Source organism: Balearica regulorum, chromosome Z (genome assembly GCF_011004875.1).
Source record: "Balearica regulorum gibbericeps isolate bBalReg1 chromosome Z, bBalReg1.pri, whole genome shotgun sequence".
NCBI classification, from domain to species: domain Eukaryota; kingdom Metazoa; phylum Chordata; class Aves; order Gruiformes; family Gruidae; genus Balearica; species Balearica regulorum.
This window is the reverse complement of record NC_046220.1, coordinates 61246593-61390771: the sequence shown is the minus strand read 5'-3', so window position 1 is coordinate 61390771 and position 144179 is coordinate 61246593. Positions and strand designations below refer to the sequence as shown.

The 144179-nt window shown below is 39.1% G+C and overlaps 3 protein-coding genes across 3 annotated transcripts in view; 2 read left to right on the top strand and 1 right to left on the bottom strand.

The window, feature by feature from the left end:
* Positions 1–14499, bottom strand: part of LOC104634490 (betaine--homocysteine S-methyltransferase 1) — a 24193-nt gene extending 9694 nt beyond the window's left edge. The window contains exons 1-3 of the mRNA XM_075740283.1: positions 14253–14499; positions 4609–4741; positions 1004–1122 (exon numbers count right to left, since the gene is read on the bottom strand). Of these exons, the coding sequence (XP_075596398.1) occupies positions 1004–1122; positions 4609–4741; positions 14253–14291 (291 nt within the window). The 5' untranslated portion in view covers positions 14292–14499. The remainder of the gene's footprint in view (positions 1–1003; positions 1123–4608; positions 4742–14252) is intronic.
* Positions 14474–63377, top strand: DMGDH (dimethylglycine dehydrogenase). Its single transcript, XM_075740282.1, has 16 exons — positions 14474–14814; positions 16592–16757; positions 23721–23819; positions 25116–25280; positions 25737–25941; positions 32512–32760; positions 33928–34126; positions 39557–39726; positions 39887–40040; positions 40947–41112; positions 43699–43829; positions 45279–45496; positions 46661–46818; positions 47877–47936; positions 61806–61940; positions 62614–63377. The coding sequence occupies exons 1-16, from the start codon at positions 14693–14695 to the stop codon at positions 62827–62829; spliced, it is 2613 nt and encodes an 870-aa protein (XP_075596397.1). The 5' UTR covers positions 14474–14692; the 3' UTR covers positions 62830–63377.
* Positions 63378–68203: 4826 nt separating this feature from the next.
* Positions 68204–139273, top strand: ARSB (arylsulfatase B). Its single transcript, XM_075740058.1, has 8 exons — positions 68204–68510; positions 72525–72711; positions 74581–74771; positions 75330–75537; positions 104573–104816; positions 114294–114364; positions 137939–138067; positions 138635–139273. The coding sequence occupies exons 1-8, from the start codon at positions 68238–68240 to the stop codon at positions 138898–138900; spliced, it is 1569 nt and encodes a 522-aa protein (XP_075596173.1). The 5' UTR covers positions 68204–68237; the 3' UTR covers positions 138901–139273.
* The last annotated feature ends 4906 nt before the right edge of the window (positions 139274–144179 follow it).

Here is a 144179-nt window from a genome sequence, read left to right as displayed (position 1 = left end):
CCAGTACCAGGTGCTCTCCCAGCCCTTCTTACAATTTTGCATAGCAGCAAGAGTTGCAGCATGGCTTGTTGCAGAGAAACTGTATTTCCTGGACTATCACTTCAGACATTTCTATCTTGCATCTATTGAATGTAAAGGTACAGCATTTCAGATAAATTTGCTCGTATGACATTTTGGTATGACCTTTTAATTAAGCCTCAAGTGTTTCTATAATGTCCAGATTGTTCTAATTTCTGACTTGGGATATCTTCACAGATACAAAGATTTTCCTCCCTCCTTGCCCCCTGGACAATCTTTTCTATTTTGCAGAGGTTGAAATAGACAATAGGACCAAGGGGGAAAGTATCAGACAAAACACTCAATGGCAAATCTTCTAGTCTCAAAGGAACTATATAGAAATGTTTGTGCCAGAAGTCCCAGTAGAGCTGGGGCCTGCATCTAGTGAACAAACACAACATCCTACAACTCCTTTGTGTAAAAACCCACCAACATGGTACTTCCGTTGCTGTAGCAGATTATCCTTACACATGAGAAGGGGAATATTGACCTTGGATTTTTTAGTGAAGACATAGTTCTAAAAAACATTCCATTTTCATTAGTCACTCATTATTCTCTAGGATTCTTCACCATTTTTGCAGTTGATTTTTTTTCTCTGGATGTTAAAGGATTTCTTTTTTTCAGCTGATTTTGTTCTCTGTGCATTTAGTCCTCCCCATACTCTTTGCATCAAAATTGCAGTAAACTAATCTTCTCAGATGGGAGACATACAATGTGGGCACCCTCTTCCCTCTTTTCATCTTGGCCCCATTTTGTTATATTTTGTCCTTTAACCTTGTCTTTCTTGCTATTCCAAACTCTGAAATTGCATCATCTCACTCTTTGGTCCTCAAATATAGTCAGAACTGTTATGTCAAACTGTGAAAGTACTTGATAATCTCTCTACTAAACCTTTTGAAATGAATCCATTTATTTCCTATGTCCACCAAAATAGAGTTTTACTCACACTTATTTTCTCAGCTACATAATTGCCCCTGTTCTCTAGTTTGTCCTCACTGGCATAAAAGGTGAATGTCTGCAGAACATTGGATCCAGCTCTGAGGAACTCCCGGTGAAGCTGGCGAACTGCAAAGAATTAAAAGAGACAAAGAGATGTTTGGTACCATTATTACTGTTGTTATCCCAAAATTAAATGTTTATTGAAGTAACGTTACTGTAAAATAAGTGATACTGTGTTTACTAGAAGAGCCATTATGAGAGAGTAGAAGCAGTACCCCAGTCAGTGTAGAATGCCTTTCTTCTCACTCTCAGAACATTAGGTAGAAAACTTTCTCCTTAGTTATCCTCTGCTAAGAATAACTGAAAATTTCTATTTAGTTTATCATCAGATTCAGTTTTGCATGCCACCTTGCCTATCTTCTACTTTCTGCAGTCCTTCAGACCTCCCCATTTCAATTTATAGAATTGCATAGTGGTTTAAGAAAGGAAAGCAGACATCTGATAAAAAGAACATGAAAGCATAACAAGAAATACCAGACCAAAACATCATCAAATGAAAAGGCCCTATTTTCTTAGCTTCTAGACTCTGAAGAAGAAAACAGGAGAAAGTATCACGGTAATAAATTAAAGGACAAGATGATATTTATATGGGACAATACAGTGTTCCATTACCTCCTCTATTTTGTATTTTCTATTTTTCTTCCCCTACTCTAGCTGAAGCTAGTCAGCCAAAACCAAAGCTCTATTTTGCTAAATACACCCTTAATTAAAAGATGATTTGTTGCTCCAGAAAAGTGACTTGCAACACAGACTTAATTCTTCTCATGAGTCAGCACATGATGATTTTACTACAGATCCAACACTTCTTTTGAAGGACAGGTTGGCATTACTTTTGCTGGACAAATTTCCTACATTAGGACGGTGTTAGCAGGCTCTGTAATAGTAGTTCTGCCTTCACCACTGTAAGCAGTATACTGCAATTGCCTCAGGGGGAACAGAACAGGAACTGTCAATTGATTTTATATGTATCCCCACAGACCAATAATTATAATAATTTCTAGAATACTATTTATCATGTAAAATAGTTAAAATGCTCAACAGTTTATAGCAAATACAGGAATAATTTATTCCCTAGATACTGTACACAGACACCAGAACAATGCAGTTTCTATGGCAGATGTTTGGAAAAGTTTTCTTGATGTCCTGGTTTCTCATACCTCATTGTCTACAGACAATCTGTGGCATTAGGGAAATGTGTGAATGTTCCATAAGAATAAAATTACTCCCTTCAGCTGCAACAAACACAGCCTTCTATGTCAGAGAAGCTCAAACAGCAGTTTGTTGTGAACAGGAGACCGTGAATGGATCTACATTCTGAGGGAAAGAATAGTATTATAAGTATCAGCCTGGCTCTCATTCAACCCCAGCAAATAATTTTTTACCAGGAGAATACTGTTACTATTATCAGGCCCACAGCAGTATGCACTATCAAAAACCCAAACCACTGTAATTTACTTCTTGTGTGACTTCCAGCATGTTACTGAAGCTGTGTTTTCCTCCACCATTTGAGAAATGGGGATAACAGCCACATATGAGTCTAAATAATTAGTAACAATTTGATGCATTTTAGGAGTCAGATGTATAAGACTGAGTTTTTATTTTAATCCACCATGAGTGGGACATTTCACAAAAGACATAGACTTAAGCTAACAGGAGGTGGGGGCAATAAGTGCCCTGGTTACTACAGAGCAATACCTGACCTGTCTCAGGAGAAATATTTAGATCTCATTTCTAAATTTGTCAGTGTGTCAAAACTTTTCTCTTGTAATGGAGATAGCGGTCTTGAACTCACTCTTCCTTCCCCTCCCTCCCCCCCCCCCCGCCCCATTCCTTGCCACATTCTCTGAACCTCCCTCCTTTTCCCTCCTTCCTTAGAAAGACAAGAAGGCCTGGTAGTTGTATGGGGTTTACACCAGCTGGCTCAGCCAGTTGCTCCTTCTGTTCTTCACACCTGCTTTCAAAGTAACATGACCTTTGAGCATGCAGGAGCAAAAAGCAGTAATGGAGGGGAGGCAGCACACTGCACTAAAATAAATGAACAGATTTCCAGTGAAGGATGTATTTATAAATAGCCTGTTAGAGGCTTATAAAAATTTTATAACTATGTTACAGACATGAGCAGTATGTTCTAGCAAATCAGCAGCAAATCTTAGAAGGATGGATTATAACCTGTAACTACTGATCACTTAAAGCAAATCTGTGTGCCGATTTAGCCAATTTAAGCCATTTTTCAACTGCCTCTATGTAAGGCAATGTCTTGCATGCCATGTGGACTGAGACCTACACTTCCAAAAAGGACATGTAGAGAGTGTAAAGGGCTTTTGAGGTGCAAAATAAGTAAGCAAAGAGGAAATAAAGAGCACAGAGCAAATGCTGTGATTTGTAAGATGAAATGTGCAGGGGCAGACAAAAGTAGAGGTGGAGAGAGGTGATAGGATGTCTTTTAGGGAGATGAGAGTCAGCAAATTAGATCATTGCCCTTTAAACCTTTGCTGGAGCTCTCCATTAGCTAAGCCTGCTGTGACCCTAAGTTAGGCATACTACACATAAAGTGACACTTCAAGGCAGAGAAGGATTAGGGTGAAAAAGTAGGTAAGGTGTACAAAGCAATGTAATAGAAAGGGCTAAGGTCTCTCTCTTTCTTCCCCTCCTCTTCCTTCCTCCCCCTGTACAGAAGAAAAAGACTAATTTGGAAGGGAAAACACTTAAAACAGAACGAAGATATCTTTTTTCCTCAGGATATTCTGAATTGGGTTATGGGATTAACTGCACATCATATTACTTGGGCAAATACTTTATTGTAATGAAGCATACATAAATAGATAATAGCATCTGCTTTTGAACTATTTATGCTAAACACTATAATCTTTATGCTGGAAGGCATAGAATGATTGCTCGTTTTGTCTCCCTCCACTTTAGGAGAGTTACTCCATCAAACGTTTATTGCAGTTCTTAGTTTCTTATGAGGTTTATCATTTCCCATTCCATAGCGGAGCCACATACATTAAATACTCCTATTCCATTGTTTATTAAAAGCTGCTGTGTTCCTGAAAGAATTAATAAACAAACTATATTAATTTATAACAATATAAAAGTCCTAGAATGGCTAGAACACAACAAAACAGAAAGTTAACTGCAGAGTTCTTTTTCACAAGATGTTTTAATGAGAAGCTTTATATCAGCTCAAGGACTGGACAAATCCATGAGAGAGAAATCACTGAATGTTATTCAATACAAAGATACCATATCTGGGTCAAGAAGTCTCTGAGCTGCAAGTTATTGAAGACTGGGAGAGCATTCTGGAGAGGTATCACTATATGCTTGCACTACTCATACTCTTACTCAGCCAACTGCTTTTGGCCAGTATTAAGAGCAAGAAAAAGGGGTAAGATGAGCATTTGGTCTACACATTCTTAGGCTATTCTTAACAGTAATTCTACAGTGTTAAGGAACACTTATATTTAAAAAACTACTATGAGTTCCTATACATTTATTATTTACCCAACCATGTTTACATTCACTACAGGATTACCACTTCCCAGTAAAACTGACCTGCTTCTGGGTGTTCTACCGTTGCTTCAGGAGTCCATGGACCAGCTTTTACGTATCCCCTCTTTTCAAGAGCAAAGACAAATCCTCCATCTCCAATCACAATTTCTCCAGCATCTAAGCGCTCTAGTATACCCTGAAGAAAGCAGAAGGAAAAATTAACAATTACAGTTCTTCAGTTTTGTGGGCTTCCTTTGTCTTTGTTGCCATTTCCTGTATTTGCAAAGTAGGCATAAATATTTGTGGGCTACCAGAAACATCTTTGCCATAATAATAAAAAGTAATCAATTTCCATTTTGACTTTCTCTTTAAAGAATGGTAGATGATCTGTTTTGCAACATAAGGCTTTAATACATTCATATATATTATATAAGACTTTTCATCAGTCAGTTTTATTGTATTCCAGATATATAGCCCCCAGAACTTGAAGTCAATGGTCCAATTCCATTCCTATAAAAGTAAAACACCATCTTAAATTATCCTGTAAAATATATGAGAAACTTCTTACAATGAAACACTAGTATCAGTGACCTCTTTATTAGCTCATTTGCTTTTTAGCTAGAATGCCATCTTGACAGAGCCTCAGCACAAGTAGCTTGTGGCACAAGATGGCACAACAAGCATCATAGAGAAGTAAACATGTAACATTTCCTATCACAAAAGAAACTTTTTACTGTCATGGGTTTACTTACCTAGACTTACAAAATTAAGGAAAATCCTGCTTGTTTTGCACAGCCCTCAAATGTTTTAAGATGCCAAATTACAATCCTTACAGCACCCGGTGATTAACCTTGCTTCTGCCTTGAACTCCATGCTAATGCAAGGAAAGTGGTAATTTAATTTTTTTTTTTAAATTGAGAAACATGAGAACAACATATATTGGTCGCACCTAGTATATTTTTTTATTCCTTTCATTGCTTCATTGGCTTGTTCAAATTTTCCAAAAAGTACCTTGCTATTACACTAAACAGGACTAATTTCTGCAATTGGATTACAGGCATAATTCTACTTACTTTAAAAAGTGGATGAATGCAGACCCTTTACATTAACAAAGGTAGTGGATACAGGAAAAGAATCAAAGGTAAGACTAAAATTTCCTTCCATAGTTATCTTTCTTGATGGCACACTAGCATTTCAGTAGATAAAATCTGACAGAGTAGAAAAAAGAAAAGTTTTGTGGACATAGAATTGAGCGTGGTTTTCATGCTGACAGCAAAGGTTTTTTAACAATTAGCCTCCAACCTTTAGTAGATTATCTTTCTTGATAATTCCTCCTTCATTAATTCAATTATATCATACCATACATCCAGAAAAGTCAAACGCTTATGACATCCCAGCACCACCCTTTAGGCAGGATAAGAGTATGCCTTTTCAACAAGAAGGAGTACTGTGCCAAGTATAGCAGTTCCAGTAGCAAGCGTAGCAGTGTAAGGATAGTTGGAGGCTACAAAGCCAGGCTGTGAAGGTGTTCTAGTTTCAGCTAGGATAGAGGTAATTTTCTTTCTAGTAGCCGGTATAGTACTGTGTTTTGGATTCACTATGAGAATGATGTTCTTATAGTAACACACTGATGGTTTTAGTTGTTGCTAGGTAGTTGTAGAGTCCACACTAAGTCAAGGGCTTTTCAGATTCTCACACCCTGCCAGGTGCACACAAAGCTGGGAGAGCACAGCCAGGACAGCTGGCCCAGACTGGCCAAAGGGATATTCCCTGTCGTATAACATCATGCTCCGGATACAACTGGGGAAGCTAACTGGGAGGCAGGATCACTGCTCAGAAACAAACTGGGCATTGGGCATTTTTTCCACAGGACATGAGCAATCACATTTGTGCATCACTTGTGTTTTATATGTGTATGTGTGTGTATATATATAATAATTATTATTCTTTTCCTTTGTTATCCTATTAAACTGCCTTTGTCTCAACCCGTGAGCTTTTTTCCATTCTTCTCCCCATCCCACTGTGGCAGGGAGGGGTGAGCAGGCAGCCGTGTGGTGCTCAGCTGCCGGCTGCGGTTAAACCACAACAGTCCTTTTTGGCACCCAACGTGGGGCTTGAAGGAGATGAAGGAAATAACGACAGATCTGACCAGACCACGTAGAAAAAAAATTGTTATACGCATTCATTACATTAGTTTAATCATCACTGGTCACAGTGTTATTTGTTCTCAGACTTGTGTTATGTAACATGTTACTTGCCGTATATACTGGTTATCAGTGTTTATGTGTGCTTTATCACCTCTGGGTGTTGGATTAAGGTTATTGCTCTGCTGTACTGTGTACCACTGCCTTATCGTATGATAAAATCATTGATTGTCAGACCAATCTGGTATCTGTACTCAGCAGTGGCGGGTGGCACACAGAGTCGAGTGACACCAATGGCTCCATCTCCATACGTCAGGAGCCATCTGTCTATAATATAGACAGAAGCTATAAATAATTACACTTTTTACTTTTTCTCCTTGGAGAGCCAGTATGTGGGGGACATACCTTCCTTTACCTTCTCCTTCTTCTCCAGGCTAATTACAATAGCTTTTGAGAATGTTGAATATCCTTGGGATGTTCAGACCAGCATGTTTCTATTGCTAGGTCTCCTGAATGTGGTTCAGGTCTTGTTTAGGGTTAAACAACTACTTAAGAACACCACCCAGAGATCAACCCCAGCAACAGGTACTGCGGCTATTCCAACCCCAGTGACAGGCACTGTGGTTACTCCAACCCCTGTGAGAAGCACTGTGGCTACTCAAAACCTGGTGATAGGCACTGCAGCTATTCAAACCCCAGCGATAAGCTTTGCAGTAGAACCAGAGAACCAACCCATATCAATATCAGTCGCCTCTATACAGAAGAAGAAATGGACATGAAAGTCAACTTGTTTAATAAAGGATGATGAAACAGGGCCATCAGAAGAACAGGATGAAGAGGCAGAACCAGAGATAACCACCTGATCCTTATCCCTGAGGGAGCAGCAAGATAAGCAAGAAGATTTCAGCCACTGATTAGGCAAGCAACTTGTCACCTGGCTGTTCCAATGCTGGGATAGTGGGGCCAGTACCGTGGAATTAGAGGGTAGGGAAGCCAAGCAGCTGTGATCCCTGTCTAGGGAAGGGGGCATTGACAAGGCGATTGGAAAAAAAGCATAAGCCCTCAACCTCTGGAGGTGACTTCTGTCAAGCATGAGGGAAAGGTATCCCTTCAAAGAAGATGTTATATGTCACCCAGGCAAGTGGACAACCATAGAGAGAGGTATCCAGTACCTAAGGGAAGTAGCTGTGTGGGAGGTAGTTTATTATGACAATGCACAGCTATCCACAGATCCAGATGAAGTCCAGTGTACACGATGTGGTAGAGGTTTGTACAGAATGCATCAGCAGCATGTGCCAACTCATTGGCAGTAATGGACTGGAAAGAATAGGCACCAGCAAGGAATGAGTGTGGTTTTCATGCAACTCTGGCAATATGAAGAAAATCTCTCTTCCTCCCTACAGGTCTGTGTCTCGGCTGTGGAAAGACTGTTGAAAAAATCCAAAAACCTGGGAGGTCCAGCATCTCAAAGATGATATGTCCAATTCCCCACTTGTACAGACCAGTATCACAGCTATTAGGAGTAAGCTCAAGAAAGAGGATATAGAGATGCATACCATGAGGCACCTGGGTGATCATGGAGAGGATATGACGAAGTGCGATGGAAAACCTAGCTTGACCTTAGAGGCATGGGTATGTGAATTGCAAGGAAAAATTACCTCAAATGGGCTTTCTTCCAGGAAAATTGCTACTCCAGTCTCCAGTGGGCAGTTCCGCAGAGAGAGTAGGAGGACTGATCTTACTTCTAATCTTATGGAAGGAGCTTCTGATTTGTATTTACAAGATGTGAGTAATAAGGATAAGATTCAAACCCACATGTGCCACATGAATCCATTTGTCAGTAAAGAATATTATGATCAGGATTAGAGGGGCCCTGCCTCCAGCCAGGTGGAGGAAAGGGACAATCAGGTTCATTGGACTGTGTGGATCTGATAGCCTGGCACATCAGACGTGGGTCTGTATAAGGCTCTAGTGGACACCAGTACACAGTGTACCCTAATGCCATCAAGGTATAAAGGAGCAGAACCCATCTGTATTTCTGGTGTGATGGGGGATCCCAACAGTTGACTGTACTGGAGGCTGAAGCGGGTCTAACTGGGGATGAGTGGCAAAAGCACCCCATTGTGACTGGCCCAGAGGCTCCATGCATCCTTGGCACAGACTGCCTCAGGAGAGGGTATTTCAAGGACCCCAAAGGGTACCAATGGGCTTTTGGTATAGCTGCCTTGGAGACAGAAAAAATTGAACAGCTGTCTACCTTGGCCGGTCTCTCAGACAACCCTTTTGTTGTGGGGTTGCTGAGGGTCAAAGAACAACAGGTGCCAATCGCTACCACAACGGTGCACCAGTGGCAATACCACACCAACCCAGACTCCCCGATTCCCATCCGTAAGCTGATTTGTCCACTGGAGAGCCAAGGAGTGATCAGCAGAACTCGCTCACCCTTTAATAGTCCCACATGGCCAGTGCAGAAGTCCAATGGTGAGTGGAGACTGACAGTAGACTATCATAGCCTGAACAAAGTCACAGCATCAATAAGTGCTGCTGTGTTGGACATGCTAGAACTTCAATATGAACTGGAGTCAAAGGCAGCCAAGTGGTATGCCACAATTGATATAACTAATGCATTTTTCTCAATCCCTTTGGTGGCAGAGTGCAGGCCACAGTTTGCTTTCACTTGGAGGGGTGTCCAGTACACTTGGAATCAACTGCCCCAGAGTGGAAACACAGCCTCACCATTTGCCATGGACTGATCTAGACTGCACTGGAACTGGGTAAAACTCATGAGGACCTGCAATACATTGACAATATCATTGCATGGGGCAACAGAGCAGAAGTTGTCTCTAAGGAAGGGAAGAAAATAGTCCAAATCCTTCTGAAAGCTGGTTTCACCATAAAACAGAGTAAGGTCAAGGGACCTGCACTGGTGATCCAGTTTTTAGGAATAAAATGGCAAGATGGGTGTTAGCAGATCCCAATGGATGTGATCAACAAAATAGCAGCTATGTCTCCACTGACTAGCAAAAAGAAAACACAAGCTTTCTTAGGCATTGTGGGTTTCTGGAGAATGCATATTCCAAATTACAGTCTGATTGTAAGCTCTCTCCATCAGGTGACATGGAAGAAGAACGATTTCAAATGGGGCTCTAAGCAATGACAAACCTTTGAACAAATTAAACAAGAAATAGTCCATGCAGTAGCCCTTGGGCCAGTCTGGGCAGGACCAGATGTGACAAACATGCTCTACACTGCAGCTAGGGGGAATGGCCCTATCTGGAGTCTCTGGCAGGAAGCACCAGGGGACACTTGAGGTCAACTCCTGGGGTTTTGAAGTTGGGAATACAGAGGATGCAAGGCTTGCTACACTCCAGCTGAAAAGGAGATATTGGCAGGATATGAAGGGGCTCAAGCTGCTTCAGAGGTGGTTGGTGCTGAAGCACAGCTCCTCCTAGCACCCTGACTGGTGGTGGTGGGCTGGGTGTTCAAAGGAAGGGTCCCCTCTACACACCATGCAACTGATGCTACGTGGAGTAAGTGGGTCACACTGATCAAACAGCGGGCTTGAATAGGAAACCCCAGTCACCAGGAATTCTGGAAGTGATCATGGACTGGCCAGAAGGCAAAGATTTCAGACTATCACTAGAAGAGGAGGTGACACGTGCTGAAGAGGCCCCACTCTATAACAAACTGCCAGAAAATGAGAAGCAATATGGCCTGCTCACTGATGGGTCCTGTAGCATTGTGGGAAAGCACCGGAGGTGGAAGGCTGCTGCATGGAGTCCTTTATGAAAACTCGCAAAAACTGCTGAAGGAGAAGGTGAATCGAGCCAGTTTGAAGAGGTGAAAGCCATCCAGCTGGCTTTAGACATTGCTAATCAAGAGAAGTGGCCAATGCTCTACCTCTATACTGACTCAGGGATGGTAGCAAATGTCCTGTGGGGTTGTAACAGCAATGGAAGCAGAGTAACTGGCAATGCAGAGGCAAACCCATCTGGGCTGCCCCAGTGTGGCAAGATGCTGTTGCCCAGCCAGAGAAGCTGGTTGTAAAAGTACGTCACATAGATGCCCACATACCCAAGAGTCGGGCCACTGAGGAACATCAAAACAGTGAGCAGGTGCATCAGGCTGCTAAGATTGAAGTGGCTCAGGTGGATTTGGACTGGCAACATAAGGGTGAATTATTTATAGCTTGGTGGGCCCATGAGACCTCAGGCCATCAAGGAAGAGATGCAACATATATATGGGCTCATGATCGAGGGGTGGACTTGACCATGGAAACTATCTCACAGGTTATCCACAAACGTGAAACATGTGCTGCAATCAAGCAAGCCAAGTAGTTAAAGCCTCTGTGGTACGGAGGACAATGGCTGAAATATAAATATGGGGAGGCATGGCAGATTGATTATACCACACTCCCACAAACCCACCAAGACAAGCTATGTATGCTTACAATGGTGGAAGCAACCACTGGATGGCTGGAAACATATCCCATGCCCCGTGCCACCACCCAGAACACTATCCTGGGCCTTGAAAGCAAGTCTTGTGGTGACATTGCACCCCAGAAAGAATAGAGTCAGACAATAGGACTCATTTCCAAAACAACCTCAGAGACACCAGGGCCAAAGAGCATGGCATTGAGTGGGTGTTTCACATCCCCACAATGCACCAGCCTCTAGGAAAATCAAATGATACAATGGACTGTTAAAGACTACGCTGAGAGCAATGGGTAGTGTGACCCTCAAACATTGGGATACACATTTCCAAAGGCTACCTGGTTAGTCAATGCTAGGGGGGGTTTACCAATCGAGCTGGCCCTGCCCAATCAAAACTTCCACGTTCTGTAGAAGGGGATAAAGCGAGCGGCCATGTGGTGCTCAGTTACTGGCTGTGGTTAAACCACGACAGAGGCCTGGCACTTTTGGCTCAGACACTGACATGGCAGCAAGGTGATAGGACTTCTCTGTACAGTGCTGCTGTGCAGATATATGAGCTTGGCTTGCAAAGTGTTGGCTTGCAAATCTCTGCACCTCTTTCCATTTCACATTGTGGACTTGCCAAAATATTAACCTGATTAATAAAGTGTACAAGCATTTATCTGTATTTCAGCAGGACCAGAGCAAAACTCAATGTGCAATTCTCAATCTCCTAAACTCAATAATTTTCAATGAATCTACCAGTCATGCCTGTCTACTAGGGCAAGTCTGTTCTAAGTGTAAATGTCAGGAGGCTTTGTAGAGATTGTATTTGCAATTAACTAATGTGCAGTTGTAACACAATGCCTCAAATGGGGCCAGAGAAAGGCACTCAAGGGATCACTGGTTGAGTCCCTGCTTCCTCTGCCTGCCAAAGAATCTTTTATAGATGGAGCTTAATATGCAGAGAACCGGAGTGCAGAGGAAAAAAATCTGTAACATACAAGCCGCCTCAGTCATTGCTTGTTAACTGAACATTAAGTAATAGAAACATGTTGGCATCATATATAGATATATAGATATCATATTTACATGCACTACAACTAACAGGGTTTTTTTCCCTTTTAACAGGTCAGTTCTAGGATTTAACAGCAGTTTTTCTTCACAGTTCTAGCTTTTTTAAACTGCATTTTAAAATAATCTTCACTTTTGACACACAGAAGCAACATAAGCCAGGACTAAATAGACCATATAATCCTAATACATAATATATTGTGATAAATTAAACTTAGCATTGGGGCATCCAATAGCAGGTGACAAAACTGTAAAGCACAAAGTACTTAATACAAACTTAGTCAGTTCAGATTGGCTTAAAATGGAAATAACTTTTCTGCAAACTTTATTATAGGTCTGATATAATTTCTTTACATCATTTTTACTTTATCTATACTGGGTAAAATACCATTGGTTCAACCAGCATATAGTTAGCATAAGTTCAGCACCAACATTGTTTTGTTCTGCCCTGGAGAACTACAGTTATGTGCTCATGCCCAATCCAGATCAAAATTGTATTGTCAGGTGACCCGGTAGTACACAGATCTGGTATTAAGTAACAAGAAATAGTATCTGCACAAAGCTAACCAAGGCTCTTTTAAGCCATCTTTTCACTGCTTTACTTTTGCTACCATGAATGAAGTTGCATCACATAGTTCATACATCTATACATGGAAAGAGTGCAAATATCCATATGACGATACTCTCTCAACCATGTTTAGGAATGTAACTGAACCACATAAGTGTAAAGCCTCCTTGGTCTACCTGTATCCTACCTTTCCATCAGTGGGGAGAAAAAAGCATCTCAAACCAACTATTCAGATCTTAAGTGAGCCCTCAAAAGAAGCTTATCTCTGTCCATTGTCTGTATGGGGAACTTAGGGCAATTGCCCTTCTGCTATGTGTCTGAAGTTAGGTGGCATGAGTATGTGCCAAAAAATAAAAAGCAGAATACCTCCCCACCTCCTTCCTTTATAACTGATCTACCTGAAAGGCCTAGAGCTCATCGACTTTTTCCCACATCCTTCTGTTCTCTTACTCTACATTTAGATGTCACACATAAAAACGAGTAAAACCAGTTCTGAGTAGGAAGTGTACAATTAATTATAATAGTGTCCTTCTGAATGGAAGACAGAACTAGTGATTCCACCAACCTTCCCAAGCAGCAGTGCAGGGTAGCAGTACTGGTATACATCAGAGATTGATTTAGACATTGTTCATGTGTTTGCCTTGAATGGCCAGAATGGCTGATGCCTAGGTAACTTTTTCTACTGGCTTATTTCTTTAGCTAAATGAGGCTGCAAAGGGCATGCACATATTGGAGGCTGCGCTCATATTACAAACACTGTTGGTATTCAGTCATATAAATCAAGGGAAGAGCAATTTGGGGCTTTTAAATAGAGTTGGCAGAATGCTGGAGACAGAAATCCCATCCAATGACAGTTTATGCTTGGCATATTTACAATTTTAATGTGTTGCGAGTACTGCTTAGTTTGCATATCAAAAGCAAAATGGTTTTGAACTTCGGTGGCTCCAGTCTATGTGTTCAGAGAAATCAAAATTCTATGAGCTGTTACAGCACTAAGTTCAATCTAATCTATCTATCTATCTCATAACAGCGTCCAAATATCTTCAATGGCTCAATGTTGAATAGGTATAGTTATTATTACGGCTTTTGTCTTTCACAATATGACCTTACCTGCAGAAATACTGAGTACCTTACTGGGAGGTTATGAAGCGTGGTTCGCGGGTTGTGCCAGTTTAGCAGCAGCTCCCCAGGACAGCCCCCGGGCAGGACCCCGACGAGGCGGGAGAGGCGGCCGGGCGCAGCGGCGCAAGGGCCCGGCCCAGAGCCGAGCTCGGCTCTGTGCCGCCGAGAGGATTCGGCCGCTCCCCGCTGCACCGGTGAAGGGCTGCGCCTCCCCTACCGCCCGGTCCCGCCGGGCCAGCGCCCGTACCGCAGCAGGCGGCGAAGGGGACAGCAGCAGGGGCACCTCTCCCAGCGCCCGCCGCTGCCCTCACGCCGGCCAACGCAGCGGGACGAGCCCACGGTAGCAGGGGACCGGGAGTGAGCGGGGGAGGGAGATGGGAGAATTACCCTTTTGCCTTGTGTCGTGGTCTTCCCGATCGGCAGCATCTTCCTCGCCCAGGGACGCTGGCTGCCCGAGTCAGCACAGACGGCTCGGTACAAAGCGGAAGATACCCCGAGCGCTCAGCCCGCAGTTTTATAGCCCGGGAAGGAGGCGGGCCGCGGTGGGCAGCGCTGCGGACGACACCACCGGCCGGTCCGGCCCCTGACCCCGCGGGGCGCCCAGGCACAGCCCGGGGCTGCCCCGCGCCCTCCCGCCGCCGCCCCCGCCTGGCTCGAGGTCGGGAGGTGCCCGGTTGCTCCCCTGGGTGCCCCCTCAGCCAAGGGGCGGGCCGGCGCCCTCCTCCGCGAGGGCTGGCCTCGGCGGGGGCAGGGACCGGACGGGACGCCGTCGAGAGAGGCGTGGGGCCAGCGCTCTCCATCCCTGCTGCCGGTGGGCTGTGTGAGGGATGAGCGCGGTGCTGCGGGGAGTCCTGCGGCGGCTGCGGCCCCTCCATCGCGGCGGCCGTCCCGACCCCCTCGCCGCGGCTGCCCTGCGGCCCCTCGGCGGCAGCGTGGGTGCCCAGGGCCGGTGAGTGCGGGCCGGCGGGCCGGGCTGTGCCTGGCGAGCGGGGGGCGGTGGGTGGGCGAGGGCAGAGGAGCCGTTAACGGTCGCGGCTGTCAGCGCGTGGCCTCCGCGCCGCCTCAAGGCGCGGCCCCCCGAGGGTAAAGTCGCCCGGCGGTGGCTCTGAAGGGGAATGGGCTCCTTCTGCCGGCCTGCGGGGCTCCACCAGTTTCCGGACGGATTCACCGGGCTGCGAGGGCCTCTCCCTTTGGGCAGGAGGTGCATCTTCCTCCTGCACCTAGCGCATTTCTGCGTTAAAGACCAGACCCAGCCCAGGGTGAGCCGCTGACCTGGTATAGAGATAGCCCTTCTGCTGTCTTCGGGGTCATATCAATGAGTGAAAAATGACCACCTGCTTTAACTGGCATGAGCAAACATCTGGGTGAACGGTGTAGTTTACAGGGAAGGTACCCCCCAGATTCTTACCAGGCTCCTGGGTTTGAAAGAAAAGCTTTGAGAAGAGCTGAAAGTCAGGTGAGGAAGTCTCAAATTCACAGCGTAAAAGAAGGGTGAGAAAAGCCTTCACACTTGAGCTTGATTACCATGTGCCTCAAAATTCAGTGTAAGTGTTGTGCATCTGGCTGTTAAACAGCTTACTGTTAACTGGCAAAAATTAATATGTAATCTCAAAAAAGAACACATGCAAATGTGTGGTACAGCAAATATGGAAACCTATGGCATCCAGTGCTCCCATTTATTTTACTTTTCATTCATTGACACATACTGAATAAGCATGGTGCGTATTCCTCCTGCATTTGCATTTAAAATATCATAAGATTTCCATTTTTAAGACGTACAACTAGTAGCTTTGATTCCTGAGTGGAGGATGGGTGGAAGACTAGTTACACATTAGAAGGCCTTTTGCCAGAGAAGTTGCAAAAGCCAATGTACAAGGAGGGGGGGGGGAGATAAAACTGAGTATTGATTAACTGTCCTGAAGGGAGAGATACTGTGGTTTCACAGTAGTCTGTACTGCTACTGTACTAAGAGGTCCTATCTTGTCTCACATCCAAAAAAAAGGGCTTCTTTTACTTTGGATAAATTTCCTGATCTGGCTTGCTTCTTGGTTGTCTGTGGATGCATCAGTAGAGAGAAGAATCAGATGAGATGGAGGAGAATGGCAGAATGCCTATGGCAGCAGTTCTGGTTTGTGATGGCTTAAAGTGGTTATGAAAATGTAGCGTGATGTAGTAGCAAGTGGGATCCGTTGACAAAAACCTGTTTCTATAATGTTTTGACTTCATCAAAGTAGAACGTGTCAAAATAGAACATGACAATAAACATTAAGTTTCATTGCTAATGAACAGAAACACTGACTGATGTAGTCTGCTGACATTGGCTTTAGAAATTTCTTAAGGAGCTTTACTAAGCAGACATTTTTTAAAGACTTTCTCTTTGTGTTGCATATACTACAGCTCTTTTGAAAAGTCAGGTTTTGACACTGTCATTTTGGGAGTACAGTTTCTCATTGAAAAATAGAGTCTACATAGAAGGGTATATTGGACAAACAAAGATTTGAAGTTGTGAGTGGAAGTAAACTTGCTTTGCTGTTTGTATTACTACTGTTTATGTATGTGACCCTTTAAGAGCATTTACTTTGAAAGAAGGTAAGCATGAACAGGTTAGGTTTCACTCAGACTCCCAAGCAGGCACCAAGTTATATTATGATCAGAGCTGTAAAGAAAAGAGATGGACAGACGTGCAATTGTCTTTTTGTAACTGTCAGTAATTCTTTTTTCCCCAGGAAAGAAACCCAGTCTCCTTCCCTGGGGAAAGATAGAGCAGATACAGTGATCATCGGAGGTGGTTGCGTTGGTGTGAGTCTAGCCTATCACTTGGCTAAGGCTGGCTTGAAGGATGTTGTTCTGCTAGAAAAATCTGAGCTCACTGCAGGATCTACTTGGCATGCAGTAAGAAATGTTTTGCTAGTTTCTCAGATTAACAGCAGTTTGTGTATCGTAATGGTGATGGAAGTTTCATTACCTTTATATTCCCTGGCTTTCCAGAAATTAACTGTCTTGGTTATTTTATAGATCCAAACTTTAGCTCTGAGTTCTTTATAGATTTGCTGTATAGGTTTTGAAAAGTTGGTTCAGCTATCCATAGTTCACTTTTCTCATTTGTAAAAATTGGGACAAATACTGTATTTTGAAATTACTGGAAGGTAATGTATTATTATATATTTTTGTCAGTTAACTGGATTTAGACTTTAAACTTTAGTTTAACTTAGACTTTTTAAATTTAAGGTTTTATTTAGAAGGTAATCTAATTTGTACTGCAGACTTTTTCATTGAGAGTGGTTGCACTATCATGCATAAAACAGAAATGTGAAATTTGGCATTATTGTATGTATAATTATTTTTTTATGTGCCATCCTGAAAAAGAAGTAATCAAGAAGCAGCATCAGCATCCAGTTCTCAGAGCGTATCACTGTCCCAGCAATTGATTCTTATAGAGACAAGAGCTTTCTTTCCTGCCACCACTGACATTACAGAAAATCTTGGAGGAGCAAAGCTAACAACTGTACACTGTGGGGTTTTTTTTTTTAAGTTTAATGTTTGTCTGTACTCTAAAGAATTAAAAACTCATACATGTAATAATGGCAGGGTGGGGACACTTCGTATAATAATGCTAATCACATGGACGTACTGGTGGTGCACATGTATGTATGTAATTACATATTTTCTATGTCAATGTCTGGAGTAGGTAGTGTAACAAAATGAAATAAAGCTTGCGACAATAATAGATGCTTTTTCCATTCATTTCCAACTACACTCAGCTGAAGTTGGGAGAATGTTATCCCTGTGCGTAGCAATACTGAAGAGTAAAAACCCAACAGTTTGCTGTCTCTAGAACTACTCTATTAATACAATAGAGCATTTATGCAGTACTTATAACTATAGTATCTGAGTGCCTTTCAGGAACAAATTGAGGAGGATGACTCAGATGGATTATATTTGATTTGTATACTCATGCTTTTCCCAGGAGAGGAAGTCTGAAGTTTGAAATACTTCACCTTAGTGCAGATGTTTTGTGTGTATGGGGCCTTATGACAGAACATAGTAACAAATGAAATTAGAAAAAATCACTGCCTGAAATATTTAAGTAGGTTTATATTTCATTTACTTGCTTTTCAACAAACAAAGCAAAAGAAAACACACTGTATGGAGTTAGGAAAACCAAACCTTAGTAATTACGTCTCTTTTAGAAAGAATTATACCATAGGTGATGCAGTTCAGTGAACAGAGTAACACCATGTGTAGTATCAGATCATGCATCTTGTGTATTGAATCGTAACTATGAAATGGTCAAAGAAATACTGTGACAAGTATATGAGCAAGGCACAGACTGCATTCTGTATGCCCAGTGCATACACAGAACAGTAACTGTGTAAAAAATTATAAAAATCCCCTCATTGAATAAGAAACCCAAATCATGAATGGAGGGTTGTTACTAAATGTTTCCTTTGTTCTTGTTATACTTGCTCACTCTAACTTATTGGTCATAACTCTGTAAAAGCAATCCCTCCAGTATTTTTGCCCCTACTTTTTAGTCAATGCAGCAACTGAAACACTGAGTGAGGAATTCTGTTTCAAAACTAGGTAGAGTCCTGGAGCGCAGCAGAGAAAATGCCTGCACTGGGTTATTGAGAGGGCTGCTTTGTGGCACCTGCTGCAACAGAATTTCATGTGATTAACACAGCAAGACATGTAGTTATGGGACAGGTTAAAAATGGATAACTAGTAGATAAACCACATGTATACTGTCTCTTTTCATTGAACTGAGAGTGTTGTGAAGATGAAAAAGTTGATGTTTCAGATTATGAGAAAGATCAAAACTGTGACTGTGAGTTCTTTGTTATACTATGTACTATGCATTTACCAGTGGCTTCCTCACAGTGATACAATATTAGATACAGATGAAAATTACACATAGTTAGCATGTGAAATGGCACATAGTATATTGCCTGCAGCTCCAAATGTTGAAAGTCTGGTTCAGATGTTGCTGTACTATACCACATTTTCCCTCTTTCACAGTCTAATAGATCCTGCCAGGGCTCAGGATCATATTTTCAGATCATATTCCTGCTACTGTTGCTGCCAAAACTTTCTTCCACTTCTCAGGTCTGAGATAAATTTGGCTGACTTTCATTTTATTTAAATTAAAACAGCACAGAAAGTGTGCACATATTTATATTATCAGTAATAAGAAGATACAAATAACAGAGCAAGTGCTCATTCTTATACTTATCTAACCATGACAAAGTAGTCATTATTATATGTGTGTAAATTAGGTCAGGACTTAGGCTTTAATAATTCTTGAAGCAGTACTGTTCTGCAGATCAGATCATTTGCAATCTCACTGAAGCCTTAGGGACTGAACAAGGGATATATAACTCACTCAGCAAATATTTTTTTTGTGTTGTTACTTTTTTTGAAAGGTGTTTTCTAAGAAAATGTTTAATGTATCATTCTGTTACATGATATTCTTTCTTGCAATGTGCAATTGATTTTGCTGCTGATAGTTAATAAAGCACAGCACAAGACAAATAAAAACTTACAACTTGGTCAAACTTGCAAGAAGAGAGAGTATAGGTGGTAACAGTGTTAATGCCATTTTCTTCCAGAATGCTAATTTAATAAATGGAGTTAGTATAAAATCTGAAACAGATTGGAATAGAAGAAAACTGATACATGAACATTTCAACAAATTAATATTTAAATTATAAAAATGCCTTAAAATCGCTGTGTCAATTCTCATATCAAAACGGCCATTCTTAAAATTATTTTCCCAGATCATGTTCACCTACAACAAAATCTCTGTTTTACAAAAATAGAGCAAAACCTAGAGCAACTATCCTTCAAATACAAGAACGGTCCACCCTGAACCACATATTGGGAGGCCAGCTGGGCCAGTCAGGAAGCTCGTGACTGAGTTCCAGAGCAAAACTGTGATATACAGCAGGTGGAAGCAGGAAAAGGGTGTGAAGGGATAATTTAGAAAAATTGCCTGAGCATGTAAAGGGGATGTTAGGAAAGCCAAAGCACAACTAGAGTTAAGGTTTGTAACCAACATTAAAGGCATCAAGAAGAGCTTCTACTGCTGTATTAGTAGTAAAAGGCTGAACAAGGAAAATGTGGGACCGTTGCTGAATGAGGTAGGTAATTTAGTCACAGTGTACACTGATAAGGCTGAAGTACTCAATGCATTTTTTGCCTGAGTTTTCACTGACAAGGTTTCTCAGGGCACAGAGGCCTGAGCAGGGTTCAGGGAGAAGAGGAACTACCAGCAGTGGATGAGGATCAAGACAAGGATTACTGGAAGAACTTGGCTCATGCACAAGTTGGACCACATGGGCTGGATGCAAGAATGTTTTGCATTCACCTTTGGCTGTGGAGATGGGGGAGATGCCCAACATTTGGAGAAGGGCATATGTATGCATCTTTACAAAAAGCCAAAGGGACAAGCAAGGGAGCTGAAGGGCAGCCATACTTTGATTCTTGCAAAAATCATGGAGCGAGTCTCAGATTGTATTTCTGGGCCCATGAAGGAGAAAAAAGGTGATTGGGAACAGTCAGCATAGATCTGTGAAGCATAAATCATGTATGACTAAATCTGATTGCCTTCTATGATAAAATGACTGCAGACAAGGGGAGAGCAGTTGATGTCATTTCCATGGATCTTAGCAAGACTTTAGACACTGTCTCCCATAATATTAATGTATTCAACTGAGGATGTTATGTTCTGTATGGCAGGACAACTAGATAGTTAAAAGCCTGTTTGGATGGTTAGGCTCAAAGGGTAGCAATTAACCAGTCATATTCTACCCAAAGGCCAGAAACAAGTGGACTGTCCCAGAGGTCTGTACTGGCACCCATCCTGTTTTGTCAATGATCTGGAGTAGGTGATGAAGTACATGCTTGTCAATTTTGCAGTTGACACCAAACTGGGGGGACCAGTCAATGCACTCAAGGGCATGGCTGCCATTGCTGAGGGACCTAGACAGGCTGGAGGGATGAAAGGACAGGAACTTTATGACATTTAACAAGGGCAAAGGCAAAGTCCTGTACTTGACCAGGGAAGTAGTGTAGTCTCTGTCCTTGGAGATTTCAAGACCAGGCTGGAGAAAATCTTGGGCAATCTGGTCTGATCTCGTAGCTGGCCCTGCTTTGAGTATGAGGTTGGATAGAGACCTCCGGAGGTCCCATTCAATCTGTTTATTTTATTATAATTATGTTATGATCTTAATTTTTATATAGTCCAGGCAGGTTATAGTTGCCTCCCAACTGCACTCCTGAAAGAAGAAACATTCGTTATCTGAAGCCAAAAGGCATCAAATGTGTTTAAAATTCTTTTATTCACTTAAAAATGTCAGAGACAGAAGTTTTGATTTAGTTCCTGCAATTAAATTCTCTTGAATCTATATGGGTTTATAGATGACTTGTAAGTAATTTGTTGTTCATTTGGTTCAAAATGACTCCACTAACAGTGACCACTAAAATGGAATTTTCCTACCTATGGAAAATATATTTCTACATTTGGAAACATAAGAAAAGACCAGCAAATGTTTACATAAATAAAAGAAGACAGTAAAAATAATATGAAATGACACAATTTGCAGGTATAAGTAAATTAATTTTGATAGGCTATTGTAAATGGCTAAAGAAATGTAAACATTTCAATGCCTAATTTATTTCTTTATTCTGTCTACACAGAAAAAAGGTCCTTAGGACTTATTTTTTTAAGAAACAAGTTTTACTTACAAATTCTGCAGTGAAACAGCCCTGGGCTTTAGTCTGAGGTAATTAAAATAAATGTGTTCACAACAATGTAAACCCGCATTTAGTCAAATATCTAGTCTGCAGCAGTGTCCAGTATGATGGTGATCTGATAAGATAATAAGAAAAGGACAAGTAATATTCTTCCAGACTATTAATCTAACCTGGGGACTTCCTGAATTCAGTGTACCTGCTTTGTGCTTAATGTGGTTTTTTTCCTCCTACAGATCTGTGTGATCACTTTTTAAACTTAGATTGTTGAGGTAATGAACAATACCAAACATAGTTAGGGAAGTAAAGCCAAATTTATGAATAAAATACAGATATAACTGAAAAATATGATACTGGTAGATGTTAATTTTGCTTATTTTTCCATTGGTTTATTTTGGCATTTCACTCGTGGTACACTATGGTATTATGTATAAGCTTTAAGATACCAGAAAGATAAAATCCTCACATAGAAAGGTAGCAAAAACTTAACACTGGCTAAAGACATACATTCAGTATTGCCTGACACTTGTACTCTTGCTCTCAAGATACTGAGTACCTGTCATCTCAGGCAGTGGGTATGATTTATGGTTTTTGAGGGACATTTTATTTGAGTGTAAGCCATTTGCTAAGAGCAATTTGAAGCTAATTGTTTCTGAGGGAAAAGATTAGGTCTTAAATGTGAAGTTGCACTAAGAAAGATGGGTCAGAAGAGGCCATGGTTCCAAAAAATGAAAATGTGTCATCTAATTCATGCAATATATGTTGATGTTATTTGTAGAGAAGTGTAATGTTTAATAGGTTCTTAGCGTAATTAAATTAGCTTGAATTAAAATATATCTTTAAAGACCACTAAATCTTGCTTTTGTTATTCATATGTATACAGTTATTCCACTAGCTTTAAAAGTTAAAGCTCTAAACTACATAGCACAGAACAGAGCTGGCAAGCTAAAATCAAGCGTAGTTAACGTATATGCATACTAGGCAACTTAGAAGGAAACTATGAAAACTCTACTTTAAAACATCTACTTTTAAAATGTGTTACTCTTCACCTTTAGATTTCCTGCTGGTTTTTTTCTCGGAATGGCAGTGAACTCTAAGGTGGACTCTGGTGTCTACCTCCCTTAATTGAGGCAACCTTCATCTATGCATAAGTTCTATTTAGTTAGTAAAATATGCACTATATATAAAAAATATTTAAATCATTGCAGTTACTTAGTTTGACAACCCAAGCTAATTTGGCATTTCTGTTGTCTCATTTGGAAGAAGGGTTTTAGTGAGATGTCAAATTCAGGAGATACAAAGACATATGCTTAATGTCAGTAACACTTTAACTCTGCTTTTTTTAAGTGCTAATGTCTACAGTTATGAATATCGTTAGATTAATGCAGCTGTCTCCTGTAGGCAGGTGAACAGTCTCCTTAAACATAGAAGAGGCTGTAGTAACTTCTTGATTTTACCTTTGCATGAACCCAAAAGGGCTTGACAGCTTTCTAAAGTCAGACCTAGTGAAATGATGTGCAAAATACATATAGTAATTTCTTAAGCTACTCTGAAATGCAGCAATTGCTCTTCAACTGCCATGTAAGACAACTGTTGAGAACAGAATAATATTGACTTCCAGAGCCCTGCTGTTCACACGCCAGGAATGTAATAACTTTTGTTAAGATCTGGTCTTTGTGAAGGTTTGGTTTCTCTCCCATCTCCATTTGCAAGAAGGAAAGGATCCAACTACAGGAGATTTAGTAGGACAATCAGTTTATTTAGTTGATCAGGAACAGGATTGTGTATCTCTTCCAAAAGATTTGAAACTGACAACTGAATAATTTAAGGAAGAAAGGAAACTATAGGAGAGAACAACTGCAACAGTATCATGGGTTGACAAATTTGATTAGAAAAGACAGGTGGAAAAACATGTGTGCAGAGAACAAGAATGCATAAGTAGGGAAAGGATTTTATTTTTATTTTTGTAGCAGTTGGTTCTATCCATGTGTTGCTTTTCTTTACAGTATCTTGACAGTGTCTTTTTGAATGACAGTTGGAAGGAGGGAAAGAAAACACTGCATTGCTAATCATATCTCTGTTTGTTCCTATTTCTTATTTGAGGCTGGTTTAACTACTTATTTTCATCCTGGAATAAACCTGAAGAAAATCCATTCTTACAGCATCAAACTCTATGAAAAGCTGGAAGAAGAAACTGGACAGGTAATTTCCTTAACCTTGTAATTATTAATTCAGATCATTAATTAATTCATCATTAATTCAGATTCAGATTAATTCGTTAACCTTATGAATAGTCTTAGAAAAAAGTTTGGAAATGACAAGTTGATTATGTGTGTTCATGACCATCATAAAGCTCCCATTTTATTGAAATATATTCTCCTGCCTGCATATAGTCTGGTGCTTAGTCACTAAATATTTTAGATGATTTCTCAGATCCCTTTAAAGTTTAAGAAAAATGGTTTTTGTCAAACATCTCAGAAGCTCAGCAGAATGAAAGTCTTCAACTTTAGCTTGGTATAGGAGTTAAAATAGCAACAAGGATCTGGAACGAATGGATTGATGATGATACATTCCTGCTTTAAACATGTCCACTTAAAAATTCATCTGATATGATGCTGTCTGTACTTGAGAAGATTGCTGCAATTCTTCCCATCCCTTTCGGAGATGTGTTTTTATTTAGTGACTTAAGGAATGGGTATGCAGAGAAACACAGTGGTTGTCTTTTTTATCTGGCACCACTCAGCCATATAGATTTCATTTACTAAACTCATGCTTCAGACAGCAGCAGAAGTTTCATGATCCTCACTGCACTAGTCTACAAACTTGATAATTGTACTAAAATGCTTTTATCTTCATTCTACTGCTCAGCTAGATACTACAGCATATGATCATTGTGAGTTCTACTAAAAGACTTATTCAGCCATATTAATGTCTTGTGAATTAACACAGAAAAGGTGAAGTAAATAGTGAATACTAGAAAGTGAGCATTCGGTGTCCAGCTATATAAGGATTTCTACTTTATTAAAAAGACAAAAAAAGGCAAGTGGTTATTAATTGTGTCAATAGAAGTTCTTAGTCAGTTCAACTTATTTTGCAGCATCTCAACAGAAAATTATGAATTTTAATATAAACTATTATACATATATTTTGAGATGTATCTGATTCTATTTTTGAAAGTGTATGAGTGCATAAATTCAAGTATTTATCAAATCTTAACACAAATAATAGTATCATGAAATTCCATAAAAGATTTTTACAACTGTTTTGAAGATAGTATGTATTAACCTAGGAAGTTAGTTTGATAACTTTTTTAAAAACTTTGTTTTCCCTAGGAGTTTACATCTAAGTCCTGTTCCTCCAAGGGCACCTAACTTATTTAAATCTCTTTTCAGTGATGTTAGTAGCAAAATTCCTGTAGACTTCCCATAGCATAGGAACATGCATTTATGGAGACAAGTAAAGGTTCTTTCAGTAATTCACTTTTGCTCTTTGTTTTAGGCTGTGGGGTTTCATCAGCCTGGCAGCATCAGAATTGCTTCAACCCCCACTAGGGTGGATGAATTCAAGTACCAAATGACTCGTGCTGGTTGGCACCCAACAGAGCAGTACCTAATCACGCCTGAGAAAATACAAGAGCTATTTCCCCTATTGAACATGGATATGGTAAAGAACCCAATTTTATGAAAAATAACTTCCATCGTATTTAAATATCGGTTCATCAGCTATGTAGACATAAGGTCTGTTTATACAAATTGTACAATAAATTCTTGGTTTTCAGTGAAAAAAAGATACATTATAAACTAAAATCAGACTCATATGCATTTTAGTGCATACTGCATGTGTGTCAGTATGTCTGTATGCACACTATTAATCATAAAATATATATTATAATATGAAAGCATTGCATGGGAGAACTGAGCAATTTTACTTCCTTACACCATTGTTAGGTTGGCTAGCTGAAGGCCTTATATTATATATTTTGAAATTTTGTTTTAATTTGACTCCTTAATGTTCAGTACATTCAAAAAACAAAGTGTTGTTTGGGGGTTTTTTTTAATAGTTAATTTTGAGAAATCTTTATTTCTTTCTTTCATTTTGTGGGATTTTACCTCCACTTAGGTTTTAGCTGGCCTGTATAACCCTGGAGATGGTCATATTGACCCCTACTCTCTCACTATGGCCTTGGCTGCAGGAGCCAGAAAATATGGTGCCCAACTGAATTACCCCGTTCAAGTGACTAATCTGAACTCGCAATCAGATGGGACATGGGAAGTTGAAACTCCACTTGGAATAATTAGAGCAAAGAGAATTGTGAATACCGCAGGTAACATCACCATTTATATACTGCTCAGATTTACAAACTAGCTGACATGGAGCATCTGTACTGAACTGTGTGGATTACAGGAATAAGTAATAGATGTTTTTGACTATTTACTTGGTTTGTGGAAAAACGTACTTTGCACATATTACTTTACAGAGTTGTGAAAATTTAGCTCTTATGTTAATTGTCCTTAATTAGGCATTAATAATATTTCTTTCTGGTTTGTCTTCAGCAGTTACTAGTCAGACTATCTTGTTAGATTTTAGTAGCAGAAGAGACCTTTACTGATCTACAGTAAGTTGTGTAGAAGAGACAGGCTACTGTCTGTGCATATAGTCCTCTAGAATCTTGTGGAAGCTACTTAAGAAGGGAAAAGGGATGTACGAATGAAGTAGAAATGTCATCATTGTTTTTTCAGAGACCAAGGATTTACAGCAAGTAAGATAGCTCTGTCTATTTCAGTATTATCTCTCTAAGATTTAACTCTATCCGTGTATCCTTGAAACAGAAGATTTTTGTTGCCCTTTGAGTAGTATTTTAAACATGCACTTGGCTTAACAGTACATTTTTTCATGTAATAAAAATTTCCTAACTCAAAGGAACTTGTATTTACATATGCAATTTTCATTCTTCATTGTGTTAAAGAAGCCAAACTGATGTTTCTGCTTCAAAGAGCTTTTGGGCAAAAGTCCTTTGGATTTGTATTTGTTTTCCTAAACAAGTTGTTAGGTCTAAAAACCTGCATTCAATCTAAACTTGATTTAATTTTATGCTGCTTTATACAAGTTATAGAAAAATATATTATTGGCAAAACTGTTGGCACCTCCTATGTGAAATGTCCCTTCTGCTTCCTAGTGGAAGACTTTTTTTTTTTAATCATTTGAAAACATGCTGAATATTTAACATTTGGATGAAATTTTTGCAGGCTCTGTCTCAAACTGAATTATACCTGCATTTTGAGGGCATAAGTCTTTCATACATCCTATCATCTCAGTGAATAATCATACTTCACCAGGAATTTCTTGCTCAGATGGGCAAGTCAACTGAGAGCAAGGATATGTCTTTATAATTCCTTTTTACATCTGTGCAGTGGAAAAGAAAAAAGCATGTATTTCTAGTGCAAAGCAGATAAAATGAAGAAGTTAGTGAGACAGAGACTCTTCTTGTTGATGGATAGAATAACAATGGCTGAGAATTGGAATTATGAGTGAGTAGTACTGGAAAAGCAATAATTTGGGAGGGTGAAATGCTTGGGAAATGTTCCTGGAGGTGGTTGGGAGCACTGGCAGCAAGTGGAACACTTATGTGCTACAGGACTTGCTAAATAAGGAAGCTCAAACTGGGAGGGACTATGGGGATGGCAACAGTGAGGATGACACCATAGAGAGGGATAGCAGAAAGGGATCTGAGATGGTTCATTAAGGAAACTAGAACTGGAGCTTTTCAGACAAAAAGATTAGGAAGGATACTTGACGATGGGTGGGTGGGTGACACTGAGACTGGAAAATTGAGGCTGCCTGAGCTGTCCAAGCATGAAAGACTGGCGGAGTAGCATGGCAGACATAGATGGGAATAGACTGGAAGGAGGAGAAGGCAGGTGGGACAGGAGGGAGATTGACTTGCACACGGATACAAAATAACTAAAGAAGACTATAAGGACTGGAGTAAGAAGAGACTGAAGAGAAAAGAAGAGCAGGTGTGGGACAAGCAGGGATGGGGAAGAGAGAAGATTGGGATAAGGAGAAATTTGGAGGGAATAGCATAAAAGGGCTGAACTCTGAGAGGATCAGCTTTACTGACCTTTACAGACCTTTCTTTCAGTGTCTAGGATGCAGACAGCCCCATGTTAGATAATTCCAGGATTTCAGTAAAGACTAACTGGGAAACTCATTGAAAAGTGTACTTTTTCATCACATGCTTCCTATGCATAGGTGATTACCTGCTATTGCTATAAGCCTAGCTAAAATAGCAGAGACCTGAAAAAGTTCACCAAGGTTCTAAGTATGCTCATGAATTGTCATGGTGTCCATGCAGTGCCACATAATGACATTTTGAAGAGAAAGAGGACTAGAGGAGTTCATATGCTTTTTAGAAAGCAAGGAACCACAGAAACAGGGAAACCAAAAGAATTTTATTTAGACTGCAAAGTCAAGCACTTAGAAGATGAGAGGTGTCAGTATTTGATGGCCTTTGGACTGTCAGTTTATGGCTTTCGGGCATGAATTATGGGACAGCATTCAGTTACAAAATCACAAGCTCTCCTACTAATAGGATCCTTATGTCACTTGTATCACAGAATGGATATATAGGTCTGGGAATAATCCAAGATTATGGAATGGAAAGGCAGCTCTTTTGGCAATCAGACTTGTTATTTAGGCCACAAACTTCTAGGCACTCATTATTCCTAACCAGTGCTCTGCATCATATGGATGCAGTATCACAGATGTAGTAATTTCCTCGTATTTTTGTAATGTAGTTATCTTTCTTTGGCTTATGTATCAAGTTGACATTAGGCAGAGTTTTCTAGTAAATGCTTTTCAAAGTTTATTTGAAAAAATTAGAATGCACCCTTGTGACATTTTCGTAGTCTTTTTTTTTTATTATTTACTAAGTTATTAAAGCAACAATATATTTAGTTAATTCTCTTGTGTAGTTAACTATTCAGGCAAAATGAACATTTGAAGCACATATTGCTTAACATTCTGGCTAAGGATGTGAAATCAATACTGTATAACACATATCTGTTATAAATGTTCTCTCAGCTAACATTCATTCTTCTTCTCTGCCTTGCCTCATTCCACTACAGATCATGACTGGTATAATTCAGAGCTCATACTTTAGTCTCATGTTGCAATACGAGCAGAGAAAAATATATCAGAAGGCTCTCTACATTCTCTCTCCCTCTTCATCCCCCAACTGACATCTGCTGTGGAACTGGAACAAACTAGTTTCAACCAATCTTTAGCTATTCCTTATGTGAGATTTCCATTTAGGAAGAAAGCAGATGCCTAATAAATAATCCTTGACATGAACTAACTGTTACTGAGCCTGCTGAAGTGATTTGCAGCGTATTTATAATGGTATGTTTGTTTAAAGTCTGCAAAAATAGTGAATTTAGTTTATATATACAGTATGTGTGCGTGTGTATAAGCACACATTTGCAGACATGTACATAGTGTATATACACCTATAATTACATACACAGCGATGGAAAATTTTCTCTTTTTTTAAAACAAGAGATAGTCAGATTACATAGTTCAATAGATATGCTAAGTACTACCACCACTAAATATTTCAGCATCAGATGTTTGCAATCTCTACAATTTAATCTTTACAAATGTCCTAAAGATATAATTTATGCCTTCATTTATCTCTATGTGTGAGAGAACTTGACATCTGCTTCCAATTGGAATTTTGTTTCAGAGAACATATTCTTCCTTTTGTCATTTTTGTGTTTGTAATAGCTTTTGCACATGGTTCAAAAACTTTAGACAAAGAAACTGTAATATTTTTCATTTAGTCAATGATGTCAGCTGTTGTTGTTCTAAGTAATTAAATAAGCACTTATCATGTGATTTTTTTGAAGTACAATATTTAAAATTTGATTTTGAGCAATCCTAAACTATTTGCCTTTAATTCAAAAGCAATTTAAAATCAGCTGTGTTTGTAATGTACTTCTGCAAACTTAATAGCTAAGAAATTTAGTATTATTTTGAAAGAAACAAAGTTAAGCTTCAAAGACTTAATATTAAGTCTACAATTTTTATTTTCTTTAAAGAGCTTGGATATGCTTGCTCTCTATATTTTCCCACTCATTCTGTTTTAATGAGTAAGCAAATTAGTGAATTTATTAGAAGCACATTCCCAGAGCATTATTTCTGTTCCAAATATCTCTTTAAATCCAAGCAATTTTGGCAGGAAAACAGTGCATGATAGTAGAGATGGAATTTTCTGCTAACTTCACCTTTCCTTCTCCTTTATAGATCATTATCTGACCTTCTTTGTAGGTGACATGGAAATGCCCAAATCAAAACCAATTCCCTAAAGATTGTTAGACTGTACTGAAATCCACATTCGTATTTGTCATGTGTAATGGAGGAAACCCTTGCAGATGTGCTAGAAATAAAAATTTATTTGAATTTTGTTTGTTTGTTTTGTATAAGGGTGCATAAATCAGGTTTCAGTAGCCTTATAGGATGTTTTGAATCACTGTATGACTACGGCATGATCTTCCCTGAGCTAATTTAACTGACTTAAGTGTTCTGTCAGTGAGTGTCCTCCAAGTGGTGAGGATGACATTAAGAAATAAAACTCTTACATATGATAAATGCAGAAAACCAAATACTGGGTTTTTGTATTTACTGGGCAGAGGCTCTTAACTGAACAGATATCTCTATCATGATCCTGATTTCCTGCTCCCTTGCTTTACCTGGCTGTCAGCAATTGTCAAGTGAGTCACTACAGAAAACGTTTTCCTCAGAAACTCTGCATTTTTAAAAAATGTGGGTGTTAGACCTGAGGCTGGTTTGTAAAATTAAATAAGAGATTGACAGCCCTCCTGGCGTGGGGGAATGGCACAAGGCCAGCACAGCCCAACTCAGCTTTCCTAATTGCCCTGTCTTTAGGCCATGCTGGAGATGAGAGGAATGTATTCCCAAGGTAACGTCGGCAAGCAGCGCAGGCTGGCTGCTCCACACAGGACAGGGAGCCAGGCGTGGTAACCAGGCTGGCAGGGGCCGCGACAGCAAGGGCTCCATCCTACAGGGACAAGGGAGGGAGCAGGGCAGGCCCAGGCCCAGCAGCTGGGCTCAGCCCAGAGTCCAGATCTCCAGACGAGTTTGTGGGGATGAGGCACAGGCAGATCCATAGTGATGAACCAGATTGAGACTGAGCCCAGCAGTCAATCCACAGGTCAGGAACAGGTCTGGTGACGGTAACCAGGGTCAGACACTGCCCAGTGATCAACAGGCAGGAGCACAGGGATGAGACCGGGCTGAGGTCAGGCTGGGAAGTCGTCCACAGATCAGGGTCTGGATCAATGAGGTCCACGGCCAGGCACAGCCATGGTTGTGACAGAGCTGTAAACAGGCACACTTACACTCAATCCAGCTCAGACAGGTTCTGAAGACCCTGAGCTGACCTGAAATGGGGCTCCCTGGGCCTGTGGGCAGGAGGGGTCTGGGTGGAAGTCCCAGGTGTCGCTGCTCTGGATCATTACTGATTATTAGTGCCCTCAGGGCCCTGAGAGCTAAATTTTGACTAGACCTTAGACAGCATGGAACTGGAGAGAGGTAGGAGCATCTGAGTAAGACAAGTAAGCAGCAAAAAGGAATAAAAGTTGTATATTAGGCTGGGCATTGTGAGTCTAAGTCCCAGGAGAAAGGGCAGCTGTGTTAGGTAACCTGCCTTCTTTTCCTGGGTGCCATATAGCACATAGCCTTTTATTTGGAAGGCCCTGCTACGTCTTACTCCTCTTCCATTTCACCTTCCCCCAACCGTCACTCCTAGACTTACCCGGAAATCCTGCTTGATTGGATTTTCCCCCTTCTTTCCACTTCTGAGACCTCCACTGCTTGATCAGTCAGGAGAGTGGGTCTGAGGGATATTCCAGGCTTCTTAAAGCAGCTGCCATCCCAGTCGATTGTATCTGTCTGATTCCCAGCTCTATGTGTTCCAGCCCCACAGCAGATGTAAGCCATGATGCAGAGGCCAAACTAGTAAGTTTGGCAGTTATGTGGCTTCCATTCCTTGACTTTGACACAGGTACCTCACTATGCGAATGTGTCTTACCAGCTAGAAACAGCTAGTCTGGAAGGACCTTAGCAGAGAATAATTCAATCTTTAACTTATAGCTCATAGTATACATGAAGGGCCTGAATGGCTTCAGGGGCAGGGAAATTGTTGCTTGCTTTTTCTGGTCACAGTCTGTATCAGAACTTATAATTGTACAACTATGGGAGAGCACACTGACCACTCACCAATACGAACATTATAATGAATTGATTGCTGAGAGACATAATTAATATGAGTCACATCATGCATGTGAAAGAGGAGAAACTTCTTGAGGTTAGCTGGCTGAAAGTACTGCCTTGCTCTGTTGAGGTATTAGGACTTCACTACTGTCTTGGGAAAATATACTAGCTCATTTGGTTGATAGTGAGAGGCTAGGTTAAGACCTATGGTGTGAGCTAATTTATTCTGATTTTTAAGTGTCTGTGACTTTGCTAGGACTGCGTTGCAGGCCTATTTTACTGAAATAAACCATGAGGTTTGTGGGACTGTTAATCAAACTCTCTTCTGAACTTTTAGAAGCCAAATATTTTTCCAATTAATTTTTGAATGTCTGTATACTAGAATAATATATGGTAGTATAATCAGGAACAAGGACATGGAATTATGGAGGGAAATTTATGCTGCATAATATGAAAAATAATTTGAAAATTAAAAGCATGGAAAAAAAGTCTTTGTCACATTCCATAAAGCACAGTCCTTCCTGTAAATGTTTTACTGTTATTTTCCATTCATTGAAATTAGTCTTTGAATATTTCTATTTTGGTTTTTTGTCTTCTCTAGGCTTCTGGGCCCGTGAAATAGGCAAGATGATTGGCCTGCAGCACCCTCTCATACCCGTTCATCATCAGTATGTTGTGACATCTACTATCCCTGAAGTGAAAGCCCTAAAAACAGAATTGCCTGTGATTCGTGACTTAGAAGGATCGTATTATTTAAGGCAAGAAAGGGATGGTCTTTTATTTGGTCCATATGAAAGTGAGGAGAAGATGAAGCTGCAGGACTCATGGGTAACAAATGGAGTCCCACCAGGTAATTAAGAACATTAAATCTTTAAACTTGAGAAGCACTAGCACATTTTAATGTGTATAAATCCCAGCCTGTCATGCTGCCTTATGTGATGGAAAATAGAAAATATTTGCAATGCATGATTGTAATGCAGAAACTTTTTTTCAAAGAATAAAACTCTAATGATAAGAGTCAATAGAAATAAAAAAAGCCTGTTTGAAATAGGCACTAAATACACATCTACAACATAGTCTTGCTCTATTTTCTGAACAGATGACTGTGTGCTGTAGTTAGATGTAGTCACCAAATCTGCATTATGTAGCCTTTTGCAACTGAAGAGGGATTTTTCTAAGCTACAGTTCTCTCCAGCATACTGACAAGGGCTTTGGATTTTTGCTGTTCCCACAGAGATAACATGGTTGTCAAGCAGGAACACAGGTATAGCAAATAAATGTCTTAGACATAATGCTGTGCTAGGATATAAGTGCAAGGGAGCTGTAGATTTGATTAGCATTTTTGTACAAAAAATCCCAACCATGCCATACTGCTGCTTATTAAAAAAAATTAAGTGTTATATCTAGGCTCCAGCTTTTCATTAACTTCTTGATAGAAAGTTATATTGTCAATAGTGTTGCTATTTGAAAAAAACAGAATGTGTTTCCTAAGGAAGAGCAATCAGCATTGTTTGGCTTTGGATTGCGCTGTCACAACTTCCTGAACTTACTGCCTACAGTACTGTCAAGACCCTCTACAGAGTGATGTTCGATAATGCTTAAAGCCTGGACATAAGACAGAAATATATCTAGGAATTACCTAATTACCATGGAAATCATAAGCTGACACAGGCAATGTCTTTCTTCCCCTCCCCAAATTGTTGGCATATTGAGAAAAATAAGTGGGTCTTATTAACATAGAAGGAAATTTCTGTATTCCTCCACTTCCTTTGTACCTCATTGTTGAATTTGCGTGACCTTAGGGTTAAAGGACAGTGTAACTACAGTGACAATAAGCTTGATCCTGCAGGTAACTAGGGATTTATGCACACCATTTTTCTTGCGTGGGATGGCAAAAGCTTGAACCTACTCACTGATGAATTCCATACAACTTTTATATATGTAGATTGCATAACTGTATTAAAATGTAACTATTTTCACTGTACTTACATATATAATGAGTCAAATATTTGTGCAGGTTTTGGAAAAGAACTTTTTGAGTCTGATTTAGACAGAATAATGGAGCATATTGAGGCTGCTATGGAAATGGTCCCAGTTCTAAAAAATGCAGACATTGTAAACACCATTGCGGGTCCTATCACCTATTCTCCAGACATTCTTCCTATGGTGGGACCACATCAGGGTGTCAGAAATTACTGGGTGGCTATTGGTTTTGGGTAAGTAAATTCTTTGTGACAACTTTTGTCTATCATACTGTTAAAATGGCAGTCAGCTCAAGCTTTGCAAATTTTTATGGGTTTGCGAGTTGTTTTGCACAAATTTTATGTAAAATGTAATTTGAAATAGGCTTGATTACCACTACCTATATAATATGAGCTCTCTCTTACATCTTCTTCATAAGTCTCACTATTTTTTCAATTTGCTTCCTCCTTCTATTCTGGAGGCCAATATATGTGATATATGTGTTTTATGAAGCAGCAAGAAATGGGTAGTACTTGGTACTGTCTGTGCAGCAAGTTAAAGTCATAAAAGTGCTGGGCTTTACAATATACTTTCCAATTTATTTTATGTATTGCTTCAAATTACATTGTGTTCAACAATTGTTTGGCATATGCAGAAACTGGTAACACTGAAGTTGTGGCAAGAATGATTGGTACAGGGAGAACTTCTACTATGAGGTATTAACTTCGGGGGAAGAGTGGACGGCATACTAAGCAGAAGGCAGTGCCAGCATAGAATCATAGAATCGTTTAGGTTGTAAAAGACCTTTAAGATCATCAAATCTGACCGTTAACCTAGCACTGGTGAGTCTACCACTAAAACATGTCCCTAAGCACCACATCTACATGTGTTTTAAATACCTCCAGGGATGGTGACTCAACCACTTCCCTGGGCAGCCTGTTCCAGCGCTTGACAACCCTTCTTGGTGAAGAAATTTTTCCTAAAATCCAATCTAAACCTACCCTGGGAACACCATACTGGGTTACTGACCACTCTAGGGATACAAATACAGTAATGGTACTGACTATTGAAGTTGAGCTGAGAAATGATGTTGCTGGATGTTAGAAGAAAGCAAATGAGGGCAGTGTGACAACAGGAATGGGTGTTTTAGTCATGTCATTTATTCTCTCCTGCTCATTACAATATTTTTTTGAAAGTGACTTACATCTTATATACTGTGGCCCCACTGAAGTCAGTGGTAAAACTCTTACTTCTCTTTAATTGTCTTAGTTTGGCCATTGATTGAAGACGAATAGAATGAACTAAATACATTTCCAGGCACATGTTATTGAACACATTCTGTTTACATTGTTTTTCCAATTGCCTAACTTGCTGTTCAAAATCCGGCTTTTTCCAGTTTTCTTTCAGTCCAAACCAAACAAACCCTCAGATCATAAGATAAGGCAGTCACTAACACGCTGTCTGAGACCCTCAAAATAAAAAGGTTTGGTAATTTTGCAATGGTTCATTGTGAAAGGTATTCACCTTTGCTGCTTGGATTTAAAGAAAAAAAAAATTGTTATCTTTTAGTAACATTTGCAGAACTGAGAGTTACAAAAGCGGTTTGCCTAGTCCTTGTTCACCAAAAAGACTGTTTAAGTTCACTACTGTGCTGCCAGACTTTGGAGCCTCCTGTTTTCCTTCATTGGTGTCAATGGGAGCAGAATCAAATTTCCATATAGGAATAAATGAAGAGCAGTGTTATACGTTTAAGTTTCTTTAAACAACTTATTTCAGGAATTTGATTAATCTCTAAATGTTTAGACACAGGTTGGTATTATGTTGCTGTATTGGATTGCTACGTCTGCTTTTCAGGGACTTTTGACTCTCTTCACCCTCTTCTGGGTCACTGCAGTGTTTCTACCAGTGTTGTAATTTTTTGTGTGCATTAGCAAATCCTTATCTCATAGTCAACTAGCAGGGACATTGTGACAGAGGACTTAGTGCTGTTAGTTTAGACAAATTTTATTATCTAAAATTAGCAGCTTGCTAGGCATTTTAATGTGCAAAGAAGTTAGAGGTATAGTTAGCCCACAGCTAACAGCTTGTAGCACTGTTTATTATTAAGGTTGCTCAATGCTTCCCATTTAAGATTGTTTTCAGTTACAGCTTTGAAAATGTTAACAAGAGTAGGCTAGAATTTTATTCAGAAAAAAGTCAAAGCAGTGTAACCATTCCAAAACCCAAGATTTTTGGAAGGTATGTTGTTGAGGTGAAGTCTTTCTTTTGAAAAGCTCTAATTTCCCCATTTTCTGAGAATGAACTTCATATTTGGCAGAAGTGACCTTTGTCCTAAAGATGTCTTTCTGCCTTCTTCACCAAATCTATCCACAAGGCCCATTCACAAGCCTTTATAAATGCTACAGCTCGTAAACACTTAATACTCACTAAATCTTGCACCAAGAGTCACACATTCTGTCTACAGTAGTATTCCACAGCCAGAGACTGAACAGGAGTTTTCCTGCAGAAATGGGATAGAAAAATGGCTAAACCTGGGACAGAGACACTAGAAAAGGGACTATGGTGTACAAGGACTCAGATTTCCTAGGATAAAGGAGTGGAACTAGCTGAAAATCGGTGAGAAGCAAGGACTCATAAACAAGTAAGACACAAGAATAGGACAGGAACAATGAGGAACATAATCTGTCAGGGACTGGAAGGAAAGAAGAAAATCAGAAGAGCAGTTTGTGTTCATTAAGGAAATTTTCTCTAAATCCTCATATGAAGACTGAGATTCCTAAACTGTACCATTCTTTACAGCTACTTGTAACATCACATCCCTGCAAAGCACGTGTTTCATTCTTGTGTAGCAGAACTGCAGTGGTATATTAATACAATTGATTCTCCATTATCTGAGGTAATGAGGGATTTGGGCACCTTGCATAATTTAAAATCTCTGATAATGCAGGCCCAGCTAGGACTACCAAAATCAACTGATGGCACAGAGTGAGTGCTGCAAAGCTCTGCAGAGTGCAGTCAGCTCACATGCAGTGGTGTACCTGTAGTAGCAACTCCACATTGCAGGGTGGTCTTGCCCACAGGGTTACTCTGCCATTATCTTCAGCTGAAGCCAAAAAACTTAACTGTATTTGTGGTCTGTTGCCACTCACAGTCATGCAGTGGTCTCTGCTGTGTTCCTCAATGCTTTTGGCTGCAGCAAATGCTGCAGGGAGACTTAAGCTGTTTGAAACATCTTCTGGAGCCATTCCTGAAGGCATTGTAGCCGTGATCACGAACTTATACCCATGAATGACTAAGAGCTGTTTAATTAAATTAACTCCAGCAATGGCTAGCTCTTTTGTAGTACTTGCAGAGTGGCAGTACACAGGTGTTCATCCTTACTCCATCAACTGCAGTGATACAAATTTGTTCTGAGAATCTGAATATTTCTGCTGAACAACCTAAAGGACTGTGTTTGGCAGAATTACTTCATGTACTGAACTGTTTGATATTTTGTTTTATTTAAATAAATAAATCACAGATAAACCCCCACTATGTCAAAGTAATCTCATGAGTATTATCAAGTCAGGCATTCTGCAGTTAGGAAGTGCCAGAACTAAGTTGTCAGTGTAACCTGAATTCATTCTTCTTATGCATATACATTAGAATTAAATTATTACATCTTCCCCCTCCCCCCCCCCAAAATCCTTGCCAATTTAATTGAGGGCATAGAATTCAGAGTGCAAAGTTGATGAACAGCAATTAAATTTTGTTTTAGCTTCACTGTTCAGTGTGAATGTCTGTGATTTAATTACTGCATGCTAATCTAAACTTGGTTTTGGGCAGACTTACTATTTCTTCAAGGATTTTTCTGTTGTGCTCACTGGAGCATTTCGCAAATAACTAAGAATTTATTTTCACATCTTCCCTAGACAGGAAGCTATTTTGACACTTTTTTTTTTTAGACACGGCAAACTAATTCACAGAGGTATTAAAATAAAGAGTTGAAAATAATTCCATATTAATAATTATTTGACATTATGTGTTTTGGTGTCAAATCTGAGGTACCTGTAATTCAACATTACATAGTACTCTTTGGTCATATGTAGACTGAGTTAGTGACATACACATATTGCAGCACAGTGAAGATCCGTGTACCCAGTTGTCCATTTCAAGTACCTTGCAGGAGCACATTTCACATACAACTTTTTCCCTATGGATATCAAGATGTCAAGCATTTTGAAAGTTAGAATTAGGTACAAAATGTTTAAGTAAGGAAACCTTACATCTACCACTTCATAACTTTTGAGCATCTACCTTTGCTATCTGGCATGGTTCCTCTAATGCAGGTTTCTAAGAAGTCTCCTCTACAGTCTGATCCTTCACACACTCGTTATGTAGAAACAGGACAGGATTTTGCTACAGACTGGTAGCAGAAAATTTCTACATATTTATTTTGTTAGCATAAGCTTTCTGGAACCATTTCTCTTTGTAGGTGTAGTGGAGAACAGAGAAAGTAAATCAGATGAGAAAAAGCAGCTTTCAACTCTGGCACCCCTGCAAACAAGTCTTCTAGTTTTATCTGTAGTTCCACTACATTCCCTGATTCTTTAAAGCTGTCTTGGTAGTGTTGTCTCCTAACTTTTGCTGCTGTTGCTGTAAAAATATAGAAGCTTAGCTATAAGAAAACTTATATTACTAGAAAGCTGCTTAAGGCCTAGAACTGTTTTAAAGCCTATAATCGTGGGAAAGGGGTTTGTAATCAAGGTAATAGCTAACTGACCATGGCAATGTACAATGCTGCTACGTTCCTTGTACAGTCCCTACCCAACCAGACAATAGGCCCGGGAATATTAATCTTATGAAGTAAGTTGTAAGGGACAAGTGTATCCACAGCAAGGATACTGCGCATGCCTGCAAGAAGAGGGTCATCCAGCGAACACGGGTGTGAGACCACTGATGACCACCAGAGACCCCTGAGGACCACCAACTCAAATCGCTGAGCATGCGTGATGGGGAGGAGAATATGGAAATGGATTCTAAGAAATGATTATCATAGGACTGCCTTTTCTCAGAAAAATAATGAATATGTATATTTTGATTCTATATAACCTATATGTTGGTGATCACCTGGCATGCACGTTTGGTGGAGCTATTTCCCCCATGCATCCAGCGCTGCAATAAAGCAAACCTAGGGAAACTCACGTCTGGTAGAATTTTTCTTTAACAGTTGCTCTTGTCACTGTAATGTAAATATTCATTGTAGCTGCTAGGATGTCTCAGTGTGGTTTTCAAATCTGAGTCTGGTTTCATCAAATCTGATTGAAGAAGAAGAGTTATTCTATGAGTAGAAAGTGTGTTTAATGGATATCAGAAGTTTGAGAACTTTCTTTAGTATTAATTTTCAAAGAGTTCTAATGTCCCTGGAAAAGACAATTTCATTCTGAACTTCAGAGAAAGAACACCACAAAGGCTGTACACTAGCAATTGAGTTTTGCTGCTGACAGTGGAGCAGTAGAAATATCTGTCAATAAAGCATATAATCTTGGAAAACAAGACAAAATAGAGCGAACAACAACAACAAAAAAGTGGGAATAATTTAGAATACTTTAGGAGGTGTATTAGTAGTATATGCTAGTACTAATTTTTAAAAACATTCAAACAAAAAAAGACTTGGCACTGCAGGACTTTTTCCTGTTTTTAAGGTATGGTATTATACATGCTGGTGGCATAGGAAAGTACCTCAGTGACTGGATCCTTGAGGGGGAACCTGCATTTGACCTAATAGAATTAGATCCCAACCGGTATGGAAAGTGGACCACCACAGAATACACAGCAGCTAAAGCAAGAGAATCCTATGGTTTTAATAACATTGGTAAGAAGGTATTTTTTTAAATACATTTATATCCTGAAAATGGATTCCGACAAAGCCTGCCTCTGGATTTCTCTGTTTGTGTATATGTACTAATTTGGTGATGTACAGTATTTAGTATGCCATGTTTTTTTTGTCTGGGTTTTTTTTTCCCCCACTCTAGTTGGTTACCCTAAAGAAGAAAGATTTGCTGGGAGACCAACAGAAAGAACCAGTGGGCTGTATGATTTGCTGAAATCAAAATGTTCAATGGGCTTTCACGCAGGATGGGAGCAACCTCATTGGTTCTACAAACCTGGAGATGAGACTGGATACAAGTAAATAAAAGATTACCTCCCCCTCCCCGCCCCAATAAATTGTCATGACAGCAAGGGCTAGCTGAGTTAAATTTAATAAGAAGCATACATTTACCATTCGTTTCAGCTAAAGGTATCTATTAGGTAGATCTTCCATTATTGTTTTTTCTATTGTTTAGAATCCCTTTAATTCTGATAATGCAGACGTTTCAAAACACACATTGAGGTATCCTGTAACTCTTCTAGGTAGGGGTATCAGGGAACAGTCTAGTTCAAGGAAAAGATTAGAGAATAATTTGTTCATTATAAATTTGTATTTTTCTCCCTTTCTTATTATTTGATCAGCAACACTGATTATTTGATCAGTATAATGTTTTCGCAAAAAAGCTGATTCCTCTCTGTATAATTCTCAGGAAAGGAGAAGCCCACTCTTTTTTTTTTTTTCTTTTTTTTTTTCCTGTGCTGGCCTACCTAGTTACCTGTTTGCATCAGGGACCATCCAGCAAATAACATTTTCCATAGGCATACTGGAGTCCCAATCTAAATGGGGCTCATAAAGTAATAAAGAGACACACTCTGCTGTTCAGAAATAAAGCCTTTGACACCTTAAACTCAAATAAATGATTCAGCAACAAAGTATGCTGTAAATTTACACATGACAGACTACTACTTCGAACATTTGAACAGTTCACAGTTTATTGTACAAAATGGTTGATAAAATATCAACCTATATCTTTCTCTGTTGTTAAAGGATTTTAATAATTAAGCTGTGTTAGACCAAGAAAAATGTTGTGTAAGCTGCCTACAATTAGGAAAGTCTATATCTTTTGAATGATAATTAAACTGAAGAAACTGAAGACTACATTTTGCTGAAAAGAGCACAAAATTTCCAAATTGTGTTTTATGTGTGTAAATGCTCTGTTTCAGACCCAGTTTTCGGCGCACAAATTGGTTTGACCCTGTGGGTCGTGAGTATAAACAGGTTATGGAAAAAGTCGGTGTGATTGACCTGTCACCATTTGGCAAGTTTAAAGTAAAAGGCACAGATTCTGTTAAGCTGCTGGATCATCTATTTGCAAATGTTGTTCCAAAGGTAAATGGGACAGTGATAAATGTTTTAATGTAGGATTTAGACAAACGAGATCTGTTTCAGAAATGGAAAATGAGGCATAATATCATTGCCATATCTTTCAGATACCAAACACTCAGATCCTTTGGAGAAATTGCTGTGTTGGGAGATGTATTTCATTTAGTTAAGAATAAAGACAGTGGAGTTTATTCTACAGTAGCCCCACACAGAAGTCCCTTTTGGCACAAGTCATTGAATCATAGAATGGTTGAAGTTGGAAGGAATCTCTGGAGATCACCTTGTCCAACCCCCTGTTCAAGCAGGTCACCTGGAGCTCATTGCCCAGGACTATGTCCAGATGGCTTTTACATATCTGCAAGGATGAAGACTCCACCAGCTCTCTGGGCTACCTGTTCCTGTGTCCAGTCAAAGGACACAGTTCCTGTGTCCTTTACAGTAAAAAAGTGTTTCCTTGAAACACGGGACCTTCTGTGTTTCAAATTTTTGTCTAAAGAAGTCCAAGTGAATATCACCTAGAATTCTTCTACAGTAGAACTAGAATAGCTTGGCAGCTGCCTGCCTAAAACTGTGCTGTACTGTGGCAGCTTCAGGCAGCAGAGGAGAGCAGTGGAAGGTGCTCTTGCCTGACCTTAGCAGGATGTTGTATTCTTCCTGGATGCCCAGAGGAACAGTTTTGTTGTTTTGGATTTTTTTAATGTGACCCGTGGGTTTTTTCCACTCCCTTCATACTGACTCTGTTTTTCAGCAAGCTGCCTGAAGCAGGCAGTGTTGTTGAATATTCAGGATATTCAGCTTTCAGCTCACATCTGTCCTTTCTCCACAAGTGTGGCTGCTCTCAGATCCTCAGAGTATTATCCTGTTTTCAGAAATGGCACACTGTGACAAACTACCCCAGGTTTCTTACTCTTCGTCCTCAGTTTATGATAGTACTCCATGAGTCCATTTATATTCCTTCTTTGTCAACCACTCTCATCTAGTATTTTTAACTTCAGAGATACACCTCCAGCAAGCAGATGTTCCTTTCCGAAGTGCTATAGCCATGGAGTTTGCTCATTTCAGCACATCATTTTATTAAGTTTTTGCTGTAGATGATGGTTTTAGCTGCTTCAGACAGCAGAGGGAGGAAGCATAGGGAAACAGTAAGTACACTGAGACTATAGTTACAAAGGTAGATAACTTCTCAGAGGTCAGAGCCAACTGAACGGGAATGCTGTACACAAGAATGGTGTCCTATAGTTTTAGGAGAAAGAAGAACCTGAATTGCCATGTAGTCACATTTTTTTCTGTATTAATTTTGTGATAGCAATATAGATTAAAAATTTGTCTTCTTTCTAGCTTGGGGTAGAGGTGGGGTAACTCTGTCATCAGTGGGCATGGATAACGCTTGCTGAATATATTTATGTGGTCGGCGGAAAGCAAGATTAAAGAGAAAATTATGAGAACATAGCGAGTGTTTTCTATGGAGTTTAATAAGTGTTGCTAAGGGGAAGAAGAAAGATAGCAAAATAGAATGAACAGTTTATAAGTCCACTTTTAAAAATCCAGCATTCACAACATTTGATTTCTTTATGCTGTCTGATTATTGGTACCATTCATGCTTGCCTGCATCATAAAATAATTGAGTGAAGTTACTGGAGATATACTTGTATCACAACTAGGTTGAGTGTGACTACCGTCAGATCCTGAAAATTCAGTTATGTGCCTGTAATATGCCAGTAATTGTATTAATGTAACATGACCTTGCAAAAGAATGTTAATATCTGCAATTTTTTTCCCTTTTCCATTCATTGTCTGGAATCTGGGCACTGACCGGGTGATTGACAAGGTTCTTATGAAAGCAGAGTGAAATAAGAGAGATTAAATTCTGCCTCTGGAATCAGACCAGCACAACAGCTATGGCACAGTTACATTTCTGTTTGTATGGATGATGCCTGTATGAACATGTATATGTTTTATGGTCACAGCTAAGTAACTGTTATTAGAAATTTTGCCTCTAGAGATCACATTTCTACACAGAATCCAATTCAAATGTACAGAGATGTAGATTCATAGGCAGCAACTACATAAAACATAAAAGCATGCATAAATCAGGGCCACAAAAGCATAAGCCAGCTCAGTATTTCTTTCTTTAATGTAAGGGGCAAAGTAATGTTATCCTTATTCACATGAATTGAAAGCCGTATTCACATGATTGAAAGAGAATATTTATGTCAATAACACATAGAATTTTTTATTCTGATGATCAGAGAACAAACTGAAATTGACTGAATTTACATTGAAAAAGCATTCTTAAATCAAATGTAGCTTAAGAACACCTTGTGTAATACACAATTAACAAATGTTTATAAAGGTCTTGATTTATCTCATTTCAAAATTTTCAATTTTTTTCTATGAAGAAAATAGTGACATTTCCACTGTAAAACTTAAGCTTGGCCAATAGTGTATCTGTCTGCTCCTATTATGACATAGCAGAACAAACATAAAAATATTTTTCTTTCAAGTAAAGACTTATTTCCATACATTTCATAATGTTTAAGAATTCAAGGGGTTTATTTTGCATTCTTAATAATTGCAAATTTTACTCTGTAGGTGGGTTCCACAAATATAAGCCATATGTTAACACCGAGAGGAAAAGTTTATGCTGAGCTAACAGTCTCTCAACTGTATCCTGGAGAATTTATGCTTGTAACTGGCTCGGGGTCAGAACTCCATGATCTGAGGTTAGTTTATTTTTGACACAGTAAGTACATAGTGCTATACAATCACATTAATATAGAAACTTTTTTACTAAGTGCCAAATTCTTAATTATTACTCAACAAATATTTTGCTAGGTTCAAGCGAATTCTACTTATTTATTGATTTTGGTTTCTTAGAAACTTGGCTGAGACAAATCCTGAAGTATAAGCAGTCACATATTGGATTATTGTTGGTGTAAAAAGATGGAGAATATACTGATAGTTATGTAACATACTTTAGTGGAAGTAGTTCTTGTTTCGTTGTTGAACCTATTTGTGTTCAGCATTGTATGGTGGAACACAGCACAGTTGTTCCTTTCTAATGTTTTCTCTTACGCAAAAAAGAAAATTGGCTTTAAACGTGGATGACCCCACAGGCACTGACCTGTCCAGTATAGATGGGTAGTGCAGTCTTCCTGATACTGCGATAACATTTTCTGCTGTGGGCTCTGGGGTCACAAAGCAAAATAGCAGAAAGAAAGGAGGTAGAAGCAGTTGCAGAATGACTTGGTTAAAATGCTTTTCACAGGTGAGCATTGGAACTGACATTTCTAGTGCTGTAAGTGGCTGAACATACATACAAAGAAAAATAATTTTGCTACAGGAGATTGCTGACAAATCAGTTATTAAAAATTAATCAGCACATAAAAGGCTGAAATTTGCTATCCCAACACATGATGAATAATGTACTGTTTCATAACAGTCACATGGGAATCAGTAGGACAACTGGCACATTCAGGAACCAAATGGCAGAACCAGACCTAATGCATTTACTTTTACAGAATTTCAGCAGTCTTGTTTGGTAGTCCCCTGTGCCTGAGATCTTTTAACACTGCTTAACAAAGTAGTACTTTATAAGATTTTTAAATATACTCCTTTCATTTATTTTGTGAGCTCCCTGAAAGACAATACGCAGCTGATATTTTTGATTAAATCAACACTCAAAACTGAACTTCCTGCCAATACTTTAAATACTGTATTCAGGAAAGAACAAGCCTGGTTGTACATTTCTGTTGACAGAGGAATTTATTTTGAGATTTTTTTATGTTCATTGTGTTTATTGCTTACTTTTTTCTATGTTGACTTTTTATTAACACTTTCCGGATCAGAAGGCAAATATGTATTCATTTCTATGCAACCACTTCTTTCTCTTATCTTGAAAATATTGTTCCACGCATTTAAATTCTCTCCTTTCCTGTCTGTATCCCAGATGCCTGTGTTCCTACACCAGTATCTCACCAGAAAACACTGTTTAACATCAATGGTGGATTTGACTTTCTAGTGAGGTGCATACTTGCATTGGTTTTGAGAAGGTGTGGTACTGGGAGCTGCTGGGAAAATGAACATTAACAAAAAATTATTCCTTTTTAATCTTTATCTAAATCAGTTATTTTTCATAAAAAAATAACATCACTGTTTTGTTTTACATGCAGATGGATAGAAGAGGAAGCAACAAGAGGTGGATATAAAGTTGAAATAGAAAACATGACAGATGATATGGGAGTACTTGGTGTAGCAGGTCCATATGCCCGACAGATCCTCCAGAAGTTGACAAGTGAGGATCTCAGTGATGGTTCGTTTAAGTTTCTCCAGTCTAGACATTTGAAACTTTCTGATATTGCTGTTACTGCCATTAGGATATCGTACACAGGTAAGCAATAGAGAAAACAGACTCTTAAGGAAAGAGGCAATAAATAAAATAAGTGTAACTAAACTTGGAAAATAAATCTCATTTATTCATAAGCAATAGGTTCATCACATTTTATACACAAATGCATGAGGAAATGCATCATACTGATTTTTCAAATGTGATCTGGTCAGGGTCTGTGCTGAGTTTTCCAAGACCTTTTTCTCTAGAATACCCTATACTGTAAATATTTATTTTACAGAACAAAAGGCCAGTTCTGATAACCTCTGTGGTATTTGCTGCAAAACCAACGTCAAGAATTGTTTTTGGATTACCATATATTGGTGTCTGTCAGGTGCCTTGAAAATGTAACACTGTAATGCTTAGTATTTGTTTTTCTCAGTTACTTTTTTATTTTTATGTCTGTCTCTACTGCAAGGGACTGAATTCAGACCATTCTGAAGGAGCTGAAGTCCTTCTCTTTCTGTTGTACTAAATATGATACAATATACTCTTTTTTATGCTTACAGAATCATAGAATCATAGAATGGTTAAGGTTGGAAGGGACCTCAAAGATCATCTAGTTCCAGCCCCCCTGCTGCAGCCAGGGACACCCTCCACTAGACCACATTGCCCAAATTCTCATCCAACCTGGTCTTAAACACTTCCAGGGATGGGGCCTCCACAACCTCTCTGGGCAACCTGTTCCAGTGCCTCACCACCCTCACAGTAAAGAATTTCTTTCTAACATCTAATCTAAATCGACCCTCCTTCAGCTTGAACCCATTACCCCTTGTCCTGTCACTACAGGATGCTTATTTGTACTCAGTTATATTTGCTGTTCACTTGCCAAGTCATTATCTGTTTATAACGCCCTTAAGCTTCATCTGTCATTGTGACTTTGCTACATGACCTTTTCGTATCAGTTATCTGATCCCCCCCTCACCCCCGTCCTGGATTTCAGTTAACAGTTTAAATTAGAATAATAGTACCACTGCTTAACATCCAGGGCATAAATCGTCTGGTGGTTCTTGCAGGGAATTAGGCTTGATATATGATAGCAGAAATGACCCTAGAATGTGAATTAACACAGCATTGATCCCCACTTGTTACCAAGAATGGGACTATATTTATTAGGACTGTTTCATTGTTGAGCTGATGAAAGCATTAATCTTGTTTGTATAACAGGTGAATTGGGCTGGGAGCTCTATCATAGAAAAGAAGATTCAGTGGCTCTTTACAGTGCAATCATGGAAGCTGGCCAAAAAGAGGGAATCGACAACTTTGGAACATATGCTCTGAATGCTTTAAGGCTGGAAAAGGGTTTCCGAGCCTGGGGGGCAGAGGTCAGGAAATATAACTTCTTTATTATTCTTCCTCTTTATTTTTTTTATTTTATTATGACTATAAAGCTTTTAGTCAGAGCTAGCTCAGATAGTATTTCTTCCATTTTCTCAATTCAGCATGAAAAGAAAATTTACCTTGAGCAGGAAAAGCTGCAATAATTCTGAACAGTGTTTTTTCTAAATAAAAATAACTAGTATACTCCATTGCACTGCTGGCAGAGACACTTATTTTGATTCATTGAGGTTTTTCCCTCTTGTGTATAACAAAATTATGAGGGTTTTGCTGAGCTCTCATGTTTTAAAGTCAAAGGTTTGGCTGATAGATTCTGAAAATGTTTTATTTCTGTATTAACTATGTCATGAGAGGCCATTTATTCTTGCTTCATAATGTATTTGGAACTTTTTCATTTCCCATTAGCTTGTTTCTGCCAAATTTGCTCATTCACAATATAGAACTACTCAGGGGGTGTAGAGAATGTGGGGAAAATCAGTACAATTTCTGCTTACCTGAAATTTTTCCTAATTCCTTTGAAAAGGAAAGAACTCAGGAAGGTGAAATGGTGGGCATTTAGGACTCCTTTGCCCAGTGATAATTATTTTCATTCTTGTTTCAAATGCTGCCTAACAAATCATTCCCTCTACACCTAATGCGAAGTGGTAAATAAAATTGGGTTTGTGTTTTATTTTCCTCTCCAGCTAAGGCATTCTGCTGTGTTGCAGTTAATGTGCATACCTCAGTTATTCAATCTTCTGCAGGTTCCATTCTGCTTTGATGAAAAGTCTTGTTTCTTACCAAAATGTGTGTTTACTTTGCATATTGAAACTTAGATGAATGATTTACATGTCTATATATTAGACATAATAGTAGATATTCTGTTGAAATCACATATAGGAAGCATACAGTGTATTTAAATGGAAGTTGCACATATGCAATGTGGAAGACATTGACCTGAGAGTAAACAGAAGGCTGCATGGAATAACTAAATAAATACCCAGCAACCCGAAAGCTATGATAGCCCATCATGTACGGATGGTGAATTTATTTTTCTGTTTAACAGATGAACTGTGACACTAACCCCTTGGAAGCTGGACTGGAATACTTTGTAAAGCTAAACAAGGTATGTCTTATTATTTTAAAGTTTTCTATTATGCCCAAGGATATTCCTTTAAGTGTTAGAAAGGAAAAATGTAATTATCTGTAAAATAAAATAGGTTTAGAAAATGAAGAAGCAACTTTTTTTTTCACTGTATGTAAGAATGATTACTTAAGTACCAATTTGTTTTTAAAAGTTTCATATTTTTCCATGGTTCTTGCTAATGAAATTACACATTAGGTCAGGATGTTACAAATACTCAAAGTTGTCTACATGAAAAATAACTTTTTGTGATTTCTTTTTGTAGAGAAATTTGAGTAATGTCCTTTTGTAAGCATACAGTATCTATATATAAGCTGAGCAAGCCTCTTCATGTTGTGAAAACATTTTACCTGCTTATTCTTTTTAAAGGATTTGTCTGTAGGATCATTTTCCCTGGCTACCACTCTGATACAGCAATTACTGAAAAAAACAATAGATTTTTCAGAAGAACTGCTGACTGACAACTTGGATATGAGTCAAATATAAGTTAAATTAATATCTTGGTTAAAAAAATAATAACAATTACTTATCCATAGAATTCCTGAAGAGGTCGTCTGCTCAAAACTTGTTCCTGCCTAATTTGAAGTTTAGAGAATTGGACTAGTTGAATTTAAATATGCAGTAAAAATGAAAAGATGTTATTCTATTTTCTTTTATCAGCACTCCCATTTTCTTATAGTCATATTTTAGCAAATCAAACTCTGTTATAGTCTAATAGGTACAGAAATTCCTTGTAATTCTCTTTTCTGGTCCAAATGAAGCCCAAACCAAGTGTCCTAACGCTGTCAAATAGAGGGCCTTTCCATGAAACCTGGTGAAATTGTTTCCTGTGCAGCTCTAATGTAATCTGTTGCTACCAATAGCCCATCAACTCAAACAGCAGTTGCCTGCCCAGTGCATGTGAAGTTTCTAATGTAAAAAATCTGTTCCTATACATTTCAACCTAAATGAGGAGGTATTTCTGACTTAATCTTTTGCCTCAGTTTTCATCTGTAAAATAGAGAAAGTGCCAGCATTTTTACATGAGATCAAGGAGAAAAAACAATGCTTGTGAGACATTTCATCTTTACAATGATGTAATGTGATATACAGACAAATTCTCTTCTTATTTATGTTTCCTTTATACCTGAAAGGGTAATAAATCAGATAATAAGTGACCCTTGATATTTTTTGCCATGTTATGTGTAGGCATTGTGGAACTGATAAAAAGAATACCAAACCTTAAGTTACAGCTCCAAATAAACAGCAAATCTTAAACTTTGAGTAGGCAAGAATTATGGAGGCATGTTAAACCTAAAACTGTACTTTTGTCTTTATGAGACAATTTCACAAACAGTAACAGGGATGAACCCAGGAAAATGATTTTCCTCTCCAGCTGTTGAACATGTCCATAGGTTGTTAAAGTTTTTCAACCTGTGCAGGATTGATAAAACATTCAGGTTTGTCCTAATCTAACATCAGTGTGTGCTCTAGCATGAAATACAAGTTCTAAACGTCTTCTCGCCCAACTATGGAGCTCATCCACTGGAAGGCAAGGTGCTTCCAGGGATGTCAATGGCAGTTCCTACATGTAGAGCTGTCTCCATTGGGTACTGTAATTTTGCCCTCATCAGAGAAAATGATACATTCAGGGGAAATACAGAATTTTATGGAATAGGATTATGTTGTATTTCACTCATCAAGGACTTTCCCACCTTGAGGAGAGCATTAGCAGGATTATCACAGAATCACAGAATGGTAGGGGTTGGAAAGGACTTTTGGAGGGGAGAATGCAATGATGCAATCAAAATTGCTACTGTTACTAGTTTTTCTTTCCAATTTCATGTGATACATCTGTTTGGGTTTGGTTGGGGGGTTTGGGGGGGGGGGTGGGGTTGGGTTTTTTTTAGTATAAGCAGGAAAGCAGCCAAAGCAGGGAAAGTTGTTGCTTGCCAAGATGCCCATGCAGAACATGCAAAGGCACTAATGTGAATGAAGCATTTGATTATCGTTCTGCACACTTCTCTGCATGGTTGAAATGTAGGGTTGGAACAGCCTTCTGGAGCACATATTCACATTGTAGATGAATGGGCACGGAATGAATCTCCAGCACAGATGCAGGATGTCACCCTTAAGCATTTGTCAGTTTAGCTGAACTCATGTGAAAAAGGAAATAATCAATGTTTATTTGTTAACTTAGAGCAGTTGTGGCTGTGTATTGACACTGCAGAGACACCTAAGCTAACTCAGATGTTGGAAGTGGTTTAAACACTGTAGCATGAAGCACAATGTGAGATTATTTACTCCTCTTCTTGCCAGCTTGGGGCTGTGAGTCCCAATTCCCTGCCTCTGGTTTTGGTGTCTGTTCGGCATGGCATAGGCCTTAGAATTCCTTAGAGGCCACCATGATTGAAGACAAGCAAAATAGTCTGTTATCGTCTGCTTCTATTGTCAAGGAAACTTTCTGTAAAAAAAGGGGAAAGAGGATACAAGCTATAAGCAATGGATACTTAAATCTGACAGATGTTGGTCCGTAGCGTTACTGACAGGGATTGTTCCTTTAAGCATGCGCCCCCAACTGGGGAAAGTGCTGATTTCTGTGTAAATTAAAACCAAAATGCACTGTTCGGTTAATTACTATAGTGCTTCTTACTGTGCAGCAAGCAGGAGAGATAGCTTAAAAAAAAAAAAAAAGGCAAAAAGACTTCAGCATAAGTGAATTTTGAGTGATATGTCATGGAAAATGTAAACCATTCCTAAACAGATTAAAGTGAATGAATGACCAAAGGCCAGTGAAGGTAATACAATCAAAAAGTTTTTTAATTTCCATGAGAGGGCATTCAAATATCTGGGCAATAAATACGAAAAGGTGGAAATTCTCAATAAAATCCTGGTATTTCTCTGTGTTTATGAAGTTTAGCGTATGCATCATCTTCAGGTACATCTTCAGGTACACATGGACCAGTAATTTTTCTGTGATGAGTAACAGGAAAAACTCTAAAAAGCTTAAGTTAACAATTTTTTTTTCTTCCTCACAGTCTATTAAATTACAGCATGACAAAAAGTAAGCCTATTTCCTCAGGATTTCTGTGGCAACTTTCATTTTATCAGTAATGCTAAAGAGATGGTATTGTTCTAGGTGGTTTCCTCTAGATTCTGCTTCATACTGCCTTTTTTCTCTAATGTTGGTGTTAGTTGCTTCCCTGCACAGACGATCACATCCTTGCTGTGACTAAACCAGAGTGGGGGGACAGTAACTGAATTAATTTCTAATTTAGAGTATACATTGTCTTTATAACTTCACAACAAAATCTGTCTGGTTTTGGCATGGGATTTTTTTAAATACCTATTCTCTTTCTTTTGTTTGTTCATTTGTTCTCACATTTAATAAGTTAGACAAGTTGTTAGATAGCCTTATTCACTAATACTTTCATCTCATGAATAAGCACTCTGCTACTAAAGATACAATAGAGTCCTAATGGTCTCTGTGGCAGGAAATTCACAGAGTATCTTTAAAGAAGAAAAAGTTGCAATTTTCTTTTCTCCACATCCCAGAATATTGTTTTAGTTCTGCTATACATTTGAACTTTCTCAGGTTCAAGTGCTCAAAGGTATAGTATATCACCTCTGAATGCTTTCTGTTTTTTAAAACCCTGGTTTAAATTTAATCGCTTTTTCAAATACTATCACAGAAAAAGATAAGCAATCACCAGATATTAATTTACTCCAGACCTTTGTTCTATGGCAGAATTAACTACATCTGTGTTTACCTTGCCATATGTATAAAAATTTCATGTGTGGAATTACGAAGACCTCCCAGTCCTGAAGATCCCACAGTCTCCCTGGGCAGTCCATTCTAATGATTCGCTATCCTTATGTTGGAAAATGTTTTCTTGCTACACTTTAAACTTATCATTAGTTATTATGTTCATTATTGACATACAGAAAAAAAAATATTCCTTATTTCAGAAGCTGCTTGCATCTTCAAAGCCTGCTAGCATGCACCTTTTCAGTGCTCGGAAGTGATTGATTATTTTTAGCTAATTCAATAGTCTTAAACCAGCCTATTTTTCTCCTGAGCTTAATGGACCGTAAGTCCCAATAAAACTTGATGCTAGAGTGAAACACCTCCATGTCGATTTGCATAGCTCACAGAAATAAACGCTTTCAGAAGGGTTTTCCGTGTGAACGCAGTAGTGCCAGCAAGTCATCAAGAGCTACAAAGTTCCATAATAACTCTGTTTGTGACTTGTTTTGCTATATCCAAGACTGCCATCTCCTGGGCACTCTCTATGCAGCAACAGCTTACTGCTATTTCGGAAGAAAATGCAGTAGATGATGGAAACCCATTGAGACTCTGCTCTAGTGCACTCTCCCAGGCTGGGATCTGAGTACTTAGCTAAGACTTAGTGTTTGTTTCCTTTAGGAGAAAATACCATTACCAGAGACAGTGTTTCTTTGTTGCAGCCCTGTTTATTTACTGGGGCAGTTTCTTGGTTCTCCATTCCAAGCTTTTTTTTCTGTACTATACAATACCCAAAATCTCTCTCCCTTTGCTTTTTCTTAGGTCTACTCTACCAGCACCTTTTTTTTTTTTTTTACCTTCTTTGTTTTCTGCTCCTTTCCCTGTCTGCTTTTCACTATTTAATGTCTTATATCCACCAACCCTACTCAGTGGCTGCCTGCATTTTGATGTCAAAAAAAGCCTTTCAGACTACAAGTCCTACCTCATCTTCTGACTGTGTCATTGGATTTCTGAGGTGACTTTTGCTATTACACCTATTAGACACATGAGCATTTCATTGCTTCCTTATTCATTATGAATAGAAGTTGTGTCATGCCCATCAACTTCACCCAGATGGATGTATGACTTAAATCAAAGATACAGTCCTTATGCATTGATCTAACATACACATAAGTTATCTCATGGGAAACTAGGATGAGTAGGTGTAACACTGTGCCTCAAACCTTTTATTCCTTTGGTAGCAGTTCAATCTTACAGATTCATGCCTTTCTCTTTCCAGCTGTTTCCCTCCTGTTCACTCTGCCAGAACTGCCGCTCAGTTGTCAGTCCAACTCATTGTGTTACCATGGTCTAAAGGGATACGTCCTGATTTATTAAAGCACAAAATGATGAATATTTTTAGGGAAAAGGCTTTTTTTTTTTTTTTTTTTTCATCATTTCACAGGTAGTTTGGAGAAAGAACACCAAAAATGTTAAACTGGCACATTTAATATCTTTATCAATGATGTGGACAAGGGGATCGAGTGCACCCTCAGTAAGTTTGCAGACAACACCAAGCTGGGCAGCAGTGTTGATCTGCTGGAGGGTAGGAAGGCTCTACAGAGGGATCTGCACAGGCTGGATCAATGGGCCGAGGCCAACTGTATGAAGTCAACAGGGCTGCATGCCAGGTCCTGCACTTGGGTCACAACAACCCCAGGCAACCCTACAGGCTTGGGGAAGAGTGGCTGGAAAGCTGCCTGGCGGAAAAAGACCTGGGGGTGTTGGTCGACATCCAGCTGAACATGTGCCAGCACTGTGCCTAGGTGGCCCAGAAGGCCAACAGCGTCCTGGCTTGTATCAGAAATAGTGTGGTCAGCAGGACCAGGGAAGTGATCATCCCCCTGTACTCGGCTCTGGTGAGGCCGCACCTTGAGCACTGTGTTCAGTGTTGGGCCCCTCACTACAAGACAGACATTGAGGTGCTGGAGTGTGTCCAAAGAAGATCAGTGGAGCTGGTGAGGGGTCTAGAGCACAAGTCTTATGAGGAGCTGGTGAGGGAACTGGGGTTGTTTAGCCTGGAGAAAAGTAGGCTGTGGGGAGACCTTCTCGCTCTCTATGGCTACCTGACAGGAGGTTGTAGCCAGGTGGGTGTTGGTCTCTTCTCCCAAGTAACAAGCGATAGGACAAGAGGAAATGCCCTCAAGTTGTGCCAGGGCAGGTTTGATATTGGATATTAGGAAAACAATTCTTCACTGGAACAGGCTTCCCAGGGAAGTGGTTGAGTCACCATCCCTGGAGGTATTTAAAAGACATGTAGATGTGGTACTTAGGGACATTTGGGCATGGAAGTGTTGGGTTTATGGTTGGACTCAATGATCTTAAGGGTCTTTTCCAACCTAAATGATTCTATGATTCTAATTGCAGAGAGCACGCCTTCCAAAAGTGAGCACTGGCAGAATTTTCAGTCCTGCCATGGGCCTCCAGGACTCTAGGCACAACCACTACTAAGCACTAGGTGGAGGGTGGGGAAAGTGGCAGAAAGAAAGATGTACATGCTGGTTCTGGGTCTCTGCAGCATTGCAGCATGTGTAGTCATTTATATCATCTGTGTAAAAATGCTACTGTTCTGATCTGGTGACTCTGCACTTTGATGACACAATATCTGAAGTGTTGATAAGGAGCGATATGAAATCAAAACCTTTCACCTGCAGGAGAGTCATAGTGAGTAGGGGTAACCAGGAAAGCAACCACTTGTAACCATTTGTTTGTGTTTTTCTCTTTTTATTTCTTTTTTCTTAAGCAATCACTGATTTTAAAATGGGAGCTTTGTTTGCAGTACCATAGCAAATGATTAATTTTTATCTTCTGACTTCTAAAATCTTAAATAGGGCGTAGTGGGTGAAATACCTGGCACTTGCTATCAAGGTCTTCTGGGAGCACTGCTCCAACTTGATGCTAGACAGGCTGACCTGCAAGAGTTTCTATAACTCACCCTTATTGCCATTGTCCACCCCTCCTTCACTTTCTTCAACTTGCATCCCTCCTGTTCTGAGGGGAATGACTACAGTAGTGATCTCTGACCCCACTCAACAAACTGGTAAAAGGTTGGTTTTTTGTGCCATCTCTACTCAACGCAAGAAAAGGATGAGGAGGGAAAAGAAAGAGCACAGACTTTAGTGAAGAAGGGATAAGGAGCCTGGGGGAAAGCAGAGGGATCTGAAAAAGGATGGAAAGGTACTAGTGTGGTGGGTTGACCCTGGCTCGGGGCCAGGTGCCCACCAGAGCCACTCTATCACTCCCCTCCTTCACTAGACAGGGGAGAAAAAGTACAATGAAAAGCTTGTGGGTCAAGATAAGGACAGGGAGAGATCATTCTCTAATTATCGTCACAAGCAAAACAGACCGAACTTAGAGAGAGAATTCATCTAATTTATTACTAAGCAGAACAGAGTAGAGGAATGAGAAATAAAATCAAATCTTAAAACACCTCCCCCTACCCCTCCCATCTTCCCAGGCTCAACTTCACGCCCAGCTTCAACCTCCGCCCCCCCCAGCGGCACAGGGGGGACGGGGAGTGGGGGTTACGGTCAGTTCATCACATGGTGTTTCTGCCGCTCCTTCATCCTCAGGGGGAGGACTCCTCTCATCGTTCCCCTGCTCCAGCATGGGGTCCCTCTCATGGGAGACAGTCCTTCACGAACTTCTCCAACGTGAGTCTCTCCCACGGGCTACAGTCCTTCATGAACTGCTCCAGTGTGGGTCTCTCCCACGGGGTGCAGACCTTCAGGAGCAAACTGCTCCAGCATGGGGTCCCCCACGGGGTCACAAGTCCTGCCAGCAAACCTGCTCTGGCGTGGGCTCCTCTCTCCACAGGTCCACAGGTCCTGCCAGGAGCTTGCTCCAGCCTGGGCTTCCCACGGGGCCACAGCCTCCTTCAGGTGTTTCCACCTGCTCCAGTGTGGGGTCCTCCACGGGCTGCAGGTGGAATCGCTACACCCCCTCATCCTCCCTCCATGGGCTGCAGGGGGACAGCCTGCCTCACCATGGTCTTCACCACCGGCTGCAGGGGGATCTTGCTCTGGTGCCTGGAGCACCTCCTGCCCCTCCTTCTGCACTGACCTTGGTGTCTGCAGAGTTTCTTACATCTTCTCACTCCTCTCTCTGGCTGCAAAAGCTCTCTCTAACTGTTTTTCTCTTTCTTAAATATGTTATCACAGAGGCGCTGATTGGCTTGGCCTTGGCCAGCGGCGGGTCCGTCGTGGAGCCGGCTGGCATTGGCTGTCAGACACAGGGGAAGCTTCTAGCAGCTTCTCACAGAAGCCACCCCTGTAGCCCCCCCCGCCCCCCCGCTACCAAAACCTTGCCACGCAAACCCAACACAGCTAGGTATTTGAGAGGGAGGAAGGGTACTTCTTTTTCCCCCTCTCTCTTTCATTCCCAATTTGTTATGCCTATAATGTATTTATTCAGTGTAATTTTCCACCTAAATCCTGTCCCCATCCAAATTAAAATTTAAGAGTGGAACCATATGCTTTTGTTAACTTCATTTGATGTCCAGACAGTCATAAACCAGAGATTTATTCCATAAATTTGTACAGAGTATGAAACACATTAGAAAGAATCTGCTATGATTTTGTTATCTGTGTAAAATGCACACCTAGGTCACTCCCAGTGTGTTTGTTTCGCCATGTAAAGTAATTAGCACCCACTGAGCTAGGAATTTTGAGCCAAAATAGTTCAATGATTTATCATTTTCTTGTATCATATCAATTTCTTAGAGCTGGCTGTTTGCATACAGGAAGGGCTTGGGTGGACTGAATAAGAGGTGCAGTCATACGTACTGACTGGCCACATCTCCCTTAGAAAACTGTTTTGTGTGGTGTGAACTGTAGCTTTGGTTTGCTGCAGAAAAAGAAACTTGTCAAATATTTGCTACCTGTGGAAGAAAATGATCTTCATTGTTACACTGATGAGAGGGCTATCATTTGGAGTGTTACCCTGAAATTATTCAAGACCATCCAAATACAAATAATTCATTTCAAAACACCACATTGGTGCTGTCTCCACTGTGTTGTATTGTGATGGTTATAGCACATCGCCATGCAGCTGTTGGTGCTGCCTTGCTCATTTGGGTGGCTTTGTGTACATAATTTAGCTGTATGTCTGCAGCCATAAGTAGTATACCAAATAAATTACAGCATTTCATTATTAAGAGATTTGTATATCTTTGCTGCCAGTTACTGTTGAACAGATATGATATTTTTCTTCCTAGATACCTAGACTTTATTCTGCTAAACTGCACAATCAAAAAAAAAAAAAAAAAAAGGAAAAGAAAAGAAAAAAGAGAAAGTTTTATAGGTAATTTCTATTCCTTTGCTGTCCTTAAACCACAAAAATTTTTTACAGAGGATTAGGATCAGGATCTGTATGCCATTGAAAGCCAAGCACACTTGAAACACAGTGAGTTAAACTTTTCAGGGTACATCACTGTGCCTAAAAAAATGACTTGATTTGTTAATGTCTCCTGAGTCTTAAAACAAAAAAGAAAAAAAAGGTTTATCTTGTGCTAGCAAATACATGATAACTTACACAAGCTAAAAGCCTGGTGAGGACAAGGGTGAGGCAAATACGTATGTCTGATATGTTAATAGATAAGATAATCAATGGCTCCCTTTAGCTGTATGCTAAATGAAAATCTTAATTGATTTCTCTTTATGATATGATTTTCCATTGTAATCTATATGTTAGGTAACACAAGTAAAAAGCACAGCCCATCTTTTCTGGTTTTATCTGGTGAACTGCACTCACATTAAAGAATATGAAGCTAAGCAGTAGATAATTGTCTTTATCTTGTATCTAAGAAGTGTTTTTATTTTATGTGAAAAACATTACATCTGCCAAATCTTCTTGCTTTGGGAGCTTGTGCCAAGATAATGGAAAATCTTCGGTATTCTAGGTTTAGCTTATTAGGACTCTCCTTACTCTAAGTAGTAACAGTTTTACCTTGTTACTACATATCAAGTGATTATTTTTTTAAAACTAAGACAGTAAGAGCAGCTTTAAATTTGTTAATTGTTTGAGCTTGGAATTGTTTAGGGTTTTCCTTTGTTTCTGTTCTTTTTCTTCTGTTTTGGGGTGGGTTTTCTTTAGTATTCTTTTACTGAATTATACTGTTTTGAATGGGATTTTTTTCTTGCCTTATATTTAGTGTCACAAGCTAAAACAAATAGAAGCAATACCCAAACTGACTATTTTTCTCCTAGAAACAGGCAGCAGTTGTTACCAAGAATAGCCAGGCTGGGTTTGAATGAATCAGTTTCCAAAATGCTGTTTCAATTGGAATGAACTACCTTATGCACACACACTCATAAATCAAAAATGATTAGTGGTGGAAATGTGCTTAGTGTACAATTGACATGGATACCCATGAACTGTAAAATAAAAAGACTGACCTGGTCAGATTCATATGGTTAGAATTTCTTAAGTTGCTTTAAATATTTAAAAAATATATGTATACACATGTTTTTTGCAGTTGTACATCATATCTACACATAAATTTTCATACCTACATTTTTGTCCATGCTTATATATGTATGTGTGTGTTTATGTCCATATACACATATAGATACACACACATTTTTGCAGAGCGTGTGTATATATATTTTTATATATGTGTGTATATTTTGCAGACTTTAAATTCTAGGTTACCTCTTGGTTATTTTTTTAGGCTGTGATTCTAAAATGGCAAGAATGTTCTTAACCTTCAAGAAGGAAAATAACCATTACATGAAATCCCCCAAATCCATTTCCAGTTAGCTTAAGAACTATAGTGATTTATTCCAGGTGGCCAAAAGCCTGGCCTAGTTAAAATTAATTGGGTAAGAATTTATGTTTGTATCTGTAACAAACAGGCAAAGAATGATCCAGAGATACATAGATTCTAAAGCCTGCTAGCTGCTTGCTCTAATGGTTTCCATATCTAAAAGGTAATTAAAAGTGGAAGTCAAAATTATTTTCGCTGTCAACCTCAAGGTTCCAGTAATTAGTGTATTAACAAGAGTCAACTGTCATCTATACAGTTAATCTGGAAGTGACCCATAAAAGAAGTGTGCATCTGTTACCAGATTGTACTCGAGGCTATGATTATGATTGCTGCATTAACCTTTATGGCAACTGGTTTTCCATTTCTAAATTAGGAAATAATAGAAGAATAAATTAACCAGAAATCTTTAATTTACAAAAAAAACCCCAAAAACCTCAACAAACCAAACCACCACAACAAACCCAAGCATGAAAATGAGAAGTGTTTAATAAGGCTTTAATCTCTCTCTGCGTGTATGCACTTAGAAGTGTCTGAATACTCCAGAAAAAAGGAACCATGCCCTCAGTACAGCGATAGCTACATCAGTGCTGTATGATATGGCATTCACAAAGTCACCAATTACAATTCTTTCCTTTAGAAAATTTGATAGTGACTTGGCTGAGGAAAAGGGCACAGTAGAAGAATGTTGTTGGAAGCTGGTTTTGACAGACACCTGTCTGTTGCCACTCATATGTTACTAAGAGACCTAAAAATGGGAATTCACAGACATTCATACTGCTGGTTTAGATACCTTAGGGTATCAGTAACATCCACATTGCATTGGCAAATATGACACAGGACTGAAGGGAGACCTAACCACTTCCAGAGGAGCAGCTGGAAGACAGAAGGCCCCAGGGTATATGACCTGTATTTGAATACTTGTGTGTAGTTCTAAAGTTACATTCCTCAAGACTAAATACCAGATGCTACATTACCATGTATAGGAAGGAGTTGATTCAGTGCTAAGCGTAAGTGTATAATATTTACTTCCTTGGTATTTCTGTGTGTCATGCAAAGCATTTTATTTTGTGTGTCGTGCTGTGGTATACAGTCTTATTTGTCCATCAGTGGACAATGGAAGAGCTACTGATGTCATCTATCTGGACAAGAAGGAAGAAATTTTTTTACAATGAGGGTGGTAAAACACTGGAACAGGTTGCCCAGAGCAATGTTGGATACCCCATCGCTGGAAACATTCAAGGCCAGGTTGGATGGGGCTCTGATCAACCTGATCTTAGTTGAAGATGCCCCTGCTCATTGCAGGGGGATTGGACTAGATGATCTTTAAAGGTCCAACCCAAACAATTCTATGATTCTGTGATTTGCATCTCTGGTTGTAGGTGTTTCCTTTCATAGATGTTCCTGTGTAGTAGAAATGTAATTCTATGAAAAGTGAGAGGGAACTACCAGTAGCTGGTTATTGTGTGGTCTGAGATCTTTGCTTTATGTTTTCCAGCAGTATCTTGAAAGTGATATTTCAAAATTAATCCTCATAGTCCCTTCTTTTTCTGATATGGGCAGTATTTCATGCTGTCTTTTCTCAAAGGGGGCCATCTATGATCCTGATGTGCAGTGTCTGCCTTATCCTCAGCTGGTCCACCTTGATTTTCAGACTAACTGCTTCGTAACTGGTTCATAAGCATTCTTCTGCAACAGCTTACAGAGTCTCACTTTCAAAGTTGAAAAACTGCTCATCACTTCAGTAATTTCTTTTGAGCCTACACATATACATATATGAACCTGAACAAGAACTAGAGAAATAAGAACTTATGAAATAACTGCATAATAATCTATTCCAAGTACAAGTATAATATTTGTCATTCTGGCAGTGCAATAATTCTCTGCAGAAATTAAAGAACATTACCAGAAATAGTATTTTTGATGTCTTTCACAATATTTCCCTTCTTTTGTCTTAAACACTCATCAAATAAATATAATTCCCACTTCAGACCTACTAGAGCTGTCACAGTGTCCTAAGATCAAGTGGCTTAAAATAGCTTTCACTGCTACTCATCTTCTCAGCAAAAGCTGCATAGTTAGAGGACCTTGTAACTGCTGTTTGGTTTCTTGCCCATGGGGGCAGGCTGGTGTGGATCTGGCAAATTCATTGAATACAAATCTTTTGTTCTGCCAGAACTATACCTTTAAAGAAGAAATTAATAGGCAGAACTTGTAAGCCACTGCTCCTAATATTTACTGCATACTTATTAGCAATAATGATATCCAGCCTGATTACTATTTCATCTTCTTGTCCAAACTCTCAGTGTCTTTGAAAGAGGCTTTCTCTTGGTTCTTGAGGCATTCTGTCCAGGACCACAAAGTTTGTAACAACTCTTCTTTCTATGCTTTCTTTTTCCAATTTATTCTCTACCTAGCAAACTAAATAAGGAAGTTGTCTGAGTTACATTTAAGACTTAGGAGATAGCAGTGTGAGACAAGAAGATTCTCAGTTACTGGTAGGTAAAATAAGCTCACATATGTGAACCTGGCCATGGTATCAGGCCAGCTCAATGGAATCAGCTCAACATTATCACATACAATAAATACTCTCTTATATATCCTTTAGGATTCAGAGACTTACTGATAGCTCCCCACACACACTTATCACACATTTATGCAATCTGCTTCTAGAAATATGAGAATCTGCTTGTAGCTTTTGGGGCAAGCTGAAAAAGGGAACTCCAAATGATAATATTATTCTTTAACTAACATGCTGCATTATCCCATAAAATGGTAGTTATGGGAAAAATACATACATAGCATAAACCAAGAATATGCAGCAAACTGCCATCTCTGCACCCTGGCAGAAACACCAAAGTGGAATAGTAACAAGTTAGTATCATGGTTGCTGATGGCATCAAAAAGGATGTGTGTCTACACAAGGAAGCCAGGGCTTTAGGATTTGGGTGTTGGTGTTCCAGATTTTTTATAGCAACTGAAACGAAACATAGTCTTCTGGCTCACAACATCAACTGGGCAGACAATCTTGTAACACATGTCTCACTACATATGTATTTCTACTACACTTGGAATTATGGATATTAAGAGACTGAGATCGAGAAAAACTAATATACTCAATAAAGTTACCTAAATATAATGTATCAGTATAAAAACACCAAGATACAAGATATAATATCTGTCAAAGATTTGATTTAATCTATATTTCATACAGAATACTTAAGTGATAGGAAAACAAATGAAGACAAATTTAAACACTTGTATCTCTAAACTTTTTGCAGAACCCAAATAACCATATATCATCATTATCTTCTGGGTTTTTTAGCCAGCAGACTTTACAGGAAAGCAAGCACTGAAGCAGATTAAAGAAAAGGGGCTCAAACGACGACTCGTATATCTCACCCTGGAGACAGATAATGTCGATCCAGAGGGAAATGAAAGTGTGTGGCATAATGGCAAGGTAGGGATCATTTTACAAGAAACTAATGTTAATTCTCCATGAACAGAATCTAACTTTGTGTTTCAAGTATAAGTGCATTCATTTTGTTTTACTGGCACAGAACAATTTGAAGCTATGATAACCATTTTCTAATCTTCAAGCAGGAAGAAAAGACTAACTAAATATCTACAAAGAAAACGTGAAATACCATTGAGTCACAGAAACTAGAGTTGGAATAGACTAAAGTATTAACTCATCCATTCTCTTCTCCTGCAAGTTCACCATTGTCCTAACAACACTTCTGCTATTCACTTAAAAGAAACAAAACGACAGCTAAGTTTAGGCCTCCACACCAGCACAGATTACATACTGAAACACCCACTAGCAGTTAAATTATTGTCTATAACAAACATATGCATGTATATAGTGTTAGTTCCAGTGGAAACTTAATTGAACACAATACGAATAGACTGTTTTTTCAAGAAGCAAAGACTTCCCAGTTTAAGGTGATATCACCCACAGTAGAAAATATTATGAACTGCATGACACACTTGAAACTTGCTTGATGTTGGAAGTGTATACACCAAAACTACTATATGATATGTATAGTTGTTGGGTTTGTTTGCTGGTTTTTATTTTAAGAAAACCTCACTGCATCTTGAAAATAAAGATAAATGTTTGTGGTTTTTTTCAGGTTATCGGCAACACCACATCTGGAAGTTTCAGCTACAGTGCTCAGCAGAGTCTGGCTTTTGCATATGTTCCCATAGAACTCAGCAAAGTTGGACAGAAATTGGAAGTTGAACTTTTAGGAAAAAATTATCCAGCAACCATAATACAAGAGCCTCTGGTGCTGACTGAACCAACGAGAATACGCCTTCAGAAAAAGGGTGAAAGTCCAAAAATATAAACACAGATGAGGATAGAGCAAATTTTGCAGTAGGAAATAGTTCCATTGATATGCATGAAATTGAGAGAAACAAACTACTCAGATTCGCTAATTGGTAAACACAAGATCCTCGTTGCCATACATCAGTGAGAAATCCGATGGTGGTACCCTCTTGCTTCCTTGTGTGGGCTATTCGCATTACAGATTTAAGCACAGTTTGTGAAACTATGCATTCCCCTTTCTCAGTATCACTTGTGAGTAGAAAGTGGCAGGGAATGAGCAGATCCTTGATTCAGCTTGCTCTCACATTGGCTGGCGGATCTGAATTAATGCAGAGGGGAAGAATGCTCTTGGTATTGGCTAATAGCAAATTTTTCCTCCTCCTTGACACTCACAGTTCCTCCTCTGCCTGTCCTCAGGGTAAAGTAGCTTATCCTGGCTCCTTACAACATGACATTGCAAACTCCTCATTAAAATAATATCACTTGTTCTGCACAGAAATGCTTCCTAAGGGATTGAAACAAATACCAGCAATCATTAAAAATAATAAAGGCAATATTAAAGGCAAACTGAGCTGTTAACATTTTTTACCAATGTGTCACCCTGGCAGAAATTCTTACAGATCAAAATCTGGTTCTTTTAAATGAAACAGTTATAGAAAGCTGATTCTTCATTATTTTGTATGAATCACCTGGTAGGTTGCATGTAAAATTCTACAATATACAGGATGTTACTGCTCAATTTTGAAGAGAACTTAAAGTACTATATGATAGATTTACTGTTCTAAATCTGAAGAGCTAGACTGACATCAGAGAACTTAAGTTCTTCCTCTTCGTGTTGATTATAGATTGAACGGCAGTAATCTGTTGTTGTTACACAGAAAAATTAACAATGAAAAAATATAATTAAATCCACAGCACAGGAGCTTTAGTCAGTGTTAAATATTCCATAACAAAATAAGCAGGATTGGGATAATGCAAATGGTGGGAACACACTAAATTATTAAAACACTCTTCTGAGTTCCATAATATGCTCAATAATTCTTTTGAATGAGAACAATGTCACAATTTCCCACTTACAAAGAGTAACACTCCCCTTTAGGCTATAGATAAACCTTTTCAAAGTACATATGAATATGAAAGATGTCCAAAATGTACTTTCTCCAAAGGAATTGGTGCCTTTAAATCTTCAACAAAGAAGCAAACATATAAATAGAATATACCTGGAGAAACACAATTTGAATAATGAACTCTTGCTAAATAAGCTGACATTGCATTGTGCTGTTCTGAATATCTTTTACAAAGCAGGTCAAAATAAAATATACAAACTTTGGCAGGTTTGCCCATAGTATGATCTTGAGTGAAAAATCCATGCAGAAATTATTCGCTGTTATGATTTCATAAGTGATTTAGTTCTACTTTGCTGAACCAACCAGAGATGTTACTTTTTCTAAAGGTAACATTATTTGTAATGAGGCAGTTAGCCACTATGTTTCCTTGAGAATTTAAGAAATCTAAAATACCACACAATGCAATATTTCTTTATTTAGGAACACAGTTTTGAGTTTCAGTATTTCCCAAGAACATGCAAATTCACTAGACACCATGTCCTGGAGTGTACAGTAACAGCTACCCTGAGACAGGCTCTCACATATACTTTCCTAATAAGCTTCACGATGCCACAACTGTTTCAATGATACCTTTCACATGCCAATCCAGAAGTTAGCATCAGATTTGTAACTCCTTTTCCAGCTTGGAAGGAAGAAGTGCTATTCATTGACATGTCAACCAGATCGGTCTGACCGTGCAGAGGGGGCAAGCTTTCTGCAGGCTGATCAAAAGGTAATGAAACACAAATGTAATTCCTACAGTCAAGTAAGCTCAGAAACTGTACCTGCCATGGGCTTGTACCACATTTCTAGCTGTAACCTCTCAACCACTAACTTCTCCTTGTAGCTGATGCAGACAGCTACCTGACTCATTTTACAGTGTGGAATTACAGAGGTCCAAACACTGATTTCCTTGTGGGCTTCTCATTGACAGCTTTTGTCACCTAAGTCTCACCAAGATCAAGCCTTGGCCAGTTAATTTTCATTTAGTTTCAAGATTTAGGGAAGCAGACAAAAGTCATAGCATGCTGCTTCTGGGAAAAAGCAATGCAAAGTAAAGTTTCTTTACAGCAGGCAACTTGTAAGACCAAAACAACTCCCTGACCATAAACAAGGCAAATGGAATATCTGGGAGCTTGTTGCACTCCGTTACCTCTTATGAACAGCTGTGCTTTCTGCTTAACAATGCATTTGTGAGAAGAGACACCTGAAGTAGTTTTAAGCAAGCATGGCTGAGTGTTAGAAGCACTGTAGCTATGACAGCCGTATGTCTGACAGGGCTTCCTAGTTGATGTAGCTTCTTTTTTACTGCTCTGATACCCAAGTCAGCTTACTGCCTATTTATTAGGATAGCTCAACATTGCAGCACTTTGAACAGCGTGGATAAACTACGCCGTAGGAGGATGAAGCTTTGCAAATCATGCCCATAGAGAGGTTCACACATTTAAGGTAATCTTTCATAGTTATAAAACGAAAATACTAAACCTGAAAAAACAGGGATGGGGGGTGCAGGGAGGAATAGTGTTCAGCAGCTTTTGTGGTTTCCTGTCACTACTTCTTTTCATCATATGTTGTGATATGGTGTTGCATAAACTTGCGGTGTCAGGATACAGCCAGAGGAAGTCAATAGGAGCAAGAATGTTTAAGTAAGTAGTACATCTGTGTTTTAAGAGGGCTTCTAACCAATCAAACAGAAATACCCAGGTAGAAAGACTGGCAGGGACATCTTTTGAGTCTTCCTGAACCCCATTAGCTAACAGAGGAGACATTTCTGTAATGAGGTGAAAAAATGACAACCATCTAGGAAATTTTCTGAAATACTCAAATTTCTGTGTGTGGAGAGATCAGGACATGTCAAAAGGCAGTTTCCTCAGACACATTTTTTTTTGTTATTTTCCTTTATTCTTTTTCCATCTCCAGGGAGTTTCGGTACATCAGAGTAGAAGTTACTACTACTACCACCACCATTTGAATTTTTATTCCAAGTTTGCACATGCTATGGCAAGATGTGCCATATTCATACTTTGTGTGGAATGATAAATGACACAGATACCATAACATTATGTGTCACTCTAATGACTTCATTAATCATTGACCTCAAAACAGCATCCAAATTATTCAAACTCAAATTCAGAAAAGGTATGCTGAAACATAGACCATTTTCAGGATTTATTCTTTTGATTCAAGAGAATGTTCTCTGACATAATAGTATTTATAGTATCCCTCATAATAGTATCCCTCAAATAGCAATTAAAAAAACCCCAACTACACACTAAGGAAATATGACAGGAAGCAACATCCAGGCTGTGACTATGCAGTAGTGTATGTTTTAGGTGGTACAACTTAATGCTTTAACTCTGGCAGCTCAGCCAACCAGCTTATCCAATTCTGGTGGAGCAAGGTAACCAGCAAACAACTCTTGACCCTTCTCTACACAGGAATATGAGTTCAGCTGCCCTTGAACAGTGTGATGCCTTTGGAAATGTGTGAGGTGAATAGTTGTCATGATTTTGTTTTCCCTAAAATTTGTATCCAACGTTTCCAATTTCACCAGCACTGTGTAGATTTTCAGAGTAATTATTTTGAATGACCAAGAATGATTTCCATGAGAATGGAAACATTTGAATGGAACTTTACCTATAATAAGGACATGGAAGAAGTTAGCAAAGTATAAAACGCAGTGGGAAAACTGTGACTGATGATGGAATCTGAACTAAAACCAGCCTTTTGAACAGTGTGAATCACATCTCAACAAAGAAAATGTAACTCATAGTCACATACCAGCTTGTCTGCAGTCCTGGAATTTACTTCAGGGAAAACCAGCTTCAGGATGGTATTGTTGCTTGTTGTTCTGATACCAGCTATGGACACACACATTATTGCAGAAAAAGATGTGGCATCCCATCATTGCTGTTGTTTTCAAACCAGCAGGGAATTCTTTGGGATTTATAAAATAAATCAGGTAAATTTGTAGACTAATCCACTAGACTCCATTCATAGGAGCAGGAACTTTCTGCAGAGACTTGCCAATCAAAAAGAAAGTGGACAGGAGTCTGGTATACTCAATATTTGCCTTTCTTACCAAGAAATAAGATTTTTAATGTTGATTGTTCTTTCACCTGCTACCAAATGTCTATATACATTTCCATATAGACATTTGCATGAGTGTATCACTCCAGCTAAATGTGAAACACATGGTTATTTGATCGTTAACTGGATACTGAAATTTATATGTATTCTATGGATGAACAAAATTGATGAGAGTTGTCAGCTATTTCTGTCCTTTCACAGGACAGAGTTTCATCAAGATTATAACTAAGGTAGTGGTCATTTACAATATTGCTTTAGAAGATTACACAGTGTGAAGAAACAGCCCTGTTGACATAGCTGTTATTTCTGCTTCTGGGTTGCTTCACTTCCTTCCTACTCAGTAACAGTCACAAGCACCATCTTACAGCCAGACCTAGATCAAGTCGTCTTCTCATCTGAATGAACAAAACGAAGAGGAAAACGCACAGAGCGGCTCAAGATTTTGCAGAAGAGGCAGGCAGGGGAGGGGATGAAAGCAGCAGCTGCTGACGGCAGGAGAGAGGCTGTGCACTTTTCTCCTGCGGGAATGGTTGCCCTCACGCACAGCTCAGCTGCTTCTCGAGCAATTTGCCTTTCCCAGGCTGTAGCACAGGTTGGCAAGCAGCAAAGCCATGGCTGTTTTGCAGCTGCCCTGCTTTGCTTATGCATAGAATAAACTCTGTTGGCAGCATTAAATTTGGATGAGCTCCCACGGTGTTGCATTTGAAGGCAGAAGTAACAGTCCAGTTACTTGTACCAGAATACACTGTATCCTCTATTTAAACTTTTGTATTGACTTCCTTGGAAACACAGCTGCCTTGAAACACAAGTTTGCCAAGAGTTCCCTGGTTCCCGTAGGAAAAGCTCCATGTCTTAAAATGGCTCGTTCCTGTGGGAATTTAAGGAAGATTGGAACTCCAGCGTCACTGAGTTGGATACTCCACTAACCCCGGCAACAACTTTACAATGTCATCTGTGACATTGCATGCACTCATTCCATGCACTAGCCGGCCTAAAGCTACACCTCTTTCACCCACCACAGGCACTCCGGATCCCGGCTATTCTTATCGCTACACACGCTCGGACAGGGGGGCGGGGGGCGGCGTCCCCTGCCCCAGCCCCAGCGTGGCCGGGCCGGTGCCTCACGCCGCGCCCCCGCAGCCCGGTCCCGCCCGGCGGGAGGAGCCGGGCGCTGCCTCCGCCGTGGCCCGTCCCCGGGGCGGTCCCCGCGGCCCAGTTCCTGGTGGCGGGCATGGCGCGGCGGGCGGCCCTCCCGCGGCCGCTCTGCCTGCTGTTCCGCCTGCTGCCCTGCCTGCTGCGGCTGGCGGCGGCGCGGCCGCCCGCCCCGCACCTGGTGCTGGTGCTGGCCGACGACCTGGGCTGGGGCGACGTGGGCTGGCACGGCTCGGCCATCCGCACGCCGCGGCTGGACGCGCTGGGGGCGGGCGGCGTGCGGCTGGAGCGGTACTACACCCAGCCGCTCTGCACCCCCTCCCGCAGCCAGCTCCTCAGCGGCCGCTACCAGGTAGGGCGCGGGCCGAGGGGGAAGCCCGGGGAAACTCGGTCCCGGAGTTGTTGCACCGCGGGAGAGCCCCCGGGTCTCCCTCCGTCCCTCCATCCCTCCATCCTTCCCCGGCGGCGGCGACGCCCTCCCGGCCGCTTCCCGCCGCCCTTCGCTGCGTGTCAGCAGGTAGCTGGTGAGGTGCTTCTTTCCTGCTTGTTCGTAGCAGCTCTGTGTAGTTTCGCCTTTTGTATCTCATGTAAAGATGCGCTTGGGAGAAGGCTGCTGTACAAAACCAGTTACGTTTATACGCAGACAAACTTAATTCACTTACTTACTTTTGGCTTGCTAGCTCGGCAATAAACTAAGCGTGGGTTTAGTGCAAGTTGTTCTGCTACAGTAAAGCTGAGGTGCCCTCTATGCTTCAGCTGTATTAACAGGCATGGCAGCGTGTCGTGCAAAACATTCCTGTCGTAGTCATCTTCTGTTATGTACTTCTGAACTGGACAGGCATGCACCCAGACGTGGAGAAGCACTATGTGCTCTATTTATGCAACTTGTTTTCCAATGAAGTGTTTAAATGTACCTAACCTGTACATTCACCTTCATATGCTAACATAGATGTTACCATTTATGCCACCCTTGATGGAGTCCACACAGACTGATCCTTAGTGACGGTGTCTAGCTGCTTTGTAGTCCTGGTCATGATTTTTCCCACTTTTTTCAGTTGCACAGGTATAAGAATCAGACTTTATCATACTGCTATACTCTCCCCTCCCCCTTCTTTTTATCGCAACTTTGGCAAAAATGAGGGGTGGGCAGAGAAGATTACAGCATAGACAGAAAGGAGAAACTCCCTGTGGTGGGTTGACCCAGGCTGGAGGCCAGGTGCCCCCCAAAGCCGCTCTGTCACTGCCCTCCTCAGCTGGGCAGGGGAGAGAAAGTACAACGAAAGGCTCCTGGGTTGAGATAAGGGCAGGGAGAGATCACTCACCAGTTACTGTCATGGGCAAAACAGACTCAAGTCAGGAAAATTAGTTTAATTTATTACCAAGCAAATCAGAGCAGGATAATGAGATATAAAACCAAACCTTAAAACACCTCACCCCACCCCTCCTTTCTTCCCGGACTCAACTTCACTCCCCATTTCTCTCCCTCCTCCCCCCTCAGCAGCACAGGGGGACGGGGAATGGGGGTTGTGGTCAGTTCATCACACGTTGTCTCTGCTGCTCCTTCCTCCTCAGGGGGATGACTCCTCACACTCTGCCCCTGCTCCAGCATGGGGTCCCTCCCACGGGAGACAGTCCTCCAGCAACTGCTCCAACGTGAGTCCTTCCCAGGGGCTGCAGTTCTTCACCAACTGCTCCAGCGTGGGTCCCTCCCACAGGGTGCAGACCCTCAGGAACAGACTGCTCCAGCGTGGGTCCCCCACGGGGGTCACAAGTCCTGCTGCAAACCTGCTTCAGCATGGGCTCCTCTTTCCATGGGGCCACAGGTCCTGCCAGGAGCCTGCTCCAGTATGGGCTTCCCATGAGGTCACAGCCTCCTTTGAGTACCTCCACCTGCTCTGGCGTGGGGTCCTCCACAGGCTGCAGGTGGATATCTGCTCCACCGTGGACCTTCATGGGCTGCAGGGGGGCAGCCTGCCTCACCATGGTCTTTTCCAGGGGCTGCAGGGGGATCTCTGCTCTGGTGCCTGGAGCACCTCCTACCCTTCCTTCTGCACTGACCTGGGTGTCTGCAAAGCTTCTCACATCTGCTAACTCTGGTTGCAAAAGCTTCTGTTCCTTTTTTTTTTCCCCCCACTTCTTAAGTCTGTTACCTCAGAGGCACCACCATCATGGCTGATGGGCTTGGCCTTGGCCAGTGGCGGGCCCATCTTGGGGCTGGCTGGCGTTGGCTCTGTCAGACACAGGGGAAGCTTCTGGCAGCTTCTCACAGAAGCCACCCCTGTAGTTCCCCCACTACCAAAACCTTGCCATGCAAACCCAATACATTCACCAAGGGTCAAGTGCATTTGAGAAACTTCCCCTTGCTCTCAAAATGTACTGCACATGCATGTTAACCATAGTGATTTGTCAAAGAAACTATTCAGAATGAAAATAAATATCATCCTGTATAAGTGGATGTTATCTCTTACTGTTGCAGGAAGGTTGTTCTTGGTGAATCGTACTCTTTTCAAGCAACGTTTACTCTGTTCCTAGAAACGCCAAAAGTGAATAATAAAGAATAGGAAGATGTAATTGACTTTTTTTTTTTTTTAAACCAACTCTTCAAATTGTTTTGTGTAAATTACCTAAAACATTTTTTTCATTTTGACCGTTTCTAGAATACAGTTCATACTCTGAACGTGCTTATCTAGAAATGGCTCAGGGTTAGCTGGACAGTGTTGCATCTGATCTTTAAAGTGCTCATATTTCAGTCCTGATTTAAGTTCTTTATATGCATCTGACTTGATAATTTAATCATCTTCATGTTGAACTTGTTACAAATTAGTAAAATGATATTAGATAATGTAAGTGATTTTTCTATAAAATTGAGGAGACATTGTGTACAGGAAATAATTATGTAGCAAATATGTGGCATTTTGTTTTGTTTTATCCATTGGTATGATTAACGATTGCTCAGAGATTTGAAAAAGTAACCTAAATCTGATCCTATCTGGAGCTGGAATTTGGATAGTCGTCTTACAGTCCATAAAGAAAGAAGATCAAAGGTATTAGTTTCTGAAAGCTATAGACATTATTATTGTTATGGTTATGGTTATTGTTATTGTTATCCTCTCCTTTTTCTTGCTTTCTAGAGACAGTGGAAGAAATTACAGTGCTTTGCTAGTGTGTGTCTTTCACTATTTTAATATATTTTTTTCTAATACTGCATTTTAAAAAAGAGTAAATTTTTCCAGCTCCTGTTTCAAAGAAAATTAGTAGCTAGTAGACCCTTTGTGAGAGTCTACTTACCAACTTGCCTAAGATCAGGGCTTATTTGGTTTAAAAGTGAGTTCAAAGTGTTGCTAAAGTGATGCTTTAAAAATTAATAGTGCAGCTTGCTACACTGGAGTACTTAGTAGAGTTATAAAATCTGATGTCTTGTGCTCTAGAAGGTCTTGGAGGTTTTGTACTTGGACAGAGGCAGATTACCAGAAGTATTTAGTGAATAAACAAGATATTTATACTTGTATGTGTACATTTGCTGGCCTATGTTTAGGGCAGTGCATTTTTTGTTTTCTGGAGAAGATAGGGGAGTTGACAAGTCAGCTTACAGTACACAATAACTGAAGACATTTCTTGCATCAACCGAAGTGTAGTGCTCAGAATATCATTATGAGTAAAGCTTTTGTAAAGAGATACAAAATTCACCACTTGTTAAGATTGGAAAGATGTGGAACTATTAGAGGTCAGATCTAGGCGATGTCTAAAAATTTGTTATCCCCAGTATCCAAATGCTTTTTCTGTAAGAGTGCTCACACTCAACTTAAATATGTGAATAAATATATAAATGTGTCTATATAATGCACATTTAGAAGAGTAATGCAAGAAGCGCTCCCTTAGCCTTTATCACCCTTTCCTCCAGTGACTGTTCTCTGATACAGGCAAAAGCTCAGTAGCATCACCTGCTATGTGCCTTTTTGCCCATCTCCATCCCATTTAAAATCTCTCACTCCATGTCGAGGTGTTGTCCCTAGCCTTCAAAAAGAGACTGTAATGGAAATTGTTACCTGTTAGATTTTTAGATGAAAACGCAAAAGGCTTTAGTTGTTTTTTGTTTTTTTTTTTTTTTAATTGCACTTGATTTATGCCTGGGAAGATCTTGTAAACCCCCTGTGGTCTTATTTCCTTGTCTTCCTCCATGTTCCCCCTGTCCTCCCCCTGCAGCTTCCTCATCTTCCTTGGTGCTACACCGGTGAAGTCAGGAGGCCCTAAAATTAATGCTAGCCTCTGGCGTACCTTTGTTTCTTTTTGCACTTGCTTATCAACTAGCCTATGGGACAGTGCTGCTGTGTTGTAACTAATCCCACATCCTTCTTTCCTCTGCTAGATCCACACAGGCTTACAACACCAGATCATTTGGCCGTGCCAGCCCAGCTGTGTGCCGCTGGATGAGAAACTCCTCCCAGAGCTACTTCAAGAGGCGGGATATGTTACTCACATGGTGGGGAAGTGGCACTTAGGGATGTACAGAAAAGAATGCCTTCCAACCCGCAGAGGATTTGATACTTACTTTGGTAATGGTTAGATTTAACTTGGGGAATAAATGCAGTGTTAAAAATGGTGAGAAACTGCCTGATTCTTGTAAGAATGGCAGGTTTACTCTTAGTGTGTAAGTAAATCAATAGCTGGGTATATCTGTTTCCAAAGTATAACTGCTGAAAATAAGATAGTGCCCTAAAGACTACAACTTTAGTTGCCCAAGACTTACAACTTATTGAAGAAAATATCGTAATTATTGAGTGGCTCCAAATAAAGTATTTCTCTCTTATGATCTGCATTTAATTTGGTTGCATGACGATTAGAAGATTTAAGGTGGTGTGATTGGTTTGGTTTTATGTGTCCTTAATCTGAACATTTCATGTTAGATCAGACAGTAGACATCAGTTGCTCTGAAAATAATGCTGCACTTGTAAAAGCTGACATTTTTAGGAGAGAAACAGACGTCATACTGCACTGTGTTCATGCTTTGTGTAAGAGAGTATCATTGGTTTTCCAGAGCCTCTGCAAGGAAGATGGTGTGAGAGCCTCTATAAAACAGTATCCAAAAGGTTTGTTGCAGGAAGGCACAAGTTCATCGTCTTCAAAATAACTTTGCAAACTGTTGATAGTACTGCCTGGGATCTTTTTGACAGCAAAGATGTAGATAGGCTGGCGGTCCTCGTGAAATCTTACACTGGGGCCGAGCAGGCTCTTCACGCAGTGGCCTTAATACAGGCTGGCCCTGGGCATGGTCGTTGGGTGCCCAGCGCGACGTTATTTTTCAGAGAATGCAGCAGTTTAATATCCTACAATGCTCAGGTAATTCCAGTAGGTGGTGATTGCAATTAAGGGGCATTTGATTCTTTGGCAAACTTGATGCAGTGTCTCCCCCACTGGGCACTCAAAATGGAAAAATGCAACTTGCAGCTCTGAGTACATTGACATAGGCAGTCTGCCCACAAAACGCCTCCTTATGCTTTGAAGCAAAAGCCGTTTTTTCCTCCTAAAAATGTATTAGAAATTTATATTGTATTTAAACCAGAAGTTCATTCTTTCTGTACATACTTTTTTGCACAAGTAACTGAAGCTGCTGAATAAAAATTCAAGTGAAGTTCCACTGTTTTGGGTTTTGTCCCCAATTTTAGCTTGGTTTTACAGAACTTAAGAATATATTTTTGCAGGTTCATCTGTTTTTTTGAGGTATTGGGGAATAAATCTGAAATCTAATTTCCAAAGTAATCATTACTGAGATTAAAAAAATTTGGAAGGTACTTGTTTCTGATCGGTAAAAAACAAAGGCACTCAATGCTTAACAGAATAGCCCTTGGTAGGAGCAAATCTATACCTCTAGAATTTTTGCATAGTTTCTTTTGGGTATCTTTAAATAATAATGTCTTTTTTTCACCAGTTGGTGTCAGCAGTGAATCAGAAGTCGCTTTACAGCTGACAAAAAAATGCTTCATACTTGGATGTTTCTTAATAAAAAAAAAAAAAAAAAGAACTTTCTAATGGAGAAGTCTTATGTGAAAATACAAATATACAATATGATACCAGCTCAAAATTGGAGTAGTACATGGTAGGCCACTGCTGTTGCTATCAGTACATTAGTTTAATGCTAATGTATTTGATATCAAGTTATGAATATAAAGTCATTGAACTGCTTTCAAAATGTTTCATGTTTTGAAATTACTACTTGCACAAGCAATAATAAGTCTATGAATTATTAACTGTTGAACTATTAGACCTGTCAGGGGATGTCAGTACAGATAGTAAAATACTGGATGAGTGTTTCAGCTCAAAACCACTAAAATTTTGACATTTATTTTTGACTTTTTTTCCCCCCGATGTATCTCTTTATGTGACATTATGTTGACCCACTTATTTGACATCTTTTCTTGTTCTAGGCTATCTTCTGGGGAGTGAGGATTATTATTCTCACAACCGTTGCGTCCTCATCAAGGCAAAAAACATAACACGCTGTGCTCTGGACTTTCGAGATGGAGAAGAAGTTGCAACTGGGTTTAAAAACATGTACTCTACTAATTTATTCACAGAAAGAGCTATAGATCTTATAGCCAATCATAAACCTGAGAAGGTACAGTCAGTAGCTGTTACTTTGATAACTTTAGCCCTACAGAATGCTTTAAAAAAAAATATTAATGGAGAAACCTGCACTTGAGCTGTAATTCGGGGCTTTTCAGCAGGGTGTGCAGAGCTAAATGTGAGAAGTAGCACTGGTAAAACTTGCCTTGTCTGGTGTCAGAATCAGCTTTGCGTGCACAGCCCTGGCCTGCTACCCTTCTCCATTTCTTTTTTAGTAATACAAATAATGAATTTATAGAAATGATTTAACATATAGTTTGCTCTTCTGAAAAAAGAGAACGGAAAGTTTAACGGTAGAAGTTTCATAGAAAGAAACTGTTAACAACTGTGTTATGAAGAAAATATATACCTGATGTTTTTCCACAGCTTTGCAAAAGTCCTTTGTCAAAGTTTTATTAGTTTATGTTTAGGGATTAAAAGAGAGATATGTAGGAGAAATCAAAACATGTTGCCTGCAGCTGTTGATGAATCAGGGCTGCTTTTGCTGCAGTAACTTTTGTGTTTAGTACTTTATGTTAAACTAATTTCCATTCTATCCCTTCTACCCCAGCCCCTCTTTCTCTACCTCGCTTTTCAGTCTGTCCATGAACCTCTTGAGGTCCCTGAAGAATACATGAAACCATATGCTTCCATTAAAGATGTAAAGAGGCGCCATTACGCAGGGATGGTGACTCTTATGGATGAAGCTGTAGGAAATCTTACTGATGCTCTGAAAAGATACGGTCTTTGGGACAACACAGTTCTTGTTTTCTCTACTGGTAAGTTAATTTAAATGTTCTTTCGGTAATAAATTTGGTAGAGTGTCTAACAAGCTGACTGCTGAGACATCTGGCACCTCTGTCCTTCCTCCATATATTTTCTAACTACAGAAGAGTGATGAAAGTGAAACAAGACTTTGTACCAGAACGAGCAGTTTCTCTCCCCCCTCTTATGGCTTTCTCAGGCACGATGAAAACAGTTCCAAAGATGTGTCTGTGCAAATGGGGGATACTCCTATTGCAGTAAAAACAGCATTGTGAAAACTGAGGAGTATGGTGAAGTTGGAGGCATCTTGCCACTGCTGTTACTGAGTATCTGTCAGAATTGAATCCCTACTGAGAATGATCTGCAAAATTCATTTGTCCTGAGCTATAGGTAGCCATCTGATCAGTCTATAAATTGTGACATGTTGCATGAAGCATGAACAGTCAGACAGCAAACAGTTTGAAGCCAAAACTCTTTCTTTCCCTTACTTTCATATAACATGTAATTTTTATCTTGCTTGAAATATTTTACTGGAACCTTACTCCCGTGAAGCAAAGGTCTGTTAACAAAAAAACCTTAATATGTGATGATACAGTCTAGGCTGCCAAATTACAGGCTAAGTTTTTGTGTGTAGTAGCACACGATCTGGTTTCTAGATTACTAGGATAATGCAAATAATACATTACAAAGCAATCTCCCTTGTTTCCAAATTAGGAATGAAACAGAACCTTTTTGAAATACAGCTGCTTGGCTGGGTTTCAGGAACATAGTTGTTCTTGTTTGGTTGGGAGTGGGAAGTAGCCCTTCAATGCTTACTGTTAGTCTTTCACCCAGGCTTTACATATTAGGGCGGTCAAAATGGCAAATTAATTTTCTGTGAACACTTAAAAAACCAACAACAACAACAACAAACACCCAAACCCCAAGTTTAGGTGAAAATGCAGTGATGTTTTGAGTTTAGCAGCTGCTTCCTGTAGCACTTGGATCTTGGAATTTAATTTTGAGTCCAAACCTGTTTGCCTTATGGTGTTACAGTTGTGTCCAGGTTTTGGCTCTAAAAGGATTCGATAACTCTTTTATGCCTGTTTCTGTTTGCGATGTTTTCATATTTAGAACTGAAAGTAAGCAAAGCCATATGGAAAATGATACCAATATTTATTCCATATGGAAAAAATCCAGTCTTTGCTGATGGGGTCCTGGTAGAGTTATTTGAGTAATGTTTGTTCAGTGTGTTGTGGAATAAAACTAAAGATGTCTGAGTTGGAATTACAGGGTAAGACTGAATTAAAAAGACAAATATATTTTTTTTGTTTATCAAACATTTTTTTCCAAACAATGACAGCATACCCTGCTTTTAACAGTAGTTATCTTGCAATCAATCACAAGTACATTTCCACAAGAATCAAACAGTCAGAAGAATCCAGTGTCTGCCCTATCTAATGGGACTTTTCTTGAATTAACTGACATTTTAAACTGCCAGAAGTGGAGTTTAGTATGATTGAGATGCAGGGAAATTGGACTTAGATCAAGCAGGCCATGGGGCAGTGATTCGGGTTTTTTCAGTGTTCTCTCTTCACTTCAAACAACTGTTCTTTACAGGCATAAAGCATTGCATGAATTAAAGACCCAGTTTCCAAAAAACAAATGTTGAAACCATTAAGCATTTTAAAAAAAAGCAAAAAAGGAAGCGTGGAATCTATTCAGCTTTTCTATATTACATTTATCGCTTTTGCAGATGGTGTGTTTTAAAATGGGCATTGGCAAGTGGTTGAAAAGAAACACAAGAGGGTCTGCAGTTGAGCATCTTGTGCAGAGAACTGTGCTATGTGAGATCTCTCTGCACAACTTTCAAGTCCTTTGTAATTGGGAGTCCTGGTGTGCAGTGGTAGCTATAATATGGGTATATACTTATAATATGATACTACCTTCAGTTCTTGAGGGCATGCCTGCTCGAGAAAGCTGTGTCCCCTCTCCCTGCCCCAAGTGCTCTTCTGGGACTGGGAGACCCTACTCTTGCTCAGTACAGCAAGACAGACACATTTTCCTCTACGATCAGGAATTCTCTCCAAGAAAGTTCTTCCCATGTTGTGGGGTTAAGAATCAATTTAAGGATTTGAATGAAGACTGCAAGGGAGAATCTAGGGAAGGATAAAGTGTATCCATAATTTTAATGAGCAATATCTATGTAGTGTCTACTGTAGTATCACCATAGTAGTTAAAGACATATGATCGTAAAAGCACTCTCTGTTTTATAGTTTGATAACTGTAGTGTTGGAAACTTGTAGAGGAAAAAGAAGTGAAGACCCTACTTTTATGGGAGATTTTACTAGATTCATTACTATTCCCTGTTTAGTTGTGGCCAAAGTTCACACTTAGATGTTTGAATCTCTCACTGTTTCAAAATCCTCTCCCCCCCCAGTTAATTTACAAGTGATCATTTGCTATTGTGTGCTATAGCATTGTAACATACAGTGTTCTGGTTGATTCCTTTACTGTGAAGTGTTGACCCCAAAATTAGAGATCTCTTTTTATTGGGTGCTCATTGAAGTACTCTAGAACATGATATAATCTTTGCTCTCATGGTAGATTTCTTTTTATTAAACTCTTTCGTGTTTTTTCCTATTTGTATATGTTATGGCTCAACCAGGATTGCCTTGAAAACATGCCAGTTGGCAAATGGAAATACTGCACATTTTAAAAGGGCCTTGTAAAATGTATAGAAGAACTCCAGTTCCTCTTTAAAGTGGCCTGATGGAGACACTGGGCCAAAAATGAAGTAATCTGGTCATTAGCAAAGTCTGACTCCATCAGTATATTGTGTAAAGCAACATCTCTGGTGTCTTTTTGAACACATTCATGAGCTATTTCTACAGGTAAATTAAAAAAAAGAAAAAGATGAGCTAGTTCAATGGTATGTGGTGTTATATCTATGCATCAAGTAGTAACTTGAAAAGTCTTGACTGGTGTGATATGAAATAGAATTTGCTTTTATGCAGCACTTTTTGTACCACAGGTACAAGTAAGTCTATGCTACTGAGATCAGTGGTGAAAATGAAGTCATTGCCTGTTCAAGCAAAACAGATAAAAATGGATGCAGCACTGTCTTGAGTATCCGTGGCCTTTTATCCACTTGAAATCAAAAAGAATGAGATGTAGACTTATTTTTCTTTCTAGGAAACTTAAGAGACTATAGCAACCAACTTTCCTTGATTTAAAATAAATAACGATCATAAAAACATTCAAGTGGTACAAGTCTACCTCAGCACTATTAACACTGTCTTAGAGTCCAAATTTTGCTTCAGATATAGACCTATGATTTGAGGTAAGAAGTGGGGATTTGCTGCAAATACCATGTGTTTATAGTTTCTGCAACATATTACAAGTAATTTTGGTGGAAACTTGCCAACATTAGAGCAAAGGAATATGACCTTTAATTTCAGTTCTGTATTAAAGCTACTATCTTTTGCTTTATTTAACTTTCAGCTTTTTAATATGCTGAATAATTCTGGAGCAAAACTCCTTACCACTCCTTCTTCCAGTATGTCTGTTAATTCTTAAATGTGGATTAGCACTGTAGTGTCTGGTAGTTGCCATAAGAGGGCTTTGAACAGTAAAACACGTGGAACTTTTCAAGCCCTGGTTTACATTGCTAAGAGGAAACCACATAAATCCTTTCCATAATGGAACATGTGACACTGATGACTGTTTTCACTCCAAAATAGGGTCTTTTTATCATTTTAGAATTGTGATTAATAAGAGCACAGATTGTTTTGGACATACTGATGTTCATACAGTCTTTCTCACACTCTTGGATTTTTTTTTCCTTAAAAATTTCATATTATCCTAATAAAGACTTTTTCACAGTCTCTCTTTTTTTTTTTTTTTTTTTTTCCCTCCCCTTCCTCATTCCAGCCAGTGTATTGTGGCTTTTGTCTAATAAAATGTCAGGATTTTTTTTGCATATTTCCAGCTTCTACTTTGGTTGAAACCAGGGATTTGACTTTCACTGTTTCCCTGAGGGCAGTTTTTTATCTTCTCCCTGATGTCTTTGTTCCTGAATGAACTCCTGCTCCTTCTCTTTTGCTGGTAAGGGACTTCAGAGAGAATTTTAATTGGAGATTCTCCAAGCCAGCTGAAGGACAGATCGGTTAGAGCAGTTATTCTCTGGCTGTGGTGTCAGAAGTGCTAATTTTGAAGGTTGTGTTGTCAGAATTTTTTAGTAAACCTGCTCAACTACAGATCTGAAAAACCTGCTTTGACTGGTCTTGTCAGGAGCTTCTGAGAGGTTCGGTGCATTGCCAGTGAGGAAGATGCCTGGGCATCTACTGCCTGAGCATCTACTGCTTTCTAAGAGGAAAGCACAGATGCCTCAGCTGAAAGCACCTTCAATCAAACTAGTTATTTGAGTCCATATATTCCCAAATATTATTTTTTTATTTCTTGATTATTAAAGCTTGTTATTATACAGGCAAAAGTTGTGGCTGATCGGTGTACTTGCATCGGTCAGAGTAGTTGCATGTCAATGATTAATAGTGAAGGTGCGTGTGGCTGGTGTTTTTTACTCCAGCGTTGGCTTTAATTCTTTTTTTTTAGGCTTTTACCACATTAAAGTATGGATGGTGAGAATACATTTTTGTTTTTTAGAAATAAAAGAATATCTTCTCTGCCATATGATGCAGGTAATAGTAATAAGACATCTAGACTCATTTGTACAAATGTATTATCAAAGGTGGAACTGTTGTCTTGATGATGGAAATTAATTTCAAAATGAAAACTGAGAAGGTGTTGCTAGTCAATACTCTGTTTTAAAATCCTGTGAAAACCCAAAATGTTTTGTAGGAAATGTTTGTTTATCTTCCCTTCCTTCTCAAATTACCCCTCCCCGTCCACTCGGCTTTTTCCATGTAAAACCTAACACTCCAAAACTGAGTTCCTGAACAGAGGGTGACCTTGTGCCGGAGACACTCACTTATTTTTTGCTTTGTGTTTAAAAATTCCAACATAAGCAGAATCTTGAATTTTTCTTCCTGTTTTTAGCAAATGCCAGTGCTTAAAGTAAAGTTCACTTGTAAATGAAACTCAGAAGTTAATTTTGCCCAGAGTTGCAAGCTGGCCATTTTTGTGTAAAGCTTGGACTTTAGCATGCTAATAGATGTCCGAGCAAAGTTTTTCCTAGACTGAGGTGAATGCTGAAAACAACGCATTTTACTTGTTAACATGTTAACAACATTAAATAATTTCCCACAGCTCTCAAACTACAATTACTATTAAACTATACAAGTTTGTTCTCCGTAATAGTGTTTAAGAAGCTACTATCGTCTGTGTCAGAACCTTCTACGCCCAAATCAGTGGTGTCAGGTTCTGTGCTCTGTCACTGGGATAAGTCTAGTTTTCTTGACTATGTCTCGTTTAACTTGCTTACTGCAGACATATGAACAGTTTGTCAGGTTATTCCCCTTATTTTTAGGTTAAAACTTCCCTCTGTGTTTCTCTTGTGTTTAGTGATGGTGAATGCTCGTGTAGATCTGACACGGCAGGGTCTGTTAACTACTGAGACCTGTTTAGTTACTGAGACTGCTTACAATGAAAGCATTCGCCTGAAACTGCCTGCACTATGGTTGCTCCTATCATGAAAGCTGTGCTGGGAGGAAAAAAGAAAAAAGAAAAGAAGAGAATTCAATAGGATGAAAAAGGATATTGTTCACATAGCTTTTGTAGGGCTAAATTTGTAACTATTGAAATCTTGTGTACATCAAATGCATTTTTTTTTCTATGAGATCAATTTTCCCTCCCCCCCCACTTTAGAAAGTCAGGAGAATAAAGAGACATTTCTGGTGAGTTACAGAAAACCATAGGGGTTGATTTATCTGAGCACAGCTGAGTAAAAGTTGCTCAGCAAATGGTGCTCTGATGCAGGAGAGGTATGTTCCCTTGATGAAAAATAAAAGCCCTATGGGTGTATTTAAAGCACAACAAGAATTAAATTATCAGAATTTTGTAGCAGAAGATGTAGTTTTCTGTTTCTATTGTCTCTCTAATAGAAAGACTTTCTGTAGTTCTTCCATGACACACAGAAAAAAATCTGTATTAAGCACTAAATATATAATAATGCATCAGCACTCTGAAAACATTTTTTTCAGCAGCTTTTTTGCACCTTACACTGAGCCATCAAGGTTACTCTTTCCACTGAGAGTATACAGCATCAGACTGAAGTACACAACAGATGTCTTCATAAACTGATCTGAACCAAATGATTTTGGCTTGTTTCATTGGAAGGATATGTTTTGTGTTAGCCATCGGAGTGAGTGGGCTTTCATTTCTGTCACACTTGCAGCATGATTGAAAAATGCAGCAACAAATGGATCTTTCAGATGCAATATGGGGAAGCAGGGAAGAACTCGAGTTCAATTTAAGGGCAAAGTTTTTCTCTAATTCATGCTGTGAGTCTCTTATCCTCAGTGTAGATCTCTGCTGTGTATTCTGTACTCTTTTTTTTTTTTTTTCCCCTAATGAAACCTCAATGGGAGTTCCGCGCTTGGAACGCATACAGAATAAGCATTATTCATGCTGTGAAGATCAGAGGGGAGAAATTTTCCCCAAATGCGATCCTTTACTGCTATTATCAACAGCACTCTCTGTTTAAATGTGAGTCACAACCATGAGCTTAAATCACACAAAGGAAGGGCTCTGAAGTCCTGTTCTGTGACCTAGACTTTCAGCAAGAATGTTGGAGGTCAAAAATGAGATGCATTTACAGAGCTGTGCATTGAAGCTGTCTAGCGCTTGGTCATATTGTGTCTGGCACTAGTAAGTGCTATTTAATTCCCTTTCATATATACGAAATTCACCCAGAAAATTAAAAAAGGTTTAAAAATAATAAAAAAAACCAACAGCTAACTGCCTGTTTATTTTGTTGATATCAACAACTGATTGTAGCATTACATCTAAACTTCTGTGTATGAGAATTATTCATGTAGACTTCTCTCCAGCTTGTATCCATCACTTCATTTTTAAATAAGTACTTATTAAATGGTACATAGTGGTACCATGTCTGCTAAATAACTGTGCAGGGTTTTAAATGCTTGTGTCAGTGTTACTTGTAGTTCCCCTTCTTTGTTTTTTATTACTATGAACTATTTTATTAGTATAGACTGCCTCCATACTTTCGATAGTATTTAACCCCAAATCATACAAAGCCCAGTTTTGTATTATGGAGTAGAGGTGTCTGCACTTCATGTAAACATAACTGCTGGGGTTTGGCTTTTCTGTAGTCTCCCCATCAGATATAGGCAACAGCAAGAGATGTATAGGGATATGGGGTTTGTCCCGTCTTCTGTCTTTTGTTTATCTTTGTCTGAGGTTGTTTGCATGTTGCATGTTATTCCTTTTTATTTATTTTTATTTGCAAACTTCAGAAATCTGCTTTGTAGAAATATTGTAGGTAGTGTGAGTCACTTCATTCACATGCTTTGTTTTCAACAATATCAAGATACTAACATTGTTAAATTGGCTTCTTAAACTGTGCGAGTTGCATATTAAATAATTTCAAATTTAACTTTTAATATACTTTCCAGTTCTGCTTCAGGTGGATGGACCTTCACACTGCCCTCCATATGGTTCTGATTAAGTATAAGAGCATGATTGCTCATAAAGCCCAAGCCTTTCAAAGAAACACTAGATATATAACTAACAAATGTTTACAGAATTCAACTGTGGATTAATTGGGTACGCCATCTTATTTCTGCCATCTTTTTCTATACTTGTTACACTCATTATTGTTTAGTTGTTGTGGGTCAAAGGAAACTATATGGTCACTAGTATTCAAAGTTGAATTGCATTTGATTTTTAAGATGCAATATTACAATATCAGACAGAAAAATAATAAAAAAAAAGTACAGGAAAACAAAGTCAGAATTACACAAAGGAGAGAGAGAAGCAGCATCTCCAGTTTAGCAGTTTATACTGTTTTGGATCAGTGAGACAAAAGTGGTTGAAAATCTGTCCTCAGTCCGTCATCCCTGTAATTCATCCTCTCTTAAGGGAACTGTGCTGCCTGGCTGGCGGTGGCACAGTGGTAGGATCACTTTAGATGCCGTGAGAATCAGGATTGGAAGTGTGGTTCTGTTTTTGCTGTCTACAACTTGTGCTACTATATTAGGAGATTTTCTAACAAGAAAAGGGGAAAAAGTCCCAAAACTGTGTGAGGTTGAGTTTCTTTTTAAGCTTTCATCATTCTGAGCTCAGGTGTTGCACAGTGAAAATGTATCAGAAACTTGAGGAGAGGGTAGGAACTTGCTCCTTCATTATTTTACTGGGACCTGGTGGGTATGGGTTACTGTCCATTTTCCTGATTGTCCATCTAAGGTATCCAAATGGTGAAACATCTTCCACTTTCTGTGGGAGACTATCTGCTAATGTAACACCACCAGCAATTTCAAAAAAGCTTAGAAAAACTGTAAGTAAATAAGCTTTCTCTGGTTTTCCTCACAATTCTTACTTGCATGACTTTTAGTATTTCTTCCTTGTCCTGTACATTGTTTTAGACTACCACCATGAATTTACATACATCTTGGGTGCTATTACATTACCAAATACTATTAAAGGTACAAAATATTAAGATATAGCCAAATATATGCCATTTACTGCTCAACTAGTTTCTTAACCGACATTAACATAGCACATAGCTACAACATCTCTTTTGTATATTGCCATTATTATTTTAGAACCTGAATTACTTCTAATTACTTCCAACTCTTGAACTTTGAATATGCAAGGAAAAGAAGAATACTGCTTTTAGGATCACTAGAAATCACTCAGCAGAGTGGGTATATACTAAATCTGTCATGTAGAGCACCAATATTTTTAAATATCTATTATTATGTTTTCTTAGAATAGCTTGATTTTATAGAATCAGAGAATTGTTTGGATTGGAAGAGGCCTTTAAAGATCATCTAGTCCAACCCCCCTGCAATGAGCAGGGACATCTTCAACTAAGATCAGGTTGCTCAGAGCCCCATCCAAACTGGCCCTGAATGTTTCCACAGATGGGGCATTTACCACCTCTCTGGGCTACAACTTCCAGTGTTTTACCACCCTCGTTGCAAAACAATTTCTTCCTTCCAGTCTGAATCTACTGTCCTTTAGTTTAAAAGCATTACCCCTTGCCCTATTGCTACAGGCCCTGATAAAAAGTCTGTTCGCATCTTTCTTATAAGCCTCCTTTAAGTATGGAAAGGCCACAATAAGGTCTCCCTGGCGCCTTCTCTTCTCCAAGCTGAATAACACCAACTCTCTCAGCCTGTCTTCAGCACCTGGAGAGGTGCTCCAGCCCTCCCATCAGCTTCGTGGCCCTCCTCTGGACTCGCTCCAACAGCTCCATGTTTTTCTTCTACTGGGGCCCCCAGCGCTGGACACAGTACTCCAGTTGGGGTCTCACGAGAGCGGAGTAGAGGGGCAGGATCACCTCCTTTGGCCTGCTGGCCACGCTTCTTTTGATGCAGCCCAGGATACAGTTGGCTTTCTGGGCTGCAAGCATACTTTGCCAGCTCATATCCAGTTTCTCATCCACCAACACCCCCAAGTTCTTCTCCTCAGGGCTGCTCTCAATCCCTTCATCCTCCAGCCTGTATTGATACTCAGGGTTGCCCCGACTCATGTGCAGGACCTTGGACCTGGCCTTGTTGAATGTCATGACGTTTGCATGGGCTCACCTCTCAAGCCTGTCCAGGTCCCTCTGGATGGCATCATGTCCCTCAGGTGTGTCAACTGCACCACTCATCTGCAAACTTGCTGAAGGTGCACTCAATCTCACAGTCCATGCCATTTATGAAGTTATTAAACAGTACTGGTGCCAATATGGACCCCTGAGGGACACCACTCATCATTGATCTCCATCCTGGACATTGATCCATTGACCACTACTGTCTGCATGTGACCATCTGGTCAATCCCTTATCCACCAAACAGTCCATCCATTAAATTCATATGTCTCCAATTTAGGGAGAAGGATGTTGTGGGGCACTGTGTCAAAGGCCTTACAGAAGTCCAGATAGATGACATCAGTAGCTCTTCCCTTGCTCACTGATGTCTCCCTAGGTTGGTCAGACAGGATTTGCTCTTGGTGAAGACACGCTGGCTGTCTCAAATAGCTTCCAGGAGAATCTATTCTATGATCTTCCCAGGCACAGAGGTGAGGCTGACAGGTTGGTAGTTCCCAGGGTTGTCCTTTCTACCGCTTTTAAAAATGGGTGCAATGTTTCCCTTTTACCAGTCACCAGGGACTTCACCTGACTGCCATGACTTTTCAAATATCATGGAGAGTGGCTTGGCAACTGCATCAGCCAGTTTCCTCGGGACTCTGGGATGCATCTCATCAGGTCCCATAGACTTATGCACATTCCTCAGGTGGTCATAGAACTGATCTTCTCTTGCAGTGGGAGGGACTTTGCTCCCCCAGCCCCTGCCGTGAAGTCCGTCAGCTCCAGAGGTGTGGGAAGAGAGGCTGCCAGTGAAGACTGAGGCAAAAAAAGATGTTGAGTACCTCAGCCTTCCCCTTGTCTGTTGTTACTAGTTTGCCAGTCTTGCTCGTCATGGGGGGACATTTTCTTTGACCTTCCTTTTCTGGCTGACATGCCTGTAGAAGCCCTTATTATTATTCTTTGCGTCCCTCACCAAGTTCAGCTCCAGTTGTGCCTTGGCCTTCTTGACCCCATCCCTACACAACCAAGCAGTGTCTCTATACTCTTCCCAGGATACCTGTCCCTGCTCCCACTGCCTGTGCATTTCCTTCTTGCCCCATTAGTTTGACCAGCAGGTTTTGACTCTTTCATGCAGTCTCTTGCCTTCCTTTCTGGATTTCTTACACCTGGGGATTGAGAGCTCTTGCACTCTGTGGAAAGCATTGTTAAAGTTTCCCTGGGGGTCCTATTGACTAACTCCTTGAACAGCTTCAGTTTCCTTTCCTAAAATTCAGGGTCCTGACTTTATTCTTCACCTGTCCCATGTCCCTCAGGACTGTGAACTCTACCAGTGCGTTGCATTATAGAAGATCATACAAACACTCTGGTGGGACTACTTAGCTTTTTATAATTTTGCATTTCAGTATTTCTTTAAATAATTGTTTAATAGAACAAACAAAATGAAGTTTTAAATTTTATATACATAAATTTTTAGATTTCCTTTCTAACTGATTAATGTTGTTTGGAAGAATGCAGAACTATGTCACACAAAGCACTCATATTTATTTAGAAATGTTGCTTCTCCAAGATACTTAGTTTGTCAATCATGGACAGCCTTTGCATCTATGAAGCAATATAGAAACACAGGGAAAATCTATCATTGATTGACTTGGGAAAGAAACCTGCGATATTGCCTGGTCTGTGTTAAGAATTTAGAAGAAGCTGCAGGTGTTGCAAGACAGCCTTAGTCAAATAAGTCATATCCGAAAAAGATTATTTGACTCTCTGCTGAGGTGTTCTGGATCTGTTTTCCTTCTCTGTTTTTTAATTTCTTTCAAAACCTATATATTCATATAAACTATGGTTTGGCTAGTACATCTGTTTCATATATTTATGAATATTCCAGAATTAAAGTATCTCCAAATAAACATGAGAGAAGGTGAAACTCTACAGAAGAAACAGAGGTCTTCCAAATAAAAGCTCTGAACTACTTTGTATTCTTTTCTCTCTCAAACTTTCCATTATTCCATGTTATGCTTATGCACAAAATATAACACAATTATATTTGTGGACGATTTCACTTTAGCATGTGTTAAAGGAGTTAGATTTTTCCCTCTCTGCCTTAATTCATGGGAGAGTAAAACCAGCAGATTTTATTTCACTGTCAGAATATAGATGTGCTGAATGCCAATCAAGCCATTCATTTTACAGATTTTTGAATTAAAAAAAAAAAAAAAACCACAAAGAAACATTAAAATCCATAAATGTATGTTATTTATTCCAAATTACAATTAATTTATAGTAAAATATTTCATCAGTTAAAAATTGGTTGACTTTAAAAGTGGAAGGAAAGTTTTGTGTCATAATTTCTGCTCTTGCCTGTAGATTTTCCTGATCATCTGTTTCTCAAAGATTTAGAAGGGATTTAAACTTAGATGGGCCTAGTGTTGCCCATCTCCTGTGTATGCAGAAAAGAAGGAAGCATTTGATGAAACAGGATGTTGTGATTTAGCCCCAGCCGGTAACTAAGCACCAGACAGCCGCTCATTCTCCCGTCCCTTGCCCCTTGTAGGATGGCGAGGAAAATGGAAAAAAAACCTCATGAGTTGAGATAAACACAGTTTAATAGGATAACAAAGGAATAATAACAATAATAATAATAATCATAATCACAAATGCAACTGCTCACCACCTGCAGGAAACCTGATGCTCAGTTTCTTTCCAAGCAGCAATTCCGCCTCCCAGTTAGCTTCCCCAGTTGTATCCGGAGCATGATGCTATATGTTAGGGAATATCCCTTTGGCCAGTCTGGGCCAGCTGTCCTGGCTGTGCTCTCCCAGCTTCTTGTGCACCTGGCAGGGAATAAGAATCTGAAAAGCCCTTGACTTAGTGTAGGCACTACAACTACCCAGCAACAACTAAAAACATCATTGTATTATCAACATTATTCTCATAGTAAATCCAAACCACAGCACTATACCAACTACTAGAAAGAAAATTAACCCTATCTCAGCCAAAACCAGGACACAGGGTTGGGAATTATAATGGAAGGCTTTAATATTGGGGAAAAAAAATCTGTAAAATAGCTAAGGCTAGAAGATGGTCCATCTTCAGAGCTACTAAAATTAAGCAGCATGAGTTTGAAAGTAACTGCGTACATTAGTCGAGGATGCTAAGATTTGGCCATGGGTGAGTGTACCAGATCATGTAAATATCTGATGTGAAACTGGCTTGGAGAGCTCTTACTGCAGTGTTTTTTTAGCTCTTTGTACTAATGCTGGAACTAATAAGCTAATTTCCCCTCCTTTTTTAAGGATCCTTGCTTGTATTTACAGTTCCTTACAGCTCAATCTTAATCTTTCCTCTGCTTTCTCTATATGTTCCTACTAATTGTCTTTATGTCCTTTGCAAATCTCTGCGCCTCTGGACACCTCCATGTGCCTGCTATGACTGGAATACCAGTCTTTTACTATACAGCATCTATTTTTACATTTCTTTTTAAGCAGAAAGAAACATTCCTATTTCTTTTCTGAACTTGGAGCATTGCTGCCGTGTGGAGGGCTGCCTGTGCCTGCTCTGAGGTTTGACCTCTAATTGCATTTTCTCAAGTTAAAATATAGCCAGAGCTTTGTGTACATTGAAGTGAGCTGACCCTGAATTCTGTATTAAGATTCCAAAGTTGGTTGAACTTGGTTGGGAAGAGCCAGAAATCTGCAGCAGTAATTTCAGTTCTATTTTAGAGTAAATGGTTTTAACCAGCTACACTTAAAAACAAATAATGCAGCAACTGTAGTGTATGTTCTTCATTATTAACTTCTTGTATTATGTATGATCTACGTGTTTAGACTATGCAGAAGTTTATTACTGATCACTGCAGAGAACTATATGTATTGGAGCACTGCACTGATTCTGGTATCTTGCAAGAAGATATTTTACCAAATTAATACTGAAATAGTTAGAATATGTTGGCACCTGACACTAAAAAATTAATGACAGTTTTAATAGTTACATCTTCTTAAGTGTGCTTTCTGTTTGCACTGCAGTATTGTGACACATTTTGCAATCGAATAGGCATTTGTAACAAGTGTTAAGAATGATATCTTCTGCATGCTTTACTGTCAAGCCCAAATTTTTTCAATAGTATTCTTCCATGTTCTCATGGGGGTTTAAAAAAAAAAAAAAAAAAGAAAGAAAAAAGTGGTTTCCATTACTTTTCTCATGAAAGTTGTACATGGTTGCAGTTGTGCCTGCAAATGATGTGAATTCATATCTGCCTATTTGAATGTATCACAGATTACACTGCCATCAAGCTGTATTCCAGTGATTTCAATGGATTGAAAAAGCAAAGCCTTTGTTTAAAACAGTTTAATAATTACATTTTACTGACTACTAATGGTTCACATTGACTAGGAGATATAAACCACTGCTGGCCAACAGCTACAGTTCATTAGAAAGTCAAAGGTAGAAGAAAGAATGCAGACGCAAAAAAATTAAAAGGAAAAATGCATGCCTCAGGAAAAAGAATAGCTGTGCAGACAGTGATGGTGATGAGTGGAGCTAAGGTTAAGGGCTTTTTGTGCCCACAGGTGCCTCCTTTCATGGGCGATTGCACCTGAGTTTTCTCAGCTGCGTTCAGGGACTGCATGTGGCTTCCTATGATTCTCTCCAAGTGACCTTGGGTAGCATGAACATTTTTAATAGTTACAGTAGTTTTGGTTTATTAATCCAGATAATTTTGATGGAACTGTGTTAAGAGTAAGTACATGTGCAATTATACCAGCCTTTTTAGGGACTGTTGACCTTTTGTGCGATCTGAGAGCTTTTAATTAGCTTAACTCTTTAAATTAGTTTACTCGGAGCCAAAAGAGCACATCTTGCTGCAGCCTGAGGCAAATGAGGAGGGAGGCTTTGGGAAAACATGGACCTGAAGACCTCGACTAATTTAATGGGTCACTTATTCTGTAATCCTGAGAGTGACTTGAAGTTGGATTTTTGAAGAATTAGTAACTCCTTTGCCCAAGAGCGAGTAGGGGGCAGATGGGACTTCTGGACTCACATATACAGGTCAGGTAGTGGTTACTCAGGAGAGCAGAAGTCCTTATGAGGAAGATAAAACTGCAGCTGTAATTGTGGAGATTGGGGGAGCTCACCACACAGCCAGCATTACCTCTTGTTGCACCCTTGTTTACAGTGACCCTGCCTATTTGACTGAAATGGTAGATCTTTGCTAAGCAAGTTCAGACTGAGCAGGCTGAGGAAGGTTCATGTGAGTGGCTTGGTCAATAATACAAAAAAAGATGATAAATTCTGACTGTTGCTGGCATCAGGGATGTCAAGCAATAGCGGACAGACTCCTTTTGCAAGAACAGGTTGAGCCATAAAGTGGATACGGTTTTACCGCTTTAATATCACTACAATAGATAAGGAATTTGCAGAGAAAAGAAGACAAGACTTCTTCTGAAAATGAATGTATTAGCTTATTTCTGCAGTATGGGTGTACTGGGAAACACTTGGCCATCCAGGGCTAAAGCTCTGCTTATAGTGAAATACTATAATGAGCAGAGGAATCTGTTAGGGCATTGTGGATGTTTCTGCTTCTTTCCCAGTGTCAGGAATGGAACAGGAAACTAGTTAACCTGTAAAGAATAGAGTTTCCAGGATAAACTTTCGAAGCAATAATCATTAGGCACAAAAACATCAAAAACCAAAACGCCCACCAAGAGCAAAATACGCAATTTGACTATTCCTTTGAACTCTACAGTTGTTTCCATTGTGCGTATGAGCAGCTTCCCTTTGAGAGTAATATGTGTATATTTGAGGACTAAATGTAGTCTGTAAAGCTAGATAGTTGCCAAGAGGAGAGCTTTCACAACTTCAAGATTCAGGAAATATGATCAAAAGTGGCAGAAAGTTCAAGGATGATGATATTGGAGAAAGGTTGGATTGTGCCAAGAGGAAATTGCTGGTGACCTTACTGAACTACCATGGTGTCTTGCAGGCGTATTGCAGAGGTTCAAACATGGGAGCAATTAGAAGAGGGCATGTTTTGGCATATAGCTGGGGAAAAAAAATCACCAAGTTGGAATAAAATAATTGTTATTAAATTAAAATTTTGAGTTTAAAAGTGCTCCTTCTTGTCACTCACTTGAACGCAGCATTGATGTGACAAAATTAAGGAGGAGGAGAGGAATATTAGGCACACTGTGAACACTAGGGGTTTTTCTGTTTATTTGGAGAAAATACGTCCAGTTTTAGCCAGCTTAACATCCTTTTTCTTAGATTTAGCAATGTGTTATTCAACCATTATTACCTGTCACCCAGGAAGGATGTTAAAGAAGTAAATAACAAGTAAAAAATTACTCTGAAATATTCATTCAGCAAGTATATTCTCTGCCATTTCCCCATTGTGAAAACATAATTCATTGCTGAAAAACAGATTTATGAAAACTGGTTAAAAATGTTGCTTAGATCATTAAAGGAAAATTCATGTAAAAATCCGTCTCTTCATTAACTGTGTTTCTATGTCACCTTATCAAATAATCCCTTTCCTCCCCTGTAAGCTTGATTGCATTTAGCAAAAGCTGAGGTAGCTTTTGGGAGAGCCTTAGACGTTGCTGAATTTACCTATACAAGACTGATGCATTTTCCACCTTGTCCATGCTGAATAAACTTATGTGTTTCATTTCATTGTCATCCCTAGGAGAATGAAACAGCCTACAGGAGACAGAATAGTTGCAACAGATCACAAAATAATTAACCTTTCCCCCCGCACCCCCAGAAGTTTATGACTAGTGTTATAAAGAATATTATTTTCTTTAATCTTTTATTGATGTATTTGGTTTAAAGATTTGTCGGATGGAATTTCAGGTTTTGTGGTTTATGTGCGTGGTGTGAGAGTTAGCTTAGGGACAGCTACTTCTTACTAAGGTGAGTGCTGCCCTTTTTTTAAATATCTGTTGTGGTAAGTGACAGCTAAAGAGTTTTGTTTCATTTTTATGTCTTTATGCCAGCCAACATGTGTTTCTTTCTGCTAGTGAATTGAACCAATATATTCTGGGTATAGCTAGGGCCCCAAGTGATTAAAAACTCAAGTCACTCCTCTCAGACAAAAGTGATGTGAAAACCAGATGTAAATCTGTCCAGTTGCTGGAATCAAGTCATAGTTTGCACTACGTAAAGCCAATGCATGTGCCTACACTTAACATTAAGAATAATAAAATAAAGATATCTGGCTCAGAGTGAATGAAAGATGAAAGTTGTAGACACACAAGAGGAGTTGGGCTACTGCTGGATGAGCAAGGATCAGCCGAAACCCTCTTGACACTGACTGGTGGCCCTGCCACTCCTGCTGTTAGGAGCAGACTTCTTAATTCCCTGCATTGAGGTTTCTGCTGTTCCTCGGCTGGTTGGAGAGTTTCGACGCGGGGCAGTTTTCCCTGGCTGCAGGCGGTGTTGTTGGAAGTTGCCCATCTGCACCACCATCCTGTGCACAGCCCTCTTCTTCCTCCCCAGCCTTTCTCCTGAAATTTTTCCCAGCTGTACCCTGGTGCATTAAACCACTTAAATTAGCTCCAGATTGCCCTGTTTAATGTGTGCCAGAGAAGTGATAGAAGGCGATCAGAGCAATCCCCCCTCAAGTAAACACGAAGGAAGAGGAGGTACGGGATATTAGGAAGGAAAATGTGGGTTCTGGGTACAACCCTGAGGCTTTAACACCTCATTTGTCTGTGCAGTTTACAAGTAGTTCTAAGTTTTGGCAGCTTGATATCTCTGCAAATGTTGGGGTTTTTTGTTGGTTTTTTTTTTTTTTTTTTTTTTTTTGGTGTTAGGTCAAAGTAGTCATTTCTTCCCTCCCTCTCAAAAGACAAAACTGGAGAAAAATGATAAAATTATCCCCTAAGGCTGGCAAGCTTCTCTGCAGGCCATGCACACCTTATCGCTTCTGATGCATCTGAAGTCAGGGACATCTTTTCTTGTACTTAACTCTGATCAGCAATAGATGTAAAACTAGTTTTCTGCTGGCTTCTGTCCTCATGTGTTAGAAATGGATCCTCTTTTTTTTTTACCTTACAGCTGCAGGCTAAAGTACAAAATCAGTATGTCTGAGGTCAGGTATTTTCCATACATCTGGAAATATGGATGCGTTAGTTTTGGCTGATGGCTGCTTATACAGGGTGCCTGTAAGCACAGTAACAGTGGCCTGACTTCCTGCTTTTTTTCCTCCAAAAGCTTCTATAAATATGCCTCCTAATTAGATCCATAATGTTGTTGGGATAACAGCACTAGGCTTGTTCTAAGAGAGTCACGCTGCTTCCAGAAGCGGAGGAAGAAACCCAAATGTATTCAAAATAAACTTCCGAGTGCTTTTACTGAATAAAAACACCTAGATGTTGCCAGCTATTGGACAGTCTCTGCACTTAGAAAATTTAATGCTTGAAATTCAGTGCTTCCCAGCATACATGTGGTCATTTGTCAGTCCTATCCAGTCCTCCTTTTATTGTCTGTCTGTCTGCCATATGGACATATCTCTTCTGTTTGGTAGGGAGAGGGAGGGGATACACTTGGAAATGAAACATTTTTCCAAGTTACATTTGCAACACTTATTTATTTTACATGGAAAGATGGAGCGTATAGAAGGGACTCCGTTGTTCCTTTTAGCAAAGAGAAACCACCTTACTTCCACTCTTGTCTTCACAAAGCAATTAATCTATTAATCAGAAACTAGAAATTGGAACAATTACCAGGAATTATTATTGACTGTATTTCCCTTTCAAACATTTTATGCACATGCTTCATGCTAGATTACATACAGTTGATAGCTTTAGTATGTCCGCAGACTTTAGTTTCAGGAGTAGCAGGAGCATCAAAAAATTTCTTTTTCTTATTATTTTGAAGGTGTTTTAGTTTGATAATGTATTGAAATACCCAAATCTGCATTATAAAATCAAGCAGAGTTGGGTTTTTTCCTGGTCTGTACTCACTTTAAAAATATCATGGGGCTTTAGACAAGCCTTTCAAACAAAGCTTGGCATGGTTTACGTATCAGACAGATGTGTGCTAGATCAGCTTACTGCAGGGGCCCATGAGGAGACATTACAGGGTATGGGAGTTTTCTCTTGCAGCTTCAGACAAATTCATCAATTCAAAAAAGTATAAGCTTAAGCACAGGTGGAAAACAGAAAAAAAAAAAAAAAGCTGAGGCATGCCAATGTTGGATTTGAAAAGTACTGTAGACACAGTAAGAGTATTTGGCAAATATTTCATAACCGTTTTCAGGAAAAAAGGAGGCCTATGTGTTTGTAGCCAGGAGCCAGAAATGTTAGGCTAGATCTTTAGAGACTTTAATGTTTGGTTAAAGTTATTAAGCACCAGTACATGATAAAAGATTGGTGAATTGAGTTCTGATATCTAATTGTATTTGTATGATCCTTGATGCTTAAAGTTAAGTTTTCTTCTGACTTTGCCCTTGCAGGCTTATTACTTCAAATGCTTTCTTTGTGCTGTGTTCTGAATAGGATAAAAAAAGTGGTTACATAGTCAAATATTTTCTTGGCACATAGCACTTGATTTTTCTCACTTTTTTGTTTTGTTTTGTTTTGTTTTGACTGGTTCCTAATTGAATACTTCCTTTAAATGTTGGTTGGTTATTTCTTGCTCTGTGGATACATGAATTATATCCATACAGATCTGTTAATCTTTAGATGGCTATTTTTGAAAATGAACCTGGGTATCCAAGAGAAGTTATGTACTTAAATTTATTAACCTCATTATCATAAAATATTTTGCATGTGATTTTTTTTTGTGATATCAAGCAGTTTTGGTCTTTTGTTACTTACTGCTAAAATTTGTCTATGCAGAATTTCTTGTGCTGTGAGACTACAATGCAAAAGAGTTTGGAAATACTTATCCTACTGGATTGTTCTGGTGAAAGAGAGGGGGTTTATTTTCTTTTCAGACTGTTTTTTTTAATAGGAAATAATTAATTACTAATGTATTTTCCAGAGTTATTATTGTAAATATTTTCTGCAATCTTGGATTAGTCTTTGTTCTACAAATGCCAAACACAATTGTTAAACTTACCATGATAATTAAGATTACTGGGACACACTGGGATTACAGTTCTGCCATTGTAACCAAGGTTGTATCACAAATTTAAACTCTTTAGGTTTATCATCTTAAGAGAATGGAAGGTTTAGAATAAATAGACGTTTACAGTTTATGTAAACCATGCATATTTTAATGAGGTATTCTCACTGTCTAAAACAATTTGCACACTAAATGTGGTCAAACTTATGAGTATCTCCTTACTTCGACTAAGAAAATACAAAGATTGAAAAGAAATACTGGAGTTAAAACTGCTTAATAACAGCAGCAAATACAGTCCTGGATGAATCTGTGGAGAAATTCGAGGAAGCCCTCTCAGAGGAGCTTGTCTAGAACAATTTGCCAGGCACGTCAGTGGGACCGCAGGATGTAGCACAATTGTGGTCATGCAGCAACCTGAGTGATCACATGAGAGACGAAAAAAAGATGCTCTGTTAAAAAAAAAAAAAATTAAAAGTTATTTTGCTATATTATAATTCAAATAAGACCCAGTGTGTTAGAAGAAAATAAGTAGCTGTACAACAAGGCACGCTGTTGCTTTTGAATAATATACAAAAAAAAGAAAAATTATTTTCTGTATTATTTACACTTTTTAATTTACCCACTCAAGTCCAATGTAAGAGCTGGCAAAAAAGCAGTGAGGGAAATCTTTAAAGTAAAGACCAGTTTCTGGCCTATTTGCAGAGAAAATAGTACTACTATTCTAGAGCATTAATGTGAGGCAACATCATAAGCAGAAGATGCTAAGACAGCGTGTGCAGGTAGCAGAAGTCACAGAAAGGAAGTCACTTGTCCACATGGTGAAGAAAGTTAGCGTGTTGGTCATACTGTACTTAAGCATTCCTTGGAAACTCTTCTTACAGTGTGGTTCCCACCATCCAAAAAAACCCCCAAAACACAGAAATCTCTTTATAGCTTTTAAAATAAATTTTTCATTCTACTACTTAGGCAATAATGATTTTTGTGGAAAATCTTGGGGAGATTAAGCTTAGTTTCTTAGAAAACTGGCCATATACAGTTTTACAGGACTTGTTTCCATTTAATTTCTTCTCCCAACTATAATTTTTGAGCCCATTGATCAATATAAACTGAATTTGTCAGAGGAGTGAGCTCCGACACATGAAGATTTAACAAATCTATTAATGCTATTAATATTGTCCCTGAGTTCAGTAACCACTGTGGACTTGTCTTAGCAAGGGATGCTCACAGGCGAGATACACTTATGATCCTGAGAAGGACATTTGTCAGGGTTCATTCTTACTTAAGTCAACACTTTTGGCTTCTGTGGTTTTCTGTTGTCTAATGAGATATAAATCCCAAATTAAGTTTTCCCCAAAGTTGTGAGTATCTATTGCCAATGTGGGTTATCTTCATAGTATGAAGCAGACTGTAGCTTCAGTTCCAGGGTAATTCAATAACAAAGTGAGTCCATCTGAAGACTTGAATCCATGCTTCTTTAGTTACTGCCCTCAGAATTGTTTCATTGCTGTTTTTTGTTGTCCAACTGCTCTTCAAAGAGGTTTTAGCCATTAAGCTGTTTACTAGTTACGTACATCCCACATCACTGAATATATATACTGCCCTCGCCAAAATGTTTGGCAGCTGGCAAGTCTTCAGAGAAGCATTTGAGAGAAGCAGAAGGGCCTCACTGTTTAGTTTTGTTTATTGATTCCTTTAAGAACTCCTGCAAAACATCTTTGACAGTTTACAAATTACAGATTTAACAAATTGAACTCTCTCTCATGTATATGACAATGAATATTAATTAAAAAAAGCAGATGTTTGTGAGAAGAGAACATTGCCCTTCATTTTAAAAGGCATATTCAAGATGCACAAGCTCTACTTCACTTTTCTTTGCTTATGTTAAAAGCTTTTTATTAAATTAAATAAATCTAAAAAGCACCTTTCCTCTTCATTAGCTTTGACAGAACCATAGAATCACAGAACAGTTTGGGTTGGAAGGAACTTCAAAGATGATCTAGTTCCAACCCCCCTGCCATGGGCAGGGACACCCTCCACTAGACCACGTTGCCCAAAGCCCCATCCAACCTGGCCTTGAACACTTCCAGGGAGGGGGCCTCCACAGCTTCTCTAGGCAACCTGTTCCAGTGCCTCACCACCCTCACAGGGAAGAATTTCTTCCTAATAGCTAATCTAAACCCATCTTCTTTCAGCTTCAGGCCATTACTCCTTGTCCTATCACTACACTCCCTGATAAACAGTCCCTCTCCATCTTTCCTGTAGGGCCCTTCAGGTACAGGAAGGCTGCTGTAAGGTCTCCCGGGAGCCTTCTCTTCTCCAGGCTGAACAACACCAGCTCTCTCAGCCTGTCCTCATAGAAGAGGTGCTCCAGCCCTCTGATCATCTTTGTGGTCCTCTCCTGGACTTGCTCCAACAGGTCCATGTCTGTCTTGTACTGGGGACCCCAGTGCTCTCAGTGGGGTCTCATGAGAGTGGAGTAGACGGGGAGAATCACTGATCACGCTTCTTTTGATGCAGCCCAGGACACGGTTGGCTTTCTGGGCTGCAAGTGCACAATGCTGATGGCTCATGTTGAGCTTCTCGCCCACCAACACCCCCAAGTCCTTCTCCTCAGGGCTGCTCTCAATCCATTCTCCGCCCAGCCTGTAGTTGTGCTTGGGATTGCCCCGACCCACGTGCAGGACCTTGCACTTGGCCTTGTTGAACGTCATGGGGTTTGCACGGGCCCACCTCTCCAGCCTGTCAAGGTCCCTCTGGATGGCATCCCTTCCCTCCAGCGTGTAGACCACACCACACAGCTTGGTGTTGTCGGCAAACTTGCTGAGGGTGCACTCGATCCCACTGTCCACATCACTGACAAAGATGTTAGCACTGGTCCCAATACCGACCCTGTGAGGAATGCCACTCGTCACCCACAGTCACCTTCTGTTTTTTGAAAACAGATTATATTTTCTGATTTTCTGTGTGGGAAATATGTCCTATTGTCATCCAAAATCTTTTGGGAGGGAGATATTACAGATTTTTGTTGTTTCAACTTGCTCCGTTAAAGTGCCTTAAGATGGGTGACAAAGTGATTAGATGTAAATAGATGTACGAGAGTGAAAGAATGTAGAAATAGTCCTATCAGAAATGATTATTTTCTTGAAGGCATATTTGGGTAGTTGCTAGAGTTAGTAGGAAACGATTTGATTTTTTTTGCAGGTATTTTAATCAAAACAGAAGTTCTTACTTCAAAATTTTATTTTTGCTATAGTAATGCATGGTATTTACTGAGGATCAACTTTGCCAGTACTTTGAAAAGTATTCAAGGGGTTAGGGTACTGTGCATGACTATTTGGAAGACAAAAGTTATTTCATCTGTAGAGCTTTATATCAATCTATTTTATCAGGATGCATGTCGCACAGATACATTCATATGGAGAAGTTAACATAAAATGTGGTGGTGATTTGTGTTTGGAAGCACTGCATTGGTTTTGAGTGGGATTTAGACCTACTAATTTTGTTAGTGTCAGTTCCAATGAAAATATTCAGTGTGGCAATTTTTTTTCTTTTTTGAAGATACATTCAGATCCTATCAGATTCCTACTCCCTGGATACTGAAGGACAACACAAAATTAGAAGATAATTACCCTACTTACCTGAGTCATGTAAATTGGCAGAGAATGATAATATTAGAGATCAGTCTGGCTTTTATACCTAGGGACTCTTTTGACCAGTTCCTGACCCTCAAAAATATTTATTGCTCTTAAGAAACTGTTCTACCTGTGATTATGTGTTTCCCTCAGCTCTGACTGTTGCAGACCCCCTTCCTCTACGCTTACAATTGTCAATGCACTTCCTTTTCTCTTTGGGATGTTTGCTTTCTCTTCCACAGCAGGAATGACACCTCTTCCCAGTTCAGCATATCATTGGTGTTTATGATACAATTACTACATTATACAGATTTCTCCATAGTTCACAAGGATATTTATTCAAGGGTGCACAACTTTCATCGAAACAACCTTCTAAAGTAGCCAGGATGCTTCTGTTTCTCTTTTTTATTGTGTCATTTTGGCATTTACCCTGCATATGTCTGCTGTGCATTCTTTCATTGGTGGTGGTAGTGCCTGCTACAAACTCTGTTTTGGCCCATTCTTGTATCAGCAAGAATGTCTCTCCCCAGTGTTCTCTTTCATTGTTACAAATTTCAGCTTGTAGAAGAAAATTCCATCAGAATGGAAGTATCTCAATACCCCTCTTCTTCAAATAACACAGAATTATGGGAGTGGTAAAAGTACTGTGAGAAAATAAAGGTAGCTTTATTAACACCTATCAAAGCAAGCCAAACGAAGCAAACAACAAAGCTCTTTAAAAATGTATCATGCTTCCATTTAAGAAAACAAACAAAACTGAATAAATTAGCTAGGTAACATTTATGCCAAGTACCATAATTTCTAATTATAGCCTTATTCTTTCCCTTTCATCCTTTCTTTAGGGACAAGAGCTGGTTTGTTTTATGATTTTTCTAATGCACATAGTATGTTGTGGGTACTACTGAAGTCTAAATTATATAGATGTAATTACAAAAATGATTCTTACAGATAGGAAAAATATGCTTACTGCATTTTCCAGACTATTTCACTATTATTTTTAATGAAAATCATATTTGATGTTTGTCTCCAGGAAAGAGATAATTGAAGTATCATGCTTGGAGGAGGCTTGTGTTTTCAGCTGAAGTAGCAAGGCTGAAGCTTTAATAATAAGAAATGTTATAAATCAGGGCCTCTAGCTGTAGGTACTTTGATTCCGAAAGCTTTGCTCTGGAGACTGTCTGCTGAGATTAGGTATTAGGATGAATCATGGAGAGAAACAGTTGCAAAACCAGATGATAAATCATTCAGAAAATACTGTTTTGAAGTGGATTTAGAATTGGATATGAAGCCAGTGTAGAACATGAAGCAACAATGATCCTTACCTAAGTGGATATTAAGTGTGTGTTTTAAACTACCTGGAGTTTCTGTACGGACTTTGGACTTTGTTCCATATTTGAGATACTTTGCTAAAACAGCATGAGGAGTCAGTAAGGAATAGCTTTTTTGAGGGAACATGAGAATGGCTGTACTTCCACAAAGGATCCACCTAGCCAAGCATCCCCTCGCTACAGCAATTCTGGTAGCATGTGTCTAGGAAAGAGTATTGGGACTCATTGTTTGTGCCTTCCACCAAAATTTTTTGAAAACTTTCAAATCTTCAGCAATTTGTGGCTGAAGAGATTCCTGAGACAGAGGAACTATCAATTATTTTTTCATCTTTAGCTTCTCCAGTGGCTTTCTGAACCCATGCAAGCTTTTATCATTAATTGTATACATCCACAGCTGTATCTTTAGGGGAAAGATATCTGAATACACACACACACACACAGAGCAGGTACCCATTTCATCTCCTATGGTCTAGACATACCCTTGCAGGTAAGACCGACTAGAACTCCAGTTACAGTCCTGTAGTGGTTGTTCATCCCTTTCTTTCTGCCACATCTATACCTCATGCAATCAGTGCGTTCTTGTTTATTCCCTCCCCACCACCTTTGTTATTTAGTGGTTAGCTTAGTATTTCATCAATATAGACTCCTTTGTGATCTTTCATTATTATGTAACTTGCTTCTCTTTAAGAAATTGTTGAAATTTCATAGAATCATAGAATCATCAAATGGTTTGGGTTGGAAGGGACCTTAAAGATCATCTAGTTTCAAGCCCCTGCCATGGGATCTGAAGTACTAGCTCATATTTCAGACTGTACAGAAGTAGTTAACTATAACTTTGAAAAATGGTGTCACATGTATAAACTGCCAGTGACACATCAGCTCTCTTCTGCCTACCTAGAAAGGAAACAAACTTCAGTAATCAAAACAGAAACCATCCTTTTCCCTCCTTCAACATGTTCTTGATAACTCAGTCAAGACATTAAGCAGAGAAAGGTCTCTTGAACATGAATTCCCGAGGGAGAAGGAAATAGTAATGTTCTAGCAATGTGAAAATGAGAAGTCAAAGTGAGTGGGATGAAGCTTGTTTCATGTGTTGGGTTTTTTTCTTTTACATATCAGATAAGCTATCAAAACAAGACTTTTGTTTCCTCTCTTTTTAAACTTAGTGTACTATGTCTGAATTCTGATATCACACACAAGTTTTTACAGGTTATAAGTTAGGGAATGTATGATCTGTATCTGCTTGGGCCCACCCTTGAAGCCTGTCAAGGTCCCTCTGGATGGCATCCCTTCCCTCCAGCATGTTGACCACACCACACAGCTTGGTATCATAGGTAAACTTGCTGAGGGTGCACTCAATGTCACTGTCCATATCACCGATAAAGATATTAAACAGTGGCAGGTCCCATACCAACCCCAGAGGAACGCTACTCATCACTGGTCTCCATGTGGACATCGAGCTGCTAACTACAACTTTTTGAGTGCGACCATCCAGCCAATTCCTTATCCACCGAGTGGTCCATCTGTCAAATCCAAGTCTCTCCAATTTAGAGACAAGGATGTCATGTGGGACAGTGTCAAATGCCTTGCACAAGTCCAGGTAGATGACATCAGTTGCTCCATCAGTTGCTTGTCCACCAACACTGTAACCCCATCAGTTGCTCCATCAGTTGCTTGTCCACCAACACTGTAACCCCATCGTAGAAGGCCACCAAATTTGTCAGGCATGATTTACCCTTAGTAGAGCAATGTTGGCTGTCCCCAATCACCTCCTTATTTTCCATGTGCCTGAGCATAGTATCCAGGAGGGTCTGCTCCATAATCTTGCCAGGCACAGAGGTGAGACTGACCGGCCTGTAGTTCCCTGGGTCTTCCTTTTTTCCCTTCTTAAAAATGGGGGTTATGTTTCCCCTCTTCCAGTCAGCGGGAACTTTACTGAACTCCAGCAACTTCTCAAATATGATGGATAGAGGCCTAACAACTTCATGCGCCAGTTCCCTCATTTCCCTTAGGACCTGCATCTCATCAGGTCGCATGGACTTGTGCACCTTCAGGTTCCTTAGATATTCTCGAACGTGATCTTCTCCTACAGTGGGCAGTTCTTCATTCTCCCAGTCACTGCCTTTGCCTTCTGCAACTTGGGCAGCGTGGCTAGAGCACTTCGTGATGAAGACTGGGGCAAAAGTGTCGTGGAGTACCTCAGCCTTCTCCATATCCTGGGTAACAAGGTCTCCTGTTTCCTTCCAGACTGGGCCCACATTTTCCCTAGTCTTCCTTTTATCACTGACATACCTATAAAAGCTTTTCTTATTGCCCTTGACATCCCTGGCCAGATTTAATTCTACCAGGGCTTTAGCTTTCCCTGGCTGCTTGGACAGCTTCTCTGTATTCCTCCCAGCCTACCTGCCCTTGCTTCCACCTTCTGTAGGCTTCCTTGTTGTGTTTGAGTTTGTCCAGGAGCTCCTTTCTCATCCATGCAGGCCTCCTGGTGGTTTTGGCTGATTTCGTCTTTGTTGGGATCCATTGCTCCTGACCTTGGAGGAGATGACCCTTGAACCTTACCAAGACCAGCTGTCTTGGGCACCTTTTCCCTCCAGGGCTTTGTCCCACGGTATTCTACCAAGCAGGTCCCTGAAGAGGCCAAAGGCTGCTCTCCTGAAGTCCAGGGTGGTGAGCTTGCTATGTCCAGACTGTGGTCTAATATAGTGTAGATAAGATACTTCTTATTCTAAGGCCACCAAAGGTTACCAGGTACTGAAATCTCTGTCCCATGAGTGTCCCTGACAGGAATTCCTGTTTACAGTAAGACTAGAAGGAATTGCTGAAACTGATTTTTTTTTTTTTTTTTTTTTTATACCAGCAGCTGCTTGAATTCTCAGATCTCAGTGCTCGACGTTGTTGTCTGAGAAATATTGGTAGCTAGTATTTGGTTGCCTGTATTTCATATTGAAGACAATAAAGCTCTTTATTTACTTATTTTTAACCCAAGAGTGCCACACACAGAAGTAGCCCTACTGGAGGCTTGTTGGGTCACAGAACACTTTATACTTTTCAAATAGTGCTCATTTTTCCAAGTGCTTCATTTAGCTTTGGCTTCTACCATTTAAAGTTTTCACAGAGACATGCACTAGTTTATTCATTAGTAGAACAAAAACAGTCTTCTGTGTGCAGTAGAAAGATGTTCGCAGTGGGGGTTTACATTGATCCCTAATTAATGAAAGAGAAGGGAGATCTTTTTGTTGTGTTGTTGTTACAGTGAAGTTCTTGTGTAAGGTATTGGACACATACTACTTGCTTCTTCCCTCAGATTCCTGTTTTTAAATCAGAAAATACAATATAAACATGTCAAATTACACTGAATGTCAATCAACAACTACTATTTGAAATAATTTTAACCTTATTGAAATACAGAAAAACTATGCTTAAAAGTATTGCCATCAATGACTTCCGAGATCCTTACAATAGGTTTGAACAACAACTGTACAGCAGTACTAAAAGTAACTTCAAAGAATTCTGTTAACTTCAGGAATCTGGGTTTTATTCTAAGTGTGGAAGCTTGGCCAAAGACAGTTACAAAACTGTTACATGAGCTATCTCTAATTTATGTAGATATTTCTGAGTTGCTGTAGTCATGGCTCAATTTTTTTCTGTAACCATCATGTATGTTATTCTTACCAAACACAATAAATTCAGTGTATTTCTTAATCTCTTCAACTATTTTAACTAGATTAAACTCATGTCTTTAGGGCTTTCTCCTTCCTCCTGAGAAACTGTCTGTTTTATGTGACATTACAAATCAATGTGGCTGCCTAAAAATCTAGGGGGAAAATGGTTCTAAACTAGGAGTACAGGTATTGTCCTGACACTGGAATAACAGTTTTCCACTTTAAGTATGCCATACTGCTTTAGAGAACAATGAATTCTGAGCACTAATGATGGCATTGATAGCAACTCTTCTTGTGGTCTGCAAAGCAGTTTTTAAGGTCTTTGATTCTGGAAGCCTTGGATGTCTAATGATATTTAGAATCAACGTCAGAGGTTGCTCTTAACAAAGTCTTTCTAAATAATTGTCTTGTAATTTGGTATAATGTCTGCCTAGCAATAACTTTTCATTATAGTAATTTGTTAGGCTCTGGCAAGAGTTAATGAATGTTTGTTACATGCTCTGAACATGTGGCATGTTGTATGAACACTTACCACTATGCAAGTACTTGCATGACATGCCTATATTGTGAAAATATTTTTTCAAATGGGTGAATAAATGTTGTGAGGAGGATTGTTCTGTTTCTTTCCTACCAATAATTCCTTTTCATTACTTGTTTTCCAGATAATGGAGGACAAACTTTGGCAGGTGGGAATAACTGGCCGCTGAGAGGAAGAAAATGGACCCTCTGGGAAGGAGGAGTGAGAGGAGTAGGCTTTGTTGCAAGTCCTTTACTGAAACAAAAAGGTGTGGAAAGTCATGAACTCATCCATATCTCTGACTGGCTGCCGACACTGGTGCACCTTGCTGGAGGACATACCAATGGCACTAAGCCTTTGGATGGCTTTGATGTTTGGAAAGCTATCAGGTAACTTGCATGTCAAATGACCGAGTCAGCATTCTGGTATGAGAAATATTTAATCACCCCAGAGAACTGAGCTGGAACTGGAGTGGAAAACATTACGTGTTCCTTTCCCTAAATAAAGGGAAAGTGTAAGTGCGGTTAAGTTTGCTGTCCGTGAGATAATTATCCAGGTTGCAAATTAATCCAGGTCACAGATGCAAAACCTCCATACAGCTTTAACTGGGTATGTTGAATTTATCATGTGGACACAACAATGCACAAACATGGTATACTTTTTCAAGGATTCTCTGTGATCCAGAAGTACGTTAACTGATTTTGCACAGCACGGATTACAAGTTAGCACATTTTATGGACCCAGCCTTGCTCTACACAGAGCCCAGTTGGGTGTTTCTGCAGTATGTATCTGGAATTGGATATGTGGGAAATGCAGGCAGGCATTAAACATGCTGAGCGTGGATTCCACTTTGATGGTTTGTTAGCTCAGTACAGGCCCTGTCAGGCTGGCTCAAAGTGCAACCATTTGAATAGGTCTGTATCGTGCTGTCCAGTGTCTCAAAAAGTCTGTGAGGCTGAGTACAAAAGTACTCTTGGTTCCTGAGAGTTTGTGATGTTGTGCCTGATTTCAGCAAGCTGGAGCACTTAGGAGCACAGTGGAGCTGTGCTTAGATGGCTGCGAAAAAGTGGCAGCTTAGCTCCGGCTGGGTTGACACTCAGACCAAGCTAATGTCTTTTACTGGGCTGTCTGACTCTGTGCACCTTTCATGCTGTCTGGATTAACTGGGATATCCCAAACCCCATCAGTTCAGATAATGAGGAGTCTTCTGTGCATTAAAAGAAAAATGAGCAAAATCCTGTACATTTTTCCTCTGGAAAAGAATAATAAAAATGGTATGACATGCTGGATACCGTGGGCTCTGGGCACGTCTGAATATGTGCTTAGTACTGGTGCATTGGGCTCTGCAGAGTAAGTAGAATACAATGTAAAAGAACAAATGAAATCAGCGTTAACTGGTAAAGGTGATTTTTTCACTGGATCAAACTGTCAAAAGAAACCCCTTTGTGGTATCTTCAATTGAGATTTATATTCAATCAGTCCTTCATCTTTCAAAGCTTTTTTTTTGTTCTAATGTTCTTTTAGTGTACTAAAATGGATTGCAAAGTCCTTAAAACATGAGTTTCTGCAGAATTTAAACTTCTGTGACCAACCTGTAGTTTTGCAAAAATTGCATGGTGACATTGGTCTTCCTCTTCTGTGCTGCATGTAATGTATACATTGATGGGGCTAAATTCTATTGTTTATGTTCTTAGAAATTATATTAATTTTAGTTGGTCTTTGAATATAGTTTTACTTCACATAAGAATCATATAGGCCGGCAGTTTAATACTGCTAAAGCAGAATAAAAGGAATAGGTATTCTATATCCTACATACCGTTCCTCTAAGAATTAGTGTTTTGTTTCTTTTGATAGTCTTGCTGTTTTTATAGCGGTCAGACAATATTGTATTATGGGTGTTATAACCTTTTGTCCCTTCTCAGGGTTCCCACCCCAGCTTGCAGGAGAAATGGGGCTATTTATGTAGCAATTGCTGAATTTTCTGCAATTTTCTACATAGTGCATTACGATAAACATGGATTTTTGTGTGTCTTAACATCCTACACTGTGAATTACAGCAGTTAGTTCCCAAACAAGTGTGAGGAGGAGTGTTTGGGTTAGGGATTGAGATGAGAAATCGAGAGTTAGAGCAGGCAGAGTTGAACCTACCTACCCGTCCCTGGTTAGCCCTATATAGACCTTGAAGTAAAAAAACCCAAAACAAAAAAAAAAAAACAACCCAAACCCCAAAACCAAACCCAAAAAAACCCAAAACAAAACAAAACACCCATAGCTTGAGTCAGATTTGTTTTGTTTGTACCTTTAGTAGGACAACCATTTTCGAAACTGCTAAGCTTGATTTTTCCTTAGTGCTGCCTCTGTTTCTGAGGCGGTATGGAGTAGTTTTCTGTACTAGCCGGAGTTTGCAGAGAGCTCGTGGCCTTGTGCCCAGGTGACTGTGTGGTGCTCTTCCAAGTGGAAGAAGATAAGGATGTGTATAACTGAGGCCAGGGATCATTAACTACTGTGAAGGAATGGAAACTCCTCTCCAGCCAGAGACAGTAAAATGTTTTACATGCTGATGTTACTGTGGGAAAACTTAACGTCAGCAAGATCCTGGGATGCTCCTAAACCATAGACTTTTCTTCCAGCTACCAGCAGAATTCCTGGCTAATTCAAGTTCAGTTTCAACCAGGTATTTTTTGTCATGGACTGATCTTCTCAGATCAGGTTACTTCAGCAGGAGAATTACATGTGGGGAAAGGTAGGTACAGCTGTGCATCCCCTGCACGCTCCTGGCACTTGAATTTTATCTCTTTGTGGAGGGACTGAATGCAACCTTTACTGGCACTGCTAGGCAATAGGTGGCCTCCAATATTTTCAGTAGTGCCAACCGGAGAGCCTCTGTCTGAAGGTGGGGAAAAAAGTCAGGGTTTTGTCAATTGTTAGGCTCCTCTTTGGCTGACCTTGCAGCTGAAATGCCAAATTTCACATGGATTTTCCCATGTACTCAGGAGAAATTAGTATATTAAATTTCATGATCATAGTTCAAAAGGTCACTTGAATATTGGATAACAAGCAATAAAGGCGCAGTGCCCATTTGGTGACATCTGATGGAAAATTCAAATATGTTGCTCATAATGAGTGAAGCATGCTAGAATTCTACTTCTTGAAAAAAGTAAATTAATAGCCAATCCCTATGTTAAATCTGTATTTTTTCAGCCCAGTTTAATACAAGTAGCTGCATATGTTTCTTGTGGGTTTTGGTTTTTTTTTTGGTGGACTTCAATCATAAGCCTACTGTTTCACTCTTTCATATGTGTGCAATCAGAAGGGAAAAGTTTGTAAATTTGGAACCTTGATTTAGATATTCAAAAGAATGTATGAGACAATGCAGATAGATACTCTCAGAAGTCACAAAAATATTGGATCCACTCCAGTATCTGTCTAATCTCTGTCTATAAATGGTCAGTTTTCAAAGGATGTGTTCTTAATATGATATTTATATAATAAATACAAATAATATAATTCTGAAAATAACTACATATAAATATATAAATTTTCATATAGATAATGAAATAAATAATAAAGAAACTAGATATAACTTTTGAAATCCTAAATCTAATTTCTGAAATCCTAAACTAAAATGAACTTTCTGTCATGCTCTTAAGATGATTGGTAATCCAACTTAAGAATTGCGTTCACATGACACTGATTAATATTAAGTTCTTGTAGTAAATAGAAGTGCTGAAAATACATGTATACTACTCTTCATTTTATGCCTTCTCTACTTAATTTTGACTTGAAGAACCAGAAGAAAGTTAATGGTTAGGAGCAAATGGCATGAAAAAGTAGAGTTCAGGAGCACATGTTTCTTGTGGACAAAAATATCATTTTTTGCATTCTTTTTAGCTAACTATACTTTAAGTTTCCTTCATTCAATGCATGAAACTGGGGAAGTACAATGTTCTTGTTCTCATTGTTTGAACTTCTTTTCTTAGGTAAAAATTTGCATGCTACTTAAAAGCTCTTTGACAGGGCCTTTGAACTCAAAAGGTTGTCTGCTCTTCTGGAAGTGACCTGCTGACGTTGTAGCATAGGAAATACTGTCACAACACTGTATCAATGAGAGACCTAATAGAAGAGGAATATGATTTTATTTAAAATAGAAATTGCAATACAGCAGGTTTTACTTGCACTCTCACAGTCTGATACTCTCAGTCACCAAGAGGTGTGCATCTACGAAGCCTGCTCAGCAGCCAGGTGCCAGGCAGGGATTTTCAAGCCATCCATCTGGCAGCCAGGCACCATGATGCTTGTGACCAGATGTTAGGCCCAAGATCTGTTGCGATGGTGCAACATCTTTTGTGTTCTTCTTAAGTTGGTGACCATGCACAGGTTCTGGTTATGCCTTTTTGTACCCTTTTGGTGCTGCTTCTCTGTCCAGTCCCACTTCTGTGAGTCACCAGGTGCCATCAGTGTTTTGTCTCCAGATGTCCCTGCCCTGTGAAACTGGCCTCAATGTGTTGGGGTCTTGCTGACCTCCTAATCTGGGTGGTTTTAACACAGGCTGTTATGAGACCCGCTTCCCCTGCGGTGTGTTTGTGCTGTTGTCTCCACACACAGACCTTCCCTCAATTTCTCCATTACTGGCCTTTCAGCCACAGTTTTCTGCAGTAAAAGGTCACAAAAAAGCTTTTGCATGCAAAATTTTATTGTAGCCTATCTTTGAAACAGTAGTTCATAAGCATTATTTTCCTCCAAGTGTCTTTGGAATTAGATTTAACTTTCCCTTTAATGTCTCTAACTTCTTTTTGAACATAAGATAGTATCACTGTACCAACCCATTTTTGGATATCCATCAATATCAATTGACCATTCGAATATCAAGCATAAAACTTCTACATAAATCATACTAGACTTCCCTTTTCTAATACCTTAGTTTACCATGAGTAACACTACAATATAGCTGGAATCTCTAAAACCATATACATATTAGAAATTATAGCTGAAAATACAGTGATAATACCACTAATATATTTTACAAAAATAGTAATTGAGAATACTAAGAACAATTAATGGAAAACAATACTAAAAAGCCACTAGTCAAGGAATCTAAACTGTACTGCATGTTTCCAGACAAGTATCTCAAAAGGCACTTGGTTTCTAAGAAACATCTGTTCTCCAGATGCTTGCTACTCTATTGAAATTGAGACACTAGGCAAAATAATTTTCCATACGTAGAAATTTCCCCTGGTTGATACATTGCTTTGATAGTTTTGGTTTTCAGTACTGAATATCTAGTACGTCTGTGCTCAGAAAAAGGATTTTCTTTTGCATTAACAGGAAAATGGAAAACCAAGGTAAAGCACATGAAGCTGTAAGATAGGCACTAAAAGATTCAGGATAAAATGCAGTCAAAATAACTGATTTTTTTTCAAAGCTTGTTAGCAATTATAGGCTTTCAAGTTTTCTTCATACATTTTGCAGGGCAAGTTTCAGTTCTATATTTTTGTAATGTTGGAAATATCAGAATTGATTAGATGAAGCAAGATCAACTTGAATTCCTGCATAGCAAATGGTTACATTCATTTTAGGAATTAAACACCTGTTTGAAAAATATTTTCATTGTTGTGGTATAAAATAATGCTGAAGAAAGAGCAATCTAAAGCTGAGAGTAATGTTTATTTCTAATATATCTAAAATAAAATTATTTTAGGAAAGCGTGTACAGATATGACCCAGAGAAATACAATATATGGCAATGGTATAAAAGCTCAGCTTTTGCTGAGTGACAGTGAGGATGTTTTTGTGCGAGGTAAACATATTTACCCTGAAAAACTTTGGATTCCTTCCCAAGGACACCTTCTGCCTATTTAACAACAACAACAAAAGTGAAAGATCACATGTAGATGTGTGCTCATGTTCACTAAGGAGTAATAGATCTTTCTGTATGTTTTAAAAACTTTGCAAAGCAGAAGACAGAACAACGTTCTTGGCATAAACTAGCTGACTCTCATACCTGAGGTTGAGACTCTGAAGTTAGTCTGTATGTTTCCATCAAGATCTTCTTACATAGAGGATTTTTTTTTTTTAAAACAATACATTTTAACTGCTTAATTAAATAATCAGTCAGACATGGTAGAATAACAACCAGACAAAATAAAAAGTTCCTTATATTTAGGGAAAGGAGCAACATATTAGAATATTGGAGTCTAAAAATAAATATTCTAAAATTAGAGCATTGCAAGAAATGATTGCACTGGAAGCTACTAAAATACAAAGGCAGGATTCCCTAGAGAATCTTACTGCTTTCTTATTCTACCTCTAATGGCTACAGTATATTCCTGATTGAAAATATCCTTGGCAGATGTCCTGTGGATGTGGTGTTGCGGCTGCATCTTTTGAGGGGACTAAGGTCACCATGGAGCACGGAAGGAGGACAGAGTTTAGGCACAGGGAAAGGGAACTCTGCTACAAGTGCAAATTCTCTACGTGTTGCCCCCAAGACATTGCTTCTGTCTTCCTGATGTCCTTTTCTGTCAGCCAGCCGCTTTCTTCAATGTACAATGCCGTTTTCTTTCCTCTGGCTATTGTTTTGTGAATAATGTATGCTGATTATAAACCTCCATGTTGCAACAGAATTACTGGAATAACACCCAAACTGAACAAGGAGTTCAGTACCAGTTAATAGTGCTACAGAGCTTAATGCAGTAATACCATAAGCTTCAGGGAGTATCTCATTATTATTTATAAATCACATTTCCAAGTTATTAATACCAATATTCTATCCCAGAAAAAATGGATTCAATAAAAATGACAACTACAGCATGAAAAACTTAAGTGAATGCAGAGGTAATCTTTATATTTTGTGTCCTACCTGCTGTGCAATAATGTTCATACACATGTTTAGTGTACAGTATCCACCCTCCAAATTAAAAGCCATAAAGGAAATTACCTTTAATGATATGATAGTAATACTAGTCTGTTCAAAAAGCACAGATATCCTCAGTTCTGACTTTCTACCTAACGTGAATATTGGACATATAAACAGGAGAAGCACAGAGGAGTAAAGTTACTTTCTTCTGGTTTTGACCCTGGTGGAAGATACTTAATTATCGAGCATAGTTCTGGTGTTTGCTTTCATTTCAAAGGATACTGAAAAATGTAGATACAGCTCAGAAACAGCAAAATAGGAGTAACTTCCCAAGCAGTTACTGCAGAGTCATTCACGTGCTATAAATTCACATACTAATTTAACTTGTGCTAACTGGTTCATGTTACTGTTACCTATGAACAGATGGCAAAGGGCACACTTGACCACAGCTGTAAATGGAGCATTTAGTCACAGCAAGAGTCTATTAAATTTAAGATAAAATTTGGTTAAATAAAGCCAGGCGCTCCTTAATTAAGAGTGTGACCACTATAGATAGTGACACGTGCAGGACAACCCGGTGATCAGGCCCAGCTAGGATGGGTATATGAAAGGCAGGTCCAGATTGACCAACCTGATCTCCTATGACAAGGTTGACCTGCTTAGTGGATGAGGGAGAGGCTGTGGATGTTGTCTACCTGAACTTTACTAAAGCCTTTGGCACCATTTCTCACAGCATTCTCCTGGAGAAACTGGCTGATCAAGGCTTGCTCAGCCAGACTCTTCACTGGGTAAAAAAACAGCAGGATGGCCAGGCCCAAAGAGTTGTGGTGAATGGAGTTAAATCCAGTTGGCGGCCGGTCACAAGTGGTGTTCCCCAGGGCTCAGTACTGGGGGCCAGTTCTCTTTAATATCTTTATCAATGATGTGGACAAGGGGATCGAGTGCACCCTCGGTAAGTTTGCAGACAACACCAAGCTGGGCAGCAGTGTTGATCTGCTGGAGGGTAGGAAGGCTCTACAGAGGGATCTACACAGGCTGGATCCATGAGCTGAGGCCAACTGTATGAAGTCAACAGGGCTGCATGCCAGGTCCTGCACTTGGGTCACAACAACCCCAGGCAACCCTACAGGCTTGGGGAAGAGTGGCTGGAAAGCTGCCTGGCGGAAAAAGACCTGGGGGTGTTGGTCAACATCCAGCTGAACATGTGCCAACACCGTGCCTAGGTGGCCCAGAAGGCCAACAGCGTCCTGGCTTGTATCAGAAATAGTGTGGCCAGCAGGACCAGGGAAGTGATCGTCCCCCTGTACTCGGCTCTGGTGAGGCCGCACCTCGAGTGCTGTGTTCAGTGTTGGGCCCCTCACTACAAGACAGACATTGAGGTGCTGGAGTATGTCCGGAGAAGGGCAATGGAGCTGGTGAAGGGTCTAGAGCACAAGTCTTATGAGGAGCGGCTGAGGGAACTGGGGTTGTTTAGCCTGGAGAAAAGGAGGCTGAGGGGAGACCTTATTGCCCTCTACAACTACCCGAAAGGGGGTTGTAGCCAGGGGGGTGTTGGTCTCTTCACCCAAGTGGCAAATGACAGGACAAGAGGAAGTGATCTCAAGTTGCACCAGGGGAGGTTTAGATTGGATATTAGGAAAAATGTCTTCACTGAAAGCGTTGTCAAGCACTGGAACAGGCTGCCCAGGGAAGTGGTTGAGTCACCATCCCTGGAGGTATTTAAAACACGTGTAGACATGGTGCTTAGGGACATGGTTTAGTGGTGGACTTGGCAGTACTAGGTTAACGGTCAGACTCAATGATCTTAAAGGTCTTTTCCACCCTAAATGATTCTATGATTCTGTGATACCAGGATGCAGGGGGAGTTAACCTTTCACCAACACTGTGGGAGAAGCATTTTTGTGGCAGTTTTTATACAATGAATTAATATCACTGTAGGTTGATTATTGTACTTTCTCTGTGTTAAATGCAAGGCTGTATTATCTGAATACATTTAATCTTTCATCTGAGCCTCCTTGTTAATTTTGTACTTATTCAAAATGTGTAGCATCCAGAAATGGTTTTAGAAATTAAATAGAACAATAGTAATTTTAATTAGTTGTTACTGAAAATTTTAAATTACAGGTATGTATTGTTTATTTATATATTTTAAATATTAAAATAACAGCCATTTTTGAGGCTTCCACTAAGTTTTATATTACTTGATTTTTTTATTCTTAATGTCAAGTAGTTTAGGGGTCCTGGCTGAATTTTTGACTCTTACAATGAAGCTATTTAACATAAAGGAAACAATTTAAGTTATTTGTAAGTTTCTAAAAAGATGTGTTGAAGTTCACTGTCAAATAATAATATACTGTTTTGTCATGATGTAGCCAAGGTTCTTTCTAATTATATCTTCCTCCTCATGTTGTCCTTTATAAGGAGTAAATTTCTTTTACTCATTTTTTTAGTACTGGGATTTACTTAACTCAGAAAATTTATGGGTAAGTTTGGAGGCTCATTCCACACCATCCCTATGTAGTCAGTGGCTAGAAAACGAGGGATTTTTAAATTTTTTTCCACAAAAGAGTGGAAAATCAAAAGTGGATTTTTTGATGGGTAGCCAATGCCTCTAGTGTTTTTTGAGGCACCCATCCAAAACGCTTTCAGCACTCTAGATGATGTGTCTTGTTCAGGTATGCAGAGAGAATAACAAGTGCCATGCCAGCTTACACTGCAAAATTTGGGTTTTAAACTGGATTGTTGTAAACCCCTGATTTACTAGGGCCAATTCTGTACTCTGTAAACTTCTGAATAATCCCAGTAAACACCAGTGAACTCAGGGAAGACCGGTAGGGGCAAAAGCTGTTGCTACTGGGCTGGAAAAGAGCATTCAGATTAAAGTTGATAGCAGTTAGTTTATGGGTATGAGCTCATTCTGAATTAGGATGACAAAAAGCATTAAAATAAAACATGCAAAATCTTAATGAGTTGTAGAAGAAAATTAACATTTCTTTTGAAATCTTTTCTAGTGAAGGAAGACCTTCCCCCAGAGTGGAACTGCTGCATAACATAGACCCTATGTTTGTGGATGAATTCCCATGTGAGTATGCTACTGATTGTTCAAGACTTATTAAATATACAGTTTATCTTCTGAACACTCTTTGTTTTCTTTAAGTGAAGTATTTCCTGCTAGGTGAAACAAAATAGAATAGGATGCCTTCTGCTTTTATGTAATTTTTTTTACAGGGACAGCATCCCCCAGGTGCTGTGAGTACTTACTGAATCATGACCAACACGCACTTCCTGTCTCAGAGAGCTCTGAAGCACTGCTGAGTAATGAATAAAGTACTTTAGGACATGGAAATATTGACAAGCAGCCATTTGCCTGAGGTGCACAGGGAGGCACACTGCCTAAAACGCCTGCTAAACCCTGTCTTCAGTGCTCCAGGTTGGCAGGTAGCTCCCAATGAACTTCTCGTTGTAGCACATACTGATACATCTATATAACATGACCTTGCAAATGGAAAACTTGAGTTTGTGAGAAGCTGAGAAGTTCCAAGCCTTGTGATTGCTTTTGTTCCGTAATCACATGGTTTGGATCTTTAATGCCATAATCACATGACTTGGAGCTTAAGTTTGCCAATTCTATAGCTCTTTAAGTACCATCTGTTTTATGATTCAACAGTATTAGTTTGCTAAGGACTACAAATTTTTCAAGCAGAAATTTTTTTCATGCAGAACATTGGAACAGGTCCTTTCCAGTGTTTTTATAGCATTTCTGTATTTTATTAAATAAAGAAGCAAATCCAGGAAGAGAAAAAGTAGTGCAGTGGGGACAGTGATCTGTTGCCTGCTAGATACATGTTGTGCTGTAGTAACTGGATGGAAAGGGTAAGGTGGCCTTTTGTAATGCACATCTGGTTCTGCGATGCTTTTCTCGGAAGGAGCAATACTGTGCCTATCTAGTGCTGCCTGGAGAGCTCTGCCTGCAGATAATTCCTACATACTGATGGAATTAAGGTGTAACTACTTCAATTTCCCTTCAAAGGATGCTCAGTGAGTCGTAGCATTCCTGTGCGATGTTATGCCCTGATGTGGTATTCTCAGGCATACGTCAGAGACCATCTTCTCCTTGTGGGAACTGCCATGATTGAGATCAGCAGAGGTGTTTGAGTAGACGAATTCCTGATGTACATAGAAGGGGGACAAAGCAGAAGAGGTTTTCAGGAGCCTGAGCTCCAGAAATACTTCCCTGGATTGTTTCCATGATGACATACTCTGATGATATTTCACTGTTTGCTACATATAGCACGTCTTTACTGTTTGTGTGCGTTGTATGAGATGTGGGCAGGAAGCAGGGCAGGTGGGCAGAAGCTGTAGGAGGTGGAACTTTTATACTGGATGAGATGTGACTTTTAAGCATCACGAGCAGAGGTAGGGATATGTGTGCCTGTAAATTCACAATGTTTTTCTGTACCTTTTGAAACTGCAGTCATTAAAAGCAAAAATGTAACTCTTCACTCACATGCCTTTTATGCACTATATAGGGTTTCCCTGTCTCTTCTCAGCAAAGGCCTATAGTTTTGGCAAGTTACTTTGTGCCACCTGTTTTATTTTCTCCCTTAATAGCACTCTTGGTCAGGAACAGGTAGAGTTGACCTCCAAAGTAGTATGCCTTATATTTTTCCCAGTTTTGATTTTATGATACCATTCTTAAAGGATTTGAGAGTAAGTAATTGTATTTCTGATAGGTTTGGCAAGATATATCACTCTTATACATGACAAAATATACATTAAACTGTGCTTTTGCAGATCACTGTTCTTTTAATTAATGTACTGTTTCTAATGCAACAGATCATGTTAATTTATAGTCCACTGTTGGGGACAAGAAATCCAGCTTTCTTTGTACCTCATCTGTTGTCAGAGCATGCTCGATTTTTTATAAGTTAACTGGAAGTTGGAATGCTTTTGTGCTTTGCAGAATGAGTCAGTGTATTATTTATGATTCTGTTTTTGACCCAGCGAGTGAAATTATGCTTTGTCATATAATGATTAAAATTTCTAGTTAGCAATCTGAGTTATTGGGAGGAGCTGTGTATGTATGTAACTCTGCTGATTTCTACTTAGTGTCTGGTTTTCATTTGTGCAAACTGAGTAACAAGTTTAGAATTAATATCCATATAAATGATATCAGTGTCTCTATTACAAATACACAAAGGGAGACACAAAGCTTGTTATGTATAAGTACTTTCATATTTTCAGCAATCATAGCTCTCTTTGTGTTTAAAAAAGAAAAAAGTATCTTAAAATAAACTGCCCATACAATCTTCCTGCCACCAAAGTGGTAAACTGTGTGACACTCTGGAGTCTTGCTCTTTCCTTGACTGTTTATTGTTTCCTTGTCTTAACCATTTTGAGATCAGAGTACTCTTTTGCCCACGGTGCTAAAATATACGTATGTATGTTTTGCTGGGTTCTTTCTCACCTCCTGTGTAGTCTTTGGCCTTCTTTATGCCCATCTTGCCCTTGTCCTAGTCCACTTAAAAAATCACATCACCTAAATCATCTTTTGTCAGATGAAGTATGCATGTTATACTAATACTTTCTTTTTTGTAGAAATTGAATTGGAAAATAAAATAATGACTGGAAGATACAGGTTAGCCAAATTTTGGGGGTTTCAGAGTACTGTGGAAGAGCAAAGAGGAAATTAAATCTCAAGATACTGTTAAACATAACCAAAAAAACTTTCAGAAAGTTGCAGATAATCACGTGAGTTCTTATCATCATATTATTGAGGAATACACTATACTGGTCTAGTTGTGCACACATAGGGCATTAAGTTATTGTTGTACTTGAACTCAGTGCAGGTTCAGTGCTCCTGAACTCTTGAGTGATTTTGCATATAATATATACACTCTTTCAACATAATATTTTTATTTCATGAATGCCTTTATCTTCATCTCTGTCTGAATAAACTAATACTGTATATTTTTAGCAGCATGAATGATGGGATGTCTCATGTAATTCATTGATTTTTTTTTTTTGACTGAAATAGGAAAACTGAGCTTTGTTCTGTTCAGTATTTTTACATTAAAATAAGCATTCTTTCAGGGAAGAATTTGTGCAAAAGACGTAATTAATTTAGTGCCAACTCAGCTGTTACAGCCAAGTATTCAGCAGAATGTTAAGTTAAATGTAGGAAATGCTATCTTGTTTGCAGAGCTAACTACATCTTTGCTGCTGTGTTTTGTTAGAACTGACCTTGACCTGCGTGTTTATCGCTTGTGGGGTAACATCACACAACTTTTCAAGTTCTCAGACTGAGCGCTGGTTTCTAACCCCTGGGCATCAGCCAGGGTTACTCCAGCAGATCTGATGAATCTACTGATCAGCATCTACTTAAATATTTTCAGGAGCTCATGTCCAGTGGTAAATACCATAGCCCTACAGCAGTCTTGTATCAAAGTACCATACTTCTATCCTATTGTTAGTGCTAAACAGTGTAAGAGGGAAAACACTGTAAACTAGTTTGCAGTTCCATTTTATGAAAAAATGCTGACAGGTCTTATTTCACTGACTCCAAGTAATTGTCTTCTCTCTCAGAAGGCAGACTTTCTTTGTTCATCTATAAACCTTTCCAGTGGTCTGAAACATATTGTAGTGTTTTAGACTGTAATTCCTCATTTGTCATCTTCAGTGCTCTCTGTCCTGTCCCTGACCACAGACTTTGCCCACAGGCTCCCTCTGACCTGTGGCAGTCCAGTGGAGTGGTTGGGGTTAAAAACAATGTTTTCTCTCAATGAACTGGTCTGGTTTGCAATGCAGACCTACAGCAAGGAGTCGGTGGAGTGAAAAAATAGCGTGGGATCTCCAAAAACGAGGATGGGGGGCAGGTGGGTTGCAGTCTTTGTAGTGAAGCCAGTCTGGTGGTGAGCTATTGCCAAGATGGCCAGCCTGTCCTTTCCCTTTCTCCCATCCTTTCCTCCTTCCCTTGAGTTGGATTTGGAAATCACATGGCGATGAGTCTTCTGCCAGATCCTGGGTGGCGGGGGAGAAAGGAGGAAAGGTTTCTACCACATCAGCCAGCTGAATCAACTTGCCCTGCAGCTGTATGACTGGGAGCAGGGTAGGGAGGAGTGTGTGATTGGTGGCGGATGGAGGGACTGGCCGCAGGACCTGGCAGCTAGATCAGCTCAGGCCACTGGGGAACCTCAGCCAGAGGCAGTAGTTTCATGGCGTTTAAGCTAGCGTAGGTCACTGCTGCTACCAGAGAGGAAATCCTGCCTCCCACAGTGTCTCACCCATGCTCCCCTCTCTCACTGGTCACCAAAACCGCTCACAGAGCCAGGCTATCATCAACCAGGTCAGGATATCGGTTCAGATTTTAATAACCCCCCCCTTTTTTTTAATTCGGATGTATCTTGGATGTATAGCCAAGCACTTGTTTTGGCACAAAGGATAGGACTAGAAGGAATTTTGGAGGACAGGTGAGACTGATTCTGTTGGCTCTGAAATTAAACTGTGAGGTTTCCATTTCATAATATTTGATGAAGTGATCCAGCAGGTTTCGGCTGGGCATGTGTTTTGTTTCCTCCCCTCCCCATTCCCAGCTGTATGCTCCTGATATTTTTTTGCATCCACTCTGGCACTCAACACCTCCGTGGACCAATCCAACTTGCTAGCCTGCTTTTCCTCTGTCGGGTGGGTTGAATCTGCTCATTGAAGGGGCTGATGGATGCCAGAGGCAGCACAAGGTGGGGGTGAGGAGGGCTGTGTGGTTGGAAGTGGGGAGGCAGAGGCAGAGCCAACCTGCCTTGCGCTGTCTGGCTGCTCCTGGAGCCAGAGCCCCAGGGGAAGGAGTGGAGAACCACACCTTCTGGTTGGACCTCGCTGCGCTAAACCAGTCTGGTGAGCTCTGCAGATGGAGCTGGACCCAGGCTCCTCAGAGATGGTTGTTCCTCTCCCTCCTTGCTAAAAGCCATCACTTTAATCTTTCTGGTTGTTTGTCCATCACCTTGTTATTATTTTCAAAAGTGATGAAGGTATGTCTCAATCACTGGGTCTCAGTGTGGATTTGTAATTCATTAGAGAGTTTGCAATTAAGTAAAAGCAGGACATTGGTATGAAAGATCTACTGACTTCTAGGTTTGGGTCTGAAAGATTCTTATTGTATGTTAGTTTTAAGAGTTTGGTAGTAAAATAGGAAAATTAAAAACAGAAAGCTAAAATTATGCTGAAACAGAGTATCCTTTTCTCTGTAATGTATAGGTTAAGAAAGTGCAAATAAAGTTCATAAAGTAACTTAAAAACTACATAAATCAAAATTCTGATTTACATGTGTTGGAAAGAAAAAATCAAAATTGTTTTTCCTCATTTTTGTGACTTTGTCTTTAAAAAAAAAAAGCCAAGCTGTTAATGGTTTGGCAGCTGTGCGGGTGATGTCAGCTCTTCCATTGTGAAAGATCTGCTTTCTTTTAGACAGCCTTATGGCATTTAATCAAGTTTTGGTGATTCAGCTGAATTAAAAACCAACTGGATTTAAGGCTAAATTCCCCTAACTGCTAAACCAAACATATTTCTGACCACACAGTCATTGCTAGATGGCTTGTCTTGAAGCTGTATTGAAACTTTATATCCCACAGAAGGCAATTTTATTTTGAGAATCAGGACTAAATGACATGGTGAAAGGAAATGTACCCTTTAATTCAGAATTGTTAATCAGAATCTGTCAGTACACACTGTATTATTTTTTTAATCTGGCTTGCTAAAGTTATTAATGAATTCAATGCATTTCACAAAATCTTGTAGTCTACACATGTAGCATCACTTTCTCTTCAAAAAGATTTTAATTTCTTTAAATTAGAAAGATGTATTCAAAATAAATATGTTGTTGGGTGGGGCTGTTTTGGGCTGAAAAAACTTTTACCTTCATTTAAAATTCCAGACTTAACCATAAACTAAAACTTCAAAGACATAATAAAATAGTAGGCTACTAATTGTAGTTATTTTATTTTTAAGATATCTATTCAGAGAGGCAGACATCCAAGACAGAGAACTTGTAAAAACATTTTGTGATTTTTCTCCAAACTTTTATTTGCCTTGAGCAAAATTAATCAAACTTTACATTGCTCTCCTTGACATATGAAAAAAAGGCATTACCTCATATGTTGCTCTATTAATTGCTAAAATAAATGGTTGCTTATAAGGGGCTAGATCTGCTATATGCAGAATGAACATATGATATATTACAATAGAGAAACCATTCCAGTTCTGGGACTGATGTATCATTCATGGGCACTAAAATTGCATTATAATGGCTGTAGCATTATATATTGTATCCATACATAGACCAAAATGATTCATCTTGATTAAGGAATAGATACTCTAGGCTCCTTTAGGCCCCATTTATTACTTATTTTGCCCAAGTGAAAGATGATTCCTGACACTTTGCAGGCCAGAAGTAATTTCTTCCCCAGTTTTATTACTGATGATCTAGCTGGTTCAAAATTATTTAAAAAAAAAAAAAAAAAGTGAAAAAACAATCCCTGGTAATGGAGTTATTCAGTAGCAACAGAAGATGCAGGTATGCATGGATGCATGTGATGTGTGGGTTTCGAATGGTATAAATATACTCCATGTCTGTGCCAGGCTAAGACCCGGAATCCACTCTCGGGGTCAAAAATGTGCAGAAAAGCAACCAGTATGGTTAGCTGACTGAGCTTACATAGTGACAGCTGGAATGGGAGAAAGGTCAGGAATGAGGAAAAAGACATACGTTCTTTGCTTCTTCAAATTTCAATTTCTCTACAATGTTATGCATACGCATGCTGACCATCTGGACTCTGTCATCTTTTCATTAAAAGAAGATCATAAATTGCAATGAGCCCCTGTAAGTTTATAAGGCAGGAGCTGACCCTTGAGCCTTGAGCCATGTTGGACCTTAACCACTTCGGGCGGTGCTTTTCACGCTGGTCTGGTACTTTTGGGCAGAGCTCAGCTCCACTCCCTAATGGGAGGCCGCCGTTCCAGCCAGCTCTGCTGCCATTCACATCAGAGGTAAGTGGTGTTTTTCTTTCGGCTGTCGGCTATATGAAGTTTCTGGGGTGTAGCTCTTGCTGTCGGGAAGTTTGGCTTGTGGTTATACATTGCCTTGGCTCTTAGCCCACCTGCATCTCAGTGTGAACCATCTGTCACTGCAGTGTTCAATACTAAGTGTATAGGGATTGCATGTTTGGTGAGACTCATAAATACTAATCTCCATGTCTCCTTTGGGATGTAGATAATATCTTTTATAATCTAGAAATGTTAAGTCACTTGATAAAGTGTCTAATGCCAGTATGATGACTGGAATTCAGAAATCCCTCAGTCCTGCTTCTTTTTTATGCTTCGTTATATCCTATACCTATTTGAAAACAACACTAACATTCTATATTTTTATTCAGGACTTGAAATAAATGTTAGATTACATTTTTCAAATCAAATATATCTGAGCTGGAAACCTGTAAAGTTTTAACTGTGCACAGGATGTTAGAGTCAGGTTACATACCACCCAGTTCTCTTTACCTTGAACACTGCTACCTTGCAGTGACGCAAGTGGGGTTTGGGTGTTTCACATATAAGGCCATCTCAAGATGACCTTTGATGTCTTCAATAATTCATAAATACTATTCCATTCAGTTCGAATCTGTTTCCTGGGAAAAATAAGATTTTGATTTTTTTTTTCTTATTTTCCCTTCAAAAGTGAATGTTGAACATTTCCTTTTACTATCTCTCATTTTGTGATATTTGACCTTGTAGGCTGTATTGATAAGTTTGTTCTTATTTAGAAGAACTTTAATTTTTCAATTCTGTAATTGTATAAGGATGTAATAATAGGGCCAGTCACAATGGGGTGCTTTTGCCACTCATTCCCGGTTAGACCCACTTCAGCCTCCAGCAGAGTCAACTGTTGGGATCCCCCATAAGATTTCTTATGCACCAGAAATAGATATCGGTTCCACCCCTTCATAGTTCGATGGCATTAGGGTACACTGTGCACTGCTGTCCACTAGAGCCTTGTACTCCTGTGGGTCTGATGTGCCAGGCAATTGGATCCACACAGTCCAATACGCTCTATTGTCCCCTTCCTCCACCTGGCCGGAGGCAGGGCCCCTCTAATCCTGCTCATCACATTCGCTACTTCTTGCAAAAAGGACTTAGAAGTCCCTTCAAGAGGATCTTGATGTGGATCTTGACACCCCCTCCAGTCTCTTCAGGGCATGGGTAGCTGTAGTGCCTGTTGCGGGGGTGATGTTCACAAGGATTTTTTGCTGCCATGAGTAATTCTGGATTTTACTCAATTGTTTGTGTGGTGTGTTTTTTTATAAAGATACAATCCGTTGTAAAAATCAAGGTGAATACTTTGAAACAAGAATGAGCATATTTCCATATGCTTACTTTTGTTGAAATTAAGTAAAGAGGATGCATTTTGAAAGGCAAGAGACTGCATGATATTCTAGTATAAATCTTTCTTTTGGAATCAAACATTACCATGAGAAAACTGAAATTGGAAGGGATAATAGTGGATCCATATGTTCACAGTGTTCAAATAAGTGAATTAAAATAGGTGAGCTTTGCTGGGTGAGTTTGTCTATGGCACAGCCCTAAGCCTTGTCAACTTGTAGGAAGTTACAGTGTCTCGGAGCTCATCTGTTTCTTCAAGATCAGTATTCTATTCATTCTTCCAAGGTTAAGGTCACGGCTATTCCTCAAATGTTTTTATTTTAATAAAGTAACAGAAAGACTCAGAGTTTTGTAGAAAACTCATTATTGCCATAGAGCAGCAAAAGGTCACAAAATGTCTTTCCTCAGTGAAGTAGCAAACCCCCTTATTTTTTCAGTAATTCATTGTCACCGTATATGCTCAAAGAGCCCTTGACATTTCCAGAGTTTCCTTGTTGAGATGAAATAATTGCTTTATACATCACAGTTCAAAAAAAGATAAATCAGTTAAAAGTACATATATGCAAAGTCCTTGTTGGCCCACAGAGCCATCTGCATTTCAAAGTGACTATAGCAAGCTTGTCGTTTCTTCTAACACGTTTTCATGAACTCTCATGTTAATTAAGGTATCACACCTACAAACACATGTGCAACTTCAAAAACGTATCTTATGAGTGAGGTTGAGCAAAGACAAAAGTTATACAGATGTAAGTGAAATGGAAAAATCATCACTTTTGAAGGGCTATTACTGACTAGTCAGCTATCATTTATAAACAATGTAGAATATTTTAGTTTATTTTATTTATGATAAGCATGAAGGAAAACTGTTGGCTTTAAAAAAACTGAGAAGAAAAGCAAAAATAAATTGACTTTATGTATAGAGGAGGTAAAAGTGTAGCTGGAATAATGTACATTTTGTGACTTTGAGCCTTTTGAAAAAATATGCAACATTTTCTCTCCAGCAGGGAGAAGAGTTGTCTATCTTCTGTAGTATATCAGCAACAACAGCAGTCCATAGCACTGCAGTAGGCCTAAAAATAACTGTGAAGAACTTGTTCAACTCTTATGATGATAGTGTTTGTTATTGTGAAGAGGGAAAATGCTACCACGTTAGACAGTGCTATTCAAAGCTACCTTGTAAGATTTAGCATTGATTTCTATGGGTTTTTTTGTCTTTGGTGCTTCATAAGAAAGCAAAAATCTAAGAAGCACTGAATAACCTACTGATTATATGTTTATTAATGTACAACAAACAATGGCTATGCAAAACCAGTCTGTTCATACTTTCCTTGAAACAGTCTAAATAGTCTGCTTGGGCTCAGAGTGTTGTTCATCTATTAAAGTCAGACACTGAATCTTTGATATTTAACTTTTCCCATAGGAAAATAATAATTTTTTTCTATATTTCCCTGTGGATTTTCTCTCAGAAAGACTAAATTTACAATGGATGTAAAACAGCTACAAATCTAATAGAGCAAGTGTCGATCAAGGCTTTAAAATAGATGTATTTTCTGAGACATGCAGTAAGCTCTCAGTTTTGGCTTTATTGTGGATGACGGTGACTGTGAATATTATGATAAGTATCCTTAACATTTTCTTCTGCCTGTTTCTCCATGTCTTCCCATTTTTCCATGTCTTCCCAAAATTCCAGTTATAGATGTAGGAATTAATTTAGAGAAAATACAATTAAATCACTTCAAATCGTATAACCCAGAAAAGAATAGGCTAGACCTTTATAACCTTGTCCATTATAACCAGGAAGCTTTAAAAATTTCCTGCATTTGTGGAAGATATCTCTAATTTCATTTTGACAGTTCATTGAGATTTGTTGAGGTTCAGCAGTTATCAATAAAGACCTTAAGACAATTTGCAGAGGATCAAACTGATCCCGGTGAGATCAGCACTTTCAGCCAGAATTGATTATACTCTGGTTGAAAGTTTTGTGTGCACTGGATCCCAAAGCTGAATCAGTTGCAGGAGGAACATGAGTTGCATTCATGCCAAGATAGCAATATGCACTTTGCCAGACCAATAGGGAGAATTTCTTAAAACTCCTCCTGGAGTTTGTTTTGTCTTGTGCATTTCTCGATGGAACCTAAGCAACAGGCTGCTTCACTGAATCAAGTCTAGCAAAAAGTAGTTTTCATCATGAAGTTTCCATTGTATGAAATGCTAAAAATAGATTTCCAGTACAGCACCATCTACAAAATTTCTAGTGCATCTATGTGAAACACAGTGCAAAAATTTCTCTTTATGGGCAAGCAATAGTTTTGCCTGGGGAATCCTCATCTACTTGTATCTAAGATTTTTTATGCTTCTGTAGCTATAGGGGAGAGAAATACTCCCTTTACCCCTCCAATTCCATTTATAAATGTATGGAGAACAACCATGTGTTTCCATACTGTTGACGAACAAATGAGACATTTTAAAAGCCCTTATGTTTATAAATAGAAGACATATGAAGTCTATTTCCTAATTGTAACAATATTAACCATGCCTTTTATTCTTTTGCTTTTTTTATTTCTCAATAAAATTTTCTTTGAAAATGTAGCCTTACTCTTATCTTGCAGGTAAGTAGTTGATTCATCTGACTGGTTTAAGATTTTAGGGAGTGTATAAATTATATTACTACATTAGAGACAGTCATGAATTTCAGAGTGTTTGGAAGAGACTTAATAGTCATCAGTGGAAATGAAAAATGTAGTATTTTTACTGCTCTGAATGCTACAACTACTGTGGTCTCATGTATATATTAAAAACTTGAGCCCTGTTCAATACATTATTTCCTGATACTTAGAAGGAAAAAAATCTCATGGTAAAGTAAAGCATGTTGTTGCTTAATCCAAAAACTTGAAGCAAAGAATTCAAATAGAATGGGAATCCCATGTAATTTCTTACCCAGTCCATAGATTTGCACTACTTTTATTATGTGTGCAGCTGAACTATGTGAAGAGTACAGCTTTCCCATTGCTAAAATGGCCCTCACTAGAAAACATGTATGCTGAAAGGTATTCATATGTTCCTATGTTCCCACATTAAACCTTCCTGCTACCTTCTGTCTGTTCTCCCCAGATCCCGGCACTTCCAAACTGGGAAATATCAAAGGAAATCTAGATTTTTGTTTTTCACATACCATTCTGGTTTGTATGGTGTAATGTAGAGTCTCTAATTTGGATGTATTTGTAGACTGCCTGCAAATCAAACTATAGACCAGACTGCTTGCAAATGAAAACCATCCTGTGCCTACCAAATATTTTGCATCTATGGATACTAGAAAAACACATAGATGATTGAATTAAAATTTAGAAGATAGTAAAAAGTTAAGAATCTGCTCCAAATGGTGTACCCACTTAATTTGCTTACTTTCTTATATAAATTCAAAGTTTTATGAACAAATTTGGTACAAGTGGAAACTGAAATTACCCAAGCCCATCCAGATATCCCATCGCCAACTTAAGGGATTATTTTCTGTGTTGTTATTCAAAATATTTGTATGTATTATATGATGTAAAATACAAAATATAGAGAAAACCTCCATCCTAGAGTTTCATACAGTCTGTTGGGGGCAAATCTCTCATGAAAGATGGGAGAACACAATTCAAAACTCTTTGTAACAATCAGAATAACTCAGGGCATGAATTTGGGTCCCCAAAGTCCAGAAACGTATCCCCAGTATTGGGTTAGATTTTTGGAAGGGGGAGAGAACATCTCATTTTGTCAGGTACATTCTCATGTGAATTTAACCCTTAGTTTTCAGTTTAATTTTCTTTTTATTAAACATGTATGGAAGTTTAATTGGTGTGAGCCTTTTATTTATTTCCAGTTTACTGAAAATTAAACTAGTTCAGCATCGAATTGGCATCTGTTTCTAATTGCTGTAGTGGACAAACAGTTGGCTAGGCCTTTCGATGTGACCTGAGAATTTCCTCCTTCAGGGAGGAAACTATTGGACAGTTGGAAAAATGCCGTCGGAGGAAAGTTCAGAAGATGTGGTTGTGGGAAGCATCACTGACCACAAAGAAAATTTATACAGTGGCTTCCTGAGTTTTACTGCAGGGAAATTATGGTTCATTTCTTGACTTTGTGTTAGTTTCCCTTTCCGGCTGCATGCTCCTGTAAAGAATCCAGTGTTTGGGTGCCTGTTACCTGACGTCTGCTGTTTCAGTGCTTCAGGGAAGATCAAGTGATATGTTTCAGTAAACAGTTTCTAGATCTTAGCTTCTGAGCTTGATGACTTGGATTCTGCAGGAGGAAAAATGGCTCTGGAATTCTTTTTTCTCTGCTCATCCATAAGCTTCAATTTTTGGTAACATTCATGGGCTTGTGTTTTGTTACTGATTTTTTTTTCATTATTATTTTCTTAAGCTTTTTCTTCTGAGAAATGGTATTGGTGCTTTTATTGTGTTTTGATTTCAGAATAATTTTAATTTGGTGATAATTCAAGGGGGTCATTAAAATGCATATGTTATTGCCAGAAATGATTGTTGTGAATACAAATAGGGAAGCCTTTCATATAAAGGCTTTGTGGAAAACACAGTGTCTACTGAACTGTATTGACAAAGGGGAATTTAACTTCGTTTGTTTGATTAAGAGAAGCTGGTAGGGTGTAAATTCCTTGTTTGTTACTACTGATGCTTAACCAGTCTGAACCAGAGCCCACTGGAATTAATGGAAAGCTTCCCATTAGTTTCAGTGTGGTTTTTTTCAAGCCCTAACAGACCTCCTGCTGTTCCACGGTTGAGCATTAGTGAGGGACAGTGAGCCTGCCAATCATGCAGGTTTTGTGTGTATGCATGTGGTGAGATTTCTAGGAGGTTGAAGGCTGCTTTCATGAGGGTTATTTTTATGTGGAGTTGCACAGTATTTAAGAAAGTCTGTGATTTTTTTATCAACTGCTTCTGCTACTGTAGCACAAAACCAGGCTAAGGTAATTCAAAGGAGTCTGCAGTGACTATTGATAGAAAAGTAATCACCTGTGATTTTTGAACTGCTAAGGTTTTCTTTCTTTTCTATTTAATGGGCATCATGTAAGTAAATGCTTTAAATCCTGATAATAGAGTCAAATGATTTACATTAGAACAGAAGCTGTGATGTGCAAACCCTTTGATTTATTTTAATAGAAGCAGGAGAATGATACCATTACCATTTTTCTGACAATGTATAGAAGCTGGTGAATACAATAGGGATTTCTTGGATGATAAAATAGTATGTTGATTTTAAAAATTATAATGAACATACTAGAAAATACTCTTTTTCTGTTTGGGTTTCATATATAAGTGGTTTTTGGTTCACCAGTCCCAGACTTCTGTCTGGGGATCTCCTCTGTGGTTTTTATAGACTACTAATCAAATCAGAAGAGGCAGGGAGGCATATGCATCGTCTTACTATGAAAATAATACTAGTCATTTTGTTGCTTTTAAGTTCTAGTGGAAGTAGCCTGAGTGTTTTTTTTCCAGTGTCTGGTTCAACTATTAAGCAGAATTCTACTCTGTGACATACAGAGTTGTTAACTCCTCTCTAATAATAACGTTTTTACAAAGTAAAGAAACTTTTTTAATCACTCATAATGTTTTAGAATACAATTTCAGCAGAATTAAAAAAAAAAAAAAATTGAACATCTAATTAAACCCTTTCAGACTTGTTATTGCCAGGTGACACTACCTTTTGAAAGCCTGTCTATCCTGAAGTGACAATCTTCAGTGAATTGGCAATCTACACGTACAAGATGGAATTATTTTAAGTGCAGTATCTTTTTTTTGGACATATGCATAAGTGCCACTTCATTCCCTAAAGCTGCCTTACTGCAAGGACCAGTTTCTGCAGTTGAGTAGTTTCTTGTCTTCTGGCTATGTGATGCAATCTTGTTATGGCTGTGTTCCATGCTCTGAGGGCATAACTGACAGAATCCTGTGATGGGTGCCTCTTGTCACACCTATAGTTCCGTATGTCTCTCCAGCCTCCATTAGCAGAGATGTCTCTGAAAACATGAGCACTCCCAATGCTCCTCCCAAGAGTTTTTGCAAACAAGCAGGAGTTGATTGCAATGCTGTCTTAGTGACAATTGTGGTTGTGACAATACTGTCAAAATGAAATCTCTTTTATCACATGGAGGGGTAAGGACAGCAGGAGACCTGCGGTTCATAGACACATTCTAGCTGTTCTGATAGCAACAAGCTGAGATGCTATTAAAAGAAGATTTTACAAAGCAGTAGAATACCATGTTTTGTTCCACAAAACATTTTTGGTGATTGAAGAAAAAAGGTCATGTAATTGAATTTGAGGATGCAGCCAAGATTACATTTGTTCAGAGAACCAGTTGGAACGTGACTGTTATTGGCAAAAGCAGATGATGAATTTCCTGGTTAAAGAATTTATGCGTTATCCAGTATTTCAGGATGTTTGAGTTTTTCTTACTGTGGGTACATGCTGTGTAATATTGCCATTCCACATTGTAGATCTAGTTAGGTCAGGTAGAGACTGTAGTCACACTGAATATATTAACAACTACCAAGATGATGCGGTTTCACTTAAGATACTTCATGAGATCTGAGTAGTAAGCGCTCAAAACTATTTGGCCTGTGTGTTACATTGATATGTCCCCTGTCAATTAAAACAATAAGGTTTTGATTATTTGATTACATTTGGCTCAACATCATAAAAGATGGGAAGAATCTTCCTTTGGTCATGCAGGGGATGGAAGCAGCCCGGTCCCTGGAGTTCCCTAGAATGTATGAATTTAATTAAGCAGAATGTACATCTAGCAGAGCATTTTTATTCATGAGGGATTGCACGTCACCCAACTTTGTAACTGGTTTCTGAACGTTTTCAGCCGTAATGTATTCTTTCTGAGACAGGAACACCAGAAGTACAGTTTTCCAATTGCATTTCCAGAGCTTTTTGCTTTGTTCATGAGTCCTTTTCTAATAATTCCTTGTCCTTAGTTTAGTTTTTGACCAGTGCTGACAAAATTCTGAAAAGGCTCAGTCTGTCATGATCCCAAGATTTCATTCTTGGACAATTATGAGTGACACATAGGCCATAATTTTATATGTGAATTTAGGTTTGTTATTTAACACATACATCACTTTACCTGTGTCTATGTTAAATATCATTGCGTACTCACCACATCTCAGAAAGGCCTTCTGTCATTCTTTACAGTTAGCTTTAAGTAACTTATCATCATCCACTGACTTTGTAATCTCACAGTTCAATCCCTTTTCCAGGTCATTTGGAATATATTCAACAGTACAGGTCCCAGCACAATTTCGTTTAGGAATGCAATGTTGGTCTCTCCAGCATGAAATCAAAACTTCTTTTGTTTCCCATTTCTATGCACGTGAGGATCTGTCCTCTTGTGCTGTGGTTGCTCAGTTTCTTGGCCTAGATCGCCATGTGGTACGAGAAGTAAACTTTTGTTCTATGTGGATCCTGTTACGTGTTATTTAAATATTGGAGGGGAGTAACCAAATAAGTGAGGGGGGGTGTTGCACAGCCAGACAAGATTTGTACTGAAATAGAAGTCTTGAGAACTACAGAGATAATTTTTAGTTACTAGGAGAATACCTAGGGAATCCTTTTGTGCAGTATACATTGTAAACTGCAAGGTATCAAACTATTTAGACATCCAAGTCATGTAATATGCACACACACTTGTGTTACAGGAAATGTTGGTGATATTCCTGCTTTGGCTGAAAGCTCTTACGTGTATTTTAGACCTGCAAAGCAGTACCACCTGTTTTATTTGTCTCAGCTGTGTTTCTAATTTGCACTGGAAAGAGCGTGAGCCATCTAAAATCTTAATTCACCCTGGGTTTTGTGGCTTTTCTTAATGCATGTTTTTCAGTCTTTCCCATCAAGCAGGTTGTAATTAAGCTTGGAGCTTTTTGTGTTTATATTTTCCCTGTCATATGGCTGAATCTGCTGCTACATTATATTATAATAAATAGAAGTTTAACTATAGAGAATGCTGATATATTTCACTTTTTCCTTTAGGAAATATACTGCAAAAGGTAGATAGCTTCTAAAATTCTTGTTTTGCAGATGAAGAAACAAAGGTAGAAGCTTCATTTCCTTCTGTTGTCCATAAAGGGCACTGGTTATATGTAGCTGCTTATAAAAGAATGTTTTTGTTACTGTGTATGATATTGGAAAACTGTAGAGGCATAGTCAGTCTGACACTCACTTAGGCTGTTTAGATTAATTCTTTGGGCAGGGCTCTGTCTCCCAAATAAATAATAAATCAATGTTTTTTGTCTTTCTCCAAAGTTGCTCGCCAGTACCCAACATTGCCTCTCTGCACACTAGTATTGTAGACCGCAGTGTACAGAAATATAGCATGCTTCAAGCAATATTGTTTCGGACCCTTTAAATTTTGTGGTTGGGATCTCACTAAATGGCATGTTAGAGAGAACTGTGTGCTCTTTAATCTCTTACCAACCAAGAAAACTTCTCAACATGGATCATTTTCATTATCTTAATCATAGACTGAAGGCAGAATATTTTATTTTTAGAGGTACTGTCTATTTATATCTCCACATTTTAGGTTTCTACCAATTGCTGAGTTGGTCTCGTTGAAAGAAAGGAGAGCTAGAGGAATGAGAAGAGTAATTGATCTATGCTTATTAGATCTGTGCAAGTATCATATATAGAGATATAGAAAATGTATTCCCCTATATATTCCCTTTTTTAAATCTCAGCTAAAAATTTGCAGTTTATCTTCTTCCTTCTTATGATTAAAAATTAGATAGTGAAGGTTAAATGAATATAAAGAAAATTGTTACAGTTAATAAAATGTTTCCACAAAATTATCTTTTAGATTGATCTAACGAATGAGACTTTCTTTAAACCAAAACAAAAAGGTACAATCTGAACTTTTTTTTTTAACCTTGCAAATTTACACAATATGGATGTTGCCTATCCTTAAATCTTTTTTTATAAATTATGGTTATGTAGTACTTGAAATATTTGCCTTGCACAGTAGAAAGCAAAAGATTGAAACAAATCATAGGAAATATTTGCAAAGATGCTGACAGATCCGAATTTTCCAGCCTACCTACCAAGTACTGTGTTGCAGTTGCTTTTTTGTTGCTGTCTTTGCTATTTTTTTATTTTGCTTGCATTAGGAAAACTTTTTTTTTTTAGTATTTGCTCTTGATTGACTATTAAATATTTCAGAGAATGTCAGTGAAGCCTGTCAGGAACATCATAAGACTTAGAAAAATAAACAAGTTGGATTTATAGTTCCCATACAGGAAAAGGAGTAGAGAGCTTCTGATAAGACATCTAAAGCTGTAAAATGTTGTAAAACTGGACCAACACTTCTTTGTCTTATTACCATGTAGCATTGCAGGCATCAAATGGTCACAAAGTTATTTTGGTGAGTAGTAGAAGGATTTAAAACATTTAGAGTTACACAGAAAAGAAATGGATTTTCAGACATTTTTGTCTTTTTCATGGTGGTCAGATAAATTTGTATTTCTTTTTATTTTAGATAAGTTTCTGATAGGTAACTAGGATTATATGAGCCAAGGAGTAGATGACTGATTCTCAAGCATACATTGATCACCAGGGAAGAAATGTGAAGAAATGTTTTTTCCTATTTTCCACCCCCAGAAATCATTGCCCAGTTGGATAGGTGAACTAATGAGTTAAACAGAAGACTATTGTAACTGTATGCAAAAATACATAGGAAGACAGGGTTTTTTCCTCTGGAAGAGCTACTCACTTAACCTTAATGATGTATTAAATTAGGAGTACACATGGGATACTGAATGAGTTTTTTTTAAAGGCTAGCAGGAGAAAACGAGGGCTAAGCACATTGCATCATTTTTTACGATCATCCCTATGCTTAGAAAGTGAAGTGAAAGAACAGATCGCTGGGCAAAGTAAGCAGTTTTGGTTTATCTTTTCTGTTTGACTCTGAATCATCAGTTATTAATTACTTCTTGGGACACACTGCTGGATTGAATGTACCAAGTAACTTCTTCAGTTTGGCAAAACCTGTCATCTTGTAACATTTCTGTAAATTATGGGGGCTTTTTTAAATTTAAAATTGTATGACTAAAGCAGGAAATGATGTAGGTATCAGATTCTGATCTCAGTCACAGTAGTATAAATATCTGGTGTGAATCCATTATTTCAATTACTTTACTGTTGATTTATGTTCTGGTATAAATGAAAAACTAGACTTGTCTGCACTGATATGGACTGATCTGTGCATTGGAAGCCATTGCTAATACAAATTAATATTCTAATTTCTTTATGCTATCCCTCCTTTTAAGAATAGCACTAAAAATAAACTAGAGGGTATGCTAGAAATGACTCGTGGTGTTCATATATCTGTAAAAGTACAGTTAAACCTGAATCTGAATCTTATGTACTTATAGAGGAGGGCAACCAAAGTGGTGAAAGGTCTCGAGGACAAGACTTAGGAGAGGCTGAGGTCACTTGGCTTGTTCAGCTTGGAGAAGAGAAGGCTGAGGGGTGACCTCATCGTAGTCTAGGGGGTGCTGATCAGCAATAGGACACGAGGAGATGGAATGAAGCTGTGTCAGGGGAAGTTCAGACTGGGCATTAGGAAAAGGTTCCTCACTGAGAGGGTGGCTGGTGCCTGGAACAGGCTCCCCAGGCAAGTGGTCACGGCACCAAGCCTGTCAGAGTTGGAGGAGTGTCTGGACAACGCTCTTAGTCATATGGTTTAGTTTTAGGTAGTTGAGGAGCAGGGAGTTGGACTTGATGATGCTTATAGTTCCTTTCCAACTCGAGATATTCTATGATTCTATACTTACCTTTTGTGAAAGTTTTGACCTTTTCAGTTCAGTACATACAGAGATTAATATAATAAAAGGGGTTGCATAAATCTGCTTTGACATAGTGCTTTCTTTTGTAAACAAAATATTTGGCTTGTTCTGAACTGAAAGTAATTTGGTAACACCTCTTGTGTATGATCAGGTCAAAAATCTGTCTAGCTCATTATTCCGTTTCCAAGAGTAGCAGTTGTGTAGGAAGGAGTGCATAAGGGCAAGCACATAAATATGCTTCTCTTGTGTGCCCCCCACAAGCTGCAGCTAACGGGTCTCCTGATCTTTAGGTTATGTTTTTGGATATAAAAGTCCTTGATGGATTTTTCTTCCATATTGTGAACTGTTTTTATCACTCAACCTGCATAAACTCCAGGCATCCACAGCATCCCATGAAAAGGAATTCCACACTTGAGTTGGGTTTGTGATAAGGAAGTATATACTATCATGTATTTTGAATATGCAATTTCATAATTTATTTGATGCCTCTATTAGGAAAGTCCATTTGTTTCTTATTCAGGCCACACAATTTTTCATGGACCTCTATCCTGTCCCTCATTGATTGTCCATCTTTGAGGATGAAGAGTCCTATTTATTTAGTCATTCTTAACACAGAGGCTGTTCCATAGCTTTAATTTTCCTTGCCACATCTCTTTGTATCTTGTACAGTTTTTCTGTGTCCGTTTTGTAACATGGGACCAAAACTGCACAGTATCTCATGAGGCACTACAAGGACCTCGGTGACGGCATAGTGTCCCATTCTTTGCCACTTCTATTATTGGCTTTGCTTTTCTTGACTGCTGCTGGACATTATCTGTTCATTACAAGTTCACAAACCCTAAATAGCAAGAGTTTGTTCAGAACACATTCTTTTGTGTATGCAGAGTGAGGATTGGCATTTTCACCCCATGTTCATTACTTTCCCTTTTGTTGTACTTATGTTTGTGCATTAATGAGGCTTAATGCATCAAAAGATTGTTCACTTTTTAGAAAAGTCCCATCTATTGTCTGGTCATCGTTCAGGGTGTTATTTATATATTATTTTATATCTTTCCTGCCTGAAGAGTATGCTGGGGAATATCCAAATTATCAAAATGGAAATTATTTTTGCAAATGCAGCTAACATTTTTGACTGATGCTTTCTGAGGATCTCGCATAGATTTTTCAGAGTTGATGACATAGGCCTTCTGAAAAATCAGGTCTCTTGAAGATACAAATTGAAGATTATTTATGGGTTTACATCCTAATTTGGAATATATATCCATTTACAGAGACCTTTTTTTTTCTATAGAGATATAAAAGCTATTTGAATACTTTTTGGTGACCTATAAATCCAAACAAAACATTAAAATATTTATATCAATTTGTTGTAGCATTAAATATTTGAAAATATATATCTGAATTAAATTTCACTGCTTTCTTAAATAATAAAAGTTTTATCATTTCCCAAGAGACTACTTAAAAAGAAATATAGCAGCTGATGAGGCTCTGAAGTTGGCCTTCAAGAAACAGTGGCTTCTGTTTGAAAATAAGAAAATTCATGGCAAAGGCTTTGGGGGGGTTCTTAAGGTAAAAACAAAGCTTTGGTATAGTTAGCCACTGATACACTGGTGATCAAATGGCAGAAAAATAAAAAGTCTACCCTTTTTGCACAAGCAAAAGCATCATAATTTTTATATATAAGTCTATAAGAAAAGTATGTGGGCATGTGAAGGCAGACTTGATTACACAGATCAATAAGAAGCATCTCTCCTCTGACTGCTGAATTAGACCACGGGGCTGTTGTTAGTGCTTGGTAAACCATAATGGGAAAAAAGAAGAAAAAATACACCAACAATCTAGAACAGATGCAGAGCAAAACTGCTTAGATGCTATGGGAATGAGCATTTTATCTTGCAAAGGAAATTAAAGATTGTGACTTCTTTAATCTGTCAAATTGGAAAAGTGATCCCTGTAAAATTCGTATGGCCAGGGAGAAGACTGCCTGGGCATTTTGCATTTTACCTGCACTAGCAGAAGCTGAAGAATTGAGACAGAGGTAGAAACTTAACAGCTGGGCTGAAGAGAAAGAGAAAGTTGGATGGGGAATATCCAAGCTTAAGGTGAAAGACATATGACGGGAAGAAGAGAACTCAGGCAATATTTTTATTTATCTTAGTTCTGTATCTAGTGCTTATATAACATAATAAACTGGCAGTCCTATAAATATCCTATGTAGAGAGCATTCAGACAAGCATCAGTCTGTTTTCCATGGCTGGTCTTTCTGATAAAAGTTGACCTGTACTGTCTGAGAAGCAATTCACTTGTCTGAATAATAGACAGTACATTTCTTTGGCTCAAGACAAGTGCTTGCAATGGGTGAGTTAATATGACTGACAGAGTTCTGTTTATAATAGCTCAACATGGGGGAATTTATTTTTTTCTCTTCACGAAATTTTGCCGAAAGATAATGTTCCACCAAACAACTTCAACTACAAGCTCTGGTAAAAGCATTTCTTAGTTTAGGACTTTGGGTTTGTTACCTGGACCAAATAAGGGGTTTTTAAAATTATTTTATCTTCTTGAATCTTACTTGAAGTCTTATGCATGGCATTCTAAAAATACAATCTTTCATATTTCATATATCTAAAAATACATACTTTAATTTGAAGTATTTTAAATAATTTATCTTGTGTAATACTATAGCTTCACATACTGTAGCTCAGCAATCAGAAATGTATTCTCCATGCTAAACCTTAAAATAAAAAATGCAGACTCACATAATTTTTCCTTTAGACCAAGCCTTAATATTGTAATTTTGAGATGCAATGTTGAAAAAACATGGTTGTGTCTTAGGATCTGCTGAATGTCTTTCATTGTGCTCTTTAAGAAAGCATATGGCAAAGATGAGTATTCCCAGTAGCAGACAGTATGACAGAATAATACATAACATAATGATGTTGAAAAGTAAGCAATATTAATCTTTAAACTGTTTCGTATCTGCTATGGACATCACATGGATGTATGGGGATTTATCTTCTGGAAGAGATTCTTCGGGGGGGCATTTATGAAGCATTTCTTGTTTTCATAGGTGTTTAGTCTTTTTTACCACAGCTTCAGTGCTTCATGATCTAAGATAAGCTGAGTCCTTCCCATCTGTCTATGCATACTCTAAACAAGGAGTCCCATTTTATAGCCTTATTTATCTGGGAACATTGTACAAGTCTGATGTAAACAGGGAAGAGCACAGAAAGTGCTTATTAAAGAAAAACTAATTCAAAGTGTGAAGCCCAGTCATAAAATAGAAATTTAGCAGGACCTTCATAAAAAATAGAGAAATTGTGTCCCAGTATTTCCTTTCCAAACTTTCTGTTGCTCTCTTCTATCAGATGTGTATTTGCCTCACTGTGACGTATAGAATTTACTCCTTTTAGAAACCTCTAGTTCTGCTTCTAATATTGGATCTCACGTGATCATCATACATCTCGTGGATTCTCTTTTTCATTTCAGTGGCAAAAATCTGTCAGCTGAGTCCTTCAAATTACCTAAACTGATTGAAAGTAATCTCTTGAAAGATGCTAGAAAATCAACACTGGTTTCTCTCCACCTCCTTATGTCTTATTTCTAGTCTGATTATAGAGTTACCTTCTGGTAGTCTTTTGGTAAACAGATATCAACTGATACAGTTAATATAAAACTCTTAGATTTTATATCTTAAACTCTTATCTTGTTTATGAAAGCTGATATTCAAGATGGTTTGGATGCTCCTGGAGTGTCTGTCTGACTGCCTCCTGGAGTCATCGCTGGTGTATGTATGTTACTTTTTTTCTGAGTTCCCTCCTATAAGGGACTTTGGGTTTCCTTTTGAGAGGGAATTTGCACATAGTTGACACTTGAGAGTTTTCTGCAGTATCTGGATATGGGGCCACATCATATGTGACTCTACCAAAGACAGGATGAAGACATGCTGCACACTGTCATGCCATAGAAGTACCTCACTGGCCAGATACAGATCTGTGTGAATGCAGCCGGCTCAGTCCAGAGAGACAGCTGTCTGTGTATGGGTATGTCAGGACCTGGGAGCTGGTCCCTCCAGTGATCAAATATAGCAATTCCAATCATGAGCTTTCTTAATACAGGTATATGAGATACACATATAATATCTGTATATGAAATGAGTCCAGTTATCTGGACGCAGGTGTGACATTTCCACTGGTAATTTTTTGGGGTGCAGTTCAAGTTCTGAGTTAAATTCCTCCGGTGAATCATAGCACAGATCTTTGCACATATGTATAACAAATTCTTTATCCAATACTTAAAAATAAATGGATGATACCGCTTAGTTTTCCAACAGAATTCTAAAAATTGCTTCATGCACATGCAATGTACTTAACTTAGTTTACTGTTTCATTAAGGTCTTGGCATTGACAACAGGACATCTTTACCACAGACCACTTCTTTCCCATGGGAGGATACACTTTTCAATATATCCATGCATGCAGCAATCCGACATGGAAAATGGAAGTTACTGACTGGATATCCAGGTAATGGAGTAACTTCTTTATTTACTGTGTGTCATATCTCCCACCTACCCCAAACACAGTTTAATTCTGTTTAATGTATTTTCATTTCTTTTAGTTATTCTGCTAACTTCTCAGGTTTTTGATCACATGCAAAAATCTAAAAGGGGCACTTCTAAAATCCAAACAACATATTCTTTCATTTTCCAACTATTTTGTATACAAATGACTTTCACAGCAGTGGAAAAACTTATCAGAGAGTCATAGAACATCTCAAGTTGGAAGAGACCCATAATCGTCGAATCCAAGAAGAAAGTCCATGAAATTACTTGATATGAAATTAAGTGACATGGAAGTTTGAAACCCATTGGTATAGCTTTTTTTTTTTTTTTATAAATAGGACTCCTGTATAGGTAGGCTTGGGCTAGAGAGACTCTGGTGCTGGGCTTGAGTTAAGGAATGCAGCAACAGTCTCTGGGCAGTGGCTTGTCAAAGGACCTAGTGAATTTGTAAATTACAGTATAACTCTACGTCTCCACACTGCTGCTCCATATCCGAGAATTAATCCTTGGTCTGTTCCTGTTTCTGCAGGCTGCAGTCATTGGTTCCCTCCACCGTCTTTCTTCAATGAGTCAAAGATTCAATCATCTGATCCACCAACAAAGAGACTTTGGTTATTTGATATTGTTCACGATCCTGAAGAGAAAAATGATTTGTCTGAAAAATATCCTCATGTGGTGGAGAAACTGCTCTCACGGCTTCAATATTATTATAAACATTCAGTGCCTGTGTTCTACCCTGATGAGGATCCCCACTGTGATCCAGCAGCAACTGGGGCTTGGGGTCCTTGGGCATAGTGCACAGCACCACATCCTGCAAAACAACCCTGTAGCAGAGTCTGGTTTATAGACTTGGGGTCCTAGTCACACATTTCTTACCTTGATTATTAAATTGTTACTAAATTTGAGCTCATTCCTTGAAAAATTCAGTATTTCTTACCCTTAAAATACGTTGGGAATCTGCGCTTCCCAACAATTGTATGTGAAATGTTGGTAAAATGATAAATCTGTTGTTCAAATATTCTTTGTCCAGAATGTGCTTTTAATGCAGAAGGCAAAATTTTGACTCCCTCCTTGAAAAAGATTACTTTTCTTTAAAAGCTGTAGTGAATCATGACAGCAGGGACATCCAGAATGCATCCATCTTATGAAATAAACTGATTTTTGGTTTCTTGTTTGTCCAGAAGATAAATTCTTTTGAAAGCTGTTATATATCTGTAAATAATAGAAACAAGAAAAAAATTCAACAGTTGACATCATTTTTGCCTTTAACATGCACCTCTGTCCAGAAAAGAGAACAACCAGAAATCTCCTACAGTAAAAAAAAAAAACCAAACCTTCCCAGAATACAGCAAAATCCCTAAACCTTGTTCACTGTTAATGTATCAAACTGGAGAAGAGAGTGGTGGTCGACCGGAGTGCAGGGCGGTCAGGCAGAGGGATCTTGACAGGCTGAGGAAATGGGTGAACAAAGACTTCATGAAGTTCAGCAAAGGCAGAATCCTGCACTTGGGGTAGAATAGCCCTGTGCAGGAGTACATACCTGGTTATGAGCAGATAGGAAACATTTTTGTGGCACAAAAAATCTACGCATCCTGCTGGACAATTAATGGAACAGGAGTTGCCATGCGCTTTCTTGGTGAAGAAGGCTAACCACATGTTGGTCCGTGTAAGAGAGAATGTAGCCAGCACATTAGGGGAAGTGCTTATTCCCCCCTATTCAGCACTGGAACATAGCATCACATTTTGGCCTTCCCTGTGCAAGAAAGTTATTGACAAATTGGAGTGAGTCCAGTGGAGCACCATGAAGACGATCACAGGGAGGACAGCAAATGAGGTGAGACTAATGAAATGGGTTAATTCATGCTGGAGAAGAAAGAGAAAGGGGAAATTGCTATCTTCAGCTGCCTAATGTGAGGGCATAGGGAAGATGAAGGCAGATTCTTCTCAGAGGTGCACAAAGATGAGAAGCACACAGGAAACACATGGAGAATATTGAATAGAAGAAAAAAAAATCACACCATGAGGTTAGTCAAATATGGGAACTGCAAGTCTATGGCATCCCTATCCTTGGAGATATTCAGTCCTTGATTGGAGAAGGCCCTGTGCAATGTGATCTAATCCTGAAGTTGGATCAAATTTGAAATTGGCCCTGCTTTGGTGGTAGTATTGAGGAACAACCACGTAACCTCCAAAGGGCCCTTTCTGAATGAATTATTCAATGATTCTATGATGAACAAAACCTTACTTTTATTGCCTGCCTCATAAATACTCTTTCTTCTCAGATTTTGTTTCTTTATTACCATAGTAGAGAGTGTTTTCATCCTGAAGTGGGCTCTGAGCCATGAAGAAACCAGGCCAAGCAGCATTTCTCGGTTACTCATCAAATTGATGCAAGATAACCCACCAGCTCTCTTAATGTCTCAAACCTCTGGAGTCTGGCCAGAGTTCTGGTAGTGCTTCTCAGTGTCCTTAGCCAAGTTCTCAGGCTGCAGAGCTCTAGCTGTCATCCTCTCCAGAAAGCAGGGCTCTAATCGCCTATTTTCTGGCTCCTGGACCAACTCCTATAAATTGCAGTAAAACTTTGCACACCCTTTCCCAGTTTTCCCTTGGGAGACTTGTGTTAACTGTTAGCAAAGAGATTCATAAAGAGACAGACTTGACCGAATTTGTGCATTTTTTTTAAATAGACAGATAAAGCATGGAAAATATGAAACTTAAGAAAACTGAAAATGCATATAAAAATGAACAGAAATTCCTGCTTTCTGATACAGCTGATTCTCAATTACGCTGTCTTAAATCTAGCTTGCCTTTTCCACCTTTGATGATTTCCTACAAGTAGAAGTAAAGCCAAAGCTCACCAAAAGCCTGTTCAGCTGTTTGTCTTTTTCCCAAAGAGCCTTACATTTGCCTCCTGTCACTTCAGTATTTTTTCTATTCTAGTTTGTTCACTCTCTTCAGTCTTGAAGACGGGGAAAGAAGAAAAAGAGTTTGGGAGGAAATAATTCTCCTGTAGTGGGCAAACGTACATTTGCTGTGGTTTGGTTGGATATAATTTGGAACACTGTTTCAGACCAAGGTTCAATATCCTTCTCTATTTATCCATCAGTGGCTGAAAGCAGATGGTTGCAGCAGGATATGACTGAGGCAAGCATATGTCATAAGCCCTTCGGATTGTCCCTCACCTTCTAAAGGATTGCTCAGAGTCAGAGATTTAACTTCTATGTATTTAGTTGACTTCAGTGATTTTTCTTCTCTTCCATGAAGTTGCACAATATTTCCATTGGGGTCCTTGTGCACAGTGCACAACCTTACAGTACCTTGTAAACTGTTGGTATTCATACAATCACACCTTTCCACAGCTTAACTAGACACTGGGTGAAGTAATTCGAATTTTCACTGGTAAAATACATATGCTGTGACAGAAGCTCTTACCACCCTACATTTAGCAACTTCCATATTAACCAATATCTTTAAAATACCAAAAAGAATTTATATGCTCTACAAAGGTAGTCTCCAAACTGCTACCTGATCATATCTCCTTCCATTTCACAAAACACATTTAAGCTTTTCTTTCTATCATGTGTGACTGTTCACACAACTTCTGCTCAAGATTGTAGCTAAGACACAGCTCATGCAAAGGCCTGATGTGTGTTGGGAGCAATGCCATTAAGCCAAAGTGAGAGCCACATGTAGGCAGCCCACAGGAAGGGCTACAGGTCATTCTGCAGCCATTATCACCTGCCATCAGTAGACTCCGGCCATAATCCTTGCTATTGATTGTCTGGCAGTTCCTTCAGAATCCACTAACTTATGGAAATAGTATAGACCAAACTTCCAAGCAAGCTGGAAGGTATAAATAAGTGAGCTTACCCAAAAGGCTTTTGGAGCATGTCCTACAGCAGCCAGACTGCTGAGGCTTTCGTGCTTCCCGGTGTGATACAGGGAAGGCGTGCACTGTGATGGAGGAGGAAGGATGACCACTGTCATCATCAGCTAGGTAAGTATTTTGCTTATAGGTGCATGAGTTATGAGTTGTACGTTAGAAACCTGATGAATTAAGGGATGAATTAGTGAATTAATGTGTTAGACTAGTCTGTACAAAGGGGATTGAGCCCTTGTTTAATGTGTGTGTTTGTCTTTTTTCCTAATGAGCTCATAAAATAATTTACAGAGTATGTTGTCCTGTACATTTGAGAGATATAAATGGACCATGACAATCTTGGCTTCACAGCACAGCAGCATTTTGAGCTTTTGAAGATTCTTCATGATAACTGAGTCTCAGGCTCTGTTACTTCCTGATCACAGCAAGGGATGGAAAATGTAAGTAACAAAACCTTTTTATAATCTATTGCATCACCTTCACAAAGCTCACATCTTCCTTCAGTAGCTCTAGAAAACCTCTATTGCAGTTCCCTTTCCCAACTATTGCAATTTGTTTATTTATAACCAATATAATGATTTATGCTAGTTTTAACTTACCTGTTTAGTACTGCAACTTCAAGTTTCATATCCTAATTTTCTGTAGCATATAGTTAGTAATGTGGTTTGGAATATGGGATTCTGAGAGAATAGGGTGTCAAATCACCTCGTGCAACTTTTAGAGTTACGCATTAATGTTACAGGTTGGCCTTCAAATGCCTTGTTGGAATAAATCATCGACATATCAGAGGTTCCATCTGTTTAGTACTCCTTTCCTCATACGTTCAGAATGTGGTGGTTAATTTATTCTTGCAATCAAAATGCAGATGGAGAAGTCGACAGCCATTCCCCAGTACATAAGGCACATATATCCAATGAATTTACATTATTCTCACTTTTGAAATTTGGCTGTTTTTTCATAGTGCATATTTATTTTGCGCTCTGTCTACACAAGCAGACATGTAAGACTAGAAAGCTAACTGTTCTCAGTTAATGCCCACATATAACATTTTAGTTTATAGTAGCAATTACAGGATGTGGTTACCACAATAACAAGGGACTGGACTCGGGGGTGGGGGGAATTTCTGCCCTACATTCCTCTGTGTCATTCAGCATTCAGCACTCGTATTACATGAAGAAAGATGTTGGCTTACCCACAAAAGTGGGAACTTTTGTTAACGATAATTTTATTACAGGTACTGTTCTTTTTATGCTGATACCCAGTTTCATGGAAAAGAAACGTCAGCTAACATGTAAAAGCTCAAGTAATTAACATGTTTGAGTCTCCCATCAATGTCAGCACCTTGGCTAAAGTTAAAAAAGATTAAAAAACATCTAATTTTAATTTCAGAGGTAAGCAGAACTTCTATGTGTTCTCTTTTCTCTGTGTCCTGCCATCTGCATTTTAGTATCTTGCTGATATTCTCGGTCATATAATCCATCTACTAGGAAGAGACTGTTGCATGTCACTGTCTTTTATAAGTATCAAATTCACCCTCTATTTCCTCTTGTATTTTAAAATCCAAGGATTAATTATTTTCTCAGCTACAGTACACATAATTATTTATTTTATTTCCTAATTATTTTCCATGGGTGGTCCTTCATAAAATATTTTAATTGAACTGGGTTAGGGAAAAAACCCATCTGTCTGACACGTTGCAAAGAGTTGTATACTGTTCGGTTGTTTCAAATTGGCAAATACAGAATTCTTTATATGTTTTGTGGTTACTTGAGTAACATTCAAAAATGCAAGCATTTTGAACTCTCTAAATAAAACTTCATTTCATCCCTTTCCAAGTTAAGATTCATTCTTAATCTAGCAAACATCTGGGCATTTTGAATTCAGAAGTCTTCATTTTTATATTATACAAATTATTTAAGCTTCAGAAAAGTAACCAAGTTTAGGAAAAATACTTACACTGGCTACTCATTTTGCATTGCTTATTTACAAAAAGATGCACACAAACAAGGAAGGGATTACTTTATAAGCAAAACAGAAGATCTGGACCTGTTCTTGAGTCAAAGGCCCTATATTCAGCCTGAAAATAATTTGTCCACTTTTCCTAAAGCTGATAAATGGGTCTTGGATGAAACTCTGACTTTAAGCCTCTTCAGAATCTCTGAACAGAAGAACCCAGAGTTTAAACCCCTATGGT

Coding starts and splice junctions, on each gene's coding strand:
- DMGDH (XM_075740282.1), top strand. CDS start 14,693: ATGAGCGCGGTGCTGCGGGGAGTCCTGCGGCGGCTGCGGCCCCTCCAT. Junction 39,727..39,886: donor CTATGGTTTTAATAACATTG/GTAAGAAGGTAT, acceptor CCCCCACTCTAG/TTGGTTACCCTAAAGAAGAA. Junction 40,041..40,946: donor GGAGATGAGACTGGATACAA/GTAAATAAAAGA, acceptor GCTCTGTTTCAG/ACCCAGTTTTCGGCGCACAA.
- ARSB (XM_075740058.1), top strand. CDS start 68,238: ATGGCGCGGCGGGCGGCCCTCCCGCGGCCGCTCTGCCTGCTGTTCCGC. Junction 74,772..75,329: donor CCAATCATAAACCTGAGAAG/GTACAGTCAGTA, acceptor CTTCTACCCCAG/CCCCTCTTTCTCTACCTCGC. Junction 75,538..104,572: donor AGTTCTTGTTTTCTCTACTG/GTAAGTTAATTT, acceptor CTTGTTTTCCAG/ATAATGGAGGACAAACTTTG.